Source organism: Pleuronectes platessa, chromosome 6 (assembly GCF_947347685.1).
Source record: "Pleuronectes platessa chromosome 6, fPlePla1.1, whole genome shotgun sequence".
Taxonomy (NCBI): Eukaryota; Metazoa; Chordata; class Actinopteri; order Pleuronectiformes; family Pleuronectidae; genus Pleuronectes; species Pleuronectes platessa.
In genome coordinates this window covers 13,339,447-13,464,320 of record NC_070631.1, presented here as the reverse complement: position 1 = coordinate 13,464,320, position 124,874 = coordinate 13,339,447, and the positions used below count along the sequence as shown (strand labels likewise).

Here is a 124,874-nt window from a genome sequence, read left to right as displayed (position 1 = left end):
CAGGGAGGAAGAGGAGCATGGGGGAGCAAACCTGCAGTCGATAATCACTATCTTTCCTCCACACTGTCCCCTTGGCCTGATCGTACACTGTGGATAGTTATAGGCTTTCATCCCTCCAGGGATCCTTCAACCTGACTTCACCAAACTGCTTCAAAGTGCAGAGGGGCTGGAGCTAACCCACATAACGCTGTGTGTGTACCAACAGTGCAGCACCGAGTGGCACAGCGCTGCTGCATCCTTCATTAAATCAGATGTTTGTTGGAAGATGACCTGATTCAGGCTCCATAGGTTTGAGTTAGGCCTAATTGGTGCGTCTTGACTAGTGGGCTGAGCAAACAGAGGGAATGTCAGATGTATTAATATGTAATGCCGTCCTACATATTCATACATTACGGCTTCACATCGAAGGGAAGGGCTTTTTTTTCAGGTTTGGGTTTTAAAAAACTCAGTCACGACACTGAGAGTTCATCAACGATACGACAGTTTGCAGATGATACGGTCATGCAAGGCAGTAGATGGAGATTTCCTCGAGAACATACATGTCATCCAAAGAAATTAGAGCGCATACTTCTTTACACTCTGACCGGCTCGTCTTTAATAAGTAAAACACTGAAGAAAGGCAGCGTTTCTCAACAGGAACTCAAGAGAAGCAGGAGCTGGAATCGTTGGCCCTCTAAACATTGCTGGTTCATCAAATTTAATCAAGGCATTGCTTACTGATGCACCAACACACATATGCACTCACACACACACACACACACACACACACACACACACACAATGCACTTCGCTCCTCGCGGGACAGGCTTTTAGTGCTCTGTCTCATGCAGTATTTAATTGACCCCACACAGGAAGCCCAGCAGTCCCAAATGCATTCCTTCCCCCCACCAGCAGAGAAAAGCCTGAATGCCTGCGAGTCCATCCCCACAGCCTCCCCACCGCCGCCGCCGCTCCTCCGTGAACACGACGCCACTAAATGCCCTTTTCTGCTTTTGTGCAACTCAAACAGCCCCCCCCCCCCCCCCTCCAAGAAACGCCGAGCGATGACGATAAGCAGCTCCCATGCACCTGGGATCGGTTCAAAAAGGACCATTCTCACTCTTGACAGCCGCACACATCCACACGATCTCTCAAACTTTTCGGGAGCAGAGCTGACAGGTTCTCTGAGGTGCATCCGCCCCATGTGTCGTCCCGTCGCTGCACAGCATGCACCGATCGACCGCGGGGTGCCCACTGGCTCGTCGATGCAATTTCCAGGGAGGGGGGGGGGGATCAGATGCAGAACAGAGATAGCGGCGGTACTCACTCGGTTGGAGGTGGGAGAGCACACTCCCCGTCTCTCTCGCGCGCCCTCTCTCTCTGCTAGTCAGTCATGGTGTGCTCTCTCTCCCGGGTAACACTGAAGTGTACTGTAGCGTGCTTGTAGGCAGTCTATCCCTCTCTCTTTCTCTCTACCCCCCCCCCCCCCCCCCCCCCCCATCTCATTCTCCACCACTCTCTGTACACAAGCCTTTGCTACGTCAGTCAGGCTCTCTCCCTCTCCCTCTCTCTCTCTCCGCTCCGCACATCATGATCCAGCCTCTCTCCTCCTCTCCTCCTCTCCTCCTCCACCCCTACCTCGCCCGTCCGGTGGGACTGTGTATCGCCAGCGCATGTTAAGTTCACTCAGGACTCTTGTTATCGTCGGAGCAATAACAGGAGGACCATGTGATATTGTTCTAAAGGACACTGCATCTTGCAGCATCAATCCACGCTCATCATCTTCCTATTAAGCCACTTCTGTGAGTTCTCCCACACAGTAAATGGCCAGATGATTGTGGACACCTGAATACGCCCATATATGACTGTCGAACATCACATTACAAAACCATGGGCATCAATACGCTGCTGTAAAAGCCTCTGCTCCTCTTTCTAGAGACCCTACAAGTTCTTCCATTGCGTACATCAGCATTAAAATCCCCTTTAATTGCCCATAGCAAGAGAAATGTCCCCAAACCGTAGCTACACAAGTACAAGGGAAGGAATTCACACGCCACCATGCTTTGTCACTCAGAAACACAAAATCTCAGAGGGGAAAATCTGCCATTTTTTACCCTCCTATCAAACTGTTTATTTTTTTTCTTTCATCCACTGAGGATTTCAACATGTCAGACGGCAAAAGTTTAGAGAGAGGAGAAAGTGTTCTGGTGGTGAGGGGATGTGCGGAGCCATGTTCGTTGTCTCTGTTCGACATGTGGAGATGTCCCCGGTGCAGCCCTCTGTTCACAGAGTGTTCTGTGGATGTCATGGCTGGCTGAGCTCTGACAGCTGCTCAGCTGTGGATGTGGGATATGTATATATTTTTTTTTCTTCAAACTGTACAAACCAACCCAACGTCTCATGAGCAGAGTCATGTAACCGCTCTACGAGTGAATCTATAAGGTCAAATAATATACAGTATGAAATGCACAAACATGCATCTAAAGACGGACAGAAGTCTGTAAGCATAAAACTGTGCCTGTGGATGATGTGAAAATCTCCAGCAAAGTTGAGATCCATAATTCATAGGATAGGTTGCAGGAAACAGTGAGGCAGAGAAGAAAAAAAGAGGAGGAGGAGGAGGAGGAGAGAGAAGGAGAACGCATCCATTCCAATTCTGCATGAGCTGAAGATGTGAATAAAACATGAATGAATGAAGGTTTGAAAGTTAAACTCCAAGGCGCTTTGCACTGAGCAGAAGAAAAGCAGAAAAGGGAGGGAGAGCGGCTATTGGGGCTGCACCCAAGCATTGAGTGCAAATGTCTGTCAGTCTGTCCCATATGAAGCTCCTCCGTGGGCTGCTGCTGCTGCTGCTGGTGCATTATGGATGAGAGGCTATTTTAAGGCTCTGGTGATGCTGATTTTTGGATTTCCGAGCAGAGGGGAGACGACACCTCGCCGCTGCCAAATCCTTCTGTGAGGTTAGTGCGGGACCTGATGGGTTCAGACGAGCAGGTACAGCATGTGTTTCCCACACACACGCGTGATCCCTGCTTGATGTATACACACATCCAAATAAGGGGGGAAACAGACGGGGGGATGCCAGTGATGTGAGTGAGGGTGTCACCAGTCAGTGCTTCACCCGGGTCAGTTTATGTAATGATAAGGCAAACAGATAATCTCTGCTTCACTGAGCAGTTCATTAAACCACTTGAGACACTTCTAAAGAGCCAGTTTTAGGATTTCCAAGAAAATATGAGACAAAACTCTGCAGTCACAAGAAGAAAAATCATGTTTCTGCTTGATAATTCCATGCATTATTAAATAAAGCAGCAACGACTGTTTAATAATAGAGGAGAGTAATATTTTAACTGTTAATGAAAAACATAATTACCCATGGAGAATATTCTGCAAGCTTCAAACGGGTCTTTGTTCCTTTTAACACTTTTCTCAAAACTGGGGGAAATTGTAAAGGCAATAAAATGAACAACACAAAATGTTTAAAAAATCGTGAAAATTAAACGACAGTATTTGAGTATGTTTAAATTTAAAAAAAAGTATTGTTAATTTTCCAAATTCCACTAATCTATCTTATTGATTGACATGACAGGTTTTTTCTTTACGTATTTCTTATTAGGGACGTTGTGGCTTCACACGTATCCGTTTATTAATTCATAAGCAAGTTTACGCAAAAATTACTTGACAGATTACAATGAATCTTGGTGGAAGGATGTGGTCTGGGTCAGGAGATTAACCAGTACATTTAGATATGGATCAGGATCAGGGGGCAGATACAGGAATACTGTATTTTTCTCGATTTCTCAGAGAATAATATCTATTAGGAAAAAATGTATGTATATGTGCCTTTCCATTTTTTAAATATCAGTGAATTCTGCTCTGGAACGGTGCTATATCACTAAATACAGGAACAAAATAAATCTGTTTGCACGGCCCCTATGGCAAGTCTCAAGAGATGTTTAATTTGAAGAACAAAAACCAGCCTCACTAAGATTCTGGGGTGACTTTGAGCTCTCCAGTCCACAACACTGACTACACCCCCCTGCAGTTTGCCTACAAGACACACACTGAAGCAAATAATACAATCATCTAGCTTCTGTGAGGGACCTGTTCCCTGCTGGATACGGCTGGCAGACCTGGTCAGTCATGGGTTTTGACTTTTTCAAAGCACCTTCAACACTCTTAAACACGCTCTTGGTGAGTAAACAAGTTCCTGGGGATGCAGGTGGAGGTCCTGATGGTGTCCTGGATGAGGATTTACTCCACCAGTACAATCCAGTTTGTCAACAGTGGCCCAGAGAGCTCAACGAACTACTATTAAGAAAACATGTGCAAATAGATAACAAGACATAGACAATTTGACAATACATTCTTGTGACAAATAGAAATTCACTGCAAATACTTACAACACCACCAAATACTTACAAATCAACTAAATACTTATATTACATATATTGCACTGCTGTCTGTCTTGGGATAGGGATCCCTTACAAGTTGCTCTCTCTGAGGATTTACAAATCAAACTTGATTGATTGATTGAAGACAATCAAATACTCCCAACACAACCAAATACTCACAACCCAATCAAATACTCACAATCGCATACTCACAACACAATCAAATACTCACAACACAATCAAAAACTCACATTGCAAAAAAACACTCATAACAAAACCAAATTCTACTACCAAATACCCATAACACAACCAAATATTCCAGTTGAAAAATTCCAATGTTGTGATTATTCCAATGCTCTAGTGTACTTGGTATTATGTTGTGAGTATTTGGTTTAGTGTTGTGAGTATTTAGTTGTTTTGTGAGTGTATTGTGTTGGTAGTATTTAGTTGTTTTGTGTGTGTGTATAGTGTAGTGAGTATTTGGTTGTTTTGTGATTCTATAGTGTTGTGAGAATTTGGTTGTTCAGTGAGTGTAAAGTATTGTGAGTGTATTGTTATGAGTATTTGGTTGTTTTCTATTCTGCATTGTCAGATTGATGAAGCTGTTTTCTCAATATGCACCTGTTTTGTTTATTAGCAAGTGTTTTCGTGAGTTGAAGCGCTCAGAGCCACGTGAACTTCTTTTCAATACAAACCGTCTTTCTTTCTATCTCTTTAACTGTCAGTCTACCTTTTATATGTGAGACCTCTAAGTGGAGCAGAGAGAAGAGGTGAAGTGGTTTCATCATGTCATGGTGATTTTAGAAACACGTGTCAGGATGATCGGCCTTGAGGAAATCATCAATCTTAAAACGACCTATAAAGTGATGAAAAGTTTTCGTGACTTTGTGTTAGATTGTTACGGTGTCATTTCATCACACTTAAGCCACTGGATTACATTATCATCATATATGTAATGGGATGACAAATTTGAGTAATTGAGGTGAATATTACTACATGACGAGCATGGACATTGCAGGTATTACATCATCAGTTGCTCCACATTACGTTGTTACAGACGGAACTAGCAGTCGCTACATGCAGGGAATCAAAATGAGAGGATAACTTCTCTATTACAACACCATCATCAACTTTATAAACACATCAGATCAGTGAAGTTGAGATCAGTTGTTTTGATGGTATAGTCATAAAGATTAGTGGAATATGACTGTTCTTCTATAATGTGAGTGGTTTTCTTTATCACACCCTGGCTGCATGTATGATCTATGTTAAAATGATTATTACAGCCCCGGATTAATAACTGCAGTTTATCCTGGAGCAAAATGTTTCCATGTATTTCTATAGGTGAAGCATAACAAAGTCCCACTTGTGGGAAATGCTTTTCATCTGTTGCTCGAACTGACCACTTCTATCGTTTTCTTCAAAATGTTTGGACCGTTGTAAAATCCACCGCAGCCGGAGCAGAGCTAATCCCTGCTGACCGACTGACAGCACCAATACAGGCTCCCCACTCACTGACAGGTTCCCAGTGATGAGGTCAGTGCTGTCCAATGTCATCATCTGTATCCCACCACAGCACAACACCACGCAGGACCATGCTGCAACCTTCAGCGCCTCTTTATTCCAATGCTAAGGATGCTGCACGACGCATGCATGCAGCTCTGCTTCGCGCACACAACAGCAGGCACAGTGTCCTCCAGTCCCCGGTTACCCACCAGAGAGAGCCACAATAAAAGCAGAGGAGGAAAACTAAAAGACGAACCCACCTCTTTGAGCAGAAAGACGCTGGAATTGGTCAGGGACATCCGCAGATAGACGGGGATCTCTGTCGCCTCAGCACTAACTTAAAGGTGGGAGGGAGGGAGGGGGGTGGAGCCCGGAGCCCCCAGATTCCTCACAGTGGAGACATCCCATCAGGTGTAGACATTTTCCCAAACAACAGCCTCTCCGCGGCTCCTCAGCGCTGCGTTTGGATGAGACGCTGCCCCGGCTCCAGCTGCGGCTCCGGCTCCGGCATCTGCGCTGTAAAATCTCCAGTTTCTGGATTCATGATCAATGACTGTACACAAAAGCCATGCACATACACAGATGGGTAGATTACAGCTTTCCAGATAAATAATGCAAAGACCTGCACTTTTTACACAGCTTGGTCCCACAGGGTCTATTGTCTTTGTCTGATTTCTATTTTAGAATTTGAGTTTGGCATCAGCTCCTCTTGAATTGCTTCACAGACACATGTGCTTTTATTTACTGATCTAAAGGTTTGGTTGTATATCTTTTTCTTTCCACATGTTTGTGATTTAAAAAGTTTTCAACTCTTTTATTTAAAACGTATGTGGCCCCTGCAGCTCAGGGCTCAGCATGATTTGTTGCTCAGCATGAAATGAATCTTAACAATAGGATAGGACCCTTATGATCTTTGAACTCCACTCTTACATATGTATCCGTGCATGTGAATTATCAGGCGGAGACCTCCCACCATCTGTTTTTGCTTCACTTAAAGAAATTATTATAAATAATAGAACATATAGGTATGATAATATGATTTAAAAACAAAGATTTGTCTGATGTTGGTGCAGATGTTTTCTGCTGCAGCTGTCCGCTGCAGGAGGGATGGGATACAGGTCCTCTCAGTTTTCACTGATCCAGCACTTCAGCTCCTGCTCGCATTCTGTAAACGCCTTCCATTTACACAGGAGCCAATCGACCGCTCCACTCAGGTACAGCTCGTTCTGCCAAAGTCAAAGGGAACAGGAGAAAGTGACTGTCACCATATGGAGGTCAGAGGCCTCATAGACCTACAGGCACATTTTGAAGTCAATATCACTTCACACTGCACTGGTGATGAATGCAATGTGATTCAAATGTACAAAATCTGCAATGTTACAGTGTGTTTGGTTAACAGGAATACAATTTTACAAAAGCCATGTTTCAAGACCTATATAATTCTCTCCCCTGCATGTCTCCCTGCAGTATTCAGGTGTCTTCATCAGAATTGCAAAAGTTTTGAACCTTGAAACGTGATGGTCGGTTTGTTTTGATAATCTCAGATTTAAGATGAGAACTTTCCGTACTCAGCAAATAAGAGTGAAAACAGTGTAGTGTCAAACTCGCTCTGCACATTGAGTGTCAAACATCAAAAGGAACTGATATAAAGCAAAAACACATTTTAAATACCACAATTGAACTGCCAATGCTCAACTACTACATATACATTTAATAAAGGACCTGCTTCCAAACTGCTCCTGGCCGGTACTTTGTCATGGAGAAAATAACAGAGAGAGCATGTCGGCCCATAAACTCTTCATTGTATGACCTCACCTCCAGGTACAAACATTATTACTAGATTGTGTGTTTCCTCTCACCTCTGCAGTGTAATAATTCACAGGCCTTCATACAGACACACTACAGTGTTATGTTGATGAACAATGGTGCCTCCTGCTGGACAAAATGAGAAAAATGGCATGATGACAATGTTCATAAATTTGCATGTAATAGTATTCTAATCATCTCGTGCTGTAGCACTTTGGCAGAAAACAACTTTCCCTACGGGACAATAAAGTTGATTTAATCTGATTTGATTTGATTTGGTCTGATCTATCTATTGTGAATAAATGGAAATGTTGAGTCTATTTGACGTTGTTTCATGTTTCTCTGGGGTTTCTTTGATTTATTTCTCTCTGTTTTATTTCTTTTGTGTGGTTTGTCTCTTTGTATCTGTCTGACATCTCTTTGTGGTCACTCTGTTTTTCTCTTGGATTGTTTTTGCATCTATTTTTTGGTGGTTTAGTTTTTACTTTCATGTACTTTAATCTATTTCCCCCCAAAAATATGAAGTCACTTTTTGATGAGGCTCTGATACCCCTGGGCCAGAGTCTGATGTGACGCCACTATGTGAGGACACAAGACACTCTATTCATCAACTTGTAATTTGCCTGATGACCTGCCTGTAAGATGTATTCCACCCCTCACCCCATGTCAGCTGGGACTGACTCCGGTCACCTCATGACGTTCGAAAGGAGAAAAGTGGCTGCTTTGTCATGTTTGTAGTAAAATGTATGTGTTTAAGCTTTATTTCCCTACATCTGTTAGTGCCCTGCCAAGGAAGTTTGGTTTTCACCCCTGTCCATTTGTTTGTTTGGTAGTTAGCAAGATTACATAAAACTATAGGACAGATTAGTAAAACATGTGGTGGAAGGATTCAGTAGGGGTCAGGGAAGAATCCATTACTTGTTGATGAAGATCCGGACCAGGAGGCAAGGCCAAGATTTGACAGTTTTGACATTTTCATTAACTTTTCAGATAATAATTCATGGATCTTGATGAATTGTGCGCAAGTTGGTGGACTGTTGGTGGAGGTATGCACTCTGAGTGTCATTCCATTTGTGAATGGGATCGATAAAGTTGATCTTGTTATATTTTAGTTATCATTAGTAGGAATAGGCAGTATAGTAGCTCTACACTGTAGACCCACTGTAATATAGCAAAGCAAAAAAACAAATCATAATAGATCTACTCTATAGTTATACAGCCTTACAGTCACCTGCACGGGACAACTTCCTATGACTAACTGTGTAATGTTCCTGGTGGGATCTGTGAGGGTGTGTAGTTGATTTAAAGGGTGAAAAGTCAACAGGTTGTCTTTATGTCAACACCAGTGTTGCCTTACTGGTTTACTCAGTCATGTGATTTCTGCTTACTGGCAGCTTATAGCCCCATTAAACCTGCTACTGTTTCCCTTTACAGCTTTACTGCTAAAATGCCCAGAACTCAGGAACGTAAACATTGCTGTGAAACATTACGTTCAAATGATGATGATTGCAGAGGTTTTCCACCAGATGGTGACATAACGTTCTCTGGATGTGACAGCTCAGCAGCTGGAGCTTCTGCCACTTCTAACATGGTATTTGATGTTAAATGTGTTAAAGGTGGGTGAGGCTGATGGGAGAGGGAGGGAGGGGAGTTATGGAAGGAGATGGACGACGTTGCTGCAAAGGTGTAAATCACACACACGCGCACATACACACGCGCACACAGGCAAACGCAGAGACACACTCGTATCACCTCTAGAGGGAACTCCTGAGTTCAGAATGGGAATGCAGTGCATGTGAGTGTGTCCGTGTGTTTGTGTGCGTGAAAGAGAGAGAGAGAGAGAGAGAGAGAGAGAGAGAGAGAGAGAGAGAGAGAGAGAGAGAGAGAGAGAGAGAGAGAGAGAGACGATGGGAATGTACAGTATCTCAGGCTGGGAAAAGAGGAGGCTTGTCCGGCCAATTTCGCAGCTCCTCTCTCTCTCTCACTCGCTCTCACTCTCTCTCTCTCTCTCTCTCTCTCTCTCTCTCTCTCTCTCTCTCTCTCTCTCTCTCTCTCTCGCTCCCTCGCGTCCCTCTGAACCAAATCCGCTTCCAGACGCTCAGCAGACCCGCATCTGAAGCGGCTGCGTGAGGACCCTTGGACTGGCAGAAGAGGAGGAGGAGGGGGAAGAGGAGCAGGAAGAAGAGGAGGAGGGGGGTCTTTAAAGAACTGGGGCTCCACTGCAGTGTTACAGTTACTCCTGTAACGAGGATATCCGATGGTGAGTAGTAAACGCTGCCTCTCTCTTTCCTCTCTCTCTCTCTCTCTCTCTCTCTCTCCCTCTCTCATTTTAAAGCTTCGGCTGCAGCGCACATAGTGGATGTGTCGGGCTGAGACGCAGTGAGCGGATCCAGGAGCAGCAGCAGCGGCGGGGGGATAAAGAGCAGAAATACCAGCAGCTGGCTTGTTGTAGGCTACAGTCCGTGTTTGTGCTGTGATGATCGCGGGTCTGTTCTGCAGGACCGTGCACACTACGTGGTCCTCCTCCTCCTCCTCCTCGTTGTACAGGCAGTGACAATTCATTCACACTTTTATTTATTTATTCCAATGACAGGACATTTAATCGCGAGGTATGTCACGGTGAGGCAGCGCTGCGTGTTCACCTCTCAGCGTGTCTCCTCGTCCGGTGACCTGTTTGGGGTCCAAACATCATGACGCTCATGTGGAGGGAGACAGGCCCATGCAGTGTGTGCGCGTGTGTGTGTGTGTGTGTTGACAATATACATCAGTGCAGTCCAGTTGGGATCCGCTGGTTTAAAGTTGAATGTTTCACTCCGGCTAAGATACTGGTGTGTGTACTTTCCTCCCGACTCCATCCAGTCCAGTGTCTTTCGCCATGTGCAGTGTGGTTAAAGAGGTTACATGTCTGTTATGTAACAACATCTCACCATCCTGCATGGGTCTACACGTGTTATTGCTTAACATTTTATTATTATGATTATGATTGTCGTCATTATGATATATATATATGATACTATCATGCACCTGCAACATGGAATTTGTACCTGGGGCTGTTCTGGATTCATTCGTGATTGCTTTTGCGTTTACTCCTTAGGACTTTGACTTTCGACCTTTTGCCAATTTTACCCTTTCTTATTTGTCTTTTCTTGGAGTCTTGGGAACGCATCTCCCGCATGTGATTTTCCTTCTATGTTGTGAATGAGGTCTCTATTTAAATGTATTTCAGAGTTAAAATAAAATATTTATTTCTCAACACTAGCCCCAAATAAGCACGGATGATAGGAGGAGGTGCTGCAGTTCAGTGTCATGTGCAGAGAAAGTGCAGGCAAGATGTAAATCTAAGCACGAGGAGCGCCATCTTATTCATTTGTGATGCATCCTGCAGGATGGGTAACTCCAACATGACCATATGTAGTGGTACAGATTGGATTTGTATGCTGTGGCAGATGTATATGTGTGTACATATTGTATTACATAAGATCTGCACCCCCTCCCACCCCCTCCTGACCTGTCATACATGTATGCATTATTCCAGCAGGAGTCAAGTGAAGCTAGGACACATGTTGGCCTTTGGTCAGTGGGTCATGTGTCTCAGTGTCAAGTGAACTGTCATGGTGGTTTTTGTGTTATAGAGTAAAACAGGGCTTAATTAAGTTGTGGCTATTGAGGAAAAGTAGAAAGTAGTGAGGGTGTTATTATATTATTTGAAAAACAAGTATTTAAAGAGCAATCTATCAACCCTTGTGTATTTGAAGGCACTCTTTCAATTAGAAGTGTGTGTTTGTGTGTGTGGTCAAGGTAGTACTCTGTACACAGTGACACTTTGGGGACTTGTCTTCCTAATGAGTACAAAAAGCAAGTCCCACTAATGTAAATCATTAAAATGTGAAGACACGTTTTAAGGTTAGGTGAAGGTTAAGGTTAAAGTCAGGGTTAGGATTAGGTAAGTAGTGATGATGGGTAAGGTTAGAGCAAGACTCCAGGAAATCAATGTAAGTCAATGGAATGTCCTCTGAACTCATGGAGACATGATTGTGTGTGTGTTTGTGCGTGCGTGTGCGTCTGTGTGTGTGTGTCTGTTTGTGTGTGCGTGTGTTTGCGCGTGTGGTTGTTGAGCAACTCACATTACAAGCTGCTGTTGATTATAAACACGGCCATGTGTGCAGCTCATGTGCGCTCTCCTCGCCGTTCGTCTGCAGCTCAGTCAGCCTGGCAGAGATTTGCTTATTAGGTTTAGAGGTTAGCAGTGTCCTTGACATGTGCTGCCAGAAGCCAGCTACAGTGAGTCATCAAAGCTAATGGGGGAAGCATGGACAATTTAATCTGGACTGGAGAGCTCTTGATCTGTGATGGTGCCCACTCAGTGGGCCCTTTGTTGTCAAATAGAGCACACCCATCCCTGCCCACTCAAGATGTTTCGGAGCAGATTGCAGCCATGTAGCACAGCAATCAGTAGAACGCTTGATGAAATTCAACTTGATGGTTTGATTAAAAAAGATTTGACCAGTGGCACCAGTTGTATGAGTGATAATAGACAGCTAATCGTCATTATGTACAGAATAACGTTGTACTGGTGTATTCCATGTGGGACCATGTTTCAGGAGATATTTGACAGCTCACTAGCTACCATTAGACGACAGCTAACGACACACAGGTCGTTTTCTAGATTATTATTATTATTTCCTGTCCCAGCTATTGATTGCTAGACTTTCTGTCAAAGGATTATACACAAAGACGCTCTCAAGCAAACCTGTCAACAAACACTTCATCCATAGATATTCATTAGGATCTCCAGGCAATGTTAACCTCACATCAACATGTGTGTTGTTTGTAAATATTAGATAGCTCACTAGCTACCAATAGACAACAGCTAACTGTGGCATTCCACCACTTCCCTGTATGAGATGAAATGGGGAAGACATTTGAATCCTTAAATATTGGTGCACCTTGGAAATACAATGCACTGGAATCAAGCTTGTAATCTGACGCTAAATGCTCAATCCAGTCCAATGCGAAAAGTGCTTGAAACAAACAGTTTGATCATAAAACAGAAACACGTTCCAATGAGCATAATGTCACGTAAACGTTTCGGGAGTATTTCTGAGGTCAGTTGAAAATACACGGACAGTTAACATTACCTCGCTTGCTTGATTACATCCAGTTTACTTAAACCTCCTGTAGTATATTCCCATAGCCAATGGATATCCATAGCATAGTTACAAACCATAAATGGTATGTTAATATCCAGCTAATGAATTTCTCTAGCATAGGTATATATCATAATGACATGTTAATATCTTATGGCGCCTTGAATCTTATGTTCAGACCTTTAAGTATTATCTCTAGATGTGTTCAGTGTGTTTCTCCTTGTCTGAACTATCCTTTAACTGCTTATGGAATAATGAGAGGAGAGATGGTTTTCAGCGGGTCCTTAAATCTTAAGGTACGACACATTCCCAAATTTAGGCAGTAGGCCCGGTTGTGTGACGTCATTTTATCTCTAGGTTTGTGATAAACAACTCCCCTATATAAGTTCTTGCCTTGCAGGGCAAGTCAGATTTTCACTTATTCGCTTGTGTGTTATCTCCGAGTTTTCTAGAAACTCGCCCTGACCTGTAATGCTCTTGTGTAATACACATTATACTTGTAAGTACTGGGTCCACTGAGAATTTCTTCAACACCGACTTCGGCAAGACACTACTGCTGGAAAGATACGATACTCCCTTATTTCCAAATTAGCAAGTATACACAGTTTTTTTTAAAGTTGGGTAAACCATCTTAAATAAAGGTGATGACTCCCATTACCAGTTGGGGAGTTTGCCTCTCTGTTTTTTTTTGGGGGGGGGGGGGGGGGGGGCCCAGTGCGTCATATTCATCACAACTGACGCTCTCTCACCTTGCTGTCTTGCCAAGTTTGGCGTCACCTTTATGACTGCTGATCGGAGGCAGAGAAGAAAAGCAGTCACAAGATGAAATGTCACACAGATGAAAACAAGTTCATCCGATTCTCAATGTTTACATATAACTTATAAACCCTGATCTCAGTAGTACAACATTCTATTCTCTTCATAAAGGTATATGAGCTTCCTGTCCAGAGTGTGATGTCAGAGGAAAATGGCCGCCATGTGAATATTTTGCAATAGTCTATTGTAGAAGACATTAGATCAATAGATAACCCAAGTGTTTGTTTTCCTTGATGTGTATATCCATAAGATCTTGATCCCCAGGCAATGTTAGCCAAACAACATCATGTGTATTGTTTGTGTTTTCACAGGAGAACAGAAGGTCTTTAGAGGCGCTCGGCCGTGTGTAGGGCTGACACGCTGACTGTTTGTACAAACCGAGGGTGGCTCAAACGTAGACACACCTCTGATGCCTCTGGCCAGTTTGAGCTCTATGGTGTGTGCTCGCTGGGATAAAAGTGGCCTGGCCAAAGAGCAAAGTGTTGCTACATACAGTAAAGCCCACACAGGTGAGAGGATCCTTGAAAATCTCTCTAAAGCCGACATTTTGCTTGCAGGATATTCAGACTAACTGTCCCAAAATGTGTTTGCCCTGTTTGTGCTTGTGTGTTTTTCTCAGGATGTCGTGGGCCAGGGGCCTCTTTGTAGGCAGGGTGGACGATCGAAAGACAGCATGGGGAGAGCGCAACGGCAAAAAGAGGAAGGACAGCTCATCCCTGTGCAACCCGCGCTACATGAGCTGCCTGAGGGACCCCGAGGACCTGGAGCCCTCTAATGTGGCCCCTCAGCATTACCACTGTGGCGCGGGCACCAGCGGGGGCAACTTTGGCTTGCGCTGTGGCTGGCAGGAGGACCACTATGGGAAAAGGATGGGTGGCGGTGGGGATCTGGGTCTTAAGGCGGTGGACCTTGGCTTCGAAGATGGCGACCTGAAGGGAAAGAAAGAGGAGGAATCAGGGGAATCAGCCGAGGGCAGCTGCAACACGATGAGCGCCCTAGACTGCTGGATGCGGTTTGCGTGGGTTTTCCAATCCAAGAAGTTTCAGTCCAGCAAGCTGGAGCGCCTGTACCAGCGCTACTTCTTCAGGCTCAACCAGAGCTCCCTGACCATGCTGATGGGGGTTCTGGTGGTGGTGTGCGGGGTCATGCTCGCCTTCCACTGCATCAGCACGACTCCAGATGAGGCCTATGTCTCAGTACTCTGTTTGGCCATGGCGCTCTTCTTGGCCATGATGGTGGTGTGCAACCGCAATGGCTTCCATCAGGACTACATGTGGATTGTGAGCTATCTGGTGATCGGCGTGCTGATTGTGGTGCAGGTTTTGGGGGTGCTGAAGATGTATCCCCGCAGTGCCTCAGAGGGCATCTGGTGGACAGTCTTCTTCATCTACATTATATACACACTGCTGCCGGTCAGAATGAGAGCGGCCGTGCTCAGCGGAGCAGTGCTGTCCACCATACATGTAGTCACCGCCTGGCAGCTCAACCAAGAGGACAAGTACATTTTCAAACAGGTGAGTAAAAGCATGATTCATAATTATCAGGTCTGTAAAAAAATATATATTCTGGATATTCCTCCATTAAGGTACAGCTATGTTTACAGAAGAGACTCCATGCAATAATTAATTGATAGAAATGTATATGCAACTATTTAAGTCATTCTTTAATAAGGGGTTATTTTTCTGTTTTATATATTTCAAAGTGGAATATCTCTGGTTTTGGGCTGTCGTGACAAAACAAGCCGTGGTGAGGGGTGTCATTTTGGACTGTGTGAAATTGTGATGGTTATTTTCCACATTTTCTGACATTTTCTACACAGTGAGAAAACAGTTAGAGATGAAAAAAAAAAGGAAAAAACATGAACAGCTGACTGTTTTTGTACATTTAACACCCGATTAATCTGCTTCATCACACTGATGCAGAAAATCCAATATTGCCATAAAGCATTGCTGTTCACCGATTTGCAACACTGCCCCCGACAACCAGGGGTATTAAAGGGATGGTTAGCTAAATGCTTGGAAAAACCTCTGTCAGTGGACAAATAATGAAACCGAAGGCACCTTTTATTCACACTTTATCACTTTCTGGAGGCTAGGTTAATATTTTGTTTAAGTCTATCTTAATACAATATTCACAAAGTGGTATGTACACTATTCCTCAGTGTGAAAGGTTTTTCAGTGTTGGCATAGAAAGGCAGTCTGAGTTGGGAAAAATCAAGAAGATACTTATTCATTTTTCGGGAATTTTTTGGTACCTGATTCCCGATAAAGAAAGTAATTTTAGTAGGGAAGTTTAATAACAATAAAAGCATCAGAAATGCCTCGGATCCCGCCGCAAATATTTGGGTCGGGCATGTCGAGTATGCAAATCTATGTAGTGATCTGATACCACATCTTGAAATATTAGCGGTAGTTTCCCTCAATAGTTGGATCTGCCCTCTGTATCTGCCGACACCCTAAGCCCAGCAATCAGAATTGGTATCAGGAATGTTATCGGTAAAGAAAATGTAAAGATTGATTTGTGAAATTCAGACTGGGCAAGCATTGTATGTTTTCTTTACAATTAATTTTTGAACTAAACTAGGACTATGGACCTGCTGCCCTATCACAGTTAAGTCACGTTTAAATGAGATTTCTCAAATGGGCATTTGAGTATTGTTCCGAGATGGAATAAATGTGAATCTGTTCCATAACAGTTTTACTCACATGCATAAAAAGTGCATGATAAAAAATTGTGAACAGGTTTCTTTTTGTCATGCCTTTCTGAATGCTTGTTGGAAATGAATGTCCAACCATCTGTGATAGTTCGAATGGTGATGTATTTATGAGAAAACAATTCAGATGTCCCAGACTCGTGCTTGTCAGGGCCCACTATTTTCACCATACAATTGAGCACAATGTTGTTACTGTATTCACCAGTGGAAACGCCCTACTTTCTGTCCCCATCGATATAGGACAAACATTGTGCAGACTCCTCAACCACTTTTCCATGTCAAAGGTGCTGTACTAAAAGTAGATGGTGCCGTAGATCTCGGCAGCTTTTCAAATGAGATTTTTAATGAGCCTATGTTTTGTGCTGTAGGGCAGCTATTGGCAACTCTGTTGGGGTTTGTGGAAGGTCATCTGGGTTGAATGAGCCCATTTAGCTGCATTGTGGAGGAATATCATGATAATGTAGCATGGTGCCATTCATGCCTCAGCTCTCTAAAACAAGGGGGCTATTGTAGTCAAATGAAACAGGGTGGGGTGGGATACTCGGATTGTGTAATGGATTTGACGGAAAACAGGACGATTACTTCTTCATATTGGACAGAATTAGTCGTAATGGCTTCAGCTCCCAACTCACTGGAAATATGTATTCATTATGTTTGTCTGTTTTTTCTCTTGTGTTTTTATGTGTGTGTAAGTTACTCAGTGGTTCTCTTATGTGCAGTATATGATACTGTATGATTTAGATGTACATGTGGACACAAATACATTATATAAGAACCGGTTTAACCTCTAAAACAGTCAAATCAATTTTAAATCAGCTAGAATGTCTGAACAATTAAAACATTTTTCCATCTAGAAACATGATTTATCTAAGAAATCTATGAAAAAGTTAAAAAGCAACCCCATCTCTAAATGTTATTGAAAGGTTAAAAAAAAAAGGAACTGGATCTGCTCCCTGATTCTGATCTGTACCTCAATTGAGGGTGATTCTGCTAACTACAAGAAAGACTATTAAATCACATAACATCCTTGGTGGAGGCTCTTAATTATTTTAAGGATTAACTGATTATTACATTTGTTGATAATGTGCTCATCTGAGAACTAGAGAAAACAGTGATATGTGATAAGCGGGAAGCAGCGACATGTTAAACACCATCTTTCACAGAGGACATGTTGACACGCCACCGTCACAATGAATTCAATTTAGCTGCTTCAGTTTCAGAGTCCTGGTGTCGTGCGTGCTGACTCACACTCACACTGACTTACTGGGCCTCTTGAATAGAGCAAAGCCATGTTCATGTTTTTACTAACAACTGACTGAATGAATTGCACCTGATTAATTCCATTGTATGTGTCCTGCAATTTCACTGCCATTTAGCTGGGGCCATAGGTCACCCTGCCCTGAAGAGCTGTGGCGTGAAATCATTTCTAAGAATTTTATCCCTACATCTTTTAATGGGGGATTTTAGTGTCATATTTTCTCAGAGACTTTGCTTTATCCTTAACAACTTGACTCGTGGTCATACAATGAATACAAACACGTAACTCACACATATGGCTTGAACTGGTCTGTGTAGAAACATGTTATTGGTTTCGCTGTTAAGCAACCAGATGAATGTGGAGCCACTCTGATTAAGGCAATATTGACATAACTCCACAGGTCCAGTGAGCTTGTGTGTAAAGTGCCCCAGACGAGACAGGGCGACTTCATGCACACTGGACTGTTGGCTGCATGTGGCTGGTTGCATTGGTCTTGTGATGGTGGACTGCCGCCCTGCCTGAGGGTCCAGACCCTTCAACTGTGCGTTCCAGCACTCTGAACAATCAATGGTGGGACATGGGTTAGTGGCTGTCTCCCTCAGGCTTTTGATAGAGATTGCATTACATTACATATAATTTAGCTGACGCTTTTATCCAAAGCGACTGACAATAAGTGCATTCAACCATGAGGGTACAAACCCCCGAACAGCACGAGTCATGTAAGAGATGAAGGACTCGGGCATCAGCTTGTTGTTCGATGCTGGTTTCAACCAAATCACAACCATCCTCTTCTATTAAATAATTAAAGAAATCTCTCTCTGTCTATATGTGGCTCACATATCTCAAGAACCGTTCATCTTATCGGCTTCACACTTGATATGTGCCGGCCCAAGGAAGTTTTCGATTTGGACATGTATTACATTTGATGTTGAAATGAACACGCGACCGGCGCTCTGAAGCAGCGACGGCTGGGACTCATCACCGCAAGAGACGTTGTCGATCACAACAACAGGCGCGTTCACGACAACAGCAACAACAATTTAATCTCCAACTCAGGGTTCAGCGATCTTCCTTGAGCTTCGCTGAACTATGAATAAGCAGTTGAAGAACTCTTTGTGCTGCAGCGGCCGAGCAGCATCAGGGTTTGGCCAGCTGAGTCCGGCAGCTGGTCTTTACTTGCCCAATTACTGCAGGTCACTTATACAGTTTCAGAAAGAAAGTTTTGCAACCCATCACCACAGGCCCCGCTCCAAACGGGCACTTCACAAGTGTTTTTGAATGAAAAACAAATTTTTTTCACCATCAAGAACGGAACCACACAGTGTGTCATTCAGTCCTCTCCCAGTCTCAACAGGTGTCTCTCAGTCTGGCTTTGAGCTACTCACACGTGTTTGAATGCAGAGGGACTCCATTCAGTCTGTCACAGCCCCTGGTTACAGTGGTGACAAGGGCACGGCCGCGGACGGAGAGTGGGAAACCATGCTGGACTGAAGCACCCAGCTGGAAAAGAGCTGCCAGTCTCTTCTCTCTCTTTTATCCTCTTTCCACTTTTCAACCCCTTTTTTTCCTCCTCTGTGTCGCAAATCCATTCTCTCAAAAGCCACTCGCAGATCGAGTGGCCTTTATTACAGACTGAGACTGAGCTCCCAATACTCACAGGGATTGTTTCTTCAGATCTCCATCTTTCACCGCTCTGGTCTGAAGGGGCGTCCTCAGACAACTGCAGAGAGATGAAGGTGTAACTCCCAGTGCCTCCACTATCCTACAGACACAGGGTTCAGAAGGATCTCAGTCAATCTCACAGGTGGCATCCGCTGCCAAGATTTAAAGGAGAGAGATGATACAGAAGATTTGGATGTTTTACTGTCTGGCATCATATCAAGTAGACATAGCAAGGAATTAATGACAAGCTTTGTCCATCTGAGTCCAAACCCTGGTTCAGCATCTGCTTTTCTGTGCCTGCATGAGTTTCCTGCAGTTATTCCAGCTTCCTCCTAAAATATCCTCAGACATGAACTCCGAAAATTGACGAGACAATGGGGTCCGGACTTTCTCCTGACTATGCCTTTCACATATTTAAGGTTTAGTGTGAAGAATTTAGTGACATCTAGTGGCAAGGTTAGAAGCTCTATCGGCTACATGAAAATGGGTTCAAAGATTCAAAAGCTCTTGAATCTTGTTGTCTTTCCAAGTTGACATCAATTTCAAGATATTTGTATGTTTTTAGTTTCTTACAGTGTTGTGTCAGTCGAGTGTAAGAAACGTCATCAAAAAGCCCAGTTGCTGGCGGTGAATCCTCCTGACAATCTCTGGCTGTGTTCTCACCCGCCATCGTACATTCTCTGCACGATTTACCAGGCGGCTGGCTAAAAAAAAATGATGGAATGTCGGGAGCAACTGACTTGGACATTCGCATTCCACGTTACAACCCCTTCGTGTATCTTCAGGAGAATATCTGGAGTTTGGTGCATGTCTGTAAGCAGCTGTACAGTCCAAAGAAATGCAGGTCAGGTCAACATGTGACTCTAAATTCTCTGTAGTTGTGAAAGTGAGCGTGCATGTTTGTTTTGTCTGTATGTGTAATAGATACCTGTAATAGACTGTCAGGGTGACTTTCGACAGTGGGACCTGCTCCAGCCACTTATACGACCCTCAAAGGAGCAGCTGCACACAAGATTTGTTTTAAAGTTTGCTTTGCAGATAAAATCAACATGAACTTGCTTGCTTCTCTTGGTCTTTGCTTCTGATTCTCAACATGGTTAAAAAACGACAAACAAAACATGGGTCTCCTACTAAATTATGTACCTGAAACATTCTTGATGAAATTAATTTTAGCAGAAAATCTGGTGATAATAATTTTATTTTATCTAAGTAAAAAAACTCATTTTATCAGCATGTCATGAAGATACAGTATTTTGTGCATTAAATCACAGTACAGACTATGAAATATATATTTACTGTTAATAAGACATCAACTGTTGATTTGTCAGTGTTGTATTTGACCTCTTTAGCTTTTCAGAGTATAATATGATACACAAAGTTGCCTATAAACTCAAGAAGCAACATAAAGGTTAGAGGATCTAAACAAAATAATTAAATAAATAAAGTGTTGTTATTTTGTAAATAATCAATTAGTCTGAAGCCTAAATGCAAGGCAGGATTTCTCTCCAACCCTTAAAACATGTACAGTACTCAACAGAGGGGTTCATTCGTTACTTCCTTGTCCTCACTAGTGCTTAATGGGAAGTTGCACATTTCATCCTAGAACCTACCAAAGTTCTTATAATGACATCAGGGTTTGTTGTTGTGTTCTCTTTTCTGACATTTGTGCTTGGTAGCGACACTGAATGACCTAATATCCGATCTTCACTGTCGGTGTACCACAAAGAGCCAGCAGTTTGTGTTCGAGCAGTTGCATGACATTTTGTTTGTGGCCTTTAGTGAAAACATGCAATAATCCTAATGGCTGCTCCTCAGATAAGTGTATCTGATGTTTATTGCCTCGCCTAAGGAGTTTATGTTTGCATTTGGCACGAGTAGACAAAACGACTGGACAGATTACCACAGAAACCTGGTGTAAAGATGTGGTCTGAGTCAGGAAAGAACCTATCCAGGATCCAGGATTTTGGTTTTCACTTTCTCCAACATTGTGAGATAGTATTCGAACATTTTCCTTGATTTCTTGATAATTCATCGACCTTGATGAAATAAAATCGGGTACATCGAGGGAACCGATATGAGTGTGTGTAACATCGGTGTTGCTTGGCAGTTGGACCTTGGCGAAGGTAAATGCACATCTACGGTGTAAGAGATTCACCCAAACTCCAGATTTGAAAGAGGCCACAGTAGATAACATCCTCTTACATTGGTGTACTTTGGACCAGTCACCATGTGTGATGGCTTCAGCTCATAGCTCCGAGCACTCGGACTTAGTCGGACACATCTCTCTTTATCTCTCTCTCTCTCTCACACACACACACTGACAGCCTAAAACCGACTGATTTGGGACTCCACCACAGGAGACCACCTGTCCCTTGAGTTATTGTCATGTCGCTCACTCTTGCGTGTAGATGAGGCGACGACTAGCTTAACTACATGATTGGCATTTGGTGTCGTGCACAGACGTTTTGCTTGGATATTTGTATTTTCATAACTTCAGTATGAACAGCTGGGAGGCCATGCGCCTATGTCTCCTGAGGGGGATTGTGTGACTTACTAAGCCATTGTTTAGTTCTAAGCATTCATATCTAACCGGCATGCAAGATGTCATACGTGGATTAACAAGGAACCGAACAAAAGTTATTCTCCTGTGTGCAGCATGCAGGGTATATTTGGATAACCACATCCCAACGGGATATCTCTGAAGAGGAGCTACTGACAGGCAGGTCAAGAAGAGAGTGAAGTCTCGAAGGTACATCCAGTCTGTGCTTTTGTTATTATGTGATGATCCAGCACGAGAGGAAAAACCTGTTCCGTTGGCTGATTGTTATGGGGTCAACGAACCCGGGACGAGTGGAAACATACTGATCCCTCTGCTTAACACCGGTGAAAAAAGATACCAATCAATGAAATGTCACCAGCAGGACTCTAGCGTGCATAATGCATTTAGGCCAGAACACTGGTGTTACATAAGAAAAACATGAAAGCAGCCACAAGCTCCATTGACCTTTATGCAATTATTTATGATGTTTTCTGGAAAGTATGACAACAGCTGTGTCTGATACTCACAGTGATCAATGATGATCAGTACAGACCTAATAGCCTCTCTTCTCTCAATCTCGTTTGTTACTGTAACAAAAATACAGTATAATAATTGTCTTATTTAATATCAACAGGGATATTCTCTTAATGTACAAGAGAAGCAAACACTCAGGGATCTGCTCATGTATTTGGTGCCAACTTAAAACGAATTAATCTCTCCTGTACTTGTTTTAATGGACCTGTATATACAGCTACATATGCACATGGACTAGTGGTGTGTGTGATCTGTGTCTGTGTGCGTGAAATGCATGGATCTCACTTTGCTGCTATCAAATGGTGAGAACCCATCATCAGGTGCTGTGGGTGCCAAACAATGCATTGGCTCAAACAAAAGCTCTCCCCTTTTCTCCCAACCTCATCCTCGCTCAGAAAGGGAGAGCGCTTGTGACTCATCCACTTATTGTATTACAACCAGAGGCAATGATACAAACCCGGATAACTTCCTCCACCATGGGTGGGAGCAATTAGGTTTTATGATAAGCGAAATATTGCTCTTAAAATACAGTCAATGATAAGGGAAATAATAGCCTGGCTAATAATAGCTGTGCGAGTCGGGGATGAGGAAGTGCAGGCTTCTAATAACAGCTCATGGTTTACTAACAACTTGGCTCTCCTCAAAAGTAAATACAGGGATTTGAGGCTGCGCTGCCGTGGCAGACGTCCAAGAGATATATATTAGGAATCCATTAGCAGCGTTAAATGTTGATCTGTGTGGCACGCACGCCCCGGGGCTTTTGAAGTTAGTGTTACTCTGGATCCCTGCTGAGCCCACTGCACCGTGTCCCAGGGCTGGTGACAGGAAGGTGAATGGCCCTCTGTCAGAGGTCACATTCACACTAGCCAAATCTCTCGTTACCCTGCTATTCCAGTTACAATTACAATGACAGCGACAATATGTGTCGGGCTGACTTAAGAATGCACTGTCGGGGTGAAGCTCATTAACAAACATGTGTACTATCCGTGTAAAAATAGGGAACGACTTCCTGCCATTGAAATGTACACCTCCCCTACATGTCGGTATCACAATGCATTGTGAGAAGAAGACTGTCTTTAATTTGCTCTTCAGCTCATCTGACCATGATATTATATAGAAAGAGCAGATCATCCTGATGAATCGAATAAGTTTAGTCCGATTTAAGCTGCTCCGTTTGAATCAGCGAGCATTCGTGTCTCACAGTCTTTTTCACATTTTCATTGAGTGATGTCAGATAAAATAACAAGACTCCGGTCCCATGATGTAACTTCACACACTCAGGGTTAATCCAAAGGAAGTTACACACTCTAGTCTGTGCTCTCAGAGGATCCGCCCACTGAAGTGTGCAGAGAGTGTAAAAAGCATAATGCGCCATGTCTTCATGTTTTATCCTCGATCCTTTTACATGAAAAAAATAAAATAAAATCCTTGCCTTTTAGGTTTCGCAGGAGGACAGGACAATTTTTTTGTTTGGGATGATGTGTCACGAGCACCTCCATGTTGTAAAAGGAGCTCGTCTCAGCTTTAAACATTCCTGAATCACGTTTCCAAGAATCTTTGTTTTGGTGTGTATAGCCTCCGAGGGCTGAGCAGGGATGATCAGGACATCATATATACAGGGTCACCTATACAGTGGCAGACCAAGTGTGGAAACTCTACACCAGTGCTTTTATTCCCATGAAATGCTGCCGATGGATCAGTCCTCACAAACGTTTTCTGAAGTTGGCCCGGGAGCGGAACGTGTTAGACGCACACACGCAAACTTCAGTCACCCAACTCCTCTCGTGTTTCCACTGTTTAAACTATAACCTGTTGTTCTCGTCCCAGTATTGATCTGTATGCTCTATAGTAAAAGTCAATATTGTGAACGGTTGGGAGACGGAACAAGGAAGGACAGTGACTGAAACTGTGGAGCGAAAGTTTCTTTATAGACTGGACAGTGAAACCAAGCTTTTGTGTGTTTAAAAATAATATATTGTTAGAGCTTCAACATCTGGTCCGCACACACTTGTTCATCTCATTTAATGCAGTTCAAAGCCCTCCCTTTATTTAAATTCTCTTTCTCAGAACTGAAAGACTGAAAGTTGTGTTTCATCAATCTCTGACAGTGTGAGATGGTGGCCTTGGCTTCGTGCTGTACGTTGAGCTTAAAAGGAGATGGAGGCAAAAGCAGCTGAAATTGGAATTCCTGGAGGTTTAGCTCACAGTCACACAGTTCAAGGTCTGGACTCCCTCACGTAGCTCGAATCAGTGGGATGAGCCAGCGGGGGAGTGGATGGGTTTGGCTGGTTGGTTGGTTTGTCCGGCTAATTAACCAAATCTTGTGTGCTCGTAGACGCGGCGCTGTAATTGCAGCTGTGCCTGCGATGGTGTGAGTGGGCAGGAAGTGAAGGGTGAGCGAGTACACAGCTGGGAGGAGAGCGGCGTGACAGGGCCTGATCCCTCCCTCTCTCCCTCCCTCTCTCCCTCCCTCTGTCCAGCCAAACACTGACCCCTGACCACTGAGCAGCCAAGACCACTGACAAACGTGCAGCCGCGGGCGGGCTTCTTATAGCAGCCTTGTGTGTTATTAGCAGCTATTACAACTGTAAATTGAATACCGCTAGGTATTGATTAATTTGTCAAATGTTGTGTGATAATTCAAATGAGGGAATCGGGATGACAGAGCAAACACACCACCTGTTGCTGCTGTTACTCATGCTGTTGTGAGTGAAATAGACCTGAAGCAATTCATTGATCTTTTGGTTGATTGGCGGAATCTATGTCAGTTTATTGTGTTATCTTTCAACCAAGATAATTATCTGATTGTATGAATTCTTGGTCAAGACAGGAAGATTTGCCTTAGAAAATAATGATGCAGAGTTATTATACTGATTTCTGCCTTTTTCAAACCAATTTATTTCTCAGTAAATGAAAGTTAGCTTTATTTCCAACCCTAAAGCAAGAGGGATCTTGGTAAAAGCGGCAGCAGCAGTTCAAGCTAACTCCATGTGAGTCCTGAAACCCTGATGTTGCACTCCACCGTTTGTATGTAAGATCATTGTGTTGCTGCTTCTCAAGTTTACAGAGACAGGAAACGTTGGGAAAGAGGAGGAAATCATAAATGTCCTGGAGCAGACCTAAGCCCAGGATGCTTAATGGTATAATTCAGCCAAATGAAGTGAGCCTGTAATAAGTCTGTAATAAGACAGATACAATGTGGGTCCATGTAATGATAATAATAATCCTCCTGTTTTGTTTTAGTGAATGTCTTGTCAACAAGAATTAGTGAGACTACAAAAATAATCACATGAAAAATATTGTTGTCTAGTTTCGAGTCGTTCCCCACTGTAGTCCTCTGTTGCCGGATGTTTCTCTCTGTATCTGAGCAATACAGTGTTTATTATTGTAACAGTCTTCTGAGAACAAATTGAAGGTCAAGATATTGAAGTTGGAGGTTAAATGAGCATTATGATCTTTGGATTCAGGAAAGATTTGCTGGTTAAATTAGAGTTGGTCATTTTTAGCTGGTGGTCCCAGTTTGTTTTAGTCTGTAATTCCAAGATCGCTGGGAGATTTTTCTCATGTTTGGACAACTTTTATGTGCGAATATTAATTCAGGATCTGTTTTTCTGACAGATGTGCGGCCTGGGTCCGGCTCTATTTAGCATTTGCGGAATTTGCCTCTGCATTTCACAAAGATTACTCCGTGGCCTCGCCGGTCGCCTGAGACCAATTTTGGTTTGGCCCGAGCCATGACAAAAACAAAGCTCTGATTCCAGATGGCAGAGGCCCAAGATGGCACAGACAGCACCCTGCACCCCTCTGCAACATCTATCTTTATAAGGAATAGCTTCTGACGTATGTCAGTGATTATACGTTAATGTAACCCTCAAGTAGATCATGACTAGTGCAACAAATTGTCTATTTTTACCACTCTGGTACCACATGTTTTCTTTTCAGGCTATGATCAGCAGTGTGTGACTGGGATTTGACTTCTCTGGAGGACATTTTAAAAGCTCCAGATGCCTATCAAAGGTCATGTGCTGCAGAGCAGACCCCATGTCAGCTGCAGTCCCCAGAGCCCGAGTGTTGTCTTATGGGATGTAGCTCTCTTGCCTGTACAAGTTTAAACTTCAGCTTTAGTGGAGCTCAGTGTTAGAGAGATAGCTGAGCTTATCTTTCATTGCAGACCTTTTCAGACACTCCCGGATAAATCTGTTCATTGATTAACTGAACAATCATTTTTATTCAATAAGCAACAGTATGTCTGTGATTATGAGCTCTTAGCTTAACTTCTTTCAGTGTTTTGTCATTGGAGTTAATATTAGTAACAGATGAATCACCATGTGACCACGTCGATAACAGACATGGCTTCCGTAGTTATTTTTGCTGAACACTTTAACCCTTATTAAACCACAATTAAAATCACAAGATCTGAATTGTCCTCTAAACATGCCTGATCTCCCCATCTTGCAAAGTTAAAGAAAGTGAGAACAATTCGTGGATCTTGCCCCTGATTCAGATCTGCTTGTAAAATGAGTTAATGGTTTATTTTCTGACACATACCACATTCTTTCACCGAGGTTTGTGTTAATCTGTCAAACCTCTTTTGTGAAATCCTGCTAACAGACAGACAGACAAACAAACAGACGCAGAGGAAAAGATAATCTCCTTGGCGAAGGTAATAATCCATAGAACCTATCGGCTGTCTGTGGCGTAGGTTTGGCCTCTCGATGAATTGATAATGACCTTGATGCTGTGCATATGTACATTCCAGCATGCTTGTGTGTGAGGAAGTTGTCCAGTGGGATATTATTAAAGATGAAATGGATTTGCTGTGTGTTTGCCAAGCAAAAATCTTTTTCCATCTCCTCCTTCACTCGTTATTTAACATGCTATCCGTTTGCCTTGCTTTATAAAGCACCTTGCCGGGGCCGCACCTTATAAGCCAATGTTTGGACTCCTTTTAACTTCACTGCCAAGAGGTTCCTGTTCAAGTGAATGTTGAGAGAGGCTCATCTTAAAGTTCCGTCAGAGTGGTCATGCCGGAGACATCAATGGAAGACGGTCTAAGTCCAGCTTAATGGTTATGAAGAGAATGGCACTGAGCTAATTATGAGAAACTGCTCCTGCTCTCTTTGCACCACATCGCTGTTTGGAGAGGGGAGTGTCAGAGGGGCCATGGATTTTCAGGTCTGGGGCATAAAAGTGCAGCAACAGACCCAACAAGCTTAAAGATGAAAGAGCTGCCGGTCCAGGCACACACACATATACACAGATTTATTCAAAAGCCATTATGAATACTCCTGCCTCTGATCTGCAGTCGGTGCGGTGACTAAGCATATAACTTGTGCATTAACACAAGCTTTGTCGTATATCGTATATCCCCATGCACACATGAGTTACACTTATTCTGAGCTATCAAGCTGGTATATTGAGCTGTTGTCAAAAAGAAGCTCTGACAAAGCTGAAGTGAATGTGCTCAACCTGCTGATGTTTGGATGCTTTTCATGGCGGCTTCAATACATTTGCAACGACATGTGCATCCTTGGTGCGGTGGTTAGCATGCCTCACAGCAAGAAGTTTCCCAGTTCAAATCCCAGTTTGGTCAGTGTGTCTCTGTGTGGAGTTTGCATGTTCTCCTCGTACTTGCGTGGGTTTCCTCCTTCAGTGCAAACACGAGATGATGTGAGACTCTAAATTGACCGTAGGTGTGAATGGTTGTTTTCCTCCATATGCTGGTCGTGTACTACGCTGGCATCCTGTCCAGGGTGTATGCCTTACGCACGTTGTCGCAACCCTCAAAGGATTATCACTATAGATAATGGTTCGTCGAATGTGCACACCTGGTGTCACTGCACTTTTGTTGGTTTTACTGTTCAGCACATTACACAAAACCCTCAAACGTGGGACCTCCTTCGTTTAAACCCTCTCTAAAGGCTTGTTCCCAAACGATCACAATCAACTTGACAGGAATGTCTTAAGGAAATCTCAGCGCGCTCCCACGGGAAGCGAACTCGTCCGAACGTAAATTGGATGTGCTCTTGTAGCGAAGCGGGGTCTTGGGAACTGCAGGTGGCCCTGTATCTGAGAACAGACCACTTAACCAAGTTAGCTTGCTCACTCTGTTCGAAGCCATCTGGACGGGATTAAAACGGGCAGGTCCTACCTGTGCCATTCCAGAACTGGAGTGTCAGGTCTCGGTTGGTGGTGTGTAACGTTATGACGCTGGGCTTATCAGGCAGCTCTGGCCTGTTAGTGATTTATAAGCACAATAGACTAATCAGTGCACTTGAGCGACAGCAAATTCAGCGTTGCACTTAAAGGAACGACTGCTCAGCCACTCATGTGAAGAACATGAGTGGATGTTCTTCAATAGCCCGATGATGAGATGCCTCACACCCCCTGACAGGTTTGATCTGAATCATTGAAAGTTGACGGACAGATTGCATCAGCCATTCTCTCTCATCCTGCATCAAAGTGCTTCTTGGTCTTTCCCTGAAAACCTGTTTGAAGGAACGTGGCTTTATCTGTATCCAATGGAAATCAAAATGAGTGACAGGAGACTTCGGATGCTCTCTTGTTAGTTCCTGAATTATGCTGTTGTGCTGAATCTTTATCAGGCACATTAAGAGTCGGTGCGGTCCTGCACCTGCAAAACATCAGTGTGTTTATTTTCTCACCGCTCTGCGTTTGTTTTCGGTGGCAAAGGAAATAACTCCTCGAACGGAGAATGGAATTTGCCTGCCACTGTCCTGTGGCGCTGGTGTTCTGTTTCAAGCACAGGTCATTGTAGATTGTCTCCGTCTTGTTGTGACAACAGAGGACAGGTTCCTTGTATACAGTGTAAACCTCATCTCAGAATGGTGGTAAACAGCCCACCCTCCCTCTACAAGTTGGTGTTTTCATGGGGAGTTTTATATGAATGTGTGTCTTTGTAAGTTATGTCTCATCTTGTGTGGCCTAATTATTCACATTTTGATCTCGACAAAGGCATGCGTGAAAATATGCACGCATGCAGATAGAAATCTTCGGTTGTGTTTTTCTTTCTAATCATAAATTACAAACACAGTCACACACTGGACTGGCCACATATCTGGCTCAGAAATACTGATGCTTTAGAGTCCTCCAGCTTAGTCAAGATGTTGTTATTAAGACAGAGTTTGTGCGTGTGTGTGTGTGTGTGTGTGTGTGTGTGTGTGTGTGTGTGTGTGTGTGTGTGTGTGTGTGTGTGTGTGTGTGTGCTTGTGTGTGTGCGTGCTTGTGTGTGCGTGTGTGCGTTTGTGCCTGGTCTGTATGTTTTTTCTCATTATTGATGATATCATCTTCAGAGGAAACACTCAGTTCTCTGGTCATGGGTCAAGTGACTTTCCCAGGCTGGAGTGTGTTTCTGAACATAGAGAGGATGTGCGTGTATGTGTGTGTGTCTGTGTGAGTCTGTTTGGTTTGGGAGCGGAGGGGAAGCCCAGAGCTAAAGGCTCCTTTTCTGATGCTCGGTCTTGGCTGTGGACGAGCGAGAAGAGCAATCACTAACAGACTTACACACTGGCTTAACACACACATCCAGAAAACACGCAGGCACACACACGAAGCAGCACGAAGGAATGCTTTCAGGGTTGATGACTCCCGCAAAACTAACGGCACACTATGTCTAAACTTAATTTACTTAAGCCACAGATAATGCGTTTGTACAGTTTGTGCGTTTGTTTTCTCAGTGCCTCATTGTTCAACCAACATAGCTCCCTGCTCTAGGCATACAGAGGGAACTACTACTTAAGGATGCCTCTGTTACTCAGTGTCTAATTCAAATCTGTTTTTAGCTCCCAAAACAAAAGTCCCCCTTTCACAAGCTTGATGAATGTGTCCTGTTTTTAATTCGGACTCTGCATTCCACACGCACTATATAGACGATATGAACTTTCAACTCAAGTGGAACCATAAGCGGAGTCCTCACATGTCTCAAGTCATGCATCACACCCTCTGGGCTTGCTGTCTGCATGCTGTTTCTGAGCGCGACACGAGAAGAATGTCGTCTTGCTGAGCAACCACGAGGCCACGGCCATCGTCTCTAACCAGATCACATCTAATGGCCCCTCAGACGTTTGAGGAATTTTTCTCCTTGCAGTAAATCCTGTGACATAGAGTGTTATCATTTTAGTTTATTGACCTCACCCAGATCAGAGAGAGTTCACAGTATTCTTAATATGTGGCATACTTTGTGGGGTTCTTGTGTCTTTTGTTCCTCCCTTTCACACTCTCTGTCGTGTGTGTGTGTGCCTGTTTGCAGGTCAGTGCCAACGTGCTGATCTTCCTGTGCACGAACATGATCGGGATCTGTACCCACTACCCAGCGGAGGTCTCCCAGAGACAAGCCTTCCAGGAGACGAGAGGATACATCCAGGCTAGACTGCACCTGCAGAGGGAAAACCAGCAGCAGGTTGGCTACACGCATGCGCGCACATATGCAAAGACCTGCATGTGCAGGGGCACCATGAATGTTCAAGCAAATAGACGAGGGCGGAAGCCCTGTTTGGTATCCTGTTGGAAACACAGAGAAATGCAAAAGAGCAACCAATGGGTGTCTCCATCTTCCAGTCGGATTTGTTTGCTTCATTTTCGAGGTCAACAATATGTTCTGGAGTATAACATGTATCTCCACTCCTTTCTATTTGACTAACACGTTCCCACGCACATGCCAACAAGGCAGGGTGACTCATTGAGCTTTCTAACGGTGGAAACTCATGAAAATGAATGGGCGCTCGCACTGTCTTTCTTTAATTTCTCTCTCTCTCTCCCTGTTTATTCTCTGTCTCACACACTCTCTCAGGAGCGCCTACTGCTGTCAGTGCTGCCAAGGCACGTTGCCATGGAGATGAAGGCTGATATCAATGCCAAGAAGGAAGATATGATGTTCCACAAGATCTACATCCAAAAACACGACAATGTTAGGTAAACACAGATAAACACACATACATGCGTCTACACAAACACACTTGTGACAGTGTCAGAGAACTTGTGTACTTTGCTGCCACAGCTCCAGCACCAGTAACTTTGACCTTGTTCAACTGACTGATGTGTCAGTTGCAGAGTCACTCCAACAGCTATTTCCCTGACAGCATGTATTATGCATGTTGTTGTTCATTGACACTGACAGCTCCGGCTGCTGTAAGGATATTGACTTGGGCACACTGCTGTGCTTTCTGTAGCAAATGGTAGGGGGCAGACCTCAAGTTTGCTGGCCCACTGTCTCAGTCCTCACCACTGGATTTCAGCTCCAGAGTGGGAATCTGTGAAACTTTCCATCCATTAGCCTACCATCAAGCACAGCCGGTGCTTCTCAGGCTGCGGTGGTGGTAGGGGACAATGAAATAAGGCTGCGGCGGAGATCTCTTGTCAGAGGTGACCCAAATAGGTGCAGGTGATGCACTTAGTGGAACAATCCGTTGCAGCGCCGCAGCTCTAGGCAGGTGTAAACTTACAGGAACAACCCATTATCCAAATGCAACACAAGATTAACACCAGCTCTCACTCCGAAATTGATGTAGGAGCTATTTTATGTAAACACGTCATTTATTCATGTTTTCTGGTTCTGTTGGAGGTTAGCTTGTGTCACCAATGTTTGTATAACAGGCCTATTTTTTAACATGGTTACGATAAGACAAATTGTAGAACAGGCTCACACAGTTTTTCTGTCCCTCTAACGCTGACGAACAACAGAGTTGAATTTATCCTTCCTTTGTGCTCGAATGCGGAAAAATATCTTCCTCTGATTTAGTTTGAGTTTAAAAATGACTTTTCTCATAGCTGGCCGTATCTTTATCTGCAGGTAGTTTAGGTGTTTAAGTGATTGAAAACATCATCTCCTCCAAAATCAACGTATTGGCTACTACAACTAGTTTTTTGTTTCACAATTTCAACAGTAAAACATAGTCCTAATGGAATCCATGAAAAAATAGCTAATAAAACCAAGTCTACTGCCACCACATATATCGGATCAAGTGAAATATGTATATATAGGTAAATTGGGTGAACTGACCATTTAAAGCTTATCACTTGCATTATCGCCTGGAGTGTTGGTTTAGGTGGGAGATGCAGACGCTGCTGTAATTAAGGGCCATCTCTCCCTAATGGGATCCACAGCGCCATCTGTTGCCCTCAACTGGAACTCAGTGTCCGGGGTGTTGTTTATTCTCGCTTTTCATTACTATCAAAAGTTAGCAATGAGAGGCATGCAGACAGGGGGACGGTGGGTGGCGTTCTCAGAGGGACGGGCTGGAGGAGATGACCCACATTGGCCTAGATGATGAGAGCTAGAGCTGAACAAATGTCTGCCTCTCTCTCTCTCCCCCCCCCTCTCTCTCTCTCTCTCTCTCTCTCTCTCTCTCTCTCTCTCTCTCTCTCTCTCTCTCTCTCTCCCCTGCTCACATTGCAATTGGACAGTGACGATAGAGAGAGAGGCGCTAGACCATGCAAACCAACTCTATACTTTATTGATTGATCTCATTCTCTGTCTCCTTTGTCTTTTTTTTGTCTTTCTCTTTCTCTCTCTCTCCCTCACCCTCTCCCTCCCTCATCCCCTCCTCCTCAGCATACTGTTTGCAGACATCGAGGGCTTCACCAGCCTGGCATCGCAGTGCACGGCCCAGGAGCTGGTCATGACGCTGAACGAGCTGTTCGCCCGCTTCGACAAGCTGGCCTCGGTGAGCGCCACCACCTGCCGCCACCATTCTTCACAGCAGAACTTTGAACCGCTTATGTAACCATGCAGTCTGTAGCCCTCACTGTTAGTATGACAAAGCCAACATGATGTACTAGTCGAGGGGGGTCCGGGGGGGGGGGGGGGGGGGGGGGTACTTTAGCATTGTGTAACACATCAATTAGACTATGCTGAAACCGATGACTCATCTAAATTATGCACAAAAGGCTCTATATCTGACATGAGCATGGTGTGTATTAGCTGAAATTGAGGGCCTAATATGTTACATGTGTGTGTGTGTGTGTTTGTGTGTGTGTGTGTGTGTGTGTGTGCGTGCCCCTGCTCTCCAGGAGAACCACTGCCTGCGCATTAAAATCCTCGGGGACTGTTACTACTGTGTGTCAGGGCTGCCTGAGCCCCGGGCTGACCACGCCCACTGCTGTGTGGAGATGGGAGTAGACATGATCGAAGCCATCTCGTGAGTCACAACACACACACTAAGGGCTGCTGCACACTGGAGGATAATCGGGCCGATTTTAGACCCGATTTGCCCCTTCCGACAATCGTGTTCCCGACTGGAGGTCAGTTGGTGTTGATTATCTGCCCAAATAATCCGGACGTGGTAAGGGGTTTAGAAAATAATCCTAATGCTTCTGATTGAGTTTGGAGACTCACAATCTGGAATCACAAATATCAAAATGGTCTGTTTGTTTTTCTTGTGAAAGTCACGTCCAATCACGCACATTTTCCACACAGTTCAGAAGGTGGCAGTAACGCACCTTAAACGAAAATCGCAAACCGGCATTAAAGAAACTGAATAAGAAGAATCTCGAGAGTTTCTGTGAGATTCCAAGTCTCTGGAATTGCCACCGTGAAATCGTTTCCTAACAAGCGAACGACAAGTGTGTGGTCTTACGCAGTGGCCAAATCGTCTAGTGTGTGCGATCTGAAGTTTATAAGATTAGAAATCGGTTTAGTCTGTCATTATGTCTGTGGTCTCCCAAGTTTTTGGAAATTGTTGAAAATCCTCTAGCGTGCAGCAGGCTTTATGCACAGAAACACAAAGACTCACACACTCAAAACCGGAACGCACAACCTCACAGTCATCGTACTGACATTGAACGGAACGCTTAATTATTTTTACACAGGGTATGAAGGTGACACTAGTTTTTTAACATCAGCACCGGTGTGTGTGTGCATCTGCAGGCTGGTGAGAGAGGTGACAGGCGTTAATGTGAACATGCGGGTGGGCATCCACAGCGGTCGTGTTCACTGCGGGGTGCTGGGCCTGCGCAAGTGGCAATTTGATGTCTGGTCCAATGACGTGACGCTCGCTAACCAAATGGAAGCCGGAGGCAAGGCCGGGTAAGTCCCTCCTACTTCTTTTGACGCTATAATGACAGAGGCTCCTATTGGCCAGCTCATTTCTGACACGTTGTGTGTTTGTGTTTGTTTGCGTGTAGGCGTATCCACATCACCAACGCCACACTGCAGTATCTGAACGGGGACTACGAAGTGGAGCCGGGATTTGGAGAAGAGAGGAATACTTACCTGAAGGATCACACCATTGAAACCTTCTTGGTGCTGGGCTGCAGCCAAAAGAGGGTTAGTGCACGGTCAAACACACACACACACATGCAGACACACATGTCTTTGAGTCCTCTTCAGAACTTCACAGCCATACTGATGCTGTATTTCACACACACAGTGTAATGGCTTGTCACCTGGCATAGAAGGCCTTGTTTGTCAAAGCATCTGCCCTGGCGGGGTTTCTCTTCATTTCCAGAAAGAGGAGAAAGCCATGATGGCCAAGATGCAGAGAGCACGTGCAAATTCTGCCGAGGGACTGATGCCACGCTGGGTGCCTGACAGATCCTTCTCCAGACCCAAGGAGCCCAAAGCCTTCAGGCAGATGGTGAGACACACTCAGGGAGCACGTAGCTCAGCGCGGGGCACCTGTTCCTCTTGTCGAGATGCTATTCCCTGTGTCTCCACTCTCTAAAGTCAAATCAGGAATATCCTTTCTAATTATGTCTGAAAGTAGCTGGCAATGGTAGATATTTCTCTTAGATGGTCAAGGGTCCGAGGGTCAACTTCCCACTTTAAACTAATCTTTTGCCAGTCTCCTTTCTTAACATAGAACCTCTGAAAACAGATTTTAAAATTACCTTTTTAGTCACGCCATCGGCATGACCAAGAGATGGCAAATCCCAGTCGCTCCTTCAGTCCACATTGAAATATTTCTGTTGAATGGATGCCATGGAATTTGGTCCTGATATTCATGCCTCTCTCAGGATGAATGGTAATAACTTTGGTGATCCTGTTGCGTTTCCTCTAGCTTCAGGATCATGTCAAAATGATGGATTGTCCATTCATTTGATTTACAGCCAAATTACATGAAAGCAAATAACATTCCCATGAGCCTCAGCTATAGTTTGTGTTTGGTTACTTAAGTAACTCCAAATGTTATTCATGCTGCCTTTACTTTACTAGAGATGAATCCATTTCAAACCATGTAACCATCACTGCCCACGTATTTCCATGCATATTTTACGTTTACATTCGTGACTGATCATGTACCTCTTAAGAAAGAGGCAAAAGAGCCTGACTGTGCCTTTGCCTGGGTGAAGTAACATCATATAGATGCCCGTAGTTTCTTACCAGATCTTAATTTCTCCTCTCAAATCTTCTGCTTTTGTCTAAATTTCTTCCCAAGGTCCCATGAGCATCGCACTTGAACTATTCCCAAAATGTCCACTGTCCACTTGTCCACTGCTCCTTTTGGTCAGTTGTGTTCCTATCTGTTAGCTTTCAGAAGATGTGCATAAATACGGATGAAGACAGAAGACTCATCAGTGTGATACAAACTACCTAAAATGACAGAATCCACCCTTGAGAAAAATGTATTTAAACTGTACGTTTAGTTTGCTCCATGTCCCATTCACTAACATGGGAGAGGTTAATGAACTCTACTGCAGCCAGCCACTTAAGTGAGATATAGATAATAAGGCTTAATATTTGGGGAAGTTGTCGATCATCTTTACAGTCTATGGTGAAGTTCCACAGTGTTGTTTCTTTTAAAATACTTTTACCTTGAATCAATACGATTTTCTGTAAGTATAACTTTGAGTGTGACAGATATGTACAGTACTACCTTTATGGTCAAGCTTAAATCAGTCAGTGGTGCTGTGAGAGGAAGTATTGATCTGAACAAACAGGAGCAGAGCTCCTAGGTATTCCCAGCTGATTGTGTTCTACTGAAACCAGTCTGACAAGGCTGCAGCTGCAGATATTTCCTTTCTCACTCACTCTCTATTACTTCCTCTCTCTCTTTATGCTACAAGTCTCATTTCCTCGTCTTTCCTACATTCTTTCTCTCTCTTTTTCCTTTTGTGCTGTCCATCTCAGGGTCTGAGCCCTAGGGGCAGAGAGGGTGTAATTTGAAGCCTCTGAGCATTAATTAAAACATCAGTCTGGCTCTCAGGGATTAACTGTGCAGATGTCTGTGTCTCTGTCTATTTTTCCGTTGCACTATGGCTACATGATAATCTCCCCCTTCCCTCGATCTATTTCCTGCACCGTCTCCTCTTTTTGCCCTCGTCGTCTCACTCTCTCTGTTTTTGTTTTTCTCAGGGCATCGACGAAGCATCCAGCAAAGACAAGTGAGTGTTTTGGCCCCACTTTCTGTTATTAGGGCGGCTTTTGTTATTTATGGTTGACTGGCAGACTGTCACTGTGGTTGTTGAACTTCAGAGCACACTGTTGGTTTTATACAGTCTGATGAGAACAGACAGAACAGGCTAACTTCCTCACACAGGCACGCACACACACACATCTATGCACAGACCCAAACACACACACACACACCGCAGTGACCTATTGTTCTGTCTACCTCGTAGCCGCTGCATTCAGGAGGCCCTGAACCCCGAGGATGAGGTGGATGAGTTTCTTGGACGGGCCATTGACGCGCGTAGCATTGACCAGCTGCGGAAAGATCACGTCAAGAAGTTTCTGCTCACTTTTCAGACACCTGACCTCGAGAAAAAGGTTGGTCTTAGACTGAAGGTTGTTTGCAATTCACCAAAACCTGCTGTCGCGTAAACGGAATTGAAAAGTTCTCCTTGATATCCTATTTTCAGTACTCCAAAAAGGTTGATGATCGCTTCGGAGGATACGTGGCCTGCACGCTCCTTGTTTTCTGCTGCATCTGTTTCATTCAGATCATAATTTTCCCGAGGTAAGTAGTCCCCTCCCCGATAACTTGCTTTTCCGGGTTTTCCAGTGAATTGTGGATAGGAAATGTGTTCCTGATTTGTTTATGAGGAGTTAATGAGAATTATACATCCTAATGAGCTTGTTTTCTTTCTCTTCCGCAGGACAACTCTCATGCTAGGTCTTTACATCAGCATCTTCATCATCCTCACCAACATCCTCTTCATCTGTGCCATCTACTCCTGCATCAAAGTAAGAAACAAAGGCCTTCATCACTAATATGATTCCTCTTCAGATAAGAGTCATTCTCTGTATGTCTTCAGCCCGCACCACTAATGGTATTAACTCTTTCTTATCTGATCTTGTCCCTGCTGCCTGCATTCAAGGTCTTCCCGGCTGCCTTGCAGACTGTAACCAAGAAAATAGTCCAGTCACGTGCAAACAGCACACTGGTTGGCGTCTTAACCATCCTCCTCCTCTTCATCTCCTCTTTTGCTAATATGGTAGGGATTAAAGCTGTCATTTTTATAAAGCGTTGTGACTCGTAAATAGCTGCTTCAAGATGTCCCTCACAGTATGGAAGGAGCCATGGTTCTGCCTCTGTTCCATTTGTCTTGTTGTTCCATTAATACCATCAATCACTTCATCTCAGATGTTGATGAACAACATTTTCTACATTTGAACATATTCTGCACCATCTTGCAATTTCCTTTTTAAAATTAGACCACTATGCCTAAGGGGATGCTATAATTACAGCTGCAATTAATCATAGTCTGTGCCTTTGACAGATGGAGTTGTAGAAATCAAGTCTATTTTAAACCATCATATTACTTCCATGTTTACTCACAGAACAAAGACAGATTTACCACTGAGTTAGTGCATGTGTGGAATAAAAGATGCTCAATGCCGATTTACTTTAGGACACATTACAAATGTTGTGGTCTGTGACAGTGTTTTAAGAACAATTATAAATGGGACCGTTTATCAATATTGAAACCTTTTAATTTGATTTAATCTACTTTTTAAATGTCGGTGTCTCCCACAGAAGCTGCTCTGGCCACAGTTCAGTGAGGATGTTTGTTTACTGTATATAAAATACTTGTTGCATATTCACTTTGAAACATCAGGGCTGATGGTAGATGTGTATCACCCTCTGTGGACAGTGGCTTTGCACCTTGTAGCTGTTGCTTTTCATGCTGTGCCGATCCACTTGTTTGATTGGAGGCCTCCAGGGTTGTCCCAGCCTGTGATTGGCTGCTCAGCCTTAAGCTCCAACATCAGACTGGCCAGTTTAAAATTCCAAAAGGACTTATTCAGTAGGTGTTTCCTGTAATTCCCTGCTACTGGGTGTTTATCAGTCTCCCCATGTTTTCAACCCTTTGTTTGACAAAGGCATTGTATTGTATTAAAGAGTACAGTACTGAGGTATGTGACTGAAGACATATTAAAATTCTTATGACAGACATTACATGGATGAAAACAGCTAGTTATAGTGTTTGCTTGTTGATTAATGAATGGTCCAAGGGCTGTGAGATTTATAACCAATAATCCAAAAATGCCATTTGGTTGGGAAATTTGCCGTTATCAGGCTTTATTGACACATACAAATTAAACCATCACAGATATTTTAGTTTTAATGGCTGACAGTGACAGACTCTTTCTTTCCCTCCTGCCAGTTTTCCTGCAGCAGAGAGAAACTGGAGGACTGCATAGAAGACGAGCTGAACACATCAGTGACTCTCTGCCTGCTGCACAACCTGACCAAGGCAGCGGAGGATGGCTTGACCCTGTGCTCCAGCCAGGCCATGCCCTGCCATTTCCCCGAGGTCAGTCCCAAAGCATGACATTTAGGCATACACGTCTGTTAGCGTTAACTCGTATCTGCGTGTTCTCACACACATATACACAGATGTGCGTGCCTGTGCATTCATGATTGGCTTTTGAGTGTGATGTTTGAATATTCACCTTACGTTCCTCCGCCCTCACGGGTGCATCTCTCCTGCAGTATTTCAGCTACAGCGTGTTGCTGACCCTGCTGGCCTGCTCTGTGTTCCTCCACATCAGCAGCATAGGGAAGCTGGCTCTGATGCTGCTCATCCAGCTCACTTTCCTCCTGCTGGTAGAGTGGCCTCAGGTGGCCCTGTTTGACAACGCAGACCTGCTGGTCAGAGCCAACAACTTGTGAGTCCCCTGCCGGCACCACTCAGATAAACTCATTCAGAAAGTCCCCCCCATGTAAAGAACAATCTGAATATTTGTTTTGCCTCCAACCCACATGTATCCCTCGAAGAATAAGCAGTTATGATAATGAATGGATGGATGAATAGTTCATCTCCTGTGGCTGCTGACTGTGATTTGGGTTGTGCATTACGATAAATTTCAGATCGTACGAGACCTACATTGTCATGTTAAGAGCCATTTTCCCTCTTCTTTCCCCTGCAGGAAATTATCAAATAATGATTCCCAACAACAGTAAGTTGTGTTACTTTGTTTTCTTCTGTCTAATTTCATCGACTCATGTGGTTTGTTGACGCAATTTTCTCCTGTCCATATTCAGGCCTAGTTTCAATGAAACCGCAGAACAGTGGTGAGTGATTTTCACTTGTTCGTTAACATGTGTGTTGGGCTTCATTTATTGTTTGATTCCCATGCAATGACTCATCCATGTCTCTTTCCCTCCTCAGCCTGGAGAATGTGTCCAAGGTATCCCTAAAGGTCATGACCCCTGTAATCCTGACCGTTTTTGTTCTGGCTCTCTACTTGCATGGCCAGCAGGTGGAGTCTACTGCTCGCCTTGACTTCCTCTGGAAGCTGCAGGTAAATTAATAACACGTACATTAATAACAACAAAACCGAAGCTAGATAGCGACCATATGAATCGCTCACTTGAGCTATGCAGGCATATGCTGGTGAGACTAAATGACCCCGTCCCTCCTCAGGCCACAGAGGAGAAGGAGGAGATGGAGGAGCTGCAAGCATACAACCGGCGCCTGCTGCACAACATCCTTCCCAAAGACGTGGCCGCCCACTTTCTTGCGAGGGAGCGTAGGAATGACGAGTTGTACTATCAGTCATGTGAATGTGTCGCTGTCATGTTCGCCTCCATTAGCAACTTTTCAGAGTTTTATGTGGAGCTAGAGGCCAACAACGAGGGAGTGGAGTGTCTCAGGCTGCTCAACGAGATCATCGCTGATTTTGATGAGGTGAGGAGAAGAATTCAGCGGATTAATATTCAATCAATGCAAGAAACAATTATTAGATAAAGTGTGTAAAAGTGGAAAATCTAAATTCATTTTTTGCTGCATGCACTCACCATTTACCTGGTTGTTGGTATGGTTCTGCTGCTTAGAATATTGTTGCCTTAGAGCTGTTGTGCTGCTTTTGTTTGTCTCATTTCCTCGTCGTAATCTTGTCTCCAGATCATCAGCGAGGATAGGTTCCGTCAGCTGGAGAAAATCAAAACCATCGGCTCCACCTACATGGCAGCCTCCGGCCTCAACCATTCCACCTACGATAAAGAAGGCCGCTCACACATTCTAGCTTTGGCCGACTACGCCATGAGGCTCCGAGAACAGATGAAACACATCAACGAGCACTCCTTCAACAACTTCCAGATGAAGATAGGTAAGCCTGAAGAGAGCGGAGATTGGTCTTGAAACATAATCCATATCCTGAATGTGGATGGGCATTTGTTCAAAAGGAAAACTACAACAGTCTACATCCTCAGAGCCAGCTTATGGATTTAGTTAAAATGGTGTCACTGCTATGATGTAACACAGCGAGGTGATTTGTTCTCAGGACTGAACATGGGGCCTGTGGTGGCGGGGGTGATTGGAGCCAGGAAACCCCAGTATGATATATGGGGGAACACAGTCAACGTGGCCAGCCGCATGGACAGCACAGGAGCACCAGACTGCATCCAGGTACAGCACATGTCATGGACGTCACAAGAAGCAGTTTGCATTGTTAGGTCAAGTGAGGCAGCCGATGCAGAAAAAACGATTCCGGTTAAACTAGTCATTTTGATGTTATCAGCCATCGTTCAAACACGAATGTGCTTCATCTCTGATCATTCATACCCAAATCTATATCTGCATATTGAAAAACTGCAGACATATTTCCACCAAGTCCAAAGCATACACAGTTGTGGTGTCTGGAAGAGACCAGGTCATTTGCTTCTGCTCTTCATAAAAAAATATGACAGCAGATACCAGTGCTACAGATACCATCGCTACACAGTCCTTCAGCTTAAGGATTTAGACATCTGGTCTGCAGAAGTGCCCTTGAGCAGGATTGCCTGTCAGCACTGGATGTGCTGTTCTCGAGCATAAACGGCGCTCTGATGTCCCTCTGGAGGAGAGCAGAGAGCTAAATTTGAATTCCCCGCAGAGGCCGTTCAACTGCTACAGTATTGTCATCTTCAGCAGGGAAATTTGAACCATAGTTCGGAGCCATCTCTAATTCCTCAGAGAACGAGTGTCAGCTAAGGACAAGTTTCCACAGTGTTGTTCACCCTCTTATTTATAGAAGAAGACGTTAAGACACATTTTGAAAAGTGTGAGTTACACCAGTCTAGAGAGCTGCAGTGAGATTTTTCCGCCCCCAAAATCAAACCCATAAATTGTCTGCTGGAAAGAGCACAGACAGAATTATGCTGCCATCTGTTGTACAGGCAGAGTTACTGAAAATGCCCAATGCAAGAGAGCATATAAAAAGTGGGACTGCAAATAATGATCCACTGTCATTTCATCTCTTTTTTGTAACGTATGTAACGTAAATGGGAAAAAATGCTCATCAGTTGTATATATTTTAAAACATATAAAACCAGTAGAAACATGAGAATAATTTCCATTTTTGCTTCTTTAATTTTGTCAATTTTGTTGAATCAGCTCTCTAAATTGTTGCTAATAGTTTTCCGCCAGTTGACTAGTTTATAAAACCACCAATTGTTTATAATTAGGATTAATCGGTTAATCATAATCAATTAAATGTCAAAATATAGTGATAAACTGCCAGAGTGTGAGGATCTTTCTTGAATTAGAACAGAATAGTCCATGTCCTCATATCTAAAAAGCGATACCCAATAATTAATGGTCACCAATGACTTCAGCAAATTTTCTAAATTGTTGAGAAATAATTTTCTGCCAATATTAATTTATTATTTGATTTGTAATAGGTTAGTAATGAAGATCTATTCTGCTCTAATTTTATTTGAAACATACCATCCTTCAATCTTCTTATCTATACAATGTAATATTTGATTGTATGTTATCCCTCCATCCTAGTGCTCAATACCGTAATGGCTGGTGGAGTTGCTCCTGAGCAGGGTTGAGTGCATCACCTCTCCGGTGTCAAATGTCTGTGTCCTCTCTTAGGTGACCACAGACCTGTACCACGTGCTGGTCAACAACGGATACCAGCTGGACTACCGAGGTGTCGTCAAGGTGAAGGGGAAGGGGGAGATGACCACTTACTTCCTCACCAGCGGTCCCCCGGGCAGTTAACAACAGAGCGGGGCTGCCCACAGAGTGTCTCCCATTGCACTGACAAGACAGAGAGCAGCAGAGAGACTTGAGAGTTCAGCCCGGCGACAAGCACCGGAACGCGGCGTGAACACACCAGGGACAGTAGAAGGCCGGCAGAGACGAGCTCGGCCCGTCTCGCCCGTTGTCACATAATAAGATAACCCCCCCCCCCCCCCATACCCCTCCAAGCTGCTTGAGAGATAACGAAGCCCAGTTGCCTTAGGACGGAAGTGGCTCTGCTTGTGTTGATGAGCAATAGTATGAGTATCTCATCTGGAGTCATTATTTATTTTCATGAGGATCGATTTTTTTCTGTGAAATCCTTGTACAAAAATGAAAATATTTACATACAAAAAAAAACTATGTCACTTAACAGAAAATATGCAAGGACAATGTGAAGGATGAAAATGACCAAAGAACAAATGTTTGATATGAAACACACACACACACAAAGGATTCTATTCAGAAAATACAGTCATTTATTCATCTGCAGAAAGCATAGGCCACGGGAAACGTCACTGTCTTTGATAGGGACAAACTTTAATTTTGTATCTGTGGATTTATTCATACACACTCACACACACACACACACACACACATATATTTATATGTACACACACACGACATTGACTGACAACAAACTAGCTTGGACATCTGTGTTTCTTATCAGGGCCTTCTTTGTTTCTTCCAGCCTGTGATTAGCCACAGACTGTTTGTGGTTCACTGAAATGTGTGATTGATTACTCGCTCGCTGCGATGTAGTTTTGGTTCGAGCCAAAAACAAGACATAGGAGAAGAGAACAGATGCATTATTGTCATGGTACTCCGGAGATTGTCAAACAGTTCTGCAACGTTTTATAAAAGTGTGTGTGCGAGCGTCTGTGTGTGTGTGTGTGTGTGTGTGTGTGTGTGTGTGAGAGTGTGTGTGTGTGCTTGTGGTGTCAGCACACAGAACTGAATGCTGGTCTTTACCTATAAAGGGGCATACTGTAACTTTTCACTGTGAGGTTTTTATGATACTGTATGACAATGCTTTCTTGCCAAACCGGTCGCTGCGAGGCATGTTTTGTATTATTTCAGAGTTGTGTGTCCATTCCTGATTTCTTGTGTCAAAAACTATCATTTGAGGAGAACAATGTCTGCGTCTTTTACTGGACTGTGGCTCTTTGATTTCATTCCAGCCCGATTAAGCAAAAGCTTACAAAACTTTTATTTTGGACGGTGTTAGAGATGTTTGAACTTAAACTGGTTTCCTGACCGCTTCAGAATTTGATGTGTGCCGGAGATCTGCTCACTAGTATTGCCTTGATATTTTGCAGTTCTGAGGTCCAACTACTACATGGACCAATATTCACAACTTTACACTACAGTATTTGACATGTATTTGGCACATGGGGGCTTGTAGCCCCTCAAAAATTAGTTGTTCAAAACAATAATCATATGAATGTAATTTAATATAGATATATTTTTGCCCTACAATGATACTACTACTGAAGAAAGCCACTCTTTACTTTGCCTTTGGGACTGAGGAAGAAGATGAATCATTGCATTAAGAGGCCATATTGATCAGGCTTCATGTTTGTGTATGAAGTGAAAGAGTATTTTAAATTCAGATCAGTTTTACACCTGATGTTGACAACCTACATTTTCTGTCTGAGCCTAAAAATGTTGACTTAAAAGGCCATAAAAAGAGTTCCTCACTTCTGCTTCTTTCTCTCTGTCTCTAAAACGAAAGGTCATCAAGACAAGTTGTTATTTTCATAGTTTGAGAAATTCTGCAATGATTTGATTCCTTTCCCCTTGGATAAGAACCTAATAAATAGCTGTTTTTGCATTGATTGTGTTTATTTTGTTGGTTTGTCTATTGTGGATTCTCTGAGATTCTCTACATCCATTTTGTTTGTTGAGCGTATTACATTAAACCGTAGTTATGATTATTGTTGTTTTCAAAAGGTCCTGTGGATATTTACAGACACCAAACACTGCACTGAAATGGTCTTTCACACAGTGTACTTCACAACACAGCTTTAGCCTGCTTAGTGGTGTTGGTTTAGTCCGGCTTAGGTCTCCAGTCAATCAACAGCCTGCAATCAAGATTTCTCTCTGTGACAGTAACCGGAGAGACGTCTCCTTCTCTGTTTCTGAATAAATCAGTCTACAATTTCAAGAGGGCCATACAGGAGAGAGTATTTAATTGCTTCCACGTGAATAATGAATTTCTGTTGAGGCAATGGCAATGTTCACTTACAGCACTCTATGCTGAACATTAATTAAGAGACATAAATTCCCCCTAATCCCTGATGAAAAAGCACCAACGTTGCTGTAATAAGCCCATGATACAGGGAACTTGAATCTCATACACAGGATGTGGGTGTGTGCGAGTGTGAGTGTTAGTGTGAGTGTATGTGTGAGTGTGTGTGAGAGAGAGAGAGATATACACACATTTATATTTAACATATAAACACGTGTGTATGCATGTATGTATGTAGGCATGTTTATGATATAAATACACACAATATGATTTATAAATGTATCTAATACGTATGGAAATATATATGTTTACAATGAAAGTGACCTGCATGTATGTAAGTCTGTATGTTTGTATGTATGCATTTATATGATACACATACATATGATATGATTTATATATGATATATATACACTACCGTTCAAAAATTTGGGGTCACCCAGATAATTTCGTGTTTTGCATGAAAACTCACACTTTATTTATCAAATGAGTTGCTAAAAGAATAGAAAATATAGTCAAGACATTGACAATATTAGAAATAATGCTTTTTATTTGAAATATTAATTTTGTTCATCAAACTTTGCTTTTGTCACAGAATGCTCCATTTGCAGCAATCACAGCATTGCAGACCTTTGGCATTCTAGCTATTAATTTGTTGAGGTAATCTGTAGAAATGTCAGCCCACGCTTCCTGAAGCCCCTCCCACAAGTTAGATTGGCTTGATGGGCACTTCTTGCGTACCATACGGTCAAGCTGCTCCCACAACAGCTCAATGGGGTTGAGATCTGGTGATTGAGCTGGCAACTCCATTACAGACAGCATACCACCTGCCTGCTTCTTCCCTAAATAGTTCTTGTATAATTTGGAGGTGTGCTCTGGGTCATTGTCCTGTTATACGAGGAAATTGGCTCCAATCAAGCGCTGTCCACAGGGTATGGCCTGGCGTTGCAAAATGGAGTGATAGCCTTCCTTATTTAAAATCCCTTTTACCTTGTACAAATCTCCCACTTTACCAGCACCAAAGCAGCCCCAGACCATCACATGACCTCCACCATGCTTGACAGATGGCGTCAGGCACTCTTCCAGCATCTTTTCACCTGTTCTGCATCTCACAAATGTTCTTCTGTGTGATCCAAACACCTCAAACTTTGATTCGTCTGTCCATAACACTTTTTTCCAATCTTCCGTCTGTCTGTGTTCTTTTGCTCATATCAATCTTTTCTTTTTATTGGCCAGTCTCAGATATGGCTTTTTCTTTGCCACTCTGCCTAGAAGGCCAGCATCCCGGAGTCGCCTCTTCACTGTAGACGTTGACACTGGTGTTTTGCGGGTACCATTTAAAGAAGCTGCCAGTTGAGGACCTGTGAGGCGTCTATTTCTCAAACTAGAGACTCTAATAAACTTTGTGCACCGGGGCCTCCCACTTCTCTTTCTACTCTGGTAACAGCCGGTTTGTGCTGTTCTCTGAAGGAAATTTTCAGTTTCTTCGAAATTTCTCGCTTGGAATAGCCTTCATTTCTAAGAACAAAAATAGACTGGCGAGTTTCACATGAAAGTTCTCTTTTTCTGGCCATTTTGAGAGAATAATGGAATCCAAAAATGTGATGCTCCAGATACTCAACTAGCTCAAAGGAAGGCCAGTTTTATAGCTTCTCTCACCAGCTAAACAGTTTTCAGCTGTGCTAAAATAATTGCACAATGGTTTTCAAGGGTTTTCTAATCATCCATTAGTCTTCTAAGGCGATTAGCAAACACAATGTACCATTAGAACACTAAGTGAGTGATAGTTGCTGGAAATGGGCCTCTATACACCTATGTATATATTTCTTTGAAAACCAGACGTTTCCACCTAGAATAGTCATTTACCATATTAACAATGTATAGAGTGTATTTCTGATTAATTTAATGTTATCTTCTTTGAAAAAAACTGTGCTTTTCTTTGAAAAATAAGGAAATTTCTAAGTGACCCCAAACTTTTGAACGGTATTGTATATATATATATATATATGTAGAGAGATATGTGTGTTTCAAAGGAAGGTGACTGCATGTATCTATGATGTACATAAATATGATATCATTTATATAATATACAATATACACATGTGTAGAGAAATATCTGTTTTCAATGAAAGTGAATTGTATGCATCTATGTTTGTATGTATGTTTGTTGTATGTTTGTTTCCATGAAAGTGACATTAATGAGCTGCATGTAAATAAGCGTGTTTAGAGCGCGCGCCACCAGCAGGGGACTCCAGCCAATCATTTCATCAGATGGCACCTGTTGTGATCTCAGGACCAGCGAGGAGGACACCGCTCAGTGTCTGTCTCTGCCTCCATGTGTGTCCCTGTCCCTGGCTCCTCTCCTCTCTGCTCCTCTCCTGCTCCTCTCTGCTCCTCTCTGCCTCTTCACGGAACTGGAAACCGCCGCGTGCTCCTCTGACAACTTTCTCCCCGTGAGGAAGTATCGAGCGAATCGCTACAACAACTGAAGACGACAACTGCGACGCTTGAAGGTAAGAGTCTCCGAGTGAGACGAGGTGTAGACCTGTGAATATCCACCTGTCCATCCCTGTCATCCCGGCCACTGACCGGCAGGAGCCCGGGTGTCTGTCTCATGTGGGATTTCTACTGATGAAGACATGGTTTCCATAGCTGCACAGAACCTGAATGAAAGGAGGAAGCAACTCTTTGTTTCCTTTCATTGTTTCATTTCACTCTGTGTTGTGTTTGCATTTGCTGTGCTTTCAGGCTGTAGACAAGAGTTTATTTTTTTTAAGTGAAAAATCCACTCCTTTGATATAACTGTGTGGGACATGTATTGGTGTTTTGCTTGTCCATCCAGTTTGACAGGCCCACATTCTATTGACATATTTTTCCTCCTCCTCCTTCTCCTTCTCCTCCTCCTCCTCCTTCTCTTCCTCTTTCATGTCCTAACTTTGTTGACAACACACTGGAACAACTGGTTGCCCATTACAGTTAATTGTGTCCACATCCTGGAGCACCGCAACAGCGAACCTCTTTGAGGGAAGGCCGACTGGCTTGACTTGAGAATAGAGTGAATTAAGTATGACCAAGTAAGAGTGACCTGAACAGTGATCACAGGAGGACCTGCAGATGTCCTGTATTGCAAGGATATCCTGTTTCGCACAGAAGGGAAAACAGCCTCCTATTGTGCCAAGGAAGGGCCGAGCCAGGGTCCAGTCATGCTCCACGTAGCAGAGTCGACTTCCCTGTAGCAGGTGACTGCTGATCATAGCTGGCGAGGTGTCATTGGAGCAAGTGTCTAAGTGAGGACTTTTGCGTCACTTATTAACCGGCATGGGAGTTGCAGCCTGAGTGAGCAGTGCTGCAGCCCGCCTGCTGCCACGTGGGTCCTGGAGGACTGTGGCCGGAGCAGGTGAATTCAGGTGTGGGCTGAAAGGTGCGGTGTGTTTGTTCACTCTTCCCCCCCCCCCCTCCTTCTCCTTCTCCTCCTCCCTGCTCTCTTCGCCCGCCCTCCGGGACTGTTTCCTGAAGAGACGGGGAGGGTGGCTCGCTCGCCCTGCTGCTATGACAGTTGCAGAGACACACAAACCGGTTTAAGATATCCGTGTGTTGCTTGTCTTCTTTGTCTGCCAAAGGAATACCTCAGAGGATGTACAAAGAGTAAAGGTCATTGGGGTATTTTTTTTACAGAGATTAGTCTCAGGTAAGGTCCACCAACCTTTTACAGTCGGTTTCTGGGGAATTACTTACGTTTTGCTTTTTGTTTTCAACAGCCCTGGGAGCAACACCGTTATTTGGACGATGCGGCTGTTTCTACGCCGGCGTATGTCCCCTCTGAAACTGGTGATCCTCGCTGGGACTCTGTTCTTGGTGGTGCTGGTGGTTCTGCAGAGGGATGTCGGCTCTGCGCCTGACGGGGACCCCTGGCTAAAGGAGCTGGTGAACAAGAAGGACAAGGTGTTTGTCATGGTCCGAGATGTCGTCAACAACATCGGTTTCCAGATCAGGGCTCCGGAGCCGCAACCGCCTGAGCAGGAGCTGACCAGCAAGGACGCCAAGTGCCCCACTGGCTTCTACACACAAGCTGAACTCAAGCCTCACCTGGAAAGACCTCCGCAGGACCCCAACAGCCCTGGGGCTGGTGGGACGGGGTTCCAAAAAGACCATATGAGCCCAGAGGAGGAGAAGGAGAAGGAGGAGGGCATGACGCGGAACTGTTTCAACCAGTTTGCCAGCGATCGCATTTCACTCAGCCGTAGTCTCGGGGATGAATCCAGGCCTGTGGAGTAAGAGCATGTCGTCAGAATATTCTCAGATAGTTAAGACTAATCTCTGTTCCACAGACAAGTTTGCTGATGTGTACACAGCACAGGCCAGATAATGTCCGGTTTGTTTTCTGGGTTCAATCTCAGTGTGGTATATTATTATTTAATAATATCACATTCAAACAGTATTAACACTCAGCTTAGCCTTTAACTGAGCATGGTGAGGCAGCGTGCATGTCGGTGTCCCTGATAATTGAGACGAAGGCTTTATCTAAATTGTTATAAACAGTATCTCTTTCTGTAAATGATTTTCCAACTTGACATGAAAACATGTCACTGGTTTGATGGGCCGCGAACTACTTCTTGTTTAGAGCCTTTTAAGTGTTTTTTTAATGAGTGGACTGTTTATGACTGCACATTGAGCTATGTAAAGGGAGCAGACATCAACTATTTGCACACAATGGTCTGTTGTATGTGACTAACTCTCCTCTCACAGCAGTTCTTGTTCTCCCTCTGTCTCTCTCTGTGTTTTGCGTGGCTCTCCTCGCTCAGGTGCGTGGAGAGGAAGTTTCGCCGCTGTCCTCCTCTGCCCAGCACCAGCGTTATAATCGTCTTCCACAATGAGGCCTGGTCCACGCTCCTCAGGACGGTCTACAGTGTTCTGCACACATCTCCCGCAATCCTGCTCAAAGAGATCATCATGGTAGATGACGCCAGTACTGCAGGTACACACTGCTGACAAAACATACTCCGAAGACTCAACTGACAGCAGAGTATAAACGACTGCTTTGTTCATCAGCAGGATGACGGTGGGAGATTGTAAAATATGAATGATATCATTCGATGTGAGCTGCAGAGCACAAAGTGAGAGAAAAAAATAAGATAGAAGTTATCTATTAATTAAATTTGACCTTTAGTTTTTAGGGCAGCATTCCAGTCACAGTCAGGAGTGACTTCTGATAAGATAACATTGAAGTGTGTGCGCTTGGGATTTCTTCTTCAGTTTTCTTTATATGCAGCATGCAAACACAGTAGTCGGCAGGTAGGGTTTTGTTTTAAATGGCAGAAGACACTTCAATTGGGCTGTATGAGTATGGAGACAACAGAGTCAAGTTTCATAGTTTCACTGTGCCACATGTACGTCCACATCTCTCGGTCCGGTGAAACACAAGTTGCTGTGGTGGCACTGACTCGACAGCCGAAAGATGGACAACATCTAACCCTCCAGTTGCTGCATAGCCACAGTGAGAGTTGGCAGAAGAGATGAAACAGTTGTGATAAAAGAGGAACTTTGTCAGACAGTGCTTACTTGCTTTTTAGCTGGAAAATCTTCTATTCAAATATTCTTACTTACTATCAGTTATGAGCTAAAGAGCCGTTCCCCTCAGCTGTATTTACATGTTTCCTCCTTTACCCAAACTTCCCCTTTCTGTCAGCTGAGAAACTGCTTTCTGTCGTTGTGTAATGACATGTGGTTGGTGGGCTCGCTCAAGCTAAAAGTTCTGAGAAAAAGATCAGGCGTGCCACGTTGCCATAAGTACTCGTCGAGGGGAAGTGTGACCCAGTAGGGTGAAAGTGACTGTCTCTATTTCAGGTTTTAGGTTTAGAGTCTGTTGCACATGAGATAACACCTTTTTTTTTCTCTCCTTTCTTTATTTAAAACTAAACCCTAGACTATGTAAACCCCGCACTTGCAATCAAGTATACCCTGCTTGTACTTATATTTGCTCTGCTTGTGCTTAAACTGTGTGCTTGCTCTCAGATATTTTGTAACTTGGAAAGATTTCCAGCCCTCACGTCTTCTTTCTCCTCTTCTTCCTCTGCTCTCGGATTTTTTTCTTGCAACAAGTATGTCAAAATTCTCCAACCTATAGAAGCCAGATCAAGTCCTGACAAATTAAATTTGAAACACTACGCTCTTGAATAAAGATAGAAAAAAGAAACGTAAACTCAAAATTGTGTTGCTGCAGCAAAGTGAGAAGTTCAACACCAGAGCACACCTCAGAGGACTTTTTTCCTTTCAAGTTTGTTGAGAAACTTGTGATAATAAATTTTTCTCTCTTCAGAGCACCTGAAGCTCCAGCTGGATGAGTACGTGCGTCAGCTGAAGATCGTCCATGTAGTGAGGCAGGTGGAAAGGAAGGGTCTCATCACAGCAAGGTTGCTGGGTGCCAGTCTCGCTCAGGGAGAAATTCTCACATTTCTTGATGCACACTGTAAGAAAACACACAATGTGAAGCTGTTTTAATCCATATTACCGCCAGAGTTGTTCATCCAAGTTTTTGGACAATTTGAAACGCTCTTGACTTTCATATGCCATTTTAAACTAAGTATATTTGAAAACCATAACATATAAGAGGAAGACAGGGGTTAAATGTAACATGTTTGAGAGCTCAACATCTGTGTGAAAACAGAAAATGTACCTATGGTCTGGGAGTGACTGTTTTAAGGCACACATTTATTTATTTATCATATTTGTGCTCTGTTTATGTTTATTTACTTTAACACCCTCAAATGTTCTCTAGCTTCATGTTAAAAGGGTCTTGAATTTTGATCTTATTCGAGAATTCTGCCAACTTGACATATTTGATGACTTTGTCCTCATTGCTGCCAATACTGACTGCTAACACTAATGTTAGCCCTCTGATTATTGGCAGTAAAAGGATTTTATTATGAAGAAGTTAAAAAGGAAAGACAAAGTGACATTTCTCTTCCTTCCTGGGTATAGGTGAGTGCTGGCTGGGCTGGCTCGAGCCACTGTTGGCCCGTATTGTCGAAGAGCCCACTGCTGTGGTGAGTCCTGAGATCACCACCATTGACCTCAACACCTTCAGTTTCAACCGGCCTGTGGCCACCAACCGCGCTTCTAACAGAGGGAACTTTGACTGGAGCTTGACTTTCGGCTGGGAGGGAATCCCAGAGGATGCAAAGAGGCTGCGCAAGGATGAAACTTACCCTGTAAAGTAAGCAGGATCACGTTGGTTTCACTTGGAGCACCCAAAGTCATTTTAAGTGCCTAAAGCTTTTGTACCTGCCTGTTAAACTTACAGGACGCCTGCTTTTGCCGGAGGTCTCTTCTCAATCTCAAAGGAATACTTTGAACAGATTGGTACATACGATGACAAGATGGAGATCTGGGGAGGTGAAAATGTGGAAATGTCATTCAGGGTCAGTCTCTTTTGTTTTTACTGCCACACATACTCATACTGGATTACATGGTAACTCTCCCTCTTATGATCAAGTTAGAGTCTGAATTGCTAAGTGTCAAACGTCATTCATAGGTGTGGCAGTGTGGGGGTCAGCTCGAGATCATCCCTTGTTCTGTGGTGGGCCATGTCTTCCGCACCAAGAGCCCCCACACGTTCCCCAAAGGCACAGAGGTCATCACCCGTAACCAGGTGCGCCTGGCGGAGGTCTGGATGGACGACTACAAGCAGATCTTCTACCGCCGCAACAAGAACGCTGAAACTATGGCCAGGGAGGTGAGTGTGACCTATTGACTCCGATTAAATTATAAATGCACACGGTGAAAATGCTGTTTCTTCTCACCTCTTTCACATTTACACTCTTACTTGCTTCAATGTTACAGCATAAGTATGGGGACATCTCGGATCGCTTGAAACTAAGAGATCAGCTGCAATGCAAGAACTTCACCTGGTTCTTAAACACAATCTACCCAGAGGCCTTTGTCCCCGACTTAACACCATTAAAATTTGGAGCAGTAAGTCATGTTTCCCTTTGTGTCAACTGAGCACACCTCACATGTGCAGCTGAATCTTACTCTTACGATGCGTCTGTGTTTGCACTAGCTACGAAACTCAGGATCTCAAACCTGTCTGGATGTTGGAGAGAACAACCAGGGAGGCAAACCTATGATAATGTACACGTGTCACAACATGGGAGGCAACCAGGTACGGCGACTCACACTGGTGAAGTTAAGAACAGACGGTAATTTGATGCTCTTGGTTCTCTAATTGGCTGTATGTCTCCTCCAGTACTTTGAATACTCAAGTCATAAGGAGCTGCGTCACAACATTGGAAAGGAGTTGTGTCTTCATGCCAATACTCTGCCAGATCTTGTAAAGATCGAGTTTTGTCAGCTGAAGGGGAAGGGCTCCAGTTTGTCACCACAACAAGAGTGGGTCTTAACAGAGGTGAGGAGCTATCCATTTTGGATAATATACTTTGATATCATTATTATGTCCTCTTATTATGTTCGCTAGATACTTCTGACTTTTGCTGTCAGACTATAAACCCCCAGAAACCCACGAAAACACATATCGTATTTAAACATGGGTTTTTAAAAGCAAGAGATGATAATGACTGAGCTTAAGGAGTGCTGATAGTGCTTACAGCTTATAGAGTATGTTAATGTTACTCAACCCTGTCCAAACATTGACCTGCCTGTTTCACTTTATGCCTGATGCTATTCTCCAGGGAAATCTTCTGAAGAATCCCAGCAGTGGGAAATGTTTACAGCTGAAAGGAGACCAGATTCACATGGACAACTGTAATGCTGCTGACCTCCACCAGCACTGGACCTTCACCTGACCTCCCAGTATGTCCTCCAAGTGAAGCCTGGCACCTTCTTCCCCTCTCCTCAGACACGGATCTCAGGAGCCAGCCGTATAATGACCCAGCAGTACTTCATGCTGTGCAGCTCAGGGCATCGATAATATTGAGTGGACGGACAAAGAGGGAGGACAAAGTAAAGACAGTCGCATCTGTCGAAGATTTCAACCTCAATGTTTTTAATTAATTTATGATTGAATCTCAGGATAGAACTTTGGAGGTGATGGGAGATACCTGCCCTCTGAACACTGTGGACTTTGAAGTTACAGCTTGACCATGGGATGGGGGCTTTGAACTGTAATGACCTAATTCAGTGAATTTACACTCCAACTTGGAGCATCACTATACTGTATAGTGACCTTTATTTTCTTTGTCGGACAATGACTGAAATGGGACAGTATCCACAAGTGTCACTACAGATCAGGCGGTGTATGGTTGTTTTTTTTAAATTAAAAATCCTACTTTGTGTCAGTTGAGTGATTTCTACTAAAGTAATGTTAATATTTGTTATCATGAGTATCCAGAAAAATAATTCTAGAGGTTAAACAATGAATAATCTGCATTTTTACTGTAAAGTTTCACCTATCCTGATTAATTATTATTGTTATTTTATGATTGTACCAGAAATTTCTGTTTCGTTTTCGGCAAGTGATTGTGGATAATGATTTACCAAGTGTACCATACCCTGAAAGAATGATTCACTCAGAGTCCTTGTTGTGGTTACTGATGGAAATAATTATTATATCAAATGGATTCAGAGTCCCGACATGTAGTCAACTGCATGGAAACATGTTCAATACTCACTTTACAACACGGAAGCTGTCATGCCAGAGTTTATTTACTGATTAGAGCTTTGTTCTGTAACAAAGCACTAAGAGTTTCTCTAGTCAAAGTTTACGTTTGCGCAACATTTGTCCAGGGAGTGGTTGGGTAAGGAACATTCCTACCAGTTGTTTCAGCTTTGTCTGAGTCGACCTGAATTGTGAGTTAAAGTGAGAAGTGAAGGGGCAGGATTTCTTTCAGTTTGCTAAACCGGATCTGACGGAATCCAAACATTTCGTCAGTACTATACCACAAACCTGCTGAACTGTGGTGCCTGGAGAGGGTATGCATTATAAAGCATGAAGAAGCAGTTGCACAATGGTTATACTTTCTTTGCAACTATAGGTGGCAGCATTAACTCGCTGAGTATTTCTGCAAGGTAAGGGTGACGAATGACATTTCATCCTGCTGGGTATGTGTGTATGTATGGTAGCCAAGAGCTGTCATAGTAGGGAGAGAGCAGTTTGACAGTATGACGAGCGCTGAGCCTTTGTCTCGCTCGGAGGTGTTTGGACAGCTCAGGAAGGAGCTCTATGGAGATGAACAGTCCAGTCATTCCAACACTCACATATTTATTGTTCTTGGAGCCTCCGTGAGTACAACCTTTAAACTTCTTACAACATGACATGAGTGAGGACCGTTTCTTCAACTCTACAATTTGAAATAACATTTTCCCTTTTAAACTTAAGGAGCAGTGGAAAGGCTCTGTCTGTTTCAGATGTTTAAAAAATGCTTTGGTAAAAATCTATAAACTTGTTTTGAGGATGAAGACATTTCACACATCTATATTTCAAATCGCATTTAACTCTAAAATGAAAAATCTCGTAGAGGAATGTTACAAGGAAAAGGTTCACTTGGGAATATTGTGAGTAGTGATCAAAGTAAACTAGCACAATTAATTTTGTCCTATGTTCTTGGTCTTTTTGTTACGACCAGTGATCATTTTAAATATTCCACAAGTCTCAGACCTTGCAGAGCTCGGTGTCCAAAGTCTCTTATTGCTACTTCCCCCATTACTCAACACATGTACTCACTCTCCACACCACTGACACCACTCGTTTTTTTCTTCTTTTTTTTAAAGTTGACTTGCTCTTTGGACTCAGTACAGGTTTAGATCGTATTTCATGTTCATTTGCATTATTTGCACAGGGAGATCTCGCAAAAAAGAAGATCTATCCGACTCTATGGTGAGTATAGAAATCCTGCTCATGAAGCGGTGCAGGACAGAGTGGTTTCATGTATTTATGTATGAGGAGTTCACCTTTAGCTGGTGTTCTGTATCTCTGCCCCTGACTTTGTTCCCTCTGTAGGTGGTTGTTCAGAGATGGCCTGCTGCCAGATAACACCTACTTTGTGGGGTTCTCCCGGTCTAACCTGACTGTGGAGAACATTAAGACAGCATGTCTGCCTCATATGAAGGTGTAGTACATCGAAGGCTTCTCAACCTCAACTTTCTATTATACTAACATTGGCTATTATTAAATGTTTTTTATGAAATCAATCTGTTAAATGAGAAAATTATTAAATGCCCGGGGTGTGTTTTCAGGAATCATTTTAAAACCGTTTCCTTCAGGTCACTGAAGAAGAGAGTGAGTGTCTCTCAGCCTTCTTCAAGAAGAACTCCTACCTGAGCGGCAGGTATGATGACAGCAGCTCCTTCAACCAACTCAGTGCTCATCTGTCGTCTCTGCCTGGAGGGGCCGATGCCAACCGACTCTTCTACCTGGCTCTGCCGCCCACCGTCTACCACCATGTCAGCACAAACATCAGGAGCCACTGCATGAGCTGCAAGTAAGTTTCATTTCTCACATAAAAACTATGGTCTGCGGCTGTTTGATCAAGTCATTCTGAGCCGCTGCGTTTGTAAAACAGAGGCTGGAACCGGGTAATTGTCGAGAAGCCGTTTGGGCGTGACCTCCAGAGCTCACAGGAGCTGTCAGCCCACCTGTCCTCCCTGTTCACAGAGGATCAGATCTACCGCATAGACCACTACCTGGGCAAGGAGATGGTCCAGAACCTCATGGTGCTCCGGTAACACACACACACACACACACATCTTCAAGCACAAAACATACAGATTAGGTTTAGGTAAAAGGTTCAGAGTGTAAGATTGTGAAAGGGATCTGTTGGCAGATATTAGTGCTGTTTTCACAAGTGGGTTTCATCTAAATTGTATGAATAGTTGTTTTCTTTACCCTAGAATGGGCCCTTTATATTTAAATACTTTATATCTATATCAGGAACTGGTTCTCTCTACGGAGGCCTATATGTTTCTAACAGTTGTCCAAACTGGACAAATTAACACCTTTAGAGATTGTATGACAACTGATGGCTACCACATTTTTTGAAGGGGAGGGTGAGGTGAGGGGTATTCAGCTGCAACATGCAACTTCACCACTAGATGTCACTAAAGTCTACACACTGAACCTTTAATTGGAGACTCTAATATGGCTGTGAATGTTTGTTTGTCTCTGTATGTTCTCCCTGTGATATGCTGGTGACCTGTCCAGGGTGTAATACTGGCTATAGAAGATGAATGGATGGATAATCCTAAATGTAATATATGAGATTTTAATATCTCACTTCAGGTTTGGAAATCGCATCTTTGGACCTATATGGAACAGGGACAATGTGGCCTGTGTGGTTCTCACCTTTAAGGAGCCTTTTGGCACACAGGGCCGTGGAGGATACTTTGATGACTTCGGTATCATCCGGTGAGAGGCAGCACGTTGAGATAAATGTAGCCTAATGTATCCAGTGGATACAATGTTACTCTGGAGCCTTCACTTGCTCTGATTCCAGCTCTTTCTTCTGACAGAGACGTCATGCAGAACCATCTCCTGCAGATGCTCTGTTTGGTTGCAATGGAGAAACCTGCTTCCACCAGCCCTGATGATGTGAGGGATGAGAAGGTAAAACCAATGACTAGATAACACGTTTGTTTGTCTTCGGTGAAGAACATCCACATCATCGCAAGCCTGTTGTTCTGTGTTTCTTGATATGGTGCAGGTGAAGGTATTGAAGAGTATAGCGCCGGTTACCATGTCCGATGTGGTGCTTGGCCAGTACGTCGGGGACCCTGAGGGGGAGGGCCACTCCAAACTGGGTTACCTTGACGACCCCACTGTACCAAAAGGCTCCTGCACACCAACTTTTGCCACTGCAGTGCTCTATGTTCAAAATGAAAGATGGGATGGTGAGACAAAAAAAATTGTATCTCTCCTTCTCTCACACTTTTCTGTTTGTGGTCTGTTGGATGACAGCTTCTCTGACCTTCTCCACCTCTCATGTCTCTCCGTGCACCATCCCCTCCCCCATCAGGAGTTCCTTTCATTCTGCGCTGTGGTAAAGCTCTGAACGAGCGGAAGGCAGAGGTGCGTCTGCAGTTCACTGACGTGCCAGGTGACATATTTAGCGACCGCTGTCAGAGGAATGAGCTAGTGGTGCGGGTGCAGCCAGACGAAGCCATTTACCTGAAGATGGTGACTAAGAGGCCGGGGGTCTACTTCAGCCCGGAGGAGACTGAACTGGACCTGACCTACAAGAGCAGATACAAGGTGCCTCAGGCTCCCTTAACTCGAAGTATCCATCATCATCGTACACTGCGTTAAGTTAACTTGTACTTCTTTGAAGGATTTTCTTGAATCAACACAAATGTGATGGTGTTGTCACTATATCACAATAGTGGTGAAATACTTGTCCATATAAAAACCTGCTTTAGCTTCAAATATAAAATGTTATATAAGAGGTCGATGCTGATTCTTGGAGATGATGCAGCTACTACTAATAATAGGTTGTAACCGCAGATGTAATTGTTTAATTATACATCAGTTACAAACTATCTATTGTGGGCACTAATACGTTTAAGCTGGTGTGAAAAGATAAACAGATAATGAATGAAAATATAAACAAAGCTGTGATAAGTTACTATAAAGTAATCCTACCTCAGTGAAGCTAACCGTGTTGAGACACTATAGATGATGATGAATCTGGAATGAACATGTTTGTAGTTTTCTTTAACAGCAGCCATCTTCCTTTAGGACGTGAAGCTTCCAGATGCTTATGAGAGACTGATACTGGATGTCTTCTGTGGGAATCAGATGCACTTTGTCCGCAGGTTGGTGGAAACATTTAGTTCAGCATCGCTTTAACGCTGTTTTATTTAATTTTAAATCTATTTGTAAACTGCTCCTCTTTCTGTCATAGCGATGAGTTGCGGGAGGCCTGGAGAATCTTCACCCCCCTCCTCCACCAGATAGAGGGAGAGAAGGAACAGCCCATACCTTACACATATGGAGGGTAACTACTCGTTTCATCTCTTTCTATCAATATCATTTTAATAATGTACATGTGCAATCCTTTTTAGACTTTCCATATTTTATATATATTTCATATGTTTTCTCTATTTCCATGGTTTTTCAGTGTCTGTAACACCGCAAATTTCCCAATAAAGGATGATCTTACTTTTCTTATCTTAAGATAATGCATTTCAATCGACGATGCACGTTATTCTTAAAAAATATATTCTTTTTCTCACTTTGTTTTATTTGTTGTGTCAAGTCGTGGTCCGAGCGAGGCAGACGATCTTGTGAAGAGAGCAGGATTCCGCTATGAGGGAACATACAAGTGGGTGCAGCCCCACACAACATGATGCTTCTGTCACACTCTCACACTCAGGAGCACGTTAACACCAGCGTAACAATGTTTACAGACAATAAAGTTTACTGCAATCTTTCCCCCACTGCACCATTGTGTGATTTTGTTTGCATGTTCAATACAAAACCCACTGCTTTTAAAACCAATCATGGATGTTGAAACAAACCTACATGCTGTAGTCTGATTTGTGTGTTCACCTGGAAATTTTCTGTTTCTGAATAAATCAGCTGTCACTCGCCTGTCTGCACTTTTTCTTTCACAGAACTGTCCACAGTTAATACCTCATCACATGAGATTTGACCAGCAGAAAAAATCTTAACCTAACTTGATATGATTCATTGCAGTCAGATATATTACTCTGTAGGTTATGGAAGGAGTGAAGGTTCAATATCTAAACACACTTGAATGCAAAGAGTAAAAGCCTTTATTGTCATCTCTAAAACACGTTACTGAGAGTGATACACATTAAAGCAGTGATTCTCAACTGGTGAGTGGGTTTGCCTGGACAAAAAAAAATGTTAGAAAAAAAATCCTGTGCTTTTATTTTGAAGGGGATTTTTAATGCAGCGGAATGCCGTCTAATCACACTCCTAAACAGTGTTTGTTAATGAGTGTGACTAGGATCCGTTTAGTTGGTTGTCATAGATTCAGTGAGAGTATTTTCAGCTGAAGCTACATGATTTGAGTCTTTTTGAAACTACTTTTCAGTAGTTGGACATTTTTATTTCATGTTTGTGCATGAAAGCACTGTTGAGTCTGTTAAAAAAGGCCTAAGTTACTGAATTGTTATGTAAGTTGTATAACCGTGTGTCCTTAAGATGCACATTTGGGGTTTTTAATTAAAATGCAGCTATTTGAGTGTAAACGGGAATATTTACCTCTCTAGCATTGCCACCTGCTGGTCGTTTTGGTTTATCATTAAACTTGTTTTATTGTGTTGGCATACTGTGATATTCTGTCCTATCTCAGGTTCAAACTGCACCATATTTTCCTTAAATAAATTTGAGAAGTTAAAATGTTCCTCAATTTCGGTCACGGCTTGCCATTGGTGGTGATGGTGGGACCCGAACCCAGACCAGTTGAGAACCACTGCATTAAAGTATCAGCACTGAGGAGTGTTTATACCAGAAGGATGTGTTGGTCTGGTTTGTAAACACAGCTGTCTCTCCTAATGGAAGGAGACACATTTTTAATCTCCTGCTTCAGGTAGGAGATCCAGGTAGGTGCTTTGTGCTAAATTCAAATAGTAATGTTTTTGGATAAAATGGATTTCTCAGTGTGTGAATGGGTTTTTATTATAACGTCAGTTTGCTTTTAACTTCCTGCAACAGACTGATGTTGTTTCTTATCACCCATGTCTGTCTCTACCAGGTGCATGGCCTAGCTGGACACACACACACACACACACACACACACACACACACACACACACACCAGCACTCGGAAAGCCATGGAGCAAAGTTGAAGGTTTTTTACTGCTCGTCTGGGACTACTGCATTTGTTCAATTTTTTTACATCTACACAATGCAATAATGATACTAGAATTGCACTCAGCAGAGAGCATATCCGCTAGGGCCCCCAATAGTCCCCTTATATTAGATCAAGCCGCACCACATTCCACACATTCATAAATATCAGCTCCATAAATATACCTTATTTTTCTAACCATGCAAGATCGATGAATAATTCTCTTAGAATTGTTTTTGTGTAATGTTGCCTACAATCAAACAAGCAAACTGAAAAGAAAATCGAAGGAAGCTTCTCTTAATACAAAGATGAACTGGACTGTTGAACTAATACTGATCCAAATAAAGCATAAATGGACAGAACAGTTTTTTTTTGTCTTTATTCTGTGGAAGCTCAGTTGATCCCAAATAAAATATGCAGGAGAAAAACTGCATGAACATACACTGTTTATATACTGTTGGGTTGAATGAGTTGATTTGTGCAGAGAAACACTTCACCACAAATGATTGTATGTATTATTTAAAAAGTAAATATCTTCCAACAAACACAGATATTCAAATAAATAATCTTGTTTCATGACAGCAATGAGAAAACCTATGAAAGTACCTGAAATATAAGGAACACTTTGGCCATGACGGAGTCTCTAAAGTCTGTAACTTCATAAATTAACCTTGCCTCACTGTTCCTCTCTCTCTCTCTCTTTTTCATAAGTGAGAGTATTTGTGCTGGATGCATCTCCCTTCACACTTGTCACCGCAGCTCTGTGCTGTCCTCGATGCCCCTGGCATACAGACGCACCAGCTGGCCATGAATCCTGAAGGGGGGGATGTGAACACAGTTTTAAAAAAAGGTACTGTGATTTATGATACAATGTGATAACAGCAGGAGGACAGCACAGTCAAGTGTGTGGCTCCGCTCTCTTACCTGCAGAGGATCTCAGTAAAAGGCAGAATCTCTCCGTCACAGTTCCACACGGACACAGTCGGAGATTTACTGCAGCACAGGCCACACAGGAAGGCGTTTGCCTTTTTCTGCCCGTTCGCCATTTCAACGCCCGCGCTGCTCTCTGCCAATCGCAGCTGAGAGCCGCACCTGCTGACAGTCTCGACGTATGATTGGTCCTCCTCATCTATCACAATGCTTTGCTCTGCGATCCCACCAAACGCTTCCTCCTCTCTGCCGGAAGAGGGGAGGGAGAAACGGAGGGCCTTCACGCGGTGGACCTCCACAAACGGCAGGTCAAACTATCGGAGAAGTGGGATGAGCGAATTGGGTCAAACTGTTTTCACACTTCCTAGTCCAAGGTTGAAATGTTACAGTACCTGGTCCTCGGTGCTTGTGTGTCGGTGGAGGAACTTGAGGAAGCTCAGCGGGTGAGTGTCCCACACCAGGATGAGGTCCCCGGTTCCGTCCGCCAGGTGAGCAGAAGGAGACAGGCCCTGAGGACTCCTGGGACACGAGCTGGACATACATGTGAGAGACACACATCTGAACCTGCCCTCCACACTCACCCAATCACCTGGAGCGACAAAGAGAAGAGGGAGGCAATCATACATTTAGAAATAAAAGATGTCACTGACGACTGTACTTCTGTCCTGCTTTGGAATTGCAGGATTTTCAGAATGAATCTGTCATTACATGGATTGTGATCTTCATCTAAGTCACAAGTATGGAAGAACTAACTAAGAACTTAAGCTAACAAGAGTCCTGCAACACAGGACTATGGAGGGAAATCTAAATATGTTGCATTCAAGAACAATACAATTATTTGTGCTCAAGCTATCTGACTGTATTTTAAGGCTAATTTATGCTGGTACTTCCAAATAGGTCAGTTACTCTTTCCTGTCACTGTACGTTACTCCTCCCCATTTCTCTAAACAGACTTTACTTGTTTGGCCTGTTGCTGACTCCACGATGGCAGTGACGTGATCGAATGCCTATTTCAGTCTCTCTGAGCTGTTAACGTTCTAAAAACACAAGAGTAGGTTCTGGGGACGAGGGTTCACGACTGCCTAATGTCACCAATTCAGTTCTGTATAAAGAATTAAAATATGTTAATCTAAGACGGAACATTTACACAGTTGTCGAAATGCGCAAGTTGACGAGGGGCTGACGTTGCTTTTTATTTGAAGGTGTCATTTGTGCTATATGGGCTAAAACATGTCAAACACAAACATTGGAATTGGGTTCTTTACCTTCTGATTCAGTACTGAACTGGCTGTAGTGGGCGCTGTACAGGGATCCTGAATCTGGGAAATGTCTTTCTGTGGTTCTGGAGCAGACACTGCACCTACACAAACACAACATACACACAGACACACACACACACAAACACACACACAAACGGTTAATCTCTTGTCTTGTCTTTATCTTGACCTTGAGACTGTAAGAGACGTGGGTATTGTACACTCTTACTGGAGACCGAGGCTCCCCTTACATCTAGATCAAGTTCCTCTCGCCATGGTTCCTACCCTCCTTAAGGTAAACCCAACACCTGAGCCCCCTGCCACAGTTTGTGACTGTTACAGTGTCTCAGGCTGTGAATTTGAACCATTTCACAAGAGCTTGAATAATAATGATAGTGATGGAATAGATTTGGTTTACGGTTAAACCGATCAAGCACTGGCATCCTTTTCTTGAACACTTCTCTTATTAGAGTCCCGTTTGCCTTCCTGGACCTCGTGGACAGACATAACGTGGAAGGTTTGTCTAATTTCTCATTGTTGGTCACAGTCACATAACACTGAAAACTATAGGTTATGAACAGTGATGCTCGAGCAATAGATAAATCCTCCGTGACAAAGGCAATCTACAGATGAAATTACATTCACACAGTAAATACTGGGCATTTGAAAGATAACATTATGACAAGGGGAACAGAAAACACCACCACACATCCAGACTTCATGGGATTAGTTGTGAGTGTTTTACCCTGAGAGGCAGCGTGTTTTGTCTCTGGGGCTGGAGAGCATAGGGTCTGCTGGCAGATACTGAACCACGCCTGTGTAGCTCCTGTTGCTCAGGTACACCATAGTACCTGCAGACGGCAAGGCAGGAGCAATTATGTTAACCGTGCAAACAACATTTCAAAAGAACATAGTCAGGGGGGTTGTGTTTGTACATTCACGTAGTGTCGGAAACATCTGAAATATTCGTTCCACACTGAGAGAATTTACATGAACGCCACGTCAAGTCTCAGCAACTCAGACAGTCAGAAAAGTGCTTGGTACACGACTTGCAGAGTTTCTCCACTTAGAAACCAATTCACATACTTTTGCAATCAGCTGCAAGTGGTATATTTTACCATGAACTGAAACCAGATATTTTAGCTAAAAATACATGCGTTTTTATATTTCTGTCACATCCTGTTCCGTTTTCATTGCTCTACATTATCATGCAAGTATTGGAGTGTGTCAAGGTATAGTTTGAATGCTCTAAACACATAATACAACATAGTTGGTTTACGGTTTCCATGTCTTTTTTCAAATTCTGACTTGATAGCACATGAGCACACTGACATCCGAAAAAAGACTTCACATTGAGGGAACTGGGAATCCTTTGGAGCACGTGAATGCTTAAAAATGAATGTGTCATATAAAGACCTTGCTTCTTTTTAATTGTCATGTATTTGACAGTTGAAGGATGGTATTAAGCATGCAGTCATTCCTGTTCTTGAAATGAATCATCAGTCACACACACCCGGTGTAGAGAGATGATCTGTACCTGAGTAGTCATATCTCAGAGGTCCCATCCAGCGGTGTTTTTCACTCTCAGCCAGCACGTCCCCATAGAAGCCATAACCCACCAGAGACACAGAGTAACGCACCAGAGCAGAGGCGTGGTAAACTGAGCACACGTCCAATGGCTGGGAGTCTCCTGCAAGGCATTGTGGGAAATGAGGATCTCAAAGTAAAAATATTATATATATATTGTTCAGGGAATTGACTTAAAAAATTTGCAAATAATGATTAAAATAATATTAACCTCCACCAAGGAGGTTATGTTTTCACCTCTGTCCGTTTGTTTGTTTGTTGGTTGGTTTGTATATTTGCAAAAAACAACTGGACAGATTTCCATGAAACTTGGTGGAAGGATGTGGTATCGGTCTGGGATGAACCCAATAAATTTAGGTGTGGGTCAAGATCAGAGAGCGGATCCATTAAGTTTTTTAATCACTCTCTTTAACATTGCTATATTGCATTTTTTATCATTGTCACAACTTCCCCAGGTTATAATTAATGAATATTGAGGGGGAAACGTCAGGCATATTTAGGGGACAGATATCTGTGAGTGTGTGATATTTGGTGCAGATTGAATTTAGGGGACTGTTGGTCCTTGCTGGAGGTATACGCTCTCTATCGAGTGCCATTCCAGTTTAACATAATAGAAATACTTATTCACCAATGATAACGTGCAACGCTGAGGTAACAGGGTCAATCACTCCCACAGTGGCGTAACACACGCAGTCCGTAGAACCTGCAATAGACATAATACGACAGGAGATCACATCTGCAGAACAGACACCGGTCAGCGTATTAATTCTTAATGAAAGTGTCGTTACCTGCAGGAATGATGCCGATGTGAAGAGGACAAGGCTGCAAGGTGACAGCGGGATCATTCTCACAAAGGCCTGACTCCTGTTGTGTCCGCCCAATCAATCCGTGAAGTATTTCACTGAACATGCCATCCCCACCCACACTCACCACCCTGTTATAAACAAACACAGAAGTTTCTGCTAGGTGAGCCCCTCCCAGCGAGGATGGCTGTGACAGCACTCCCGCACTGATGTGTTTACACAAGCGATCCCTTACCCGTCAAAGCCTGTCAGGTCTTTCTTCAGGAGGTGGTCTCTGGCCTGGTTCGCTCGCTCAGTCACTAAACAAGATATGGTTACATGCAAACTGCAAATCAATTTCATTCATCATTCTTTAATGGAAGTATGTCAGTGTAACCCTTCACCTCGAGATCAAGCAACTGCACCAAGTTTTTGCTTCAGTAACAAATGATACTTTTCTCTAAAGAAGGAAGTATTTCGATATTTTGTAGATGTTCACCTATTACATGAGAGCTGATCCCAGCCAGCTCAAACAAAGGGGCAACCACAGAATGGTAGATCTGTCTTCCTTTCTTCTTTCCTCCATACGGATTGATAAACACCAACAGTTTATGGGGCCGTGATGGACCTGAAAGATAAGTTTAAAAATACATGTTGGTGAGAGCAGCAAACTATAATAAGAGGATTTCATCACTGATAGGATGAAGATAGGATTATCAGATATTACAGTAATAGTATCAGTTTAGTTACTGGTCTAATCATCCGTCCTTACTGTGAGTTTTGACGGCTGTCCTCAGGTGTTCCGTCCACTGGTCTCTGAGGACGCGACTTGGGCAGCTGAACTGGGTCCGGCCCAGTCTCCATAGCAACCCGGAAGAGCCCCCACTGCTGCTGCGCTTCACGTAGAAAACTACCGGTTGGATGAGAGGAAGAGAGAAGTCGGTTGTAAAACCACAATATCAACTGTTAAAACGTGGGAGATTACAGACAGCTCCAGTATTTGACTGTATGTAAATTATTAACTGTCTCGTCTCTATTATGACCGGAAAAAGTTGTGCAGTGCTTCAGGCTGTGTTGTAAAATATTGACATAAGCATTGACTGTGGCCTTGGGCTTGTAATATCTCAGAGTCTCCCAGGAGAACCCACCTGTGAAGTCTTTGTCTTTGTCCTCAACCAACTTCTGGGGCAGGATCTCCACCCGGCCCTCCTCCACTCCGACCACCTCAGCCACAGGGACTGAAACTTTAATCACACAGAGACAACTTCAATGCATGCTTGTATCGCTGCAAAAAATTATGAGATTTTTAAAAACATGACTTGCATGAGTCTACCTGGAAATATTAGTAATAATGGCTGCATCTTAATTAGATAATTTCACTGTAAAGAAACACAAGTTATGGATATGGGGGCCAATCTAGCATTTTTTTCCCTGTCACTTTCTTTAACGTTGCGAGATAGAAAAAATAATATTGTGTTGATTTCTTGGAGAATAATTCATGGATCCTGATGAAACGTTTGGAGGAATGATGAGTATGAGTGTGTAGAATAAGGTGCAGATAGATATTTAAATCTAGATCTTGTGAATTGAAATTGGGTTTCATAAGGGTATTATTGGACTTATGCACTTTAGAGCCAGTGATATCCAACACACCCCCTGAATAAGAAACATATTGAGAGCAAACAAAAAAAATGTCTGTGCAGTGATATTAATATCATATTAATATCTCTTTCCTGTTATTGTGTGTGTTTGTCGGGAGAAAAACTAAACTGCTGATGCTCATATCCCACATTATAACACTGAGGGGGGGTGTGTTCTCTGCAGCCTTTGTTTTCAGTAAACTGTCTCAACAGGTTGTGTTTCATGTTCGTGCTGCTCAACTAGTTCTTCACGTTCCCTGCACACAGCTCAATTAATTAAAGCGCTGACTCCCAACTATAGAAACTACACACAACATGGGCAAACATACAAAGCATTGTGCAGCAGTAACGTGTTCAGTTTTATTTCAAACGCGCAAACAAGTTAATTCACGCGCAAAAAAACAAACAACGCAGACTACCCACGTGTCTTTGACTGCCTCTTACCCTGGCACCATCGTAATGTTTGACCAGATGTCACAGATCGACAGATTTTACGTAAGGACCTACTTGTTTTCTTATCACAGTTCTTCTGGTCCACCTCGGTCCAGTTGAAGTTCCAGCCCGTCAGCACCGCCCGGTGTCTCTTGTTCCCGACCCACAGGCTGGACTCCAGCCTCAGGTCTGTGTCCATCTGGAACCAGTGCGCTCTCAGGTGGGGCGTCTCTCTCTCTCTCCCGTGTGTCTCTTGATCACATCTTATCCCCACAACTTTCTACATCCCTCAGAGACAGCAGCGGCAGGTGGACTGTGTGATCTCACCGGTTCACCTCCGTCCTCCTCTGACACGGGACACTGTCTGTATATCTTCTTCTGGGTGGATTTTTTGAAGAGGTAAAATTGAACCTGATGTTGAAGACGCCGCCTGACACATGAGTTTTATTGTCAACACAGTGTGCAGTCCCTCCCTGCTGACACCTGCCTCGGTCACACGTCCCTCTCTGCTGATTGGATGTCTCAAGTTGAAGAACAGGCAACATATCATCAGCTACAACCCAGTCTCATCAGAAAATGTTCAATGGCAACGTTGGTCCACTTGGACCGACGTTACCATCTCACAATCTGGCCTCTCAGATTGTGAGATGGTAACATTTAGTCCTCCCATTGTTTTGCATTGGCGTGTTCTCACGTCACGTGACTCTCAAGCTCCCGTCTGCGGAGAGGAAAACATGGCGGAGATTCCTTGTTTTTTCAGATAAAAATATAATTTTGTAACTTAGTTTGGGCATAAAAATACATTCTGACACCATTTCTAGCGAGAAATGTGGTCTTTGCTTCCACAGTCTTCAGCCAGTTCGTGCTTATGATAAATATTTTAATAGTTATCACGCATGTTTTTATCGTTGCTATGATGGTTGCCATGGCACCACGGGCGCAGCTTGGTGTTTAAATCACAGTCCCTGCGTGGTGTCCTTCAGTGATCGTGAATGTTATTCATGTTATATAATAGTAATATTTGAGGATAGATTACATCTCTAATGAGAAGGATCATGCGAGTCTGTTTATACCGAGGCCGGCCCGAGTGCGCGACCGGCCCGAGCGGCGCGAGCGGCCCGAGCGGCGCGAGCGGACCGAGTGCGCGAGCGGACATGACGTGTGGCTGTCGTAAAAACCCTATTTGTAAACAACCAGCCCTTTAACTCGGGGCTGCGTCATAAACACGGCGCGCTTGGAAGACCACGATGTCATCTTCCTTCTGTCAGGTAAGTAGTTTATTGTTTTTAAAGATCGTTACGATCTAGGTTTACAGTCCGAGTGCGGAGAGAGTCCGTCAATCCACACTATGGACGCTGTTCATCAGCTAATACGCCATTGTTAGCCACATGCTTCAGCCCACGGTAGCCTGTGCTACCTGGGAGGTGAATACATGGTTGTTGAAAGCAGTTCAAGACGCTTAGCTCATCATTGAGGGACGCTACAATATAAATATAAACATGAATTTGATTTATGAATGCTTTAGATTAATAAGGAGTGTATTTGTCTACCATTACTCCACAATATCAGGTCAATTTGGTTTAATGTATAGTATGCACTATGACAATAATGTTTCCATGTTATGGAGTTGCGATTCATTTTATAAAACAATTGCTATGTTCTGTTTTTTAATCAAGGACGATCCAAGTGAAGCTACAGGAGTTTCATTAACGTCAACAACTTGGACCAAACAGTTTGTTTTGCTTGATGAAGAGCAGGAAGGGCAGCCTGGAGAGAAAGAGAAGCCGGGTTGAGCCCACTACCATCATCCACGTACCACGAGGAAGATGAGGGAGAGAAATGATCCTACCATTAAAGAGGTACTTTTAAGTTACATACCAGAAAAAACATTTTATATAATTTGCCAAATATACATTTTTATTAAATCCCCAAAGTACACTTGCTGAAATACAAGTTAATATCACACTGAAAGAATTTTGATCAATCATGCTTCCCTGCTGTGATTGTTTAACTAGGAAAACAACTTTTTCCACAGGAAGGCAAGTAAATTTAAGGAATACATGTGCAAAGTTTTCCTCTGTTATGTATAATGATGACCCCCATCAAACATAATGTTAGCAATATTTACACCTTTTAATTTATACTGTTTATTTCTGTCTACATGTGTGAATTTGCCTTCATTAGTTTCAGAAAAGAGCGATGATGTATCGGTCAGTGGGCGGCAGCACGAGACTCCGCAAACTAGTCTGTAAGCAAAGCAGACGAAGGCATCGAGGTTGCGGCCTGCCATCATTGTTATTTTGCTTAAGGGACTGAATATGTTTCATGTAGAAATATTAGCATTTCCCTTATATCTACCAAAACTGCTTGTTTCACAGACTGCAGTTTTGTTTTGATCCGATGTGGTGTGCAAATACAACCGTATCTGCAATGGGTTGTGGGGCATTAACATTTGTAACTCTAATTTTGTTTTGACAGACTGTGAAAAGAACGTTGAGAACATCACCACTCTACAGGAAGACACAGTCCAGTAATGGGTGTCAGAAGTTCAGTAGTGAACGACAGGTACTGTGGAAAAATATGTGTCATTGTTGTACAATGTCCTTTGACTCTGTTTAAACAAGGTTAACACAAAAAGGTTTGATTGTAAACTGATATCGGTATGAATTCATGTTATTCTCCTCGTCAAAAGAAACAAACAATCCAAATTACCTGCAGAAAGCCCTTGATGGACGCTTCAGCTGCATCGTCAGACTGGTGAGACAGCAAGATGCCAACTTTAATGCCAATTTATTTGTGTAACATTCTGTGACCAAATGTATAGATAACTTTTTGTAGATTGTAAAAATAGATAACCCATTTATTACAAAAAAACTACACTAGAATTATCGCACTGCGTTGTATGACTCCGCTAACCAGAGCAGTGTCCGTCTACATATTTCTACATATTTTCTCTCATATAAATGACACTGTATCTCTTGACAACTGAAACCATAAGATGAGGTCAGTGTGGCCTTGACCTTTTTACTTTAAGACAAATACAAAGTTAGACAATCCGAAAACATGCAGTTATGCCTCCGGCGACTCGCTATTGCAGAGGCATTAAAACCGTAGTGTAGTAGATTGGATTTTATTGGTGTTACATTGGACATCTTGTATGGGTACACCAAAAAATATATTTGGTTTCACATTCTAGATGGCAATAAGCAGAGTCATCAACTCAGGAAAAATATTTCTGTAGAAAAGAAAGCCTTGTATGTGTGTATGTATACATACACACAAACGCACAATTGAGACGTTTTTGTCTTTTATCATATATTCTCAGGCAGTACTGATGCATTTACTGAGAGGGGACGTGAGGGCCTACTCTGCGTGCTCAGAGTTCAAGCCCAGCAGGCTGCAGCGGGCCTGACATATTCTGGAACAGCAGCACAGTCTTTAGATGACTCCTCTGAAGATGAAAACATGGCGAAGTACTTCTCCACTGATGAAGAACTGTGAGGGCTGTGATTAGCTACACTCTCTTGCTACAAGGCTACTCTTGCTACTCCCTGGCAGCCTTAGGAAGGCATTAGCTTGCTGTTGGGTAGCTGTTAGCTTCAGCATTTTTAGTTTTTAGTGGCCTGTCTGACGTTTATGTTAAAAAAAAATCAGAGGGAACCATCTTCATAATTTAACACTATGGTTTGTTTGTGTCCTTCAGTTCTTCTCAAGAGAAGCAGTACAGGTGTGCCTCAGCTCCACGGTCCCTCCTGCAGCCTCCGCTCCTGATGCTAACCTCATGTCTCCATCACACCAAGCAGCAGACCTGGATTGACAGACCTTTCTCCAGAGCTGCCCCCTCCCTCTGAAACCCCCCTCTCCAAAACACTATTTGTGTAGTTTTTAAAGTATTTTTTGCATGAGAATTGTTGATCATAACATTTCCAGCAGATGCCTTAATATAATGTTTGTGCACAATAAATGACATTGATCATAACATAATGGTATTTCCTTGCACTTCTACACCATGATATTGTCAGATAAGATGCTGATTACATTAAAGCAGTGAATGCTCTGCTTTAAGCAACATAAACACACAATGATTCAATGGATCTGAAGTAGAATGGGCACATTACATTCTGTAGAGAATGCCTCAGTTATGGAAGTCAGAAAATAACTTTCTTTATCTGAGGTTCCAGCCATTTATAGTCACAGCAAAGCACACAGGTCTGGTTGTCTAAGTGGCGCCCATATCATTGTTTAAGATGTGTAACATCAAGTTTGTGTTTCAGTGCAAAATTAGTCATTAGTCAAGAGTTCACCATCTTGTTTACACTAAAATTAGGTGACCCAGATGTTTCACAATGCAATCTGATAAGGTCTTATGAGAAACATTCTTAACATTAAAGAAATCAACACAGAGGATAGCAATATCTGTTTGACTTTAATCAGTAGCTGGTAATCGGCAGCCTGACTTATTCAAACACATTAATACTACAATGAATGAGGCAGGGCCTTCTATCAGAAATCAACTATATCGTCACGTTATGTTTCTCTTGAGCACATGGAAATTACCTTCAGCTTCCACTTACTGTCACCTGAACCATACTGTTATTTCTGTATCTACAGTGACTTTTAGGAAAACATATACTAGAGGGCAATGTATAAACATTAATACATCTTATTTATATAGAGCTTTTCAAGAAGTGCAAGTACTAAACTGAGGGAAAGCTAATACAAACAATATATATATATCTTATTTCCATGTGCCAGGACAGCCTCACACTTGGATATAAACCAATTTTAGAATACATTTGCTTATACTGGAGATCTTTTAAATTAATGTCCCAGAAATGATTTCTGATGGAAAACCCCTGCCTTATTCATTGTAGTATTAATGTGTTTGAATAAGTCAGGCCACTGATTATCAGCTACGGATTAAAGTCAAACAGATATTGCTATCCTCTGTGTTGATTTCTTTAATGTTAAGAATGTTTCTCATAAGACCTTATCAGATTGCATTGTGAAACATCTGGGTCACCTAATTTTAGTGTAAAGAAGAAGGTGAACTCTTGACTAATGACTAATTTTGCACTGAAACACAAACTTGATGTTACACATCTTAAACAATATGATATGGGCGCCACTTAGACAACCAGACCTGTGTGCTTTGCTGTGACTATAAATGACTGGAACCTCAGATAAAGAAAGTTATTTTCTGACTTCCATAACTGAGGCATTCTCTACAGAATGTAATGTGCCCATTCTACTTCAGATCCATTGAATCATTGTGTGTTTATGTTGCTTAAAGCAGAGCATTCACTGCTTTAATGTAATCAGCATCTTATCTGACAATATCATGGTGTAGAAGTGCAAGGAAATACCATTATGTTATGATAAATGTCATTTATTGTGCACAAACATTATATTAAGGCATCTGCTGGAAATGTTATGATCAACAATTCTCATGCAAAAAATACTTTAAAAACTACACAAATAGTGTTTTGGAGAGGGGGGTTTCAGAGGGAGGGGGCAGCTCTGGAGAAAGGTCTGTCAATCCAGGTCTGCTGCTTGGTGTGATGGAGACATGAGGTTAGCATCAGGAGCGGAGGCTGCAGGAGGGACCGTGGAGCTGAGGCACACCTGTACTGCTTCTCTTGAGAAGAACTGAAGGACACACAAACAAACCATAGTGTTAAATTATGAAGATGGTTCCCTCTGATTTTTTTTTAACATAAACGTCAGACAGGCCACTAAAAACTAAAAATGCTGAAGCTAACAGCTACCACACAGCAAGCTAATGCCTTCCTAAGGCTGCCAGGGAGTAGCATGAGTAGCCTTGTAGCAAGAGAGTGTAGCTAATCACAGCCCTCACAGTTCTTCATCAGTGGAGAAGTACCTCGCCATGTTTTCATCTTCAGAGGAGTCATCCAAAGACTGTGCTGCTGTTCCAGAATATGTCAGGCCCGCTGCAGCCTGCTGGGCTTGAACTCTGAGCACGCAGAGTAGGCCCTCACGTCCCGTCTCAGTAAATGCATCAGTACTGCCTGAGAATATATGATAAAAGACAAAAACGTCTCAATTGTGCGTTTGTGTGTATGTATACATACACACATACAAGGCTTTCTTTTCTACAGAAATATTTTTCCTGAGTTGATGACTCTGCTTATTGCCATCTAGAATGTGAAACCAAATATATTTTTTGGTGTACCCATACAAGATGTCCAATGTAACACCAATAAAATCCAATCTACTACACTACGGTTTTAATGCCTCTGCAATAGCGAGTCGCCGGAGGCATAACTGCATGTTTTCGGATTGTCTAACTTTGTATTTGTCTTAAAGTAAAAAGGTCAAGGCCACACTGACCTCATCTTATGGTTTCAGTTGTCAAGAGATACAGTGTCATTTATATGAGAGAAAATATGTAGAAATATGTAGACGGACACTGCTCTGGTTAGCGGAGTCATACAACGCAGTGCGATAATTCTAGTGTAGTTTTTTTGTAATAAATGGGTTATCTATTTTTACAATCTACAAAAAGTTATCTATACATTTGGTCACAGAATGTTACACAAATAAATTGGCATTAAAGTTGGCATCTTGCTGTCTCACCAGTCTGACGATGCAGCTGAAGCGTCCATCAAGGGCTTTCTGCAGGTAATTTGGATTGTTTGTTTCTTTTGACGAGGAGAATAACATGAATTCATACCGATATCAGTTTACAATCAAACCTTTTTGTGTTAACCTTGTTTAAACAGAGTCAAAGGACATTGTACAACAATGACACATATTTTTCCACAGTACCTGTCGTTCACTACTGAACTTCTGACACCCATTACTGGACTGTGTCTTCCTGTAGAGTGGTGATGTTCTCAACGTTCTTTTCACAGTCTGTCAAAACAAAATTAGAGTTACAAATGTTAATGCCCCACAACCCATTGCAGATACGGTTGTATTTGCACACCACATCGGATCAAAACAAAACTGCAGTCTGTGAAACAAGCAGTTTTGGTAGATATAAGGGAAATGCTAATATTTCTACATGAAACATATTCAGTCCCTTAAGCAAAATAACAATGATGGCAGGCCGCAACCTCGATGCCTTCGTCTACTTTGCTTACAGACTAGTTTGCGGAGTCTCGTGCTGCCGCCCACTGACCGATACATCATCGCTCTTTTCTGAAACTAATGAAGGCAAATTCACACATGTAGACAGAAATAAACAGTATAAATTAAAAGGTGTAAATATTGCTAACATTATGTTTGATGGGGGTCATCATTATACATAACAGAGGAAAACTTTGCACATGTATTCCTTAAATTTACTTGCCTTCCTGTGGAAAAAGTTGTTTTCCTAGTTAAACAATCACAGCAGGGAAGCATGATTGATCAAAATTCTTTCAGTGTGATATTAACTTGTATTTCAGCAAGTGTACTTTGGGGATTTAATAAAAATGTATATTTGGCAAATTATATAAAATGTTTTTTCTGGTATGTAACTTAAAAGTACCTCTTTAATGGTAGGATCATTTCTCTCCCTCATCTTCCTCGTGGTACGTGGATGATGGTAGTGGGCTCAACCCGGCTTCTCTTTCTCTCCAGGCTGCCCTTCCTGCTCTTCATCAAGCAAAACAAACTGTTTGGTCCAAGTTGTTGACGTTAATGAAACTCCTGTAGCTTCACTTGGATCGTCCTTGATTAAAAAACAGAACATAGCAATTGTTTTATAAAATGAATCGCAACTCCATAACATGGAAACATTATTGTCATAGTGCATACTATACATTAAACCAAATTGACCTGATATTGTGGAGTAATGGTAGACAAATACACTCCTTATTAATCTAAAGCATTCATAAATCAAATTCATGTTTATATTTATATTGTAGCGTCCCTCAATGATGAGCTAAGCGTCTTGAACTGCTTTCAACAACCATGTATTCACCTCCCAGGTAGCACAGGCTACCGTGGGCTGAAGCATGTGGCTAACAATGGCGTATTAGCTGATGAACAGCGTCCATAGTGTGGATTGACGGACTCTCTCCGCACTCGGACTGTAAACCTAGATCGTAACGATCTTTAAAAACAATAAACTACTTACCTGACAGAAGGAAGATGACATCGTGGTCTTCCAAGCGCGCCGTGTTTATGACGCAGCCCCGAGTTAAAGGGCTGGTTGTTTACAAATAGGGTTTTTACGACAGCCACACGTCATGTCCGCTCGCGCACTCGGGCCGCTCGCGCACTCGGGCCGCTCGCGCACTCGGGCCGCTCGCGCACTCGGGCCGCTCGCGCACTCGGGCCGCTCGCGCACTCGGGCCGCTCGCGCACTCGGGCCGCTCGCGCACTCGGGCCGCTCGCGCACTCGGGCCGCTCGCGCACTCGGGCCGCTCGCGCACTCGGGCCGCTCGCGCACTCGGGCCGCTCGGCTCGCGCCACTCGGGCCGGTCGCGCACTCGGGCCGGCCTCGGTATAAACAGACTCGCATGATCCTTCTCATTAGAGATGTAATCTAGCCTCAAATATTACTATTATATAACATGAATAACATTCACGATCACTGAAGGACACCACGCAGGGACTGTGATTTAAACACCAAGCTGCGCCCGTGGTGCCATGGCAACCATCATAGCAACGATAAAAACATGCGTGATAACTATTAAAATATTTATCATAAGCACGAACTGGCTGAAGACTGTGGAAGCAAAGACCACATTTCTCGCTAGAAATGGTGTCAGAATGTATTTTTATGCCCAAACTAAGTTACAAAATTATATTTTTATCTGAAAAAACAAGGAATCTCCGCCATGTTTTCCTCTCCGCAGACGGGAGCTTGAGAGTCACGTGACGTGAGAACACGCCAATGCAAAACAATGGGAGGACTAAATGTTACCATCTCACAATCTGAGAGGCCAGATTGTGAGATGGTAACGTCGGTCCAAGTGGACCAACGTTACCATTGAACATTTTCTGATGAGACTGGGTTGCCAGCTAATACTGATGTGTGAGTCACGTCAAAATGACTTATAAACAATAGAGAGAGTTCACAGTTTTTAGAGTAAATCTCCTTTATCAGAATTTGTTTTAATCGAATAATTTATAGCTACTTTAAATTTTTTATTGCTTTTTTTTGTTTATTTGATAGTTTTTTTTAAGTTGGTCTTTCTTTTTCTGTGTAGTTGTTTGAATATATGCATAAATTAATTAAGACTAATGTGAAAACAATATATTCAAATCAGTAATATGAAAATATGCATAATACACAATGATATGAAGGATGAAATATACCAAATAAATTGAGTTCTTTATATTTGCACACTCGGGTGTGAAAACCACATATTACTGTGGGCGCCTGGGGCCCGGATCTGAACTTGGCCCCAAAGTGCATAGAGTGTAATGTAGTGCACAACATTACAACTGAGTTCTTAGCCAAGTAAATCTTCAAAAAAAATGTGGGTATTTTTCATTGCACTTCTGATTTATAAGGATTACAACTTTTACTTTGACCTTCCAGCACACACCGGAAGCGGAAACGTGTGCCATTATTGTGGCACGCTCCTTCCGGTCCTCCCTTCTCTGCTAGCGAGTGAATTGAAGTAGCGAGACGAGCCTTTAAACTCGATCCTGTAAATATTATGAATTGATCGATTTGTACAGCGCAGTTTATTTCTGTTTCCACGGAGCACACCGCGAACCACCGAACAAAATGAATATACGAAACGCGAGGGTGAGTGTTTCCGAAACCCTCCCGGCAGCCATGCTGCTCCTGCTGTTAGCTTAGCTCGTCACCGCAGCCTTTCACGTTAGCTCAACTATTAATACCGCAGATACACTAGGTTTGCGTTGAGTCACCTTCCTTCCTGACGTTCGGTTTGTTTTGTCTCCTCACAGCCGGAGGACCTGATGAACATGCAGCACTGTAACCTGCTGTGTCTTCCGGAGAACTACCAGATGAAGTACTACTTCTACCACGGTCTGTCCTGGCCCCAGGTCAGTTTAGCCCCGTTTCACCTGCTACCACCGCTGCTGCTACCACTGATCCCCACTGTCAATACCTTTCTCTGTCTGACTCTCCTTTGGGTGTTTTCACGTTTCAGCTCTCATACATCGCAGAGGACGAGAATGGCAAAATTGTTGGATACGTGTTGGCAAAGATGTGAGTTTCTATAACCAGACGTGTTTGTTTTACTTTGCAATGAGTTGTTTTATTATATTTATGAAAGCACTGACTCTTTTCTAGGGAGGAGGATCCAGATGATGTTCCCCATGGACACATCACATCCCTGGTCAGTCTGGATGAGAGACACCTCACACATGTGCCTTATCTGTATTATGGAATATAACTTACTGTTATATGTTGTTGGTAAAAACCTTCTTTGTGTCCTCCAGGCAGTGAAGCGCTCCCACAGACGCCTGGGACTTGCTCAGAAGCTGATGGATCAGGCCAGCAGGGCCATGATAGAAAACTTTAATGCTAAATACGTCTCCCTTCATGTTCGTAAAAGGTACCTTGATTTATTATTGCAGGTTTTATGTGTTACCTTTCAACAAAGTTCAGTCGGGCTCCCTGGTTTGGCTCTGATTGTCTTTGTTCGTGCTCCTTGTGTATCTTTACCTCTCCTTCCTCCCCACTGCAGTAACCGGGCGGCCCTGCACCTGTACTCCAACACGCTGAAGTTCCAGTAAGTTCTTGGAAGTACAAATGTTGTCAGTATTTGTTTTGTTACATTGTAAGTACTCTGGGGATAACAGTTTCCATGACCATACACAGGCTTTACAGACATAATGAGGTCATAATTAAATTCACAGTAGTCTGACACCACTTTCCTGTTATCTCAGCATACATGTTGAACGATGGATAACAAGAAATTGCGTCACAGAAATGACATATTTCTGCAGCCAGAAAAACAAATGCACAATGAGCCCCCAAATAGATTGATTTATATTATTTGATTAACTAATCAGAGCAGTGCAAGTTGTCCAGGGCTTCATCAGGCTCACTGTTTGTTGCCACAGCAGTTGGCAGCACCTCTGCAAAAGTCTCATCGAATCCCATCAGGGGATTTAGAATGAGTCTTGCTGTCATAGTTCACTAAACAGCACTGACAGGCTTTGGAAACTGCTGCATCTTGGTCCTTTAAAAAATCCAATACACGGGATCCTTTTCCAAATTGCGTTGGTTTCGTAACTGGGTTCTTATAACACCTGTGTAATAATTTCAGTGTTGCTCTTCACCCAGACTCAAAGACTTGAATACTATTTGGACTCATTTATTAAGATTTGAAGGTTGAAGAACATATTCTCCTCCTTCCCAAGAAACGGGAAATATTTAATCCAATGTATTTATGTATTGTAGATGTACATCTATATGTCTAAAACCACTGAAATATTTCTTATTGTTAACAATGAACAATATATATAAAGAGAGACTTTAACCAATGTGTTATTTTGTTGTTCATCTCCAGGATAAGTGAGGTAGAGCCTAAATACTACGCAGATGGGGAGGATGCCTACGCCATGAAGAGAGACCTGGCCAGCATGGCAGATGAGGTGACTATTATATGTGATCACTTGTTAGGCCTACATGACATGACTTTCACAAGCCTCCGTGAACATGTACCACTACTGAACTCAACTCAACTGATTCTAACCCTGAATGTGTTTTCTAATGCTATATGTCCCCCAGCTGAGGAAGCCCGGAGTGCGTGTTACGGGCCAGGAGGCGCCCTCTGGCCAGAGCCAGGCAGGATCTGGTGACCAGGAGAGGGAGAGCGAGAGAGACAGCGGAGGAGAGAGCAAAGAGCTGAGTGAAGTCAGCGAGGCGACGGAAAGCACAGACGTTAAAGATTCGTCCTCTGATTCACAATGACGCTGCGGTCCTAGACATTTTTAAATTTGCCCTTCACTTCCTCTTTTTATCTATTTGACAATGCTCTGACAGCATCTCTGGCTTCACCAACTGCGACTGTCTGTGCATCGACGCCACTCCAACATTTCCATCACTTATATTTCTTGAATCTTGCAGCAATAAACAAGGACTCTTGGTTAATGACATTACTTGAGATGAAAGCTAAATGAAGCTCTAATCAATGAATGGCGTCAATATTTTTATTGAATTGCTGTTGTCATTTCCAAAAGTGTCCCCAAGCTCTGTGAGATTTACAGCATTGAAAAACCTCTGCTTTTCAGTTAATTATTTAACAGAATTGCTGCCAATAAATCTTTCAAATAATACTTTTGGTCTTTTGTCTTTTTTTAATTTTTTTATCATTACATCTGTATATCAATATTTGAATGTGTTCAAAGACAATATTTTGTGATGAACTGTATATATACAAGTCAAGACTTAATTATACATTGTCAAGAATATCTTAAATCAAACCATCCACACAGCCAGTGATTAGGTATCTGCTGTGTCTACATTAACACATTTTTATTATGTATGAGGTAAAACAGATCCATAAAAACAACTTGCCATTTGTTGTATTGCAGCTCCATCAGCATGTGCCGGATTTGAATATGAGTTTGGCGACTCCCAGTGGTGGCATTAAAAAAGGCAAGAAAGCGTTGCACAATAATATCTTTCAACAGAATCGAAACTTGGACATGAATGTAACGATAAATAATGTCAGCAGAATAATGAAATAAAGCTAGTCAACAGTTTCACTTGGGGGGGGGGGGGTACGAACAAAACAATTAATGAGGATTGAAAAAAGGAATCTCAAACCTTAACTTACATATACATTTTGGGTTCATTCACTAACCAAACACTGGTAACGTTTTCTCTGCAGCAGAAACAAAATATTGTTAAGAAAGTTCCTTCCAGCATTGATGCAGTGACACTTTGCTTTGTTTTCGCCTTCTGTTCACTTCCTCCCAAATCAGCTCCAAGATGATTAATTCTGAAGACTGAGCTGCTCTTCCATCATTTGAAGCTACTGCAAAGGGTTTTGCAATTCATGAACTTTGTATTTACTTTGAAAACTACATTTACCCACATCTTTGCAGAAACTCTGTGGTAACCGATTTCATAATCACTCAAACAGGCCTGTTTGGTCGCTGTTGAACTTGCCTGCTCTGCCAGTTTGAACCTTTACTGAGGGCTTTCTTTCACCTAATGTCATTCACTGGACCTGGACTGTCACATTTTGAATAAACCTTGAACATTTGGGAGTTTTAAAGCTTTTTACTGGATGTTTAGGGTCTTGATGTGTCAATCCACTCAGTGTTGTTCACGCTCATGTACTGCTGGACTAAAAGATGTTTCCAAGTCAAAAAGTTGTGCCTGCAAAATCATGTAATGGCCCCATGAATACAGTTAATATTCTTTATTGTGCAAAATGCCTGTTTAATGATTTTTTTTCAATTGGGGATAATGCAACTTCATCTTTCTGTTTGTTTGAGGAAGGAAACCCGAGCAAGGGAGAAGTACATGACAGATAGCACCAAACGATGCACACTGACCTTCAGAGAGTTGGCCTGTTTGTCACAAAATGAAAATAGCTCGGTTTCACACTTTCATCCAATGTTACACTTTTCAGCGAGAGGTGTGAGAAGACAGCGAGACGCTGCTGCCATTCAAGACAAGTCCTCCACGGCAATAGTCTTCTGCCACCATTTACATGTGAGGAACCTGACTGGGGATTTCTATCAAGTCAAATAGTTCCTGTAGCTGTAAATCACTCATCACAAACTATAAGTAAGCAGATTGTGGTCGCCCTGAAATCCCCCCCGAGCATTCAGGGCTTTTCCTTTTCACAAACCTGACTGTAAAGCTGCTGATTTCCTGCAGCAGCCAATGAGGAGGGTCTAATCAGTGGAAACAGCTGGCGTGTGATTGGACTGAGAAGCTGCTGTGGAGGTTCAGGGGGCAGCATGAAAGAGAGAGGAAGGACATGACTGAGGAGGTTCTCACTCGTCACACTTGCACAATCACACAAACACACACACACACACACACACACACACACACTAAAGCCACAAAAACTGTGTGTGTGTATGTGTGAGCAAGATGAGGGGTGAGAAAAGGAGAGAGAGAGTCAGAGAGATGAGTTCTACTCCACCCACAGCCATCCGTGTCCAATGTGAGGGGGAGGTGAAACAGTTGAGAGCGTATTGTGCTATTAACTGGCATCATTTAGTTGCCTCAGTCTGGAGAAGAGACTTGTCAGGACTGCTCCTCATCAGGTAGGACTACTTTTTTTGGTTTTTGACTGGATGTAAAACTTTTTCATTAATCTTGATTTCACCACAAAACCAGGCCAGGACATTTAACCAATTCAGCTGGGAATGAACATGTTTTTGTCGTGCACAGTGCGTGCTGTCATGAAGCATTGATCCGCCTGATTACTTTAACTATGTCACTATTGGGTGCAGACAAGGCCCTGAGGCCTTTTTCTAATGCTTCACAGTTCAGGCAGCCTGTATGTGTTGGTACTTGTGGGGGAAAACACAGCGCTGTTATAACAGCGGGTGAGAAAGCCGTGGCAGAGAGGTTTGACTCCAGCGTTTATTACAGTACAGCAGCAGGTTGTGACGCCGGGAGGTTGTGATTCATGTCTGATCACACAGAGAAGGAATGAGGAGGTTAAATGGAAAACGGAGACATACGCTGGAAAAATGACACGCGCTCCTTTCTACAGGGAGTTTTGAGTTTGCTGTAATGTTGCTGAGGCACTTTAGGTCAGTTGTGTCTCAGTTGGGAGAGAGTGGAGGGGACACACTTCAGCTGACCAGAATGCTGATGAGTGACGTTTGCCCTAAAAAAAAAAAAAAGGGAAGTCAGGGGGAGGGAGTGTTTGTGTGTGAAAGTTCTCAACAGAGGCTTATGATCCAGCAAGAAAAGACCCAACTCTTCCTCTTTCTGATGTGCACTGACTGTCGTCCGGATAAACAAGATCTGGCAGAAATCAGAGACTTAGCTGTTGATTCTGACTTTGACAGAGGCCATCAAGTGATCATGACCGACATGCAGGGACATGCTGCAGTCACACGAGCACACAACAGGATAAAAATGGACCTGGAACTGAAGCTCTCATGTTCATCCGGTCCACAGTGGGTTTCAGCCTAAAATTGGATTTACTTTACTTGTTCACTTGTTATTGCAGATTGACAGTCAAGTGCCGGGGCGGGTGAAGGTCAACGTTATTTGTTCTGCATGCCTCGTGTGAGTATCATAAAAAACGCTTGTAGTTTTCAGCAGAAACATCCCCACAGAGTTGTATGGCTTGTGGTTCATCCTATTTTCAGGGCAGCTGCGATGCTAGAGCTATTTTTGCACCTCGTGCATTTGTGCAGCGTGTCCGGTGAAGCAGGCAGCACATGCCAGCTGGTTCTCTCGTTGTGTGCCGCTCACTAGAGCACAGCAAGAGGGTGGCCGGGTTTGAGGAGATGTGTTACAGTAAGATGAACGTGCTCTTTTCACGCTTTCTGTGGCAGGAGGAAGTCAGCATGGCATTTGTGGGGTGGGGGGGGGGTGAGGGGGGTTGTTTCGGCACTCAAGAGTGTGAAACCTTGAAGCGAGGCATGATGCAACGGTGACACAGTGGATGTAAAGGCCTTGATTACATTGTTCAGCAAAGAACAGAATAGCTTGCATGCACATTAAAAACACGGATTTTGCAAGAGAGGCCAAGCGAATGGAGATGCTGATATTTCATGCTGGATGGTGATAATAAAATATTTGATTTTTTTTTTTATACAGAGTTCAACCCAGTTGGTGCAACAATGGCTTCCCATGTGAGACTCCGTAAGGATAGGCCTGGAGTGGTGGACTACGACACACACATAAAAGGTAATGAAATAGCTTCTAATGTGTGCTACTTTCTCAACTACCCATGTTCACTGAGATCAACATGTGGCCCCTTTTAGGAAAAACCTTGTAAAAGTTGTTTCTCGCCCACAGCATGCAGGCTTCAGAATGAGTCACATTTTCTTGATTCTTTCTCTTCCCCTCGTCTGCTGTTCTTTCTCCCCTTCATTCGTCACCTCTCAGAGGTGCGTTGCCAGCTTGCAGACCAACTGAAGGTGTTGGACCTGCAACTTGAGCAGAAGAGCCAGCAGCTGCAGGACCTGACGGACTACCTGCGGCGACGGGGTGAGATTGAAAGCGAGTATGCACGCTCCCTGGAAAAGCTTGCTGAAAGGTTTACGTCCAGAATTAAGAGGTAACCGTGAAGAAACTTTATTAACATAAACAAGTGATCCTTTTGAGGACGCTGTTTTGCTGAGTTCTGCATTACATCCCGCAAACAATTTGTCCCTTTGACTTCAGGAAGGATCCCAGTGGTCACTCAGTGGTTAAAGTCTGGCTGGCTCTGCTGTCCCAGACCCGGCTGGAAAGTAGGGACCATAATGGGCTGAGCGAGAGCTGCAGCAACCTTCTCATCCAGCCGCTCACACACTGTCTGGAGTACACACAACGCCTCGCCAAGAAGGTACTGATACAAACACTGACCTGTTTGTGTGCAATGCACTGGATATTTTGCTACAAATACAACCAATTTTCTTTTCTGACATTCACCTTTTGAACTCGGGGCCATTGGAAATATGTTGGGGCTCAGGAAGTTACCTCTGCAATCTGACTTTGTGGTATTTTGTCTCACCCACTTTATTTCCAGAGTAAAGACATCTGTTCTCAGCTACAAGATGGTCTACTCAAGGTTACAACAGAGCTGCAGACTGTAAGTGTGAAAGCAACCACCAAAACATTTTCAGTTTTCGAAACAAACCAAGCATTGCCCTGTGTCTGTGTGTGTGTGTGCGTTTCTGTTTGTGCGTGGGTGTGTGTGTGTGCGCAGGCATGGCGGACGTACCACCAGTACCACTCAGCCTATGTGTATGCAGAGGGGAAGCTGAAGGAGGCAGAGAAACAGGAAGAAAAGCAGAAGCAGAGTGCTGCAAAGAAACTTGAGAGGTTGATAGAAAAAGTAAATACCACCCCCCATGCTATGCGCGCCTGTCGATTATGTGACACTTGAATTTCTTTTGCTGATGAATGTGTATGTGCTGCAGAGACAAGGTAAGGTTCAAGAGATAAACCTGAAGTGCATCAAGGCCCGAAATGACTACCTCATAAACCTGGATGCCGCCAATGCCTCCATGAATAAGTACTACCTCCAGGACATCTCTACTATCATCGATGTGAGTTTATACTTTTGTTTCAGCTCTCTTCTCCCTATGACGTAGTCCTTCATAATTTCTGGCACATCTTTTGAGAACATAGATTGGCGGTGTCAGAGATATCACCTAAAATACCATGTTTAAAGAAGGCGTCATGATCTGAGTGGGTGACACTGTCTCCTATGTCATTGTCAGTGTGCAGATGTGGGCTACCACCACTCTTTAAGCCGGGTGATGCAGGCCTACCAGTCCAGGCGGTGGCGGGCTCAGGAGAACCTGAGCACGGGCCTGCAGCAGCTTCAGGGGGCCGTGTCCGGACTGAACCAGGTCCACGACAGAGACACTCAGCTGCAGGAAAATTCCAGCAGCTTCTCCATGCCCCTGCGCTTCACCTACCAGCCTCACGACGGGGACCAGGTGTGGGTTTTGTGTGAAATAATGGACGAGGGGATCTGATTGAAGGAATTGGCCGATATGAGCCTTGGCACGGACACATCAGGTTTAGCTGGTGTTTACTTAAGAATTCATCATTGTTATGTAAAATATTAATCCTTAATTACATTTCTTTGTCATGAGGGTTTGATATTGACAATCGCAGGATTTATTGCCAATTTTTTAAAAAGATTTTGCTGCACAATATCTTTATTGGCGTATGCACCTGGAAATCCATAAATGCCCCTAAAAATCCATAATGATGCTTTTTTTTGTGTGGATCACTCGGCAGTTTTGCATAATCTCTTGGTCTGTGTTGTTCCTCGCAGGTTTCTGAGGTCAGTGCAGAGTGTGAGATGAAATGCGAGCTGGACACCAGATTCAAACAGTTACAGGCCAGACTGAAAGCAGTCACCGAGGAGACAGAAGAGGTAGAGTGCATCATCATGACAAATCTTAACACCTAATTCACCCCCCCCCCCCCCCCCAGAAATGTATTCAGGTAGATGGGAAAGTGCCCTAAAAACAAATAGAGATTAAAAGGTAATCTTGTAAAAAGGTGTCCAACTCCCCCCAGAAATGTATTCAGGTAGATGGGAAAGTGCCCTAAAAACAAATAGAGATTAAAAGGTAATCTTGTAAAAAGGTGTCCAACTCATTTTGTGTGTACATTTTGAATGAAAATGTATGAATTTGGCTGCTGTGTTTTTACTTAATCACTTCATCATTAACAACAACGAAATGAAACGCTGAACAAAAAATGTAAAGAAGGGGGGGCATAATGTTTGGCTTAGATGACCTTACTGTTGTAGCTGTGTATGTGAGTGTTTCCTTCGTAGAAATCGTAAATGGTTGAGGGAGCAGAAAAGGGGAAACGACATGCAGAAAGGAAAGAGAAAAAGAAAGATAGTGCTTTAGGCAGTGATGACAAAGCAGTGGTGAAACCAGTTGAGCAAGAACAGTCAAAGCATAATCATTCATTTAAAAAAAAAAAAAATCCCCATTTGAAGGTGCCTATTTAAAAAATACACCCTAAAGTCCCTAAACCTGAAGTTGAGGTTAACCACTCCCTGGTTTCTGTCATTGACATGCGGAAAACTTTGTAATCCTGTCATTTTGGACACGCAAAATAATTACAATAAATTGCCCATGTTAGTTCACCCCAGCTTCTGATACTTTGCACCCCCCGTGCTCATCCAGTGACCATTAGTAATTGCAAAAAAGCACAACATTAAGTTAATACCTGTTCCACTAATACACAGGCGAGTAAGAACATGTCCACAGCCCAGAGTTCCCTGCTGGAGAGTATTGGTGATGATGATCTGGATCCCAACGCCGGCGGTTTGTCTCAGGACGTCAACACTGAGAACCTGACCGTCAAGCCCAGTGTGGCCCGGCGCAGGGCCACCCTGCAGGAAACGGAAAACCTCTACTTCACCGTGAGCCTGTCTTCTCTTTTTTTATGCTCAACCGACATTGTGACAGTTTGGGTTTTGCTGATGTGTAGTTGGTGGTTACGTCGATGTGGTTTTGGTGTTGCTAAAGAGACAGTGAAAATAAGAACAACATGAGACTGACTCACACCGGCTTTGTTTCACAGAGAGTAAAGGAGTACCTCGTCGGGAGCTCCCTGGTGTCTAAACTGCAGGCCAAACATGATCTGCTTAAAGTGGCTGTGGAAAAAGGTGTCACTTCTGCATTTCTAAGACGAGTCAAAGTGCTGAGCCAGTTTCTCGTTTGAGAACATCTGGTGCACTGGGGGGCTGGATTGTCCAGTAAATTGTTTCCCCTTTTTATTTTTGAAAGCAGCCAATGAACATTTCTTGGTTCATTGCCTGGTTAAGCTAATTTTAATCTCTTATTCTTCCCAGCTGAAGAATCAAACGAATTACAACCCAGGTAGGAATATAAATATTTGTATACTTCAGATAGACTTAAAGGAGACGTATTATGCTTTTGTTGTTTTTCTAGTTTTTGTGTATGTAAAAGGTATGTTACGTTTAAAACCCAGCATTTCAGACAGAGGCTGAAAAAAGGAGCTGCAGCAATGGACAGTTTTCAAGAAGCTACCCAAATCAAAATAATGAACCTGGATATGAGCATAATATACCTCCTTTAAATTTGTCAATTTGCGAAAGCAATATGATTGTACAGATATTGCATAGCTGTGCCAAAATGTGCTGTGTCATGGTATATCATTGCTCTGCAGACACAATGGGAAGCTATTGCGCGTCAGGAAGAATCACTCAAGCTCCAGTTTGCTGCACAACCACAAACTGTTCAATGGAGACATGCTGTCCTTCCTAAAGGTAGCTGCCATCATTTCTACACCCATTTCTGACTTCTGGGGATTGTCACCTCAAGTTGCCGTTAACGTGCCAAACACGGTGCTTGTGAAATTCATCGTTAAATTTGTATCATTCAGGCATCGGGACAACAGATTCCACGTGTGGTGGAAAGTTGCATTCGCTTCATCAACCTCAATGGTGAGTCTTCAAGATGGACAGAAGTGTGAACCAGCAGGTGGACATTTGTGGATTGATTCAAGAAAATATTTAATAGTTTTAAATCAAAAATCTGTCTCTCAGGTCTCCACCATGAAGGGATATTTCGGGTTCCTGGGTCTCAAATGGAAGTCAACAACCTGAGGGATGCTTTTGAGCGAGGTCGGTCTGTGTGTTTTTTTTTTTCTGTGTGGAGCCATCAAAGAGCAGATTCCCCCCCCCCCCCGCCCCCCCCCCCCCCCCCCCCTCCATTGTGGAGCGTTAATAATGTGGGGCACTATGTCGCTTGCCTGCAGGAGAGGACCCCCTCGCTGAGCAGAAGTTTGACATGGACTCTGTAGCTGGAGTACTGAAGCTCTACTTCCGAGGTCTGGAGAACCCACTCTTCCCCATGGACAGCACCAACCTCCTCCTGGAACATGCTCGTGAGTGTGTGTGTACTGTCTGCCCAGTAGCCTTAACAATTTAATGTGATCATTTAGTATTTTATGGTTACATTTGTATTTAATGGTTCGGGTTTGGCAAGAAGAGAATTAGTTATAGTTGGGGTAAGCAAGTCGTGCGTGTGTGCGTGCGTGCGTGTGTGTGTAAAGTGTAAAGGGCACACAAGCTTATTTTTTCATGACCTTTTCTTAGAGATCAAGAACGACGCAGAGAGATTGGCTCAGTTCAAATCGGTCATCTCCTCCTATCCTGAGCCGCTCATCATTGTCATGCGATACCTCTTTGCTTTCCTTCATCAGTGAGTATTGTTACTCTTTGTACTTTTCAAACTTGAATCAGAAAAACAAATTTACATCAAACAGTAATTCAGAGGAAACTAAGGAACCCTTTTTTTTTTTTAACCAGTTAGCTCATGTCTCCGATTTGAAAGAAGTGTGATGGAACTATTTTTGACATTATATATGAATTATGTTATATAGTGCAACGCCAGCCTCAGGATAGTGGCTGAAGTTGATACTTTACACAAACAATTGATCAAAAGTGGATCTGCTAAATGTTAACAAAATATAAACTGCAATGAACAACTGAATCATGAGAGTTAACATGTATTTGTGCACAGTAACAACCCATTTAATGGGAAACTGTCAGAGATAATAGGTGGAGATAGAGATTAAATAACCCAAAAAGGAGAAAATGAATATGTTTCAAGCGCATAACATGATGAGTCCACGGAAACAAAAACGAAACAAGACAAAGTAGAAGGACAAGACTGAAACTGAAAATCATTTAAAAACCATACCATGATGGGAAATGGTAAAGGAAGTGGTTAGTGTTAAAAGAGGTTCTTCCTTCCGTAGCTGAATATGCATATATTATCATCGAGCCTTATGAGAGTGAAATAAAGGTCATGATGATGAATCGGTAAAGTCTTGTTTGTTAATTATCTCGACATCAATTATGTCCGTTCTACTTGGTTTCATTGCATTTCTCCCTCTCCTCCCTCCACCCACCCTGCACTGCCTCTATGCCCCTCCAGGGTGAACCAATCCCGCTGTTTGAGAGCCACTGATGTAGGAACATGGGTTGGGATAAAGTTTTGTCTTTCATTTTGTGAACAGCAGTTTGTGTCTGTAATGCAAAAATAGCATAAAGCAGTTTAGTTTAATTCCAATCTGTGTATCTCAACGTTTGATTTCTTGCTCCTTCCCTCTGTAATATTACGTTTCTCTGCTCTGCTCCTGCAGCGTGTCGCAGTACAGTGACGAGAACATGATGCAGCCTTACAACCTGGCCGTGTGTTTTGGGCCCAGCGTCTTCAGAGGGGCTCAAGATGATGATGATGCCGTCACCCTGCTGCCTCTGATCAACGACCTGGTGAAGAGCATCATCCTCCAGCATGAAAGCATCTTCCCCAGCCAGAGTGAGGTACAGGGGCCGGTGTATGAGAAATGCATGACACTAGAACACGAGGAATGGTAAGAAAAAATTATATAAATTTTAAAAAAAGTTGTTCATACCAAACACACACATAACACTGATAACCTGTGCGGTAGGGTGATTATCTGAGGGCGTTATTTCTTCACAGCGAACCTCTTCTTGAAGAAGTAGATGCGGAAGCAGAGTGCACTCATGGCAAAGCCGGTAAGTTTACATGCTCCTTCTGTGTTGTCATTCCTCTGAGGCTGTCATGGTGTCATTGAATAAATGCCATGTGTGACAGAGTCGGAAACAGTGTCGTCAGCTGACAGCAGCACCAACTTGCCTGCAGCCCCATTGCAGACGAGGGCAGAACGACCCAGAGCTAACAGTAGTGGCTCCATCGACAACAAGAGACAAAGTAGACCAGCAGGGGGCAGCATCACTCCAGCTGCAAAGTTAATGTTACAGATTCCTGTTGGGCCCCAATGCAAACCCAAGATGGCCCCCTCTCCTGGCCTGGTGCGCAGAGAGTAAGTTCCACTAAATGTCGAAGATGATATGTTAATATTAATATAAGAAATTAATAATCTGTCTTTCTGTACATTCAGTCTCCAGGAACACTCGTCTGCTGAGGATATCGGCGTTAAAGTAGACAAGGTCTGATTTGTTTCTCTTTTGGTTTCTAATTACTTCTTCCATCGTGTATAAAGACAATTTTACTCTAGGATTTATAGGCCCTAATAAATAGCTTTGATAATTAAGGTTAATAAATAATTGCCCATTTCTTTGTGTGAATTAAAGATAATGGATCGTTTTCTACCAATTTGTTTGCAGCTATATATGTTAAGGGGTTATACAACCCTGTTGATGTCATCTAACAAGTTGCTAAGAGATTTTGGTCCAGATGATCTGCAGCACTTTTCCAGATGTTAGGTGGTTGAACCCTCCTTTGGAGATAATAATGATAACAATAACTTACAAATCCTTCTGTGTCATTTTTCAAGCTAAACCAAATAACTAATGGCATAAATAATGAACAGCAATTATACATTGTGGCTTTATTACAAACATAGCTACAAACTCATGAACAGAGGGGAGATGGACAAAGACACTTTTTGTCCTTTTTCCCTCTCACTCATCATCACCAATGTTTATTTCATCTCACAGGAGGTCTGTCGCCAGATGGAAACGGTCTTCAAGGAGCTCCTCCGGCATCAAGCTCTGCAGGATCCCTCCACCTCCGCCGCCTCCTCTCCCTCTGTCCAAGCCCCCCAGAGGAAAGGGAAACGGGACGGACGCAGGGGGAGAGGAGTGGGCCTCTTCAAAGCAGCCGATCCATAGGCCTGAGAGGACTGGCATCATGAGAGGAGACACAGAGAGAGATGATACACACGATCTGAAGTGAAGGGTGATGTGCACTGACAGTAGCTTTCGGCACATCTATTTCGAGAGAACTGACATCACTGACCCGCAGTCACTTCTGAGGTCCCTGTGATTGGCCGCGGCTCCCGACTCAGCAGCCATTTCATTCATGTTTTGCTCAGCAGATCTGAGTCATGACTGCAGATCTGCAGCCCGATGTTGGAACTGTGGATTACTTTAAGTGCAAAGATCCGTTTGTGTAAAGTTGATTATAAAGTAATTTATGCGGTTATATCTGTGTGGGTGTTAGTATTCAACTATTTCCAATTAATACTTTTTCAAAGAATTTTTTTTCTTCTTCTTTCCAAGTCAATAAATAAACAAACAACCATACATTCTTCATCAAATGTCCATTTATTAAACAAAGTTGAAAACTGTGAAAGCTAACTAAAAGGAATGTGTATATATTGATTATTTGTAAGGATTTTATTATTAACATGTTGACCTGTCTGGATATGGGATTCAAGCCAAATAAATATTTTGTCCATTCTATTTGCAAATATTTTCTCTTTTCTTGATATGGTGTATACATAATTTTACTCTAAGACCTGGTTATTATGAAGAGTTTAATAAGACATTCAGGTCACTCATTACACAGAGAAGCAGCAAATCCTCACATTTGAGAAACTAAAAACAGTGAATGTTGATCTTATTTTTCTTTAAAAAGAAAGTCAAACCACAAAAGAAAACTGATGCCAGTTAATAGTCCATCACCTTATTGCTCTAGCTCATTTGATGCATTATTCTAGAATAGAAGATTTGCTTGGATTTTCACTTTACAGTTTATTTGGTACACAGTTAATACAGTTCTGCAATAAATCAGAGGTGTTAATTCATATTGGAGGAAGTAGTTTGTGGTTGCTGAACACTTAGAAGTGTTCGTGCAATGACTACAATGAATATGCACTCAAATATTGTTTTGGATCATTGAAGACCCCGATCACCCCAGGACGCCATGAACTGTTCTGCCGGCTGCCATCTGGCCGACGGTACAGCAGCATCCGGGCCCGCACCACCAGGCTCAGAGGCAGTTTCATCCCCCAGGCCTTAAGACTTTTAAACTCCTCCAATCTGCCATAATTCCTCTAAACTTTGCACTATTTAAAAAAATTGTTTTGTTGTTTATTGTATTATATTTTAATACTTGATTTTTTCCCCACTATATATATATATATATATATATATAAATATTTTTTTGCTTGTGTCATATTTTGAGGATTGCTAAAAGAGAACATGTGACAAACATTTAATTTAAGAGACTGTTAAATGTAATGTTTGAGCACATGACAATAAAGTCTTGAATCTTGAATCTTTATACCTGGGGTAAAAGGAGGGGAATATCATTTCTTATTGGAAGGAAGGTTTATTCTTTTATTTATTTATTAATTCAAAGGGGGCTTCATTTGTTTGTTAATTTAACTATTTACAAGCATTTGTAAGTATTTATTTTTAAGATTAATGAGGAATGTTTATGTATTTATTAAAAAGAGGATTCATTGCAGGACTGATGACGTGTCGATTGACTAACTTTCCCAGGATGCTCCGCGGTACTACGGTCCACGTCAGTCCTGCGCAGGCGCAGTGGAACGCGGCGGTGAGCTGAGGTGTACTTCTTTTCCTCTGTCTGTTTGGAAGAAGCGGTTCAGGAGCCGGAGCTCAGCGATAAAGAAACGTGTCAGACAGCCGCTCAGAAGCCACGATGATCCGGATAACTGCCTTCCTGGCCCTGCTGGTGGTCGCCTGCTCGGGTATGTCATCGTTGAACCGGAAGGAGAGGAGAGACCCGAATGAAAGACCCGAATGAAGCTTGTAATGCTAACCAGCGTTAGCAAGTGGCTAGTTCTTCAAGTCACTTCTGCTAGTCTCCTGTTTGTGGTGTTAAGAGTTGGTGAAACGTGTGTTGTACTGGTGTCTATGCTAACCTTAAGCTAACCCTAAGCTAACCTTATCTGTGCTCTGTGCGCTGACAGGAGAGAGCTGCACCGACCCAGTGATCTTCCCCTCGGCCTACACCACCTCTGACGCCGTCATCTCCTCAGAGTCTGTGTTCATCGTTGAACTCAGCCTGACTTGTGGCAACGGAGCTCAGGTACCAGTCAAACCTCCAGCACGTCCAACACAGACAAGATGATGATGATGATGATGTATGAGCGTTATCGATTGTGTGACTTACTGGTGATCGTGTCTGTCCTGTCCAGAGTGTGACTCTGTATGCTGATGTCAATGGAAGACAGTTCCCTGTGACCAGAGGCCAGGATGTTGGAAAGTACCAGGTATGGCCCTGTCCTCATGTTCACATGTACAGACATGACATCCAGCTGCATGAGCAGAGAACATCTGCAGACACCAGCGGTCAAAGTCTCAAACTGCCTCAGTCACATTCAGTACTCGAGTGATAGGAAGATGAAACACAAACAAAGAACTTCCCCTCACATGCATATAAGTATTGAATCCAAAATATGTAGTAATAGGATGGGTACATATACTGTTTCAAGTTATGTGTTGTGTTCAGCAAGTTCCCAGAGTTGAATGAGGAGCAACACTGAGATTGCAGATTATCAGATTGACATTCTCTATCTATTGAAAGGCCCCTCGGACCATGGGCCAGACCAACAGACAAAAATTTAGTTCAACCAAAAGAGTTGTGCTCAGTATTGATCAGACTGGCCCATGCTTCAGTTTGTTTGAAGTGCAAAATCACTTCAATGGCAGGAAGTGGAGATAACATTAAACACTAGAAGAAGAAAAAGTAGAAGTTGCTCTTGGGATTACTAATAGTCTCCGCCTCCGAAGATGTAAAAGTTTGAACACTACGGTTTTTCATTGGGGGCATTCAAACTCATGTCAGGTACTTTACCTGAAGCTGGTGATGCTGGAAGTATTAGTACGGTGATATTACATTAGCACTGATGCTAAATTATCCCAATAAATCCCTTCAATAATTTTCGCCATTCAAATGTTAAGACCATTACCTACGAGACTGACAACACCCCCACTTCAAACACACCCATCTAGAAACCAATCAATGTCAGGAATAAAGACAGCCCATATAGTTGATGAAATACAAAATATAATTTTTTCTTAATTGCAGAGTAAACCAGAACTAATCCGATCAAATGTAAACACTATAAAAATGACATGAACCATGGTTTGAGGTCATTTTTTTCCTCTGCTGACCTGATGAAAGTCACCCACTCTGTCTCAGAGTGTTTTGACTGTTGTAATTAAATTTACTCTCGGTTGAGCCAAAGTGCTCTTTCCTGTATGTAGACTACATGTTCAAAAACAAAGATTTAAAGCAATTCAGGACATGCATCCCCCCGGTTTTAGCCGCTCCTCACTGGCTTCATGTTGTTTTTAAAGTATTAATCACACAAACAGGGTCTTGCTTCAAATTGAATTAATGAAAGCCTTACCCCTAAAGAGCCAGGTCACAGCCTGAGGACTTCTGGCGTCTGGGTCTCTTGGGCTCTAGGTTAAAGTTACAGTAAATTTTTATTTCTACTGTCTTCAGCCTGCTTTCTTTATTTTTATTTATGTTTTATAATTTTTTCCAGTGTTGCATTGCTATGTGAGGCTCTTTCCAAGTACTTCTATGGAAAGGGCTTTCCTAATAAAGTTAAAATATAGAGAACATCTTTGACCAGTTGGATGGTTTATATTGTGTCAATTAAAAGTCCCTCCACAAGTCAACAATCTCTTAAAAGCCAGCAGTTATCAAAGAGTACTAATATTTTAACTCTTATTTTCAATTAATGACTGATGGTGTTCAGAATGGACTTTCTGCCAATCTTACCACTTCACAGAGTGGCTAGGTGTGTGAGAGTGTGCAGGATCTGAACTCGTCTCTCAAGCCCTCGTCCTTCTCAACACAGCTACTTCCGTCACATTTTGTAACTGTGACTTCATTTGAGGAGCAAACTGTGTGCACTGCCTTATTTGTACAATTCACCACATAGCACAATCTCGGCAGGCTGTTTTGTCCTCGTCTTCCTCGACCCTGGTTTGAATCCACTCCTCGGCAGCAAAGCCTATCAGAATTCAACTTTAAAATGTTGTCACAAAAAACAAAAAAATCTGCCCTTCTTCAACATGTGACTGTTTCCCCCTCAGGTGTCCTGGAGCATGCCTCACAAACAGGCCAGCTCTGGAACTTATCCGGTCAAATTCTTTGACGAGGAGTCCTACAGTGCCCTGCGCAAGGTTCGTGTTACATGTATTGTCGATAAGCTCATAGTTTCCTGCCGGTGAGCTCCACTTGTTTTGCAAAGGCTGTTTAATTTGAACCACATGCTGCTGCGTTTCTTGTGTTCCAGGCCCAGAGAAACGACGAAGACGTAAATGCCATTCAGCCTCTGTTCTCCATCAACATTGACCACAGGGTGAGTCTCTAATAGATCCTCAGGTTGAACATGTGTATGAGTTCACAATAATGGTGCCATTAGCGTGTAAAAAAAAGAAACCTGACCAAACACTCTAGAATGAAAGCGTCTGTAATCAGTATTTTTATATAAACATTGAAATGCACCAGGGCTTTTTTCTTTTTGCTCATTTGTTCTGCTGTTTTCCTACCTTCAACTTTTTTATCTTGACTTCTTCAGTTCAATGGCGCTCATCCAATGGCTCTCATCACTTTGAGTCAAGAACTTGACCCCAAGTCATTACTAATGTCCAGCTCTTTATCTGCTGGACGTGTAAATCGCTTCCAACACATTTTCATGGAGCCAAAAAAGTCACTGTTGATTGTAATTTGCCTCAGGACAAACTAATATATGACAGAGACGTACAGATGATGCCAATATTAGGGAGAGAGAGAAAAATCTATTACCGATATATCGCTTAATGAGTATCTATATCAATCCCTTGTAATTTTTTAAAGCTCAACCATAAACTAACAATGATTAATTAATTGAATGGACATTTTTTCTGGATTGTTTATTCTTTGAAGTAAGTGTTTATGTCGTTGCATATTGGCAAACTGTGATGCCAATCTATCTGTAAATAGGTCAACAGATAAATGCATCAGGCTCTAACATAGGGTTGGTTAGCTTTCTTGCTAAACCTGTACTGATCTTCCTTTTTCTTTCGTGCCCCCACAGGGTGTGTGGAATGGCCCATGGGTGGCCACTGAGGTGGTGGCTGGCCTCATCGGTATCTTGTTTTACTACATGGCCTTCAGTGCCAAGAACACCATCCAAGCATAACGGGACCCGCAGTCACTGGGTGTTTAAAGACTGAATTGTGGAGGATCAATGATTCATCATCCAGTGTTGTGGCGAGCCGGAAGGAGTTTGCCACTTGATTTTGCGTTGGGATGAGGAATAAGAGGAGCGGTCTTTGTGTTGTTTTATTCAGACTGTGTCTGTATGCCATCTGCTTGTGACTTAACAGTTTTTGCAGGAGTTTGTCCTGTCAGTATGGATGAAATTTTGTAATTTTTTGGGGCTTAAATTCAAACTAATAAACTTGGACCATGTGAACAAATACAACAAATTGTGTACTGTGTTCGTTCTGGTGTGAAATCATCCTCTGTCCTTGTGCCTGGATACACGTGGCCAGAGTGGGACACAGATGTGGGGAACATCAATAGTGTGACTGCAGCAGGCCCGGTGGCTACGTCTCTTCCAGTAAAGTGAATAAAAGCCTTGTTTTTCTTCCTGTGTTATGTGGTGGTTCGTGTGAGAGCCTAGTCTTCTATAAATTCCTTTTTCTCCTGTACAGGCGAGAAGAGTCGTGATCTCTTATTTTGTAGAAACGCAGCTGTACAGAGTTTTTTTTCTTTATTTTTAGTTGCCAGAGCTAAATTGGCAAAGCATTAATGAATGAACAGTCCCTTGACCTCATAGATCAAACAATAACCAGATCAAACAAGATTTAGCTTTCACAGATTTAATTGCTGGAGGGTAGAAAGATGGATGGTCTGATATTTATAAGAGTTGCAGCATCTGTCCTGTATCCAATAGTATTTTTTGCAGTGTTTGAGAATTAGGAATTTTATGTATTTTTTCAGAAAATTAAGAAAGATTTACACCTACAGTACTGAAGGAAAAATATACTGCTTTGCTGCCTTTGATTAATATGATAATTACTTGTGTTGCCTTTAAAGTCTTAATCTACAAAAATTTTATAAGATTTATGGTAGTTGTCGAACCAACAGAGAAAAACTTGGTGTTGTGCACATGTTCATTGTGCGAATGTCCTATTGGCATTCCTAGATAGTCAGGGAGAAGTTAGTGCTTCAACACAGCAGCTGATCACAACTTCCTGTTTTCTTCACACACACACTCACACTTACTCACAGAGACAGAGAGTAAACATGATACAGGTGTTAATTCATGACCTGTCAGTGCTGCAGTACCACTAGCTGAACACACAGTGGCAGCTCTCTGTTACATTGGAGAGAGACGCCAGCTATTGCCCCATAGACAGACTGCATATGATTTTTATTGGTTTAGTATCAGCTCTTCCTAATGTATCTCATGCACATAATGCAAATCGGGCCATCGTTGTCTTTTACGTTCTCTTAATTCAAGTTGTCACATATATATTTGTGTGCTACTTAGAGCAATCGCATGCTTATATAATCTAGTTTATTTGGGGGATGTAAACTTAGCATGTCTATTTCTGTATCTGGACCAAATCAAAACAGTGTTCACACACAGTGCAGAGAACACAGAGTGCTGCTTTTTTATCCACAGCACGACTGCAACTTCTCAGCGACTCCCAGGAGACTAATGTAAACTCTGTATATGAGTAACTGGATCCACTCACGTAAACACTTGTCGGTGTACAGAGTACACAAGACATATCTTTTATGTCTGCTTTTCCTGTGGCTTTGTCGGCACAAACACACACTTTTGTCCCCTGTCACCATTTGTCACGGAGAAAATAGACACATCCCAATGTTGATAATTCAGAGAAAGACATTATCTGCAGTAAACGCAGACACTCCCTGCTGGGGTATTAAGACTGTGGCAAGTGGGGGACGGGCTGGATGATGGGATTTAGGAGGAATGAACAAACAAACTTTGAAAGAGAGCCACTGCGTCAATGCTCACACACTCTTTGTGAGAGAGTTCAGAGTGTGTTAACTCCGACCCGCACATCGATGCAGATGACTGCGGATGTAGAAGTGAATTAGTCTGAGATTGTTATTGTTGCAGAATGAATGCACTCACAGGAAGTCACAATTTATTCTTACAGCGGTGAATTATTTATGTTTGGATTCTGACAATGAGCTACAGGGTCATGCAAGCAAACAAATCTGAATCACATTTATTTTTTTGTGTTCATACAACAACAGTAAATTTAATCGTAATTGACCAAAGCAAAGTACTTTGTAACTTTGTTTTAGATGGTGCTGCATATATACATGTGCTTAATTTTATGATTATAGTATTTTACAGAGAAATAGGAGTTACTGTAACATAATCTCTCTCCCTTGTGTGTGTGTGTGTGTGTGTGTGTGTGTGTGTGTGTGTGTGTGTTCGTTTGTGTGTGTGTGTGTGTGTGTGTGTGTGTGTGTGCGCGTGTGTGTGTGTGTGTGTATTTGTGTGAGCGTGCTGTGAGGCAGAGAAAAGTAGCCTTGACAGAGGTGTGTAACACACCAGCTCCGGCGGCAGACTCGGATGGGCTTAGTGAGATGCAGCAATGTGGAAACTGGCGTCGCACAAATGATTCTCACATGAAGTCACACTCTGTCTCTGCCATAAACTTTGTGTCCGCCGCTTGTTCTTTAAAACTTTTTGCATAACAGAAACAAGGTCAACAAACTGCGAGCTGACTGAGTAATCAGAACACAGACGCTGGCTTCCTCCTGCCTTACACTATAATAACAGCTATTGTTCCAGTTATTACATGGATGTGTATGTACAGTGGGGCATGTTTAGCTGCTTCGACCACGATAGACTGACTGTGTTTGGAGTGAATAAACCTTTCTTTCTCTTATCTCCCTCCTCCTGGCCTCTATGTGCATCCTCTCACCCACTACGCCCTACCCATCAACGCAGTTCCAGTCAAGTACCAGTCTTTCACCGTTTAAGAGGAAATTGTTTTTTTTCCTCTTTCCTCTTTTATTTTGTAAAAGGCTCGCCCTCCATCGTATAAGCCACCCTCTCCATATTTCACACTAAAATGTCAACCATTCCAACAGAGATTTATTTTTCATTTTTGTGCTTCGTCTCATGCCCGGCCATGACCCATGAAACACTAAAGGTTAAACAGGAGCAGACACATCACCACCAACTGTGTCTTTGTACCTAAATCCCGTGAAAGCATGTGGAATGAGCTCCCATAAAATGGGTTTCATCAGACGCTCATCCACATGCCTGTTTTTACTACGGGGGAAATGAAATTGCGGGCTCTCGTCGAGGTGTAAATACAGCTAGGCTTTAAGTAATGAAAACAAGGATGATGAGAGTGATAAAAAAAGCAAAGCCTTGATCCTGTGGCTCTCAGAGAAATAAACCCTTTAAAACAGTCAAAGCTGAGGTAAGATTTTGTCTCGGATCATAAATGCAGCCAATAAAAATGGAAGCGTAACTATATTTGGCATAAATCGCCCTGAAAACAGCTGCAGTCATAGGGTGGGTTGGAAATAGAGGCAGATGAGGCATATGCATTTCGGGGGGAGCAACCACAAACAGAGAAAGATAAACAAACGTGACACAAAGAAAATAATAAGCACGATAAGGCTCATTTTCTTTTTTGCTTCAGGTGATTACAAACCACGATGCTCCAACGCGCTCTGCAAACACAGACGCTGGACTGGCTTGTGTAAGTCGGCGAGGGCCAGAAACGCCTCCCGGTGTCTTGGAATGAGCTTAGCAGCGGCCCCGGCACTCCTCAGATCTGTGGAGGGGTCTTGAGTTAAGCAATGCAGACACATTGCTTAGTGCAGTAAAGCTCCAGGCTCCAGGTCTGATTTATACCGACTTTTGTCAAGGCTTGGGGGGCTGTGTCATTCTTCAGAGCCGTTAGATGTTCTCCTTGGCCGACCCTCAATTTGATTTCGAGAGGGAAGTTCACCTATTCCGCTGACCTTGTACGACAGTCACGCAGCTGGGTCATTTGTTTCTCACATACCCCATTTGCGGGCCACTGGCTGGAAGCACTGCTCCACAGTAATGAAGACCTGACCTTGAGCTTCGACATCAACCACGTTACAGTATGGAAACCAGTATGGAGACCAGGAGGACATTCAACATAAACACACACACACACACACTGACCGACACACACTACAGGATGTCAAAAACGACCTACCCTACAGACTGTACATCACAAGCTCTGACAGGTAGGGAGGGCGATGGTGGTGGTAGAGATAGTAACCACTATCAGGTCTTCTGTCCTCGGGAAACAAGACAGAGTCGCGGGGGGAGTTCTCTGCAATGATCAGTCTAATTTTAGCGGATATTGAAAAGTGTTTGTGCCAGAAAACTCTCCATATTGAATGCATTCATTATTTAGCCATCGTAATGCTGCACTAATGGCTTTACAGGCAGAGTAACACACAGACAGAGTGTGCTGGGCCTCTCCCACAAAGCCGAACGGCTGGATGGATCTGAAAGTCTGGCCCCTCCGAGCGGAGAAGAATCATCCTCTGACCTCTCAACTTCCTGACAGGAAGATGAAAATTCATGAACACCCACAGGGTTTGGGAGAAGTTCATCTATTTCCTGATATAACAAAGTGAGAAAAGGGACGCTACGTGGCCGTAGCCCTCCATTTTGGCGGAGAATCAAAGTCAAAAGCTTGTGTCTGGGGAACAAACGCGCAGTGGCGTGCCGACAGCCCAAACACCCGGGCTGCACAGAGGAAAAGCTGAGGCGGCTTCTCCTTCGAACCAGACAAGTATTCCTGAGACACCTTGAAAGCATCCAAGCATTGTCCGGCAGACTCTCATAACACTGCTGCCTCGCGGGAAAAAAAACATGTGCTACTCTGGCTCAGCGTTAAAGGAACGTCTAATTTCATTTCATACATATATATACACCCACTGTATGTGCAGTAGCTTATATTATCACACTTTTATCCAAGCAAATATAACTATATATATATATATATATATATATATTACTATATATATCTATATTACTATTTTATCTGTCATGCAGTTTAGGGCCATAACACACTGCTCTATATGCACAATAAAGGTGGCTGTGAGGCAATAACAGAAACTGATATATGTGTGTAGTTTCTTTTATGCAACAATAAATAGAAAGATAGAAGAACACATGGCTCATGGTGAAATATAACACAGTCAGTGATCCCTGCTCTGCGGTTACTTCGTCTCTGAATAAGATTAAACCAGTGAGGGAGGCCCCTCTAAAAAAAAGGTCCACTGGCATTTACAGGCACTTGGCTTTAACTGGGAGTATTTTCACTGTTTAAGTTTTTCTTAAGTCGACATTAGGTCTGAACGATGTGCAGTAGTGTCTCTTTGACCTTGAAACGTCCGTGCATATCTGTATCTGAAGCTTTGAATTAGCTCTACTTTTAAGACCTGAAAAGATTCTACAGAACAGCTTTACAAAAAAAATAACTTGGGTTTGACGTCCCCTTAAATGTTTTTTTTCCTACACATGTCCGACCACAACAATTGAATGATTCAACATTTCAACTTTTCAACTCAAAATGTCATATAATCTAATGTGCCTTACATTTTCAATAAATATACTGTACATTGTTCATCACTGGAATGCTGCTGAATCACTGTTGTATGTTTCCGTGCTGCGTCTCCTGCGTTGCGTTGGTGTTCTTGACTCGAGCTGTCAGGAGAGAGCCGACAGTAATCTTGTGTACCTCACTGCCGTGTTTGTATGAAACACAATCACATAATTGTTGTCCTGCTTGGTTGTGGAAACCTGAAGTGTCCAGGAGCTCAACCCTCACTGTCTGTTACTTTGAGAGGGAGTGTGTGTGTGTGTGTGTGTGTGTGTGTGTGTGTGTGTGTGTGTGTGTGTGTGTGTGTGTGTGTGTGTGTGTGTGTTTTTTGCATTAGTCCACAGTTCTCCAGTTCCTCACATGGGGGAGGGGGGGGGGGGGGGGCACTGTTCTCACTAGTGAATCTCCGTCCGTCTCTCTCATAAATCACTATTGTTCCTCGGGAAATCCCGATTCGTCCGGAGCGAATATGAATTCAGCCTCAAGCGTCAGTCTCTAATCTACTTTCCTTGATTTAACAAAGTTTGTTCACATTATTAGATTTCGACCACAGCGTTCTCAGGACCACTCCTGCAGCTGAAACATCCATGTCATCCCCTGTCTGTTCTCGGTCCAGCAGCAGTCTCCCCTTCTGTCTGTCTCTCTCTTCTCTTTTTTTCCCTTCAGCCCGCTGCTTTGTTTTCTCTTCACCGAGAGCTTTGTACATTAGGCGTGCCGTAAGGCCATTAATGCAGCGATCCACCCTCTGCATTCCTGCTGCTCTGCTCTGTCTGAACAGGGCGGGGGTGTGAGGCAATGCAAAGGGCTCTATCCTAAGCAGCTACAATAGAACGTGTCTTTACTGTCAAGGGCATTTTGTATTGCAGGTGCTGTTTGATGGAGACTTCCCCTGGATATTCTACAGTGCCCTCATAAAACGGTGTTGACATCTTCAATGACACCCTTCTTTACTGCTGGGGGGGGGGGGGGGGGGTGGACAGGTGATTAAAGGCAGAGATCCTGTTGACGGTACAGCTGTACTTTGTTGCTGGAAACATCTGGTGGAGGTCAGCGCTCTCTGCTGTCAGGGCTGAGATGCTGGAGGTGGTGTTGGTGGTGTCCTTGCTCCGAGCACACATGCGGCCATGCGTGTCTTTTCAAACATGTCATGTTGCTGTCTCATCAGCCCCTGTCAGTACTGGCTGTCCTTGATGGAGGTGTGTGTTGTGGTGGAGTCGTCCGGCAGGGAGCCCCGGCGGCCGGGTCGCGACCAGCAGTTCAGCAGGTTCTGCAGCTCCCGGGACACGCTGCTGGAGAAGGCTGTGTAGATCCATGGGTTGGTGCACGAGTTCAGATTGGCCAGCAGCATCAGGATGGTGAAGGCCACTCCTGCAGTGAACACACAAGAGATGAAAGGTGTGTTTAAATGCATGCAGGCACAGGCATGTGCATATAAAATGTGAATTTTTACATGCAGCTTTCGTGACCTATAGGGGAACAGTCTTCCAGAACACAACATTAGACAGCACATTGTTCTCTTTCCTCTTATTAAGCAAACCTAAATATCCACGATTATTCAGTTTGAAGATAAACTATTCACTAGGGTTGGGTTTACTAGGATTGTTTTTCATTGTTTTTCCTTTGACAGCAGCAACAGGACTGTAAATATCTCAGGGGGACAAAATCCACATACTTCCTTTTTCTGTTTTCTTTTTTTGGGGCTAATAATAAGTCTTTTATGTCCTAACTAAAACATGATTATTTCTCTGCGGCAATAGAGGACAATAGAAAAAGACAGACAGCTTTTTGGAATACAACTTTGATTATAATCAACTCTCCCTACTTCTCTGTCTCCCTCTTTGTGTGTGTCTGTGTGTGTGTGTGTGTGTGTGTTTGTGTGTGTGCCAGAAAGGATCATTCATGTGTACGCACACTTGTACTTGCATATATACGTGCCCTCTGTTTATAGATGTCCGGGTGTGTCTCTGTGTCCATGCGAGTGTACATGGCCTGCTCAGTGTTTGTCTGGCGGTAATTTTTTTTGATGTGTGCCGGCTGCTGGCTCGTATCATTGTTGATGAAATGTCAGCATCTGGCCACGTTGCAAAACCATCAGGGGATATAAACAGGTTATTTAGTGGCCCTGGGTGTTTATCTTTAGCTTGGGATCTAGGACTCCCACATGGTCCACACTATCAACCACCACTTGAGGATACACTTGCCTCAGGAGCTCGATCCCTGACTGCCAGTAAAGACATCATCAGATGCCATTTGTGTGCCAAAATGTACAGAGTCAAAGGATATCATCCAGAGGTTCCTCGCTGTGAGTTAAAACAACCTGTGCTATTCTGACCTTCTATTTGACTCACTGTTCCCACCATCCGACACGGTGCTTCTGCTTATGAAATAATGACACGCATTGTATTCAAGCCCACAAAAAAGAAGAACAGCATTGATCAGAGGCAGCTGTGATGGATCATTTAGCTGTTGTTTCTGGATGGTCAAAACAGACAGGGTTTGCACATTTAGAGCAATTACATGTTGGAACTGGACTGTGGATACATCTGGGGAGAAACAACAAACACTGGAATGGCACTCAGCAGTGGGAATACCTGCGCCATGGCCCAACAGTTTCCTTAAATTCAATTAGTCAGGTGGTTTAACACGGTGCGACATCGTCTGTCTCTGTCAATTTGTGACTTTTTCTTATCAAGATCCAAGTTTTATTCTCTTGAAATATTACATTGAAGGTGAAAAGATTCTTGGATCAGCCTCTGATCAAGATATGCACAAAAATTGAATGGGATCTTCCCTGAACCATAACACATCGTTCCACCAAGTTTCATGGAAATCCCTCCAGCTGGTTTTGTGTAATCTTGCTATAAAAACAAACAAACCAATCAACCAACACTCAGACAGGGGTCAAAACTTATCCTCCTTGGCAGTGGTAATAAACTCACTTGCCGTGCTCAGAACACAGATTTCTGTTTATGCTGTTTTTTCAGGGTGAGTATGTGCACCAGGAAAAAGATGGACCAAAGAAGACTCAGGCTGGTAACATGGATGAAGCCTGTTTGTGACTGACCTTGGTCAGGAGGGTTGGGGTCCCAGGCTGCCCACAGCTGGACGATGAAGAATGGGGACCAACAGATAGTGTAGACCAGCACAATGACCAGAGTCATCCTCACGGTCTTGGACATGGCTCTGGTGATGCTCGGAGGTGGAGTGGATGGTCGGGGAGGGGGGACGTAGTCAAGGGAGCAGCGGGGTGAGCCTGACACCAGCACGTAAGAGGTGTATGAGTCCTGGCAATCTGAGCTGTTCACTGTTTGCTGCTGCTGCTGCTGCTGCTGTTGTGTTGTTGCTGTTGTCGCCTGTTCACCACGACAACTGTTGTACTGGATGGCAGGTGGTGCATAATCGTAACACTCTCCCGCTTGGCTGTCGAGCATGTTATTGTGAGGGCTGTTATTCACACCCTTCAAGGGCTGCTGGCCTCGCCCGTCCCTGCCCCCCCCTCCGGATGCCCGTCTTCCTCTCTCTTTCGCCCGCTCGTCCTCCTTCTTGAAGCTGTGGAAGCGGAAGAGGATTTTCCTCTTCTTATTCTCAGCCATCACCATCCTCTCTGACTTCAGGTAGATGTTGTTGTGAATCTCTCTGAAGATCCTTATCTGGAAGGAAAATACACAATCGTGAATAACACAGTGCAATAGGAGTGAATCAAGACGCTGAGGGCCTGATGATTGAGTTTTATGCGTGTCCCAGACTCAGACGCCTGCCTTTGCTTTTACAGACAATCTTTTTTAGTGTTTCAGCTGCAACAGCAACAGGACATTTGGTACGAAGTAGAGAATGTGTGTTGGTCTTTAATATCAGCCATAAACCAGTCAGACATTTACACACAACATTATTAAATATAAATATTCAACTACTCTGCGATAATATGAATGGCTGCCATAAAGTTATATCGCAGCCAAACAATTCTTCACAGTCTCCAGAGCAACTAAAACAATAATTTGAAATCAAGTAATAATAGGTGATTCATTCTGCTAAATTGTACCTCTTTTCCCCCTTTTTTTTGCCAGACTTTGCTCTTTTGCCACGTTTTGCTTTTAAAAACAGCTTCATGAGATTGCGGTTTGATTAAACGCTCCACTCTCACTCCATCAAGGATATCCAAGTAAAGTAAATACAATCTAAATGGTTTCCGTATGTAGATACTTCAGACAAAGAGTCGTCTTGACTTGAAATCTGATCATTTAAAAAAAGGTCAGTATTCTAGGTTTGGCAGAGATCTTGTACATTCCACTTCCTGTCAGTAGCTTCCTAGAGGGCAGATTTTCTGAGCAGCCTTCTCAGCAGTGGTCCTCCAAGTGCTGTGTTAATTAGGGGAAATAGCTGGACCCTGGAAATATCTTTCCCCAAATAGACCAGCAGGGCTGATGGGAGGCCGCCCAGAATGCGTCTGCACCATGGGATGCTACATAACACCGACCACACTCCCCCACGGGTTATCAAACAATGCCAAATGCCCCCTCCGTGAAAACAAAACAGCATTTCATTCATGCCACGCGTTTCTTTATTGTATAATGTTGTGTAACAGTCTGCGATCCTGGACAGTGGTCTCAGTGGATGGCGCAGAGAGTCCGCCCAGCACAACCAGTATTACCTGACAGATGGTTATGATGAGGGCGGGCAGGAGGAAGACAGCCACAGCCATCCAGGTGACGTAGGCCTTCAGCCCCCACGGCTCAACGAACTGACCCCAGCACTCGAAGTCTCCCGGAGTCTCCATTTCCGCGCGAGAGAAGATGAACACCTGGCAGGCCGAACAAAAGCAATGCGGTCAGCACGGCTGCAGACACGACTGTCAGCATCCTCCTCCGATGAACTGAACTTCAGTGACCTCATAGAGCTAAAAACAGACCCACATCTTGAGTTCTACTGTGGAAACCCGGGTGTGAACGCCCACCGAGATCTCATTTACCATTCCACCATGTGTGCATGTGAACATACGTGTTTGTGCGTCGGACCCCTCCCTACCTGCGGTATGCTGAGGACAAGTGCCAAAGCCCAAGCCACCATGACAGGGGTGTTCCAGCGGGACATCTCTCCCCCTCTGTAGGCCTGCAACGGGCAGCAGATGGCACGGTGCCGGTCTACTGTCATGGCAACTATCATGTAAGACGAAGCAAACATGCCCACAATCTGCAAGTACTTGATGGCCCGGCAAAGCACGTCTGGTCCCTGGAACCTCTCGGTGATGTCCCATATCAGCTGAGGAAGAACCTGAACACACAGATCAAAGGCAGTTATGAAATAATGATAATTAAGTGGCTCCTGACATAGCAGAGCATTTCTCCTTTATTGATGTTACTGCCAGTGTTGTCCAAAAACACTTAAATGAGGCGCACTGTTGTACTAAGCAACACATTCCTTATAAGTACCATAAACATTGACACTGCAGTTTATTTTGACTCAATCTTATATAATCCTGATGCCGTAAATCTGCCCTACATCATCTAATTTTAATGAATCCACTGAAAATAGTCCCAAACAAAATCAGTTTTTAGATAGAATTATACACCTCTCAGCATTTCAGGAAAATGGCACCTTTAAGATATGAAATTGTCTGTACAGTGAAAATTGTGTTGCCAATTGAAGATTTTTTTTTAAGTTGTTTTAATTGTCTTTTTGCAGTTTATGTTACATTTTAATACATTTAAACACAATTTTGAAACTTCAAAAGTTTTCCCCTCTCCTGTTATCTTGCTTTTCTTTTTCTTTGGCTAATACTTTGTGAACTGACCTGAAAGAGGGCCACCACCAGGTCAGCCACACACAGATTGACCATGAACACGTGCATGGGTGCATTGTGCTTCCTCCTCCTCAGCAGCACCCACAGCACAAAGCTGTTCCCCAGGGTGGCGAAAGCCAGCACCACCCCAAGCACCGCGATCTCCGCCCTGGCCAGGCCCACGTCCCTGGTCCTGGGCTGGGGCAGGGTGTGAGGTGTGGTGATGGAGCCATTGTCAGGGAATATCCCAAAGAGGGACCCCCCGCTGTGGGAGGCGTTGACCGAGTTCAGCTCGGAGACGAGCAGGGGCGAGGAGGAGAGGCTGCTCCTTCCCGTGGTGACCAGAGAGGAGAGAGCTAACCCATCCCAGTCTGTGTCCACACTGATGCTTTCCATTCCTGAAAAACAAACAGTTAATGTGTTACAGTTGAAACCCCATAAAATCTGTTCTTTTTGTGGTTTGTTAACATGATGTTGTTTGCCAGCAGGACTCAAACGGGTTGCAGGATCATGAGACCGTCAACACTCGGATTTTGCACAGCACAGATTGAATCAACAAGCAATTTACTTGTTCTGAATAATCGCAATATCAGTCTGATCCTTTTATTGCCCTCCCTCCATTCGCCCTCATGCGTGTCAGCTGAGCCTTTTAGCTTTTTGGGGGTTATTCATTATCATACCACTGAGAATACAAACCAAACACATCAGGCCTTTTAGGATGTGTGTTGTCGAAGGGATTAATCACAGAACCTCTTTGTTTTCAGTGCATCTGTCACATCTTCACAGCAACTACTATAAATAGCTTCTGTTACGCAATTTCATTAAATCTGAGGGAAAGCAGTGAGAGCCAGACCCTGTGCTATGTCCTGCTCTGTCTCCCATGCAGGTCCTGTTTTCATTTATTTCCGTTGCTGGCAGTATTATTCTCTTTATCTTTGTCCTATTTTTTTGTGGTGCCATTGACTTTTCCCCTCATTTCAGATCCCACTTTCCAGCCCTGATGTATTTTTTCTGTCTCTTTGTCTCCCCTCTCCTGGTTAAGTTAGTCTCTGTGCTCACGTCCCTCTGTAGTTTTGTCTTATAGTTCCAGTGCCACTAGTTTAGCAAACATTATTCAAGGTGTTATACTTTATGTTTTCACCCCTGTCCCCTTCGTTGTTTGTTTCTTTGTTTGTTGTAAGCAAGATGACCCCAAAATAACAGCAAAGATTACCATGTAACTTGGTGGAAAGATGTGGTATGGGTCAAGGAAGAAACCACAAAGCACATTTTTGGTGTGGATCCGGATTAGGGCTGCACCAATAATTTTTTTTTCACGTTATTTATCGTCTCAAGCTTTTTTTTTGACAATTTTAACTGATTTCTCAGAGACTTATTCATGGATCTTGAAGGAAAAAAATCTGGCAAATATAAACGATTGATATTTATAATTGTGTGAGATTTGGTGTAGTGATTGAATTTGCTTTAGGGCCGTGGCTGAGGTTTTTGCTCTAAGTGCGATACTCTTTTGCTTTTGACAAGTTTTTTGACCTCACTTCTGCCTCATCCCTTCGGAGTTGTTGGCCTGTGTGTTATTCGACTTCCTTGGAATCAGCAACAAATTTTTAGAACCCTGTCGTTTAATTTTTTTTTTTTATAGAGAATATAGAGAAGTCCTCTGCCTTGTTTCCTTTTACCACATTCTTCAGGAGGTCTTCTGCTACCCCCCTGTCACCTCATCACAAATACAACTGTGCTGTGGACCTACACCCTGGTGCTTCTCTCTCTAGAGGTCATCTCTCTTCCCTAACTTCCCCTTAGAGGGAGGCAATTGACAAATACACCTCAGCCTCCTTGATAGCTGGAATTTATCCTCCTTTCCTCTTCCCCTGCAGAAAGCAATTTCTTTTTGGTGGACAACTAAGACAAATCGTGCCCTGCATTGACTATCGGGGACTCAACAACATTAAACCATCAAGAACCGGTTCCCCGTCCCTCTTATATCTTCAGCTTTTAGACTTTCTGAGTCAGTTCTTAGACGTTTACGATCCGGTGAGAATAAAGGAGGAGGACGAAGACAGGCTTTTAACACTCCCCGAGCTCATTAAGATTACCTTGTGATGCCGTTCCGATGAACTAATGCACCAGCTGTGGTTCAGGCGCTGGCAAATGATGTTCTGTGCAACATGAAAACAAAAACTCTCTTAAGCCGGTCTGCCTTGAGATCGGATGGCAGCAAAGAGGAAAAGTCAGCTAAGGCCATAGCGGCCCCTTTGTAAAGTAACAACTGCAGAGGACTCACGAGTGAAAACAGGGTATCCAGAATCCGAGTCTACTGGGAAACTGCCAAAACATAGAAAGCCTCCAACCCCCCCCAAAACACTTTCTAGGAATCCTGCTGCAATGTTGTGTTTCATGGTGTCTCAATTTTTTTATCAAGCCGTCAGTGTGCCCATTTGTCCGTCTCCCAAAGCTCCCAGTTCTGTTTGACGCCAAAACCAGTGTGGTTTATTTCCTCTGCCATATTTTCTCAAGGTTGATTTGACAGCTCTCCCCCTCGATCCCACCCCTCTTATTCCTTCACCTCCGTTCTCATAATCACTCTCATCCCAGGCTTACCCCCATACATTCCTGTTTCCCCCTGTTTTTGTCCCCCCCCCCCATCTGTCTCTCATGCATCCAGGCATTCTTCTCGTTTTATTTTTTCCCAGTCACACTCACTGTCAATCTCAATAAATTTTGTGTTTGTTTTTCTATGCTTATAAATAAATGGTTCAAGAGAAGAGAGAAAGTTGAGATGTCAATTTGAGGAGCAGAGTCGTGGGATGCCGCGGGCAGCCCAGGTCAAATACACTGCACGTAGAAGAGGAAGAAAATGGACGGAGACGAAAGGAGAGTGATGAAGGCAGTATGGGAAAAGGGCAGGAGAAGAAAAAAACTGCCAGAAAAGGTAAAAGAATAAAGAGCAAGATAAGATTAGGAGGAAGGAGGTGGCCTGATAGCTCTGAAGAGGCCTTTGTTCGGTTAGTTCTCAGAGCGTGTGGTGATTGACACCACATTTGTATATTATTATGACTAATGTACAAGGAGTGCTTAGGTACACAAGTTTAACACTGAATGACTCTTTGGAAAATGTCCTGGTCTAAAAATAGGAGTAAAACTCTGGTGATAGTATTGAGCAATTGAGTGGGACTAACACGATAGTACAAGGTCGTGCTCTGCTGAGACCCAACAGTCAATTTGCAAATAATAGTGTGCTCGCTGCTGGGCACGTGAGATAACACAGCTGAACACATTGTCAGGCGTTTACATGCTGGCTTTGCCAGAGGAATGTATTCAGATGAATGCAAGACAGGCCGAGCCAGCTGGACATCTGCATCAAGCATGAAGGTACATCCCCGAGAGAAAGGAGGTGAATCTGAGCAGAACCATTTCTAAGAAGACAGAAAAACACTCTTTTTGTTTGAGTGATTCTCCGCTGCCACACCAGGCGATCACAACGCAGCCGTAAATGGATGAACCAAATCAAACCTTTATTACTTTTACTGGGTTTTTAGAATCCTCCCCCCTCTGCCATGTCCAATGGTTCTTCGGAACAAAGGTAATACTATTCTTTCTTAGTATCTGTTTCTTTTATTTTTTATTTTTTGTGTTATACAATTACAGTTTTAGACAACGGGGTCTTTTACCACCAATGAATCTCCTGGCCTGTCTTTGTTGAGTCCTGAGGAGCCTTGTGCCCCTCTCTGTAATTACAGCATAAATCATGAGAGGATTCTTTGTGCTTCTGCCGTCCTTACTTTCCACATAATCTCATTATGTATATATGCCCATGTGACTAATTTTTTATGTGAAAAATTCCCTTTTTCCGGCGTTTCTCAGAACAGATGAAGTACAATGACTTAGGAAGGTGCTATAATACGGCCTCCTCAAAGAAAATAATACGCAGCGTTACAGTAAAGCTGAGATGATGTCTCTCAATGCTGTTCAATAAAAAGTAATAAGAGGATTATTAACTGAGGAACCTTTGGTTTTGACTTAACTGCTCACATGGGAAAGAGTGTGAGATTTATAAAGGACTGTTCTTGTCATCCATCACTCCTCTGTCTCTTCTTCTGTTGCCTGAACCTCCGAAGCTCATGAGGTATTTAATCCAAATATGCTCATGTCTCATTAGCATGGGGCCTGCATCCCAGAAATCAACATGGATTATCTTTAATTGCTCAGTGGCTCAACTTCAGGAGACCCAAGGGTAGCCCGAACCTTACTGGCACTGGCGGCTCCTGAAATTCCTGAAACCAAGGATACATAGAGGAGGTCAATATTGTCTGCAGGAGTCTCCTGAGGTCTAATGTATCTCTTTATATTCCCGGAACTCTGAAAATATCTTCTGCTTTGCTCTCATCTTAATAACACAAGCACAACATGGCGTTCCTGTCCGTCTGATCGACTTAATGTAAAGCACAAATTATTCCATCTCTCCGGGCCGGACGGACTGTGGACATACTGCTTTTAGTAATTGCTGCAGTATGCTGCTTCCTCTCTTTACTTTAAAGCTTTCACTCTGATTAATGACGGAGTCGATCCCTCCCCTCGCTCTCCTCTCCAGAAGCAAACCTCAACCATCCTTCATGTACTCTCTATCCTGCGCGGCTCTTCCCCGCACAGAGGGCCACACAGCCTCGGGGGGGGGACGAAACATGTAGTTAAAAGTATGCTGGAAAACTTCGGCTTCAAACCATTCACATCAACATGTCAGGCCCCTCTCTTCTCAGTGTCCGCACATGTTTGTGGTCATTAACTTCGACAAACCACGTCATGTGTGAAATTCTCATAATCTAGGTTTATCATCCAGGTGAAAATTCCAGAGGAATGAGACTTAACTTGTTCATCATTTGGGAATGTTATGGATGAGTTCAGGTGGAAGAATCCTGAACTAAAATGTGTTTCTATAGGCAACAAAAACAGGACCTTATCAGTGTGTTTGTCAGTCTTAGCACTTCCCTCTCCGTCTGTGTGTTCAAGTCAGTGCTTTGATTAATTCCCTTTGAGCAGATTTGATCTGATTAATGAGGACCGCTCTCTCCTCATTAGCAGCCCTGTGTACACAGCACTCACAAAACCTGTCACTAATTTATCCCCGTGAACTGCTCTTCTTCCTCTTTCTCTATGTTTTCTCACATTCATCCACCCACTCCAACCGTCTCTTTGTCCTGTAACAAATCATCCACCCCCTCTGTCGCTAAGAATGAAAAACCTCTCGGGAAACAGGTTATAGGATATAGGATACGCTTATTATTTTAGTTTGGTTTTAATGATCATCCTCATTAAGCAGGTTTTGATGATTCAATGTGGCCTAATTGGCATCTAAGCTGAATGACAATATGACTCAAACAATAGATCGGCACATTGTGATTTATACAAGCTCTTTCCACTTTGCACAGCAAAATACTTTATTTACATACCAATCAATAGATTCTTGCACAATAAGGGTCTTTATGAGTCATGTGCTGCTGCATGCTGGACCATGCACCATTTCAACTGCATGATAAAGCAGATACGACCACACTTTCCTCTTCAAAGCCCATGTGTCGGTAAATTAAATCCCCCACCCCATTTGCACCACTTCATAAATTCACCATCTGAACGTGTCATTTCAATGACAGGTGGATACCGGATACATATTTACGCTTTCAAATGTGTGATGGCACCTGCTGTACTCATTAAAAATCTGATTCACGGCGCTGTATCCATGATTTATTCGACTCAGTGGATTTGTCACTTCGGGTCCTGGCCTTCAGCGCAGACTGCACCCCCTATGAGCAATAAAAGTAAACACTTTGTTTTATTACTGTCCAAACAACCCATTAAATGTTAATCATGTTGGACCACACCTCATTGCACAAACTAGTACAGTCATTACTTGCCCACATTTCAGTTGTGCGTGCTGCGGCGCTTTTTGAATGTTATGTTCACAAATACCAACGTGAGTTTATTTCCATAACACATCAGCCACTGGACACTCTGGTGTGGAAGAGGGTCCAAGTCCCCTTATCAGCACTGATATAAAAAACATGTTTAGGAGACCAGTGACTGTTTTTCTGGTTATGTATCATTAACCAGCAAACTGCCCATTAGAATCAGCCCCAAACAAAAACAGGCCATACTGCTTCTTCTTCGTCCTCCTCGTCTTCACACATCTGACACAAAGCTCAGAGTATTCCTCCTGACGGCTGGAAACTGTGCCACCGCCCCAGCCAGAACCGGCCCGGAGGTTCGGAGTCAGTGTGCTCAGATCCGTGCCACATGAGGAAACAGACCCGGTGAAATGATTGTTAGAGACCAGGCTTAATTGACCATGGAAATAATAGCAATGATGATGATGATGATTTTTCCTGATGGGGGCTACAATCAAGGAAGTCATTTTGAGCGTGTTGTGGACTGTGCCAAAAGCTCAGCAAGAAGAGAAACAAAAAAGAAGAATTGTATGATAAATGGAAAACTCATTTAAAGAACTTTGGTTGAGACAAACAGCTTTGTGCTCTCAATCACCAAAAACATGATCGTGCCAAACAGTGATTTGTTGATTCAACTGTCCACCTGGTGAGTTTATTTAATCATTTCATTGCGATGACGTTGGCAGGAAGTGTCCGGACAAGCCGCTGTGATGGTCCAGTTTCAGGCTTCCGCTCAACTCGGCCCATGGCTTCGCTGTTAGGCTGCCTCTATTTATCTCTGCTTATATGCTAAAGAACGAGTTGCTGTGTCATACAAATATTTTTGTATGACACGCAATTAATCAGTGAGCTTTGAAGATAAAGAAGTGTGTGTGCTATAAAAACACAGCCGGCCTGCAGGGACCACAAATCTCTGTTTTAAATTATCTGCAGACCTTTGAATTGGGTTTAAAAAAAATAAGGGCACATTCATGGCCAAAGAAACACACGCGCACACACACACACACACACACACACACACACACACACACACAACCACACACACGTGCATTTCAAAGAAGAGCACCCCCAAGGTGAGTATAGTGTTTCGGCCCCTGTCTCCTCTCACCTTGTTCTCAGTGCATGGTAAGCTTTCTCACGCGTGTCCTTAACTCTCGTGGTCGTGTTTTGTGTCTCCTCTTGGTGACTGTGGGACAAAGCATTAAGAGCCGTCACCAGCCGGGTCCATTAACATTATACGCTACAGCAGATTACATTAGCAACCGGACAGATCCACCTCTGCTTAATGTCATGAAACATTTCCAGTGAAGCAACCCTGCTGTCTGAGCCAGACACACTGTATATGTTAACATGTTTGAGCCTTCATATCAGGATAGACAGGCATGGTTAGAACACTGTCAGTATCTATGCTGAATCTAAAGTGTTACGTCTTTCATTCATAAAAAATAAACTAGAGTTGACATTTAATTATTTAAGCTCAACAGATGATAAAATAATATACGATTTTTTTTTTTTTGTCCTAACACTTATTCAACAATTTACAAACAACACATTATTTTACATCGATCAACGTTACTCTTTACAAAACAGGTTTACTGATAGAGTCCGAAATACTTCTAAAAAATGTTTTTGTTCCCATTTCACCTTTATTGGAAAGTAAGAAACAAGACAATTACACACTTATATTTATTTCTAATGAGATAAAAGGATATGCCATTCATGAACTAATTGATGAATGGCAATTAATTATCACAATGTTTTTTCTGATTAGGAGTGGATTCAGTAGAAACAATTATGTAGCCCATAAATAAACAGGTAAAAGAATAAAGTGTCGTACGCAGAAGCCAGGTAGATGTTAAAAGATCTCAGCCACCCAAATAATGAACTGTTCTCCCTGAGTCATTTCTTAATATCCCATATCCTTTCTATTATATTTATAACACCTACCTCAGTCTGATGATGCCCAGCCCATGGTTGCACAGTAACTGCAAATACCTGCACTTTATATATATTTTTACGTATCTCTTCCTTCCCTCCTCATATTATATTTTTATATTTTTATCTTATCTTATCTTCATGTCAAGGAAAGTCGTAGAAAAGCCTTTCACGACACGTCTTTCTGTGTATGGTTGGTGTACGTGACGAATACAAATTTTATTTTTTTTTATTGGATAATTGTGTGACCAATGTGGACATGAGATACTATACAAACACACAGATGTCCCAGATTGATCAGTAAAACAAAGCTGTTGACGCACAGTGTTCCTGCTGACCCAACTAAGTGTTTTCAGTGATGAGAGGAGACATGTAAATGGAAGGGTTTTGTATTAGCAGACACTGGTGTTTGTCAGCAAATGAAACAATGACCACAGGGTCAACAAAACATGTTCACTTACGTCTGATCCACTCCAGTGGCACGGCAGAGTGACAGGTGATGTCCAATGTTAACCCAGAACAAATATTCCCATTAGCAGCTCTGACAGTCCAAGTCCCTCTGCTCAGTGAATCTGAATGAATCAAGCAAGAGTCGTAAAAAAAAAAGAAAAAAAGCTATTTAATCAAAGCTACTTTTCCCCTCTTTTGGTCAAAGTGTCATGGAAGTTCTGAAGGGTTTGAACAGCTCCTCACTGCATCTGCTGACTGGATTGTTCTTGCTGGGTTGCAGTTCAAAGGCCTGTGTCAGGGGGGTAATCCATTCGATAGCCGTCCGGCGTGTGTGTGTGTCCCGGCTCCCCGTGCGTCACGTTAGGCTCTTGCAACGTGCTGTGCCCCCAACACCAGCAGAAATGAATTTGAGCTCCGTCCGCTCTTACCTCCCACCTTACTCCCCTCCCTCCCTTCCCCTCTATCTCCTCCTCCTGGGTCAACCAGCCTGTCCTCTAGGGCTGAGGGTGGAGCGTGAAGCCAGGAGTGAAGGCAGGGTGTTATACATACCTATGAAGTGTGTGTGTGTGTGTGTGTGTGTGTGTGTGTGTGTGTGTGTGTGTGTGTGTGTGTGTGTGTGTGTGTGTGTGTGTTTGTGTGTGTATGAGAGAGGAGACAGAGAGAGAGAGGGGGGGAGAGAGCGAGAGAGGGGGAGAGAGAGAGAGAGAAGATAAACAGATAGGTAGAGAGAAAGTATTGTTTATTTGCTTATGCACATTATGTAGAGTGTGTGTGCATGTCCATATGTATGTGGAAACTTGTTTTGAAGTGTATGCATGTTTGTGTGCGTGTGTGTGTGTTTGTGTGAGTGTGTGTGTTTGAGAGAGAGAGAGATAAACAGAGAAACACATTCCCTCCCTGTAATGATTATGCCGTGTGTAAGTCATCGATACACACAACTCGTGTTTTTATTCACAGCTTTCCTCTGTTTTGCTCTCTCCTCCTTCCATCTCCTTTGTTAGCAATGAACAAGGGCTGCTGCACTTCCACCTATCCAGGAATGCCGATTGGCTGAGTCAGCAGGACGACTGCAGGTCACGCCCTTGGCTACACACAGAGCAGAGGTTAGTGTAAGAAAGAAAGAAAAAAGACACACATGCTGTCTTCATGGTTTAATGTGAAGACTCTCACACACAGACACACGTGATGGTAAGAAAATACAGATGGCATGCACGCAAACACTCCCAGGTGCAAACACAGGGAGTGAATTCATAAATTCCATCACACCTGGACAAACTTTGAAGACACGCTGACAAAAATCCTGCCAAACACTCAAATACATAGCGATGATATATCCAAATTTATTTTGACAAGTAAATTATAGCAGCCTCTTATTTTTTCCCCTACAAGCTGCAGCCAACAAGGAAGCTGTAGTTCTACATTCTAAGTACATTTTAAGTACATTACATGTACATGCATTGCCCCCCCCATCCCTGCAGCACCGACACACACAAACACTGAAAAGGTGCTGCACCCATGGGCCACTCTCTGTTTGTCTAGCCCAAAGCCGTTGATCCCTGGCGGAGTCGGAGTTGTCCCATGATGTCAGCGAACCTGGCCGACACCTCCCGCGGCGCCGCCAGGTTCTCATCAGATCAGTGGAACCATTTGGTCCCGCGGCTGATGAGGTGGGGCAGTAAGCTCCCTGAGAATCACTCTAATATGATTATCCTGACTCCTCCGGTCCTGGAGGACATTTTGTCACAAAAAGCAGTAAAGCAGCAACATTAATCCACTTTGTTCATTTAACAGCTTAGGTCATACAACTGATGTGCAAGAGAATAGGGAAGGGAGGCTGCAGGTGCAACTAAGAGAAACGGCAGGATTATAAAATGACCTTAGGTTTTGAGGTTATGGAACAAAACAAACCATTTTCAGGTTTGATCAGGTAGATCATATCTTGCATGTCATGTTAGGTCACAGAGCAACACCAGGGCCTGAAAGGAATGCAGAGACTTAAAATATCTCAATGTATGACAACCTTTCTTTTCCCGTGAGTTTTCTTGCCGGACATTCTCCCACATGTTGGGGCTTATTTCTAGCTCCTCGTATTGTGCCAGAAATAAAACTGACAGCTGTTTTGCTTCGAGAGGGAGAGTCTCGTCTGCAAAGACCTTTCAGAGACTCTCCTCAGAGATGTATGTCTCGTGGAACTGTGGCACCGGCGATTAAAAAAACAACAACAAAGCGCCGCACTCCTCTGCCTGGGGAATAGAAAGATGGAGAATGTCCTGGAATACACCGCACTGAATCCAAAGGCGGTAACTCAGTCAAGCTCACTTTTCATGTCGGTAAACATGGCTACCATCGGCCTCGAAGGGGATGGACGAGGCTTGACTGAGTTTCACTCAAAAGGAACAGAAAGTCCGACAGAGCCATATGTCTTCCTGCTGGACAACCTGAACTGGGTCAAACCTCGGGCTGAAAACGCAGCGAGCGCAGAACAACACCTGGTCCGACAAAACTGGCAAAGAGAAGCTAAGGAACATCTGAGAGAAACATTAACTCTCAGTCGAGCCGTGAATAACAGACGGATGAAGAATTTGGGATTTCAACTTTGTGTGAATCCGTAATAACCAGCAAAAGATACAGTTGGAGATTACTTTGCCAATAAAGTGCTGTTTTATTTCTATCAAAGGCCCCATTACTGTCATACTTCTCAGAGAGGTTTTCCATGAGCGGCTACAGGCATGACTCACGTTTGCAAACCCCACACTGACTGTGAAAAATACACATTCCACTTGATTTGGGGCATAAAGGTAATATTAACAGGAAGCCACAGAGATGAAACATTCTTTAATTGGATGAAAGTACATGTACCACAGGAGATAAGTGCCTAGTTCGAGCCCAAATTACTTTTTAACACGTACATTTCCTCCCCTCCCTTGAGTGGTGCAGCAGCTTGCATATTTTGTTTCATTCATGAAAGTCTCACGTGCGATATATTCCTTTCTTCTCTGTCTCCAGTCCATTACGATGAAGAACCAGTTTGCTGTCACACTGGCTACTAATGGGAACAGTTTTCATTGTTCGTAAACAGAGAGTTGTTGCACTGCGCTGTGACACCATTAATTAACTATTAGTTCATTGAATTTTTTACGTTTTAGGCATAATTCGATTCTCTTCCTTTATTTGAATGAGCACTGACTGAAAATCTGTGCTCTATTGAATTTTGAATGTCAACATTGCCTTTTAAAGTTCCTGTGCTTTCGTTCCCTTTCAAAGTAAAAGTGCAGCTCTGGCTAGAGTATGAGACTATGAGAGCTGATCAAATGTTTCAAATGTAGCTTACCACAGGTGTTGATGTATGTGGGGCAGTGCAGATATGTTTATTGATGGAGCACTTTGGCTGGACGCAGAGCTGTGCCTTTGTGGCCTTTCAGCGACTAGATGATCTCTGTAAACAAAAAGACCCGGCTGCTCGAGAGCGCAGGCGTCCTGAGTATGTGTGTTGTTTACTTGATCGCTGGCTTCAAAAGACAGATAGTCCGTAACATAATCTGTTTACGAATTTTCAAAGCGTTAAGCGTTGAGCGAGTGAGTTAATCCATCATAGCGTGGCAATCTCTGCATATGGTCACAGTGCGATAGCCGCGGCCACTTTTCACGGAGGAACACAGCCTATTATCTGTGAGTGCTCTGTCATTCTAATAGCTGAGGAGGACGTAGATGAATAAGCTGAATGGCAGACGTGTGATTCCCGCTGCCAAGTTGGATGTTAATGGAAGCTCGCTAAGACAAATCGGATCCAGCGGCCTTCACGCACACAGATGGATCACATGAGGTTTTCAGCTGGTTGAAAAGAGGATAAAAGTTACACAGCCTCTGGCCAGCTACAGCCAACTGCATATTTTTGTGGGCATGCAGGAGCAGTTACACCATGAAAAACGCAGACAGAACAAAAGCATGCACATGTGATTTGGGAGCCAGACAGCAGGCCTGGGGATTGGAGGGATCCAAGCATTTTGAATGGATTACTTGCTCCGAATACCGGCTACCCAGGCTGTATGTCTGATGCTGTTCTTTTTTTTTGCTCTGCACATGTCACAATCAATCGCCTTCAAAATATTCGAACCATTTCAGAAACAAAGATCGTTGACAGCATCACATGTTGTGATGTTTTCCTTCGTGATTCCATTTGTGTCTTTTCAGTTTTCAGTTTCAAAACATTCCTGCGGCAAAGACCCTCATCCCTCACAGACTTATAAGGAAATACCGTAAGAGAGTGTCATAGGAAAACTTTGGTGTAGGATATATATTTTCTTAAGGCAGGTGCAATAAGCAGTCCAATATATTAAAACTGCTGTGTGGCTGTAAAAAAACAAGGGGGAAAGAAAACTGATCTGTTTCTTCTTCTCTTTGTGGCCCCTCACTGATTTTATTTCCCTTTTTTTTCCTGCTCATCCATCAGAGCTCCCTAACTGGTTTAAAGGGGCTCTGACAGATGGCTGGTGTATTCTGTGTGTGCACAGCAAACACTGCAAAGGTACAGATAACAGAGGAGGCATAAACAACTAAATAAATATATTGACAGAAAGGAGGAGACAAAAAAATATATAAAGAAGAGATAAAAGAGAGAAAATCAGCGAATGACAAACCAGTTAAACAATTGAGGGTTTTCCCGGTTTGTAACTTCAACATGAAGCTGCTTTGAAAGATGTTTAGATTTAGATTTGATCCAGTAATGAGAGTTGTGTTCATGGATGTGCCATTTGAACCATCTATCAGGGGAGGCTGAAGCAAAAACTAACTTTGAAAGCTCTCCGCCTGAGTGTTTTCCTGCCTCCTCTCCTCTGCACACACGCACACCACCTACCATCCAGCCTCAGAGATCCTGCATCTCCTCGGCAGCAAACAAAGTTTTTGGGAACAGGAAAAACAGGGTAGGCTGTAATTCAAGCATAAAAGATAAATGTGCGGCAGTGGAATGAAAATACTGTATCTACATCCTGGAGAAAGAAAAACAGACACCATGAGGAGAAGGAATTAGAGGGGTTATAGGAGGAAACGGAGGAAAGGGGGCAAAGGTACATTTTGGAGGGGGCGGCGCCTCTGTCAGTTTTCGGTGAGAGAGAAAACAAGAACTGATTGACGCCAGTGACATCACGACGGAGTAAAGTGCACAGATCAGGAACATTGTGCCTGTGGTGCCTTGGTCGTCCAGAAACAACAAACCGTACGCACACAACCTGATGGATGTGGGAGGCACTGTGGTCGTGTGTGTACACAGAGTGTGTACACGAGTGAGGAGCATGTTTTCCTGGAAGTTTGTTTAGAATAGTGTGAGTGTGAGTAGTGAGCATGCAGATGGAGATGCAGATGTGGTGAATAGTACTCTGTGCTCTTCGGGGGTCTCTGGGATAAACTGGCAGCACTGACACATTTTTGCCCTTTTGCACTTCTTCCACTTTCTCAAAGTCAGCCAACAACTCCTACGGCATCTGGGCTCGCAACCTGCAAAGTGTGTGTGTGTGTGTGTGTGTGTGTGTGTGTGTGTGTGTGTGTGTGTGTCCCACAGAGGATGTAGAACCGTGACCACGTATTTCGTCTTTATGGTGGATCTGTTTCCCTGAATGTGTTTAAATGAACGAACACATTTGTCAGGCTGCTGCCTCTTTAGGGGCTCGGACAGCTGCAGGTACGCTGTCTCGACTGGCGTGTCCATTGAACGATGACTTTTCTTTCTGTAATCATCAAGGTCCTGTTGACATTGTTGCTGTCGCTGTGATTTCTCCCCTTTGGTTGTTTATCAAAAGCCACCGAACAGATTTCCATGAAACTTATTGGAGGGATGGGCTGAGAGGGAACCCATTAATTGTTGGCATGAAATCGGTCACGGGGGGTTATTCAGGATTTTTTTTTTTTGACTTTCTTTAGGTTTGTGAGACAAGAATTGACTCATCTCGATTAAAAAGTAAGCATATTTCAGGGACTGATATCTCTGAGTGTGTCCTATGTGGTATAGATCTTGTAGATTTGAATGTGCGTTAAAAGGTAATGGAAAATGGTTATTGACCGCTCAAAGCACTTCACAGAACAACTTTCATTTGTCCTCTCATGCACACAGTCATACAGTGCTTTTATACCCTGTACTTTTTCTATCGCACACCAAACTGCAGAGAGGCAATTTAGGGTAAAGTACCTTACCTCAGGACACTTTGGAATGCAAACTGGAGGAGCCAGGAATCGAACCACGAACATCTCTACCGTTCTGAATGCTATTCTAGTTATTACGGCATTACTGTGTTAATGGAGGAGCAAAGTGGAGCTGTCTTCTGTCTGTTTCGCTCTGTTGAATTTTCTATTCTATCTAATATATCCTTCGCATACGTATGCATATGAATATACAGATACATTTATGGTCCCCAGATGATGAATCATGACATTTCTTTCAACTTTTCTTTGACTTACTGCTGAAATGTCTTGAGTACCATCTGATGGATTGTCATAACATTCCCGTGCCCCTCAGGATGAGTTGTAACATCCTTTTTATTTCTTATCCTGGGCCGTCATCAGGTCAAATATCACATAACCACTGGTTTACGACCAAATAACCTACCTGCCAAACTGAAGAGGTTTCCATCAGCCTCAGCGGAGCCACTGGCATGTCTGTCGACCCCCTCTTGCCTTTGTGTCTGTTTTTACATGTATGTTATGTATACATTGTTTCATTACAGCCTAATTTTACGGGGTTTGTTCTGCGGCAGTGGCCTGCTTCAATATCAAGCTTTAAGTTAAATTGATATCGGGTTTCACGAGGTGCACAGTCCCAAATAAATCTGTCTTTGATCGAATTACCACAAACACACAACAAACAGGTCAGGGTCAGGTGATATCCCAGCAAAGGAGTAATAGTTGGTTTCTGGTGCTCGAGGCAAAATATAATTAAGCTGCCATGTGTAGTCGGCTGTGTGCTTTCCACTTGATTGATACTTGGAGGTGAAAGGGAGGGTATATACACAGGAGAAGGGGGTAACAGGGAGGAGATTAGCTCAATGCTGCTGTGAGGTCGCCTATAGCGGGTAGTCTGGCCATTTGTACCTGCACGTCTGGATGCAGTGCAGGTGTTTAGCATTCACCAACAGCCATGAGTCAAGAGAAGGATGACTGAGAGGTGGATTTACGAGCTGCAGCTACTTGTTAATACAAATCTCCCCTGAGCACTGGAGCCTTCCCTCCATAAACCCCAAAAGATGGACAGAGTGAGACAGCAATGTTGAAAACTGGAAGGGAAACATGCGTCGGCTGGAAAGAAAGGAGAAAAGAAAACACACAGACAATGGCGGCGTATCAATTTCACTTAGTGAGCACAAGGAGTCAGACAAAGAGAAAAGCCTGAGGAGAAAAACAAACCTTCCGAACCAAGTGTTATGGTGAACGAGCGCAACATAAACAGTATCCTGGCAGAGTAAAGCCAGGTTGGAAATCATGTGTGCATGTTTCAGCGCATGAGGACTGGAGTTGGAGGATGGAACGTGGCCCCGGCTGAACACACACACACACACACAGACACAAAACACACATTCATGGTACCTTAAAGTTGCTTGGCTTTCTATCAAAATGACCATTTGTTTATGTCGTATCAAGAAACCTGAGCTTCACTGGGGAAAAGCTCCAATCCAAGGTGTGCATGCTTTCTACGTACGTAATGATGATTACGGTGATGGTGTTTATTTATCTGTGGAGGTGGAAAAAAGGTAGATGGCGGTTGAATGAGTGCAGTGTCAGGGGCAGCAGAGAGCGACGTGCGAGTCAGGAAGAGAGAGGGAGCGAGGAAGAGGGAGAGCGGCGGGGGGGGGGAGAAGAAGGGTGAATAGTTCCCTGTGTGGGGAGAGAGAGGGAGAAAAGGAGAGCCTCTTGTGGTGTGTTTACATGTCAGTGTTGTTCCTAGTCCTCGCTTGATCGATCGAATCTGTGTGTTTGCGTGCACGTGTCGCTGAGTGGGTTTCCACTGCAGGGAAACACCCAGGCTTCCCCCACACTGAGACCTAAGTCTGTCCATCATGTACTGTCACCTCACGATATGTTCCCACATGTAATTTCATTTAGTAACTCTCGAAACACCATAAGTGATGTCTGACCTATTCTAAGAGAGGGGTTTGTGCTGAGGAGATTGCTCCTAGTTATTCCACCACTGTGATTTATAATGACATCAACCTACAAACCAGCCTCATGTGGCAGGCAGTGTAAATCTAAGGTTGGCCGGAACGCTGCATTGGACTGAGAGAGAAACCAGTGGAGGTTATACTTCAAAAGAGAATGAGGCAAACGTGACGTGCTTAATGGAAATAAGTAGCCACAGGTAATAACTCCAGGACTGTATTTACCCGACTGAGGGGTTTGTGTATATGTTTTCCTGCCATAATCAATCCATACGTGGTGATACAAGTATGTGTTATCAGGGAACAGGTCATCACCGCGCAGGGACCCTCTGCTCTGCTTTGAAGCGTGCCTCAAACAATGTGGGAACAATCGAAGTGAGACCTCAGCGCACATCTGAGTGTTTCCTGAGTTTAAAGTTGCTGAGGAACGGCTCAAATCAGGCTGGTTCTCATTATCAAACAGGAGAGGGGGAAGAACAGGGTTAGAAGAGGTTGTCAGGGATGGAGGGATTCAAGGAGGATGGAAAGAGCCAAAGAGAATGACGGCGATCGCAGAATGCTCTGTTTTTGTTTTTGTTTTTTTCGCGCCTTAAGGAGTAAATTGTTTGTTTGCGTAGTGGAAAACTTGACATGATACTAGGAGGCAGGAGTTATAGGTGATATAACGTGATGAGGGTGATAAAATAAAGGCAGACAGATGCCAACAAACACAGACTGTGACATAAACAAACAAGCATGCATACATAAAACAGGGTGTTTAAGGAGATTATACTCATCTCCTGTTACAGCCAATGAAACATTAAGTATGTCAGTCTCCATAGTGTATTTGTGAGGTGTCAGGTTTCTTTCCCCTTTACATAAAGGCCATCTCGCTTGGTGGCTTACTTGTGGGATTATGTGTGTGTGTGTGTGTGTGTGTGTGTGTGCGTGTGTGTGTGTGTGTTTGTGCGCACGTGCACCGCTACCTATTTTTGTTTGTTTAATGAAGCCCTCTCCTGTAAAATGAGTCTTAACACCTGATTAGCCGTGTGGGTGTGACCCTGACCAAAGGTGTTAATGTGATAAGTAACTCAGTTAGGCCATGTGTCTAGACCCACAGTTGTGGAAATATGTCTTGTGCTTGTGTAACATCATGATCAACTTTAGTGTGAAGGAGCCTGTGTGAAGTATAGGCTACTATAATGTCACTGTGGCCCATTTCCCATGTGGCTCCTTGAGCAGCACGACCTGACA

The 124,874-nt window shown here is 43.3% G+C and overlaps 8 protein-coding genes and 2 long non-coding RNA genes across 19 annotated transcripts; 7 read left to right on the top strand and 3 right to left on the bottom strand.

Annotated features, from left to right (window-relative positions):
- Nucleotides 1-9,809: 9,809 nt before the first annotated feature.
- LOC128442375 (adenylate cyclase type 6) lies at nt 9,810-44,607 on the top strand. Of its 2 annotated transcripts, none has more exons than XM_053424806.1 (24): nt 9,810-9,945; nt 13,960-14,157; nt 14,268-15,162; nt 30,624-30,773; nt 31,164-31,285; nt 32,925-33,036; nt 33,383-33,510; nt 34,239-34,397; nt 34,496-34,637; nt 34,819-34,947; nt 36,666-36,694; nt 36,932-37,079; nt 37,172-37,269; nt 37,409-37,496; nt 37,631-37,747; nt 38,921-39,070; nt 39,250-39,425; nt 39,687-39,716; nt 39,802-39,831; nt 39,929-40,061; nt 40,184-40,447; nt 40,664-40,868; nt 41,043-41,167; nt 42,620-44,607. In XM_053424806.1, the coding sequence occupies exons 3-24, from the start codon at nt 14,269-14,271 to the stop codon at nt 42,746-42,748; spliced, it is 3,558 nt and encodes a 1,185-aa protein (XP_053280781.1). In that variant the 5' UTR covers nt 9,810-9,945; nt 13,960-14,157; nt 14,268; the 3' UTR covers nt 42,749-44,607. The 2 variants fall into 2 exon arrangements, with proteins under 2 accessions (XP_053280781.1, XP_053280782.1); XM_053424807.1 differs by lacking the exon at nt 9,810-9,945 and adding an exon at nt 10,013-10,133.
- A 2,660-nt stretch (nt 44,608-47,267) lies between these two features.
- On the top strand, nt 47,268-54,546 carry galnt6 (UDP-N-acetyl-alpha-D-galactosamine:polypeptide N-acetylgalactosaminyltransferase 6 (GalNAc-T6)). Of its 3 annotated transcripts, none has more exons than XM_053424541.1 (11): nt 47,268-47,530; nt 48,776-49,288; nt 49,820-49,992; nt 51,334-51,483; nt 51,996-52,230; nt 52,318-52,435; nt 52,549-52,749; nt 52,857-52,988; nt 53,077-53,178; nt 53,263-53,421; nt 53,705-54,546. In XM_053424541.1, the coding sequence occupies exons 2-11, from the start codon at nt 48,804-48,806 to the stop codon at nt 53,816-53,818; spliced, it is 1,869 nt and encodes a 622-aa protein (XP_053280516.1). In that variant the 5' UTR covers nt 47,268-47,530; nt 48,776-48,803; the 3' UTR covers nt 53,819-54,546. The 3 variants fall into 3 exon arrangements, with proteins under 3 accessions (XP_053280516.1, XP_053280518.1, XP_053280517.1); XM_053424543.1 differs by lacking the exon at nt 47,268-47,530 and adding an exon at nt 48,529-48,668; XM_053424542.1 differs by lacking the exon at nt 47,268-47,530 and adding an exon at nt 48,549-48,705.
- A 538-nt stretch (nt 54,547-55,084) lies between these two features.
- LOC128442212 (glucose-6-phosphate 1-dehydrogenase) lies at nt 55,085-59,553 on the top strand. Its single transcript, XM_053424545.1, has 12 exons — nt 55,085-55,253; nt 55,811-55,848; nt 55,972-56,080; nt 56,235-56,452; nt 56,534-56,692; nt 57,250-57,375; nt 57,480-57,573; nt 57,671-57,857; nt 57,983-58,218; nt 58,702-58,778; nt 58,868-58,960; nt 59,222-59,553. Exons 1-12 carry the CDS (start codon nt 55,134-55,136, stop codon nt 59,310-59,312), a joined length of 1,548 nt encoding a protein of 515 aa, XP_053280520.1. The 5' UTR covers nt 55,085-55,133; the 3' UTR covers nt 59,313-59,553.
- Nucleotides 59,554-61,534: 1,981 nt separating this feature from the next.
- On the bottom strand, nt 61,535-67,914 carry zgc:158263 (ceramide kinase family protein). Its single transcript, XM_053424153.1, has 13 exons — nt 67,487-67,914; nt 66,488-66,583; nt 66,112-66,249; nt 65,839-65,967; nt 65,596-65,659; nt 65,346-65,491; nt 65,186-65,260; nt 64,508-64,660; nt 63,716-63,821; nt 62,980-63,074; nt 62,107-62,303; nt 61,709-62,028; nt 61,535-61,598 (listed from the first exon to the last, which is right to left on the bottom strand). The coding sequence occupies exons 1-13, from the start codon at nt 67,608-67,610 to the stop codon at nt 61,535-61,537; spliced, it is 1,707 nt and encodes a 568-aa protein (XP_053280128.1). The 5' UTR covers nt 67,611-67,914.
- Nucleotides 67,915-68,568: 654 nt separating this feature from the next.
- Nucleotides 68,569-71,092, top strand: LOC128442605 (uncharacterized). Of its 2 annotated transcripts, XR_008338852.1 has the most exons (4): nt 68,569-68,679; nt 69,088-69,270; nt 69,890-70,168; nt 70,737-71,092. It is a non-coding gene; the product is annotated as an uncharacterized LOC128442605 (long non-coding RNA). The 2 variants fall into 2 exon arrangements; XR_008338851.1 differs by lacking the exon at nt 70,737-71,092 and having other exon boundaries at nt 69,890-70,726.
- Nucleotides 71,093-72,798: 1,706 nt separating this feature from the next.
- LOC128442549 (uncharacterized) lies at nt 72,799-75,608 on the bottom strand. Its single transcript, XR_008338843.1, has 4 exons — nt 75,498-75,608; nt 74,907-75,089; nt 73,293-74,287; nt 72,799-73,060 (listed from the first exon to the last, which is right to left on the bottom strand). It is a non-coding gene; the product is annotated as an uncharacterized LOC128442549 (long non-coding RNA).
- Nucleotides 75,609-76,922: 1,314 nt separating this feature from the next.
- naa10 (N-alpha-acetyltransferase 10, NatA catalytic subuni) lies at nt 76,923-79,630 on the top strand. Of its 4 annotated transcripts, none has more exons than XM_053424582.1 (8): nt 76,923-77,123; nt 77,288-77,386; nt 77,494-77,552; nt 77,637-77,682; nt 77,786-77,901; nt 78,034-78,078; nt 78,862-78,946; nt 79,083-79,630. In XM_053424582.1, the coding sequence occupies exons 1-8, from the start codon at nt 77,103-77,105 to the stop codon at nt 79,263-79,265; spliced, it is 654 nt and encodes a 217-aa protein (XP_053280557.1). In that variant the 5' UTR covers nt 76,923-77,102; the 3' UTR covers nt 79,266-79,630. The 4 variants fall into 4 exon arrangements, with proteins under 4 accessions (XP_053280557.1, XP_053280555.1, XP_053280556.1 ...); XM_053424580.1 differs by having other exon boundaries at nt 78,862-78,948; nt 79,076-79,630; XM_053424581.1 differs by having other exon boundaries at nt 78,031-78,078.
- Nucleotides 79,631-81,334: 1,704 nt separating this feature from the next.
- Nucleotides 81,335-91,230, top strand: LOC128442185 (SLIT-ROBO Rho GTPase-activating protein 3). Of its 3 annotated transcripts, XM_053424498.1 has the most exons (23): nt 81,335-81,583; nt 82,504-82,562; nt 83,100-83,189; nt 83,391-83,562; nt 83,670-83,832; nt 84,016-84,078; nt 84,196-84,324; nt 84,410-84,538; nt 84,713-84,934; nt 85,279-85,380; nt 86,212-86,388; nt 86,550-86,634; nt 86,821-86,848; nt 87,159-87,258; nt 87,375-87,435; nt 87,538-87,615; nt 87,750-87,878; nt 88,090-88,195; nt 89,142-89,372; nt 89,483-89,538; nt 89,618-89,846; nt 89,925-89,973; nt 90,484-91,230. In XM_053424498.1, exons 3-23 carry the CDS (start codon nt 83,123-83,125, stop codon nt 90,655-90,657), a joined length of 2,550 nt encoding a protein of 849 aa, XP_053280473.1. In that variant the 5' UTR covers nt 81,335-81,583; nt 82,504-82,562; nt 83,100-83,122; the 3' UTR covers nt 90,658-91,230. The 3 variants fall into 3 exon arrangements, with proteins under 3 accessions (XP_053280473.1, XP_053280471.1, XP_053280472.1); XM_053424496.1 differs by lacking the exon at nt 82,504-82,562 and having other exon boundaries at nt 81,336-81,583; XM_053424497.1 differs by lacking the exon at nt 81,335-81,583 and having other exon boundaries at nt 81,657-82,562.
- Nucleotides 91,231-92,304: 1,074 nt separating this feature from the next.
- On the top strand, nt 92,305-96,231 carry ssr4 (signal sequence receptor, delta). The gene is made up of 6 exons (XM_053424499.1): nt 92,305-92,486; nt 92,709-92,827; nt 92,937-93,011; nt 94,852-94,941; nt 95,055-95,120; nt 95,838-96,231. The coding sequence occupies exons 1-6, from the start codon at nt 92,438-92,440 to the stop codon at nt 95,940-95,942; spliced, it is 504 nt and encodes a 167-aa protein (XP_053280474.1). The 5' UTR covers nt 92,305-92,437; the 3' UTR covers nt 95,943-96,231.
- Nucleotides 96,232-102,364: 6,133 nt separating this feature from the next.
- On the bottom strand, nt 102,365-115,941 carry avpr2aa (arginine vasopressin receptor 2a, duplicate a). The gene is made up of 7 exons (XM_053425637.1): nt 115,512-115,941; nt 114,224-114,301; nt 107,192-107,577; nt 106,426-106,671; nt 106,052-106,201; nt 104,468-105,053; nt 102,365-102,771 (listed from the first exon to the last, which is right to left on the bottom strand). The coding sequence occupies exons 3-7, from the start codon at nt 107,573-107,575 to the stop codon at nt 102,575-102,577; spliced, it is 1,563 nt and encodes a 520-aa protein (XP_053281612.1). The 5' UTR covers nt 107,576-107,577; nt 114,224-114,301; nt 115,512-115,941; the 3' UTR covers nt 102,365-102,574.
- Between the last annotated feature and the right edge of the window lie 8,933 nt (nt 115,942-124,874).

Bases quoted from the DNA above. Each gene is read 5' to 3' on its own strand.
- galnt6 (XM_053424541.1), top strand. From the start codon at position 48,804: ATGCGGCTGTTTCTACGCCGGCGTATGTCCCCTCTGAAACTGGTGATC. The intron at 49,289-49,819 runs GTAAGAGCATGT...CTCCTCGCTCAG, and splicing joins GATGAATCCAGGCCTGTGGA to GTGCGTGGAGAGGAAGTTTC. The intron at 51,484-51,995 runs GTAAGAAAACAC...TCCTGGGTATAG, and splicing joins CACATTTCTTGATGCACACT to GTGAGTGCTGGCTGGGCTGG.
- ssr4 (XM_053424499.1), top strand. From the start codon at position 92,438: ATGATCCGGATAACTGCCTTCCTGGCCCTGCTGGTGGTCGCCTGCTCG. The intron at 92,487-92,708 runs GTATGTCATCGT...GTGCGCTGACAG, and splicing joins GCTGGTGGTCGCCTGCTCGG to GAGAGAGCTGCACCGACCCA. The intron at 94,942-95,054 runs GTTCGTGTTACA...CTTGTGTTCCAG, and splicing joins CCTACAGTGCCCTGCGCAAG to GCCCAGAGAAACGACGAAGA.
- avpr2aa (XM_053425637.1), bottom strand. From the start codon at position 107,575: ATGGAAAGCATCAGTGTGGACACAGACTGGGATGGGTTAGCTCTCTCC. The intron at 106,672-107,191 runs GTCAGTTCACAA...CTGTGTGTTCAG, and splicing joins TGGTGGTGGCCCTCTTTCAG to GTTCTTCCTCAGCTGATATG. The intron at 102,772-104,467 runs GTCAGTCACAAA...TGTTCACTGCAG, and splicing joins CCCCAACCCTCCTGACCAAG to GAGTGGCCTTCACCATCCTG.
- LOC128442212 (XM_053424545.1), top strand. From the start codon at position 55,134: ATGACGAGCGCTGAGCCTTTGTCTCGCTCGGAGGTGTTTGGACAGCTC. The intron at 56,453-56,533 runs GTAAGTTTCATT...TTTGTAAAACAG, and splicing joins AGCCACTGCATGAGCTGCAA to AGGCTGGAACCGGGTAATTG. The intron at 58,779-58,867 runs GTTGGTGGAAAC...TTTCTGTCATAG, and splicing joins CAGATGCACTTTGTCCGCAG to CGATGAGTTGCGGGAGGCCT.
- naa10 (XM_053424579.1), top strand. From the start codon at position 77,103: ATGAATATACGAAACGCGAGG. The intron at 77,387-77,493 runs GTCAGTTTAGCC...TTCACGTTTCAG, and splicing joins ACGGTCTGTCCTGGCCCCAG to CTCTCATACATCGCAGAGGA. The intron at 77,553-77,636 runs GTGAGTTTCTAT...ACTCTTTTCTAG, and splicing joins GGATACGTGTTGGCAAAGAT to GGAGGAGGATCCAGATGATG.
- LOC128442185 (XM_053424498.1), top strand. From the start codon at position 83,123: ATGGCTTCCCATGTGAGACTCCGTAAGGATAGGCCTGGAGTGGTGGAC. The intron at 83,563-83,669 runs GTAACCGTGAAG...CTTTGACTTCAG, and splicing joins TTTACGTCCAGAATTAAGAG to GAAGGATCCCAGTGGTCACT. The intron at 88,196-89,141 runs GTGAGTATTGTT...CTGCTCCTGCAG, and splicing joins CTCTTTGCTTTCCTTCATCA to CGTGTCGCAGTACAGTGACG.
- zgc:158263 (XM_053424153.1), bottom strand. From the start codon at position 67,610: ATGGACACAGACCTGAGGCTGGAGTCCAGCCTGTGGGTCGGGAACAAG. The intron at 66,584-67,486 runs GTAGGTCCTTAC...GTGTGATTAAAG, and splicing joins GAACTGTGATAAGAAAACAA to TTTCAGTCCCTGTGGCTGAG. The intron at 66,250-66,487 runs GTGGGTTCTCCT...TCCAACCGGTAG, and splicing joins CAAAGACAAAGACTTCACAG to TTTTCTACGTGAAGCGCAGC.
- LOC128442375 (XM_053424806.1), top strand. From the start codon at position 14,269: ATGTCGTGGGCCAGGGGCCTCTTTGTAGGCAGGGTGGACGATCGAAAG. The intron at 40,869-41,042 runs GTAAGCCTGAAG...ATTTGTTCTCAG, and splicing joins CAACTTCCAGATGAAGATAG to GACTGAACATGGGGCCTGTG. The intron at 41,168-42,619 runs GTACAGCACATG...GTCCTCTCTTAG, and splicing joins GAGCACCAGACTGCATCCAG to GTGACCACAGACCTGTACCA.